This window comes from Apodemus sylvaticus, chromosome 19 (assembly GCF_947179515.1).
Source record: "Apodemus sylvaticus chromosome 19, mApoSyl1.1, whole genome shotgun sequence".
Taxonomy (NCBI): Eukaryota; Metazoa; Chordata; class Mammalia; order Rodentia; family Muridae; genus Apodemus; species Apodemus sylvaticus.
In genome coordinates this window covers 57,290,552-57,434,730 of record NC_067490.1, presented here as the reverse complement: position 1 = coordinate 57,434,730, position 144,179 = coordinate 57,290,552, and the positions used below count along the sequence as shown (strand labels likewise).

Here is a 144,179-nt window from a genome sequence, read left to right as displayed (position 1 = left end):
TCTATGCTTTGGATAGATTGTATATTTCAATAATATTGAGTATTGATAGTTTGTGACCATAGGCTATCTTTACATTTACTGGTGACTTCATTGATCGATTATATCTTACAATTTTTCAGTGTGAAGATATTTTATAATTTTATTTAAATTTATTCTAAAAACCAAATTGCTTTAAACATTATTATGGATTATTTTCCTAATTTTATTTTTAAGTATTTTGTTATTAATGTATATAAAATAAACTTTTTATATTTATTTTGTAGTCTGTAATTCAACTGTATCAAATGATTAGATTTAATAATAATTTTCATGGTATTTGCAAGTTTTTCAATTAGATCATTTGCAACCAGGAACAATTTATTAGTTTTCTTTCCAACTCAGAAAATGTATTTCTTCCTCTTAGTTAATTGTACTGGATAAAACATGTAGTTTTACATTGAATATGTATGGTGAAAGGGAACATCTTTTTGTTTGTCCACATATTAAACCAAAATATCTGAAAATGTCTTTCTTTGTTATGGTGATAGCTCTTCATGTCATATAGCCTTTACTATGTTGCACATTCCTTCTAAATATATTTGTAGTTTTTAGCATGAAAAATTTTACCACATAATTTTTATTTATATACTCCAGATTTTATTCCACCCCCCTTTCGCCCACCCTCCAACTGTTTCATATCCCATACCTCCTCCCCATACCCTGTCTCCATGAGGATGTCCCCACCTCCCAACCTCCACCCCACCTGAGCTCTAAACTCCCTGGAGCCTCCAATCTCTTGAGGGTTAGGTGCATTATCTCTGATTGAGCCCAGACCCAGAAGCCCTCTGCTGTATATGTGTTGGGGGCCTCATATTAGCTGGTGTATGCTGCCTGTTTGGTGGTCTAGTGTTTGAGAGATCTTGGAGGTCCAGGTTAATTGAGACTGCTGCTCCTCATATATCATAGCCACCCCTTATCCCAACCCTATCACCTCCTGTTTCCTACAGATCCACTGTTAATCTGTTTCCCTTTTAAAAGGTACAGGCCTCCCAGCAATATAATCTAAACTCAGCATAAGCATATGTAATAAGACTAGACCCAAAGCTTCATATCAAAGTTGGTCCAGGAACCCAGAAGGAGCCAAAGGGTCCTGAGAGTAGGTAAAAGTCAGAGATACACTCACTCCCATTGTTAGGAATCCAACAAAAAATCCCAAGCTAAAGAAGCACATCTTGTATGAAAAGAGTCTGGTTCAAACTCTGTGGTTGCAGCTTTAGTCTCTGTGAGTACCTATGAGCCACAATTAGTTAATTCTATGGTCCATGTTCTCCTGGTGTTTGCAACCCATGTGACTCCTATAATCTTTCTCCAAGCTCTTTTCTTCAGAGTTTCCAGAGCTCTGCCTAATGTTCATCTGTGGGATGGATCATAAGCAAAGAGTTTTATGAATGGGCTATGCACCGATTCTATAAGTATAGAAAAGTATCATTAGAAATCATTTCATTAACTATCTTTTTTCCCAATAAGTTTGGTTGTACCATAGGTGTCTGAGCCATTCAGCTTCTGGATACTGGTGATCTAGGTAGTGTCTAGAATGAGCTTGTGGTTCTGTTTTCAATTTCTTTCCTAAGGGGGTGTGGGGGGGAGGTTGTCTAGGTGTTGCTCTATGCCATACACAGAAGTATGGAGCAATGGAGCTGGGTTCAGTTTTCTGTTTTCTCCCTTGGGGTGTTTAGGCATCACTGTACACAGGTAGGGAAAGAATGAGTCAGAATCCATAATGGGTGTGTCAGCAGGATCCTAGTCCAGCAGTGAATACCAAAGGAAGAAGGTCTTCTCTGAAAATATTAGTGTTACAGCTCTTTTAGATAATATTCAATGACACAGCTCTCTTAAATATATCCAGTGAAACATACTTCTTAGATGATATTCAGTGAAATGCCTGTTCTCTTTACTCAGGGTTAACAATGCTTATATAAACCGCAGAGAGTGGGAAAGTTACTTTGGCTGAGTCTTAAGGTTCTGGGGATACCTCATTTAGATACATAGACATTCCTGGAAGTTGAACCTGTAATTTACCAAGAATTACTTGACATTCCTCAGGGAGTATGTCAGGTTTGGGCTCACCAGATATGATAGAGAAGAGAAAGTCCTGGTGGGAAAGGAATCCTCCATTTTATACCAAGCTCAGGGGAGCTGTCCAGACAGGGTAGACTATGACATTTAAATAGCAGGATCTTCTAATAGGCTTCCTCTCATGGCATAGGGCTCAGGTTAGACCAGTCATTGGTGAGATATTCCCACAAACTTTAAGCCACCATTTTCCCAGTTCATCTTTGCAGGCAGGAGAAATTGTAGGTCACAGATTTTTGTGGCTGGGTTGGCGTCCAAGTCTTACCACTGGGAGTCTAGCCTGGTTACAGATATGGCTGGTTCAGGCACCATAGTGTCCTTTCCTAGAAGTCCTTGCTAGGGTCAACCTCAAGAGTTCTGGAAGTTTCCACTGCACTTTCAATACTACTCCTCGAAATTATTAGTTTTCATCCAAAGTTTAACTTGTCCCAAATATATTTAACTACTGAGAAGACCACATAACTCTTTTACATTTTGCTTTCTTTTTTTAATTTATTCAAAATATTTCTTATTTACATTTCAAATGATTTCCTCTTTTCTGGCTCCCCACTCCCCGAAAGTCCCATAAGCCTTCTTCCCTCCCGCTATTCCCCCATCCACCCCTTCCCACTTCCCTGTTCTGGTATTCCCCTATACTGCTGCACTGAGTCTTTCCAGAGCCAGGGGCCACTCACATTTTGCTTTCTTATGTTGTAATTTATCATTAAGATTATACAAACTATGCCTCCATTTCATAGGTTGACTTGATTCTGAATTAGTTCATTTTATTTATGCATTTCTTGATTTGTCTATATTTTCACCTAAACTCATTAATAATATTAACTATAATTTGTCATTCCTACAATATCTTTTTTGGATTTTAGAATATAGGTTATTTGAGTTTATATGTTTAGTGAATTTCATTCTCTACAATCTAAAAGAATTTAAGACTGCCAAAGCTACCACTTCAACATTCAGTTTTCTGAGTCATGAGGGTGTCCTGTTCCTTCATTTTTATATGTTTGCATTTTCATAATGTTTGACCTTTCTCAAAAAAAACTTCTCATATTTACAGTTTAAAATAAATATTTAAAATAAAATAGTGCTTCCAGCACTATTCTAAATTACATTGCTTATCTTATTTTTTTCTTTTTAAATTAGTTTTTACTAATATGCCAAGTATTTTGGAATATTGCTATGATATAAATGACCTTGCTAAATAAGTTCATTAATTCTGCTAATTTATCTACAGATTCTTTTTCAAATTTGTTTGCACATAGTGTTTATTTTTCTTTTCAAAATCTTTTCATCTTAGTTACATTCTCTTTTCTCACATCATTGACCATGTTCTTTTGAGAAAAACTAGAAAATGGTGAAAGTAGTTATCCATTTTTTCCACGCACTCAGAAGGAAAACATCCAATATTTGCCTTTGAGTTTGATTATCTGTTGAAAATTTGTAAAAACAAACAAACAAACCAACAAAACCAATAAAAAACAAAAACAGCCTTTTATATGTTCAGTATTACTTTTTATAAATTCCTGAGTTTAATCAAATGATTCCTATCCCCCTGTACAGAGCTCATAGAATTGTTTATTTATTTGATGGATTGGACCATATTACATAAGTGTTAAGGCTCCTCTTGCTTTGCTGAATAAACATTACTTTATGGTGTATATTTCCTTTTTACATATCATAGGATTTCTTTTTATGATGATTTTACATGATTACTAGTTCATTAAAATGGTCTAATTTCAAAAATTATTTTCAATTTGTAGATACTTTCTCTCAGTTTATATTCTATTGCTTGAATTATATGTGTATGTGAAATCCAACTAAACATTTATTTAAAAAATCCTTGATAAACCATAAATATTATATATTTTTCCTTTAGTACTGCATTTTTAAAAAAAATTTTATAAAGGATAACATTTAATTAGAAATGGCTTACAGGTTCTAAGCTTCAGTCCATAATCATCATGGCAGGAAGCAGGGCAGTATCCAGGCAGGCAGGGCCCTGGAGGAGCAGTTTTACGTCTTGATCCGAAGGCCGACAGGAGAAGACAGTCTTCAGGCAGCTAGGAGACAGGTGTCAAAGTCCCCCAACAGTGACATACATCCTCCAACAAGGCAGACTTCCTAATAGTGCTACTCCCTGGGACAAGCATATTCAAACCACCACATTCTGCATTCTGGCCACTATAGGCTTGTTCAAACACATGAGTCTATGGGGAGCATACCTACCTATAGGATAATTTAAAAAAAATTAGTCCAAATTCCAAAGTCCCATACTCTGTAACAGTTTCAATAATGTTACAAGTCCAAAGTTCAAAGTCTCTTCTGAGATTCATGCAATCTCTTAGCAGTAATCCCCTATAAAATCAAAAAGCAGATAACATAGTTCCAACATCACAGGGCATATATTGCCATAATAAAATGACATTGTAAGGAAATCCTGGAAAAAAGCAAGACCAAAAGCCAGTGGGCAAACTCCAAAATTCTACATCTCCATGTCTGATGTCCAACACTTTTCTGCTTTGTAGATTGCAACACAATTATTTCTCTTTGCCTGGTTCCACTCTGTTAGCAGATTTCCTCAGCAGGTATCCCACTTCTCAGACATCACTACTATCTTGGGGTATCCAAGGTAACTTTAACTTTATAACTTCTTGTTACAGTGTCTGGGATCTATATGTGATCTCTGGGCTCCTCCACAGGGCTCGAGTCTCTTTTTTAGCACTACTCTAGGCTCTGATTGAATCCACTCCACTGCTGCTGTTCTTGGTGGTCATCCCACGGTACTGGCATCTCCAATTCACTGGAGTCTTCCGCTGCAACTATGCTTTACCAGTAGCCTCTTATAGGCTCCCTTCATGGTGCCAAGCCTTAACTTCTTTGCACAACTCCTTGAGTCCTGGGCCATCAACTTCAAATGAGGCTGTACCTTCACCTACATCCTTCCCTGGCCTCTCATGATATCAATCGTCAGCTGCTCTCCTTTATACCTTCAAAACTAGTACCATCTGGGTGATTCTTATATATCGCTAAGTCCACCGCATCATAAGGTACATCCTTGCCTATATACAGAACACAGCTTCTTTATGCTCCCAGAAAACACTTTCCAGAAGATTTTACCCCAATGATCTGGCTTCTTCTTTTTTTAAAAAAATATTTTAGGGAAATTTAATAAACAATGATCTGAGGTTCAAGTCAATAACTTGTTACAAGAGAAAGACTTGGCCAGGATTCCTGATTTCCAAGTTGAATGAAGCATCCTCTCTGTGTGCTAGTCTGCAGCTGTTAGAGCAAGCTAGTTGCTGGTTGGAGGTAGGGTGCTTTCCAAGATGTCCCGCTCTTGGAGTTCTTACTGTGGACAGCAATGCTATAAAGCACATGGAGAAAGGAGAGACTGTGTTTCCCTTTCATGTCACTAGGAAATAAAATAAAGCATCTTGTAGCCCAAAGGTGTGAGCCCCATATTCTGGCCGCAGAGACTTTGTTGTGAAGACCTGGGAGTATCACATTATCCCAGTTTACAAGCCAGCCTAGGAATCCATACCAGAGTTTTATCTCTTGACATCTAGTAAAAATTGTCTAGATCTTTGCCTGTAATAACCTACTGTTCCCCTGTATCATCACCTTCTTCGTGGGGCTCCTGTGGATCTGGCTTGGCTCTTTGAAGTTCTGAACCATGTTGGCTAAGGACTGAGGCTGCTAAAGCATGCAGGGATGTTGAAAAAGAAAGAAGCTCAACTGGGGGTGGTAGCACACACTTACTGTTCCAGCACTAAGGAGACCAAGGCAGGAGTCTCCCCACAAGTTTGAGGCCAGACCAGACTATGGAGTGAGGTCCTGCCTCTAGAAAAAAAAAAATTCTCAGGCCTGGAGAGATGATGGTTCAGTGGTTAAGAGCACTAGCTGCTCCTTCAGAGGATGCAAGTCACAGTTGTGCAATCATTTAAACACAGCCTCCATTCTAGTGACTACATAGAGAATTTGGAAACGAACTCAGTTGACATATGCCTGTGTTGGTGGGACTCAATGTTAAGAACCTTGTGATACTTTGAGTTCATGTTAAGATGAATGTCACACAGTACTTTGAGCTAGCTTTCCAAATGAATGGGATACAAAGAGAATTTTAAAAGGATGCCAGTGGAGGAAAATGTACTCCTTTACTTTAGACGTGATGATTAAATCCCTTTCGCTTCATTAAGAAAACCTTGCTTAAAATCAACACTGTAGCTCTGCTCACTCCTAAGTCTGAGTTTTCTCACACAACTCTTCTGTCTTAAACATGCTAAAAAAATAAAAATAAAAAAGAATCCTAAAGTACAAAGCAAACTTTTGTTATTAGCTGTGCTGGCCAAACTTTTGGAAAGTGTAAATTATACCTACTCTGAGACAAGAAACTGAACTCTATCTCTGCGAAGCAGAATTTGCCTATAAGCTGATCTGCTTGGCTTTCTTCTTTTCTCCTTGGTTTCTGTGACACAAGCAGAGTTTGTTTGCACAGTGTTCCAAAGCAGACAAGGAAACACGTGTGTGCAAACGTACATAGATACACAGGGAAGACACGCCCGAGAGCTTTGACAGGGAATGTTCCCAACCAGACTGTGTGTTCCTTGTCCAGATGTGGCTGACTTCAGACTCAGAAACATTAAACTAATACGTGCTGGGCTCCGTGACAAGAGGCCATGAGCAATGGAGATTGTATTTCACCTATTGTCATGGTGACCAAACCAGGGTGGATTCTGGCAGAAAGAGAAAGAAATAAAACCCAGAAGACAGTGAGTTCTAGGAGTCTGGGTGCAGGGAAAGCCAGACCAGAGACGGAGATGACTGGGAGACTCTTTCTTTTTTCTTATTTTGAATAAGAGTGTTTTGTTTGCATGTACGTCTATGCACCATGTACATGCCGGATGCCCGTGAAAACCAGAAGACAGCATCAGATTCTCTAGAATTAGTGTTACAGACCATTGTGAGCCATCATGAATACCGGGGATTGATCTGGCTTATTCTTAATCCTTGATAATATGCTAGCTCCAGCTAACCAGCATCAATTGTCCCAGTAGTCCCTTCTATTCTTGACTCTAAAGCCAGAGACAAGTGGCCAAAACTGCCGGAATTCTGCTGCTTGCTGCTTCTGGAACATGGGCCCCTTGTTCTCTTTAATTATCACCATCTTTACACTTTCCAACTCCTTCATTGCCTAAATTTGGCTCTCCTAGAACATGCTCTGTAGACCTTGAACTCAGAGATCTGCATGGCTCTACTCCTAAATGCTGGGATTAAAGGCACGTATCACCATACCTGGATTTAAGTTTTTCTTTATCTAGAACTTGTTCTGTCCCAGGCTAGCCATGAACTCAGAAATCTGTCTTGCCTTTGTCTCCTGGGATTAAAGGTGTGTACTACCATGCCTGGACTTAAGCTTTTCATGGCCCTATTAGTTCATTTATATCATTTTTATTCAGCATGTTGATCCTTTCTTTAACATTTACTCCATTGTTTTTGTCTTCCTGTGTATTTATTTAAAAGAGAAGCATTGCATTTGTTTTATTTTTATCATTAATTTCCACTCCCAAGTTGTAGTACTTTAATCTTATTTTTCTTTTTCATCACATATTCTATGAATTTCATATTTTTAGGTTATGAGTTTATATAATAGTTTCTTTATTATATTTTTTATAATGATTAATGGCCCTTATCTTTTCCTTAACATTGTAATTCAAATACAAGTGTCACTTGCTTTCTTTTTTCTTATAACATTACCCTTCCTTATTTAGTTATTATTATTATTGAATATATAGAGACGACATATTCTTTAACATTACATTTAAATGCATTTTTTCTAGGAAATGGTTTTCCAAATACTATTACTAATGATAAATGTAATGCATATTTTAAAGCATAACAATGATTCTAGAGACTGGGTGTACAGCATACCTATAATCCAATGTGTTCAGAAGGCTGATGCAGAAGGATTGCAATGTAGAAGCCAGCTTGCATAAAACAGTGGATTTTAATTTAGCCATGACAATTAAGTGAGATATTGTCTCAAAAGTAAAAATAATACAATTGACACAAAAGATGTAGCTCAATGATAGAGCACTTGCCTATAACAAATAATGCCCTGATGTTTCTTCATACCCTAGATTACTTTTACAAATGATGATATCTTTTTGCCTAGGTTCTTACTCAGTCAACTGTGAATTTATATGGCAGGTCTATTTGCAATGTAGTCTTACACCTTTGCAATGATCCAACTATAGACTACTTTTTTCAAACAAAGATCCTTTCTGTGGTTTCTTGTCAACTTAAACAAACAAACACAAAATCAGCTGTAAGAACTACCCTGTTAATATGATTCATCTCTATTGCTGTTGCTTTAAAGATAGCCAGTTACATAACTCCTAGGTTATATTCAGAGCAGCACAGAGGGCATTTGCTGCAAGGATATATGTCTCTCTCTTCTGTCTCTCTGTCTCTGTCTCTCTGTCTCTCTCTGTCTCTCTGTCTCTCTCTGTCTCTCTGTCTCTCTCTGTTTCTGTCTCTCTCTCTCTCCCCCCCCCTCTCTCTCTCTCTCACACACACACACACACACATTTATTTTGAGAAAAGTTTTCACTATATAGGTTCTGACTTTCCTGGAACTTGCTCTGTAGTCTAGGTTGTCCTCAAACCCACTTGTGTCTTCCTCCCAAGTACTGAGACTAAAGATATGCACTACGACATCCAGATGAATACCCCCCCCTTTGTCCATTATTCTATATCAATTTGACTTTTGTTAATTGAAACCCTTTTGTTCTGTATTAAGATACATTTTAATGACCAGCTTTTAAAGTGAAATTTGAATTTCTATTTTATTATTCTTTGTGTGTCTTGATTTCTTAAATAGAAAAGTAATTTCTTTTTAGCATACTAATCAATTTAAAATACACTTTAGGATGATTAGCAATCACTAAGAGATGTAATACATATTTCTGGAATGAAAATTTCTAGGAAGCGTAGTCTTCATGAAAATACTTTAAGTAATGTTGTGTGTTTGGCAAGTTGGCCAAATAATCAACATCAAAATTCCCAATTTTCTGAATTTGTGAGAAGTATCCTAATATCATTCTGTGAAATAGATGTTCTTTACAAGAATCATGAATATGATATTTAATGAGATAGACTAAAAGTAACACAAGTTGATGTGGTATCTGTAACTTCTTTCTGTATTAATCAGGACTTTCTTGAAATTGTGACAATGTAAAAATAAATTGGATACAGAAGCCTATGATATTTCATGTTATTAAATCATCCTTGAATTGAACATTTAAAAATCTATCCAAGAACTTTACTCATTTGTTATGTGAGTTGGTAATTAGATGCATAAAGAGCCTTGATATTGAACTTCTCAGCAGCTAGAATTTCCGGACTTTATAAGCTCCTCAGTTTGTGCTTTGTTACAGCCTAATGTATGATAGTTGCTGCAGAAAGAAATATTATGCTGGCCCTCAGGGCTTCAGTCCTTTTCCATCACACAATACCAGATCAAGTTCACCACTCCCTGCTCATTCCTCCCCACTTCCCACCCCTTCCACTTTCCCTCCCAAGTTCCTCCCACCCTCCCCACTTGTGATTGCTTTCTTCTCCCTCCCAAGTGGAACTGAGGAGTCCTCACTTGGGCACTTCAGTTTGTTGACCTTTTTGGGATCTGTGGCTAATATCCACTTATTAGTGAGTACATACCATGCATGTCCTTTTGGGTCTGAGTTACCTCACACAAGATGATATTTTCGAGTTCTATCCATTTGCCTGCAAAACTAAGGATGTCCTCGTTCTTAATAGCTTAGTAGTATTCCATTGTGTAAATGAACCACATTTTCCCCTCCAGAATGAACCAGAGACCTGGGAGGTGAGAGACTCTCAGGGACTCAAAGGGAGGGACCTTAGATGAAATGCCCAACAGTAGGGAGAGGGAACTTATAGAGCCCACCTCCAACAGGAAGAATATCCATCAAATGAGTGAGAGGGGGACCATCCCACAGTCACAACTCTGACCCATAATTGTTCCTGTCTGAAAGAATTACAGGGATGGAAATGGAGAGGAGCCTGAGGAAAAGAAGATCCAGCGATAGGCCCAAAGTGGGATCTAGCTTAAGGCGAGGTCCCAAGGCCTGACACTATTACTGAGGCTATGGCGCACTCACAAAAAGGGACCTAGCATGATCACACTCCGGAAGACCCAAAAAGCAGATGAAAGAATCAGATGCAGATTTTTGCACCCAACCAATGGACAGAAGCACCTGACCCCTGTTGTTGAACTAGGGAAGGCTGAAAGAAGCTGAGGAGAAGGGTGACCCTGTAGGAGGGCCAGCAGTCCCAATTAATCTGGACCCATGAAATCCCTCAAACACTGGACCAACAAACAGGCAGCATACACCAGCTGACATGAGGCCCCCAACACATGTAGTAGAGGTCTGTGTTTATTAAGGAATGCTTCACCTAACCCTCAAGGGACTGGAGGCCCCAGGGAGTTTAGAGTTCAGGTGGGGTGGTGGGTGGGGACAGCCACGTGAAGATAGCAGGGTGGGGAGGAGGTATGGGATGTGAAACAGTGGACTGGGGTGGGGTGGGGTGGATAAAATATGGAGTGTAAAAAATTAATTAAATTAAAAAGAAAAGAAAAAATATCATTTCATGAGTTCTAAGCTAGTATCCAAACTGAGCAGTTCACAGACCCAGATTCTAACAACTGAGAAGAAAATGATGCCTTTGAAAATTATGTAGGAGAAAAAACAAGATTTTTCCCTAAATTTTCCCTAGAAGGACATTTAATTACTTCATTAGAGGGCCATACATGAAGAAAGGGATTATTAGTAGTGACCCTGTAAATCTGTCAGGTCTTGATGTCTGGAACCTTATAAATTGGTCTATGACTTCCAGAGAAATGGAAATAAAGGATTTGTAATTGACATAACTATTTTCTTAATTTAAAAACTCAATTGTTGAATTATATCTTGTGCATGAAGGAAGAGTAGAACAACCTTTCATAAAGTTGACATCTTTTAATTGTAATCTGTATTCTTAGTATTTTTAGTTTGCTTTGTAAAAACAATAACTTTGTGTTCTTATACATGAAGATTTAGTATCTCTCAGGGATAAGCCGCCTTACTGGTTGTCCAATGTGGAATTGTCACTCTTATACATGAGCTAGTAATAGTGAAATTTCACATTTGACACATGTCTGATAATATAAGGGGAGAAACCCAGTCTGTAAATTTCAAAATGGTAATCATCCAATGACTAAATCTAACAATAATTAGTTGCACGTATTTCTTTGCTTAGGGATGTGGCCCTGTGAAGATTTTCCCCTTCCAAGTTGCCATTTTGTTTAAGCAGTACTTTATAAGAGAGACTATTTCTCAGGAGAATTCCTGATATTCTGACTCTTACAATCTTTCTGTTTCCTCTCCTAATGTGGTCTCTGAGACATAGATACAAGAACTATGATGTAGATGGATATGTTAGGACTAGGCACACCATGATCTGTTGTTCTCTGCAGTATGTCCAATTGTGGTATTCTGGAATGATCTCCTTTTCCTTTTTTTTTTAATATTTTTATTTTCTATATTCTTTGGTTTACATTCCAAATGATTTCCCCTTTCCCGGAACTCCCCTCCTCATATGTCTGATAAACCTTCTCTCGATCCATTCTCCAATCACCTCCCTCCTTTTTTATTCCTCTGTCCTTATATTCCCCTCTAATGCTAGATCAATCCTTTCCAGGATCAGGACCTTCTCCATACTTCTTCATGGGAGTCATTTTTTATGTGATTTGTGCCTTGGGTATTCAGGACTTCTGGGCTAATTAATATCTACTTATCAGAGATTACATTCCATGTATATTCTTTTGTGACTGGGTTACCTCACTTAGGATGATATTTTCCAGATCAAACCACTTGACTAAAATTTTTGTGAATTCATTGTTTCTAATTGCTGAGTAGTATTCCATTTTGTAAATATACCACATTTTCTGTATCCATTCCTCCTTTGAGGGGCATCTGGGTTCTTTCCAGCTTCTGGCTATTATAAATAAGGCTGCTATGAACAAAATGGAGCATGTGTCTTTATTGCATGCCAGGGAATCCTTTGGGTATATGTCTAGGAGAGGTATAGCAGGGTCCCCCAGAAGTGTCATGTCCAGTTTTCTGAGGAACCACCAGACTGATTTCCAAAGTGATTGTACCATCTTACAGCCCCACCAGCAGTGGAGGAGTGTTCCTCTTTCTCCACATCCTCGCCAACACCTGCTGTCTCCTGAGTTTTTGACCTTAGCCATTCTGACTGTTGTAAGGTGAAATCTCAGGGTTGTTTTGATTTGCATTTCCCTAATGACTAATGATGTTGAACACTTCTTAAGGTGCCTCTCGGCCCTCTGAATTTCTTCAGGTGAAAATTCTTTGTTTAGATCTGTACCCCATTTTTAATAGGGTTATTTGGTTCCCTGGGGTCTAACTTCTTGAGTTCTTTGTATTTATTGGATATTAGCCCTCTATCAGATGTAGGGTTGGTGAATATCCTTTCCGAATTTGTAGGTTGCTGTTTTGTCCTTTTAACAGTGTCCTTTGCCTTACAGAAACTTTGTAATTTTATGAGGTCCCATTTGTCAGTTCTTGATCTTAGAGCATAAGCTATTGGTGATCTGTTCAGGAACTTTTCCCACGTGCACATGTCCTCAAGGGTCTTCCCCCGTTTCTTTTCGATTAGTTTCAGTGTGTCTGGTTTTACATGGAGGTCCTTTATCCACTTGGAGTGAAGTTTAGTACATGGAGATTACAATGGATCAATTTGCATTCTTCTGCATGCTGAACCAGCACCATTTGTTGAAAAGGCTATCTTTTTTTCCACTGGATGTTTTTGGTACCTTTGTCGAAGATCAAGTGACCATAGGTGTGTGGGTTCATTTCTGGACCTTCAATTCTATTCCATTGGTCCACTTGTCTGTCACTGTGCCAATACCATGCAGTTTTTAACACTATTGCTCTGTAGTATTGCTTGAAGTCAGGGATACTGATTCCCCCAGAATTTCTTTTGTTGTTGAGAATAGGTTTAGCTATCCTGGGTTTTTTGTTATTCGAGATGAATTTTAGAATTGCTTTTTCTAACTCTGTGAAGAACTGAGTTGGGATTTTGATGGGGATTGCCTTGAATCTGTAGATCGCTTTTGGCAAGATGGCCATTTTAACTATATTAATCCTGCCGATCCACGAGCATGGCAGATTTTTCCATTTTCTGAGGTCTTCTTTGATTTCCTTCTTCAGAGACCTGAAGTTCTTGTCATATAGATCTTTCACTTGTTTGGTTAGAGTCACACCAAGATACTTTATATTGTTTGTGGCTATTGTGAAGGGTGTCATTTCCCTAACTTCTTTCTCAGCCTGCTTATGCTTTGAGTATAGGAAGGCAAATGATTTGCTTGAGTTGATTTTATAACAAGCCACTTTGCTGAAGTTTTTTCTCAGCTGTAGGAGTTCTCTGGTGGAGGTTTTCAGGTCATTTAAGTAGACTATCATATCATCTGCAAATAGTGATAATTTGACTTCTTCCTTTCCAATTTGTATCCCCTTGACCTCCTTATGTTGTCTAATTATTCTAGCTAGAACTTCAAGGACTATATTGAAAAGATATGGAGAGAGAGGACAGCCTTGTCTAGTCCCTGATTTTAGTGGGATTGCTTCAAGTTTCTCTCCATTTAGTTTGATGTTGGCTACCGGTTTGCTGTATATTGCTTTAACGATGTTTAGGTATGGGCCTTGAATTCCTGTTATTTACAAGACTTTTAGCATGAAAGGATGCTGAATTTTGTCAAATGCTTTTTCTGCATCTAATGAGATGATCATATGTTTTTTTTTCTTTGAGTTTGCTTATGTAGTGGATAGCATTGATGGATTTCCTTATATTGAACCATCCCTGCATCCCTGGGATGAAGCCTACTTGATCATGGTGGATGATCACTTTGATGTGTTCTTGGATTCGGTTGGCAAGAATTTTATTAAGTATTTTTGCATCAATATTCATAAGAGAAAGTTGACCTGAAGTTCTCTTTCTTTGTTGGATCTTTGTGTGGTTTTGGTATAAGCGTAATTGTGGCTTCATAGAACAAGCTGGGTAGAGTTTCTTCTGTTTCTATTTTGTGGAATAGTTTGAAGAGTATTGGTGTTAGGTCTTCTATGAAGGTCTGATAGAATTCTGCACTGAAGCCATCTGGTCCCGTGCTTTTTTTGGTTGGAAGACTTTCTTTTTCTTTTCTTTCTTTTTTTTTTTTTTATCTTAGTGTTTCCAATTTTTTCTTATGATGGAATTTCATATATGAATAGAATGGTATATCTGTATGGTTTTTTTATTCGATATATTTTTTATTTACATTTCAAATGATTTCCCCTTTCCTAGCCCCCTCACTCCCAGAAAGTCCCGTAAGCCCCCTTCTCTCCCCCTGTCCTCCCACCCACCCCTTCCCACTTCCCCGTTCTGGTTTTGCTGAATACTGCTTCACTGAGTCTTTCCAGAACAAGGGGCCACTCTTCCTTTCTTCTTGGGAAATGACCCCCTTCACAATAGCCACAAACAGTATAAAGTATCTTGGGGTGACTCTTACCAAACATATGAAAGATCTGTATGACAAGAACTTCAAGACTCTGAAGAAGGAAATGGAAGAAGACCTCAAAAAAATGGGAAACCCTCCCATGCTCATGGATCAGTAGAATCAATATAGTTAAAATGGCCATTTTGCCAAAAGTAATCTACAGATTCAATGCAATACCCATCAAAATCTCAACTCAATTCTTCACAGAGTTAGAAAGATCAATTCTCAAATTCATCTGCAATAACAAAAAACCCAGGATAGCTAAAACTATTCTCAGCAACAAAAGAATGTCTGGGGGAATCAGTATCCCTGACCTCAAGCAATACTACAGAGCAATAGTGTTAAAAACTGCATGGTATTGGTACAGTGACAGGCAGGAGGATCAATGGAACAGGATTGAAGATCCAGAAATGAACCCACACACCTATGGCCACTTGATCCTCGACAAAGAGGCTGAAAACATCCAATGGAAAAAAGATAGCCTTTTCAACAAATGGTGCTGGTTCAACTGGAGGTCAGCATGCAGAAGAATGGGAATTGATCCATCCTTGTCTCCTTGTACTAAGCTCAAATCCAAATGGATCAAGGACCTCCACATAAAGCCAGACACTCTGAAGCTAATAGAAAAGAAACTGGGGAAGACCCTTGAGGACATCGGTACAGGGAGAAAGTTTCTGAACAGAACACCAATAGCGTATGCTCTAAGAGCAAGAATTGACAAATGGGACCTCATAAAATTACAGAGTTTCTGTAAGGCAAAGGACACCATCAAGAGGACAAATCGGCAACCAACAAATTGGGAAAAGATCTTCACCAATCCTACATCAGATAGAGGGCTAATATCCAATATATATAAAGAACTCAAGAAGATAGACTCCAGAAAACCAAACAACCCTATTAAAAAATGGGGTACAGAGTTAAACAAAGAATTCTCAGCTGAAGAACTTTGGATGGCAGAGAAGCATCTTAAAAAATGCTCAACTTCATTAGTCATTAGGGAAATGCAAATCAAAACAACCCTGAGATTTCACCTTACACCAGTCAGAATGGCTAAGATTAAAAATTCAGGAGACAGCAGGTGTTGGAGAGGGTGCAGAGAAAGAGGAACACTCCTCCACTGCTGGTGGGGTTGCAAATTGGTACAACCACTCTGGAAATCCATCAATGCAATCCACTACATAAACAAACTCAAAGAAAAAAAAACACATGGTCATTTCATTGGATGCTGAAAAAGCATTTGACAAAATTCAGCATCCTTTAATGCTTAAAGTCTTGGAAAGAACAGGAATTCAAGGCCCATACCTAAACATAGTAAAAGCAATATACAGCAAACCAGTAGCCAGCATCAAACTAAATGGAGAGAAACTTGAAGCAATCCCACTAAAATCAGGGACTGGACAGGGCTGCCCCTTTCTCCTTATCTTTTCAATATTGTACTTGAGGTACTAGCTCAGGCAATTCAACAACATAAGAAGGTCAATGGGATACAAATTGGAAAGGAAGAAGTCAAACTATCATTATTTGCAGATGACATGATAGTCTACCTAAGTGACCCAAAAAACTCCACTAGAGAATTCCAACAGCTGATAAACAACGTCAGCAAAGTGGCAGGTTATAAAATCAACTCAAGCAAATCAGTGGCCTTCCTATACTCATAGGATAAGCAGGCTGAGGTTGGGAGACTTTCTATGACCCTTTTTATTTCTTCAGGTGTTATGGGACTGTTTAGTTGATCTATTTGATCCTGACTTAGTTTTGGTGTCGGATAACTATCTAGGAAACTGTCCATTTCCTCCAGATTCTCCAGTTGTGTTGAGTATAGGCTTTTGTAGTAGGATCTAATGATTTTTTGAATTTTCTCAGTTTCTGTTGTTATATCTCCCTTTTCTTTTCTAAGTTTGTTAATCTGGATACTGTCTCTGTGCCCTTTGGTTAGTCTGGCTAAGGGTTTATCTATCTTGTTGATTTTCTCAAAGAATCAGCTCCTGGTTTTGTTGATTCTTTGTATGGTTCTCTTTGTTTCTACTTGATTGATTTTGGCCCTGAGTTTGATAATTTTCTGCCTTCTACTCCTCCTGGGTGTATTAGCTTCTTTTTGTTCCAGGGCTTTCAGGTGTGTCATTAAGCTGTTAGTGTATGCTCTCTCCATTTTCTTTTTGGAGGCACTCAGGGCTATGAGTTTTCCTCTTAGTACCCCTTTCATTGTGTCCCATAGAGTTGGGTATGTTGTGTCTTCATTTTCATTAAGTTCTAAAAAGTCTTTAATTTCTTTCTTTATTTCTTACTTGACCAAGGTATCATTGAGTAGAATATTGTTCAGTTTCCACGTGTATGTGGCTTTTCTGTTGTTTTTGTTGCTATTGAAGACCACTTTTACTCCATAGTGATCTGATAGGAGGCATGGGATTAGTTCAATCTTCTTATATTTGTTGAGGTCTGTCTTGTGACCAATTCTATGATCGATTTTGGAGAAGGTACCATGAGGTGTTGAGAAAAAGGTATATTCTTTTGCTTTAGGATAGAATATTCTATATATATATCTGTTAAATCTAATTCATCCAAAGCTTCAATTAGTTTCATTGTGTCCCTGTTCAGTTTCTGTTTTCCTGATCGGTCCATTGAGGAAAGTGCAGTGTTGAAGTCACCCACAATTATTGTGTTAGGTGCAATATGTGCTTTGGGCTTTAATAAAGTTTCTTTTATGAATGAGGGTGCCCTTGCATTTGGAGCATAGATGTTCAGGATTGAGAGTTCTTCTTGTTGTATTATTCCTTTGACCAGCAAGAAGTGTCCCTCAGAGTCTCTTTTGATGACTTTGGGTTGAAAGTCAATTTTATCTGATATTAAAATGGCTACTCCAGCTTGTTTCATGAGACCATTTGCCTGTAAAATTGTCTTCCAGCTTTTTACTCTATAGTAGTGTTTGTCTTTGACACTGAGGTGTGTTTCCTGTATGTAGCAAAATGTAGGGTCCTGATCTGGATATGGAAGTGGAGAGATCTGAGGGCTCCCTCCAGAGGCCTCCGGACTAGAACCTAAGCTCAGTGCCACCGGAGCAAGCTGTGTTCTCCCAGTCTGCTTCTGGGTGCACACCAGGTCTCTTGTACTTCCTTGAGACCGAGTGCTGTGGCCCAAGCTGTTCAGATCCTGAGGCAGACACCTGAAGGCTCCCGCTGGGGCCTGCTGGACTCACTAGAGCACACTGACTCCTGCCAGCCAGCCTCCCGGGTGCCCTCTTGCCTCTTGCAGGACCTGGAGATGTGGCGTTGCAGCCCAGGCTGTTCTGGATCCCAAAACGGTGATCTGAAGGGTCCTGCCAGATGCCTCAGGACTGGAACCTAATCTCAGTGCTGCTGGAGCAAGCTGTGCCTCTTACTTACATCTTAAGACCTTGGCCAGTCACTGCCCCAGAGGGGGAGGTGTGAATCGTTTACAATGGCTGTCCTCCAACACAGTAGCCACATGGGAGAAGCGATCTCCTTTTCCTTTAAAGAGATTATTTTCTATTCATGGGTGCTAGCTACATTTGTATGAGAGTATATGACTAAGATTTAGAAAGCAGTAAGAAATTAATTATTGTGATCTAGCAAGTGGCCATAGTAGGTTCCTTTTAAGGACTATGATTTCACTAGCCACAGGAAGCTGGCTATGTTTCCAGTTCAAGGCATGATTTCCAACCTTGTGGTTGGGTCTTAATTCTAATAGGAGAGCTACTAGGTGCTACCAACATGTTCATGTGACTTAATGTACCGCTTGCCTATCTCACCATGTTGATGATTGTTGACATTTATAGGTGTTGTATCTGTTTAATTTCTTCCCTCCCTTTCAGCAGCTTCCATAGTACTTTCTGGAACCATGGAAGCTAGATTGCAGGAAAGAGGCTTTCAGGTCTGATCCAGCTGAAATCAGTCCTGTGTTCTAAGCTTAATATGTTCAGCAAAAAGGGCCTATCCTCAATCTGTGATAGGCAACCAAGGATTACAATAATATATATTATTATGGGAGCCAGCTAGACTACTCTGACCAACCTATTGAACAGAGGTTTCTCATGCTTCATATTGAGGTTTTAATTAAACTATGATTTTCACAAGTAGTGTCAGCCCCAAATGGCTCCAAACTGGAATATAAGCACATACCAAGAGGATTATCCACCCTGATCAAATTTATTTTATTCTAAAAATGAAGGGTTGTTTCAACATATCCAAGTTATTAAATCATATAAATGGACTTAAGGGCAAAAATTACATAATTACCTCAATATGCATCAAAAAAGCATTTGATAAAATTGAACAGTATGCTTTCATGATAAACATTTTAGTGAGAGTAGCACCAGAGGGAACATAACTCAATATAATAAAGGCTATGTATGATGATCCATAGCCAACATTATCAGAAATGGAGAAAAACTTAGAAGCAATTTTATTAAAATCAAGAGGAAGATAGAGTTGCTTACTATTCCAACTCATTTTCAATGTAGTTCTGGGAGAACTAGATAGAGCAATGAGGTAAAGAAACAAAATTAATGATATACAAATAGGAAAAGAAGAAGTCTAATTATGTCTATTTGCAGATAATTTTACATTATTTATAAGACACTCGAAAAATTCTATCAGAACTTGTGGAAACAACCAACAATTTCATCTAAGTGGCATGATATAATTCAGTAGCCTTCCAAACACCTGGAAAGAGATCATGGGCACATTAGCATTAACAGTGGCATCAAAGACAATAAAATTTCTTGTAATAAACCTATTAAGAGATGTGAAAAAACTTTACAATGAAAACTTCAAAATCTGAAGAAAGAGGTTGAGAAAGACACTAGAAAATGGAAATGTATCTTGTGATTATGGATTAGTTGATTTAAAATTTTGAAGAGGGCAATCTTACTAAATGCAACTTACAGATTTAGCGCAATCCTAATCAAAATACCAGCACCATTTAAAAAAAAAAAAAAACACTGAATCCACTTAATAATGCAGTATATTCATAGGGGCAGAAACAACTACTGAAAATTGGATAATGACAACAGGTCAATGTGCAGTGATTTTTTAAAAAACCTTTTTGCTCTATTTAGTAAAAGTTTTTAATAGCTACAAATATCATTGGAAAAATATAAAGCCCTATTTGACAAAATCTTTTGGGATATTAAGTCATAAACATTAATAACTCCAGCTTTATAATGAGTTCCCCAGGGTCATGTTTCCTTCATGTGATTAATTTCTTTTGTAAAAAATATCTCAGTACTACTTTAAACATCAAACAAGAGTCAATTCCTTGAGAGTTCTTGAGTATTTCCCAGTAATACATACAAACATAAAATCAAACAAATTTATTGTTTTTAAGAAAGTAAGAAAAAACCAAAAGACACATGCCAATAAACAGAAGCACATTCTGGAATATCAACATTCACAGTGGAAAATTTTTGTCTTGTGTAATGTCGAATTATAAATGTCATCAGGTAAAGGAAACTATTATTCAATGAATGGCATAAAGGTTAAATCAAATTTTATCCTACTTTTTTCTTGGAAATTAAAAGTGATTGTACTGAAAGAGAAGGAAATCATAAACCTTAAATGACTTTGTTGATAATTTGTGGCCCAAAATTTCATTAATTAAAATTTTCTTAGACAATTTCATATATGTTAAAAATTCTAATTTTTGTTACCACCACCATATTTTATCTCTTTACTACACCTGTCATAAATAATGCCAATAATTTTATGATTTTCAGAATAACAAAAACATTTTAGAGTAGGATATTACTAATATGCATATCTTAAAGATCTAATTTATGAAAAAACAACTTTGGGTCTATTATTAATGAGAAAGTTAGTTAAATAAGGTATAAAACTAGTCAAGCCTACAAAATTTGAAATTATACAAACAATATAACTTGAGATACCCTTTAGGTTTTCTGTTTTTAAGACAAGTTTTGAAAATAAACATTTTTATACTATATTTTTGGTTATTCTGTTTTCAAAAGCAAATATATTTTGACCTTACCAAATTTCCTGAGATATTGTGAAAGAATAGTCAAGCAATCATTTAAATTTGGCAATAGTGGTATTTTATGATCAGAAACTTGGGCACTAGCAGCTTTGCAATGCACAGATTCTTAGCCAATTGTAGAACTTATGAAAGACTTCTATATATTACATAAACAATTTAAATTTTTACTGAATAATATTTATTTTAGAAAACATATTTCATTAAGTAAGGATTAAGTAAGGGAGAAAAAATAAATTGTGCTTGAATATTTTCAAGTTTTTAATTTTTTTTTTTTTTGATTTGCTTTTTTCGAGACAGGGTTTCTCTGTATAGCCCTGGCTGTCCTGGAACTCACTCTGTAGACCAGGCTGGCCTCGAACTCAGAAATCCGGCTGCCTCTACCTCCCAGAGTTCTGGGATTACAGGCATGCGCCACCACTGCCGGCTAAGTTTTTAATTATTTTAAGTGCTACAATTTCTCCTATTTTTGTATAAATGCTGTATTTTATGAACATAAAGAAAACAACTCAATAGAAACTCTCCTAACATAAATTATGTTTCCCCAAACACACCAATATAATTCACAGTTATGCAAAATGTATCACTATTGCATTCAAATATGACTTATCATACAATATGTACAGCATAGCTCTATATATGATTCAAGTAATAGTATGCCTTTCCATTGTTTATCTTTAAGTGAGTTCATATTTGTGGGATTATGTTAAGTATATGGCATATTTAGTTAATTAATTTATTCTTAGTTGTTCCCTAAATTATCTCTAGTTTTTCACATTAAAATATTATGGTATAAACATTTTTAGAAAGTCATATAAATATACAATGAGACTATCCTTTTTTTCTTTTTGTTTGTTTGTTTTGATTTTAGTAGAGCTTAAAATCTTGGCTCTTACTATGGTACAAACCCAAAATAAGAACAATTTTTAGACACTGAAGTTCATTGTAATAAGACTGTACTTCAATGTCCCTCACATCATTACAGGATTTTACTTCCATAGCTAAGCTAAGAGATGACAGTTCTGTTGTGCCAAGGAATGAATTATAGGCACAATTACTTGGATACAGATTTCCTGCTATGGTCAAAGCTATTTGCCTTGAGTGATTGTCATCATTCTCAGCCCACAGAGAACAGGTTACAATCATTTAAGAAATGGTGTGTGTATTAAGATGGCCTATCCATGATGCACAGGCATTAGGTGAGGGTAACATTCTGGTTCACTGTCTATGATGATTTTGAAAAGCATTCATCTAAAAAAAAAGAGTAACATAAGGTCATCTTCTTCAAAATTGGTACAATAATTATAAATATCAAGCAAAACATTCAGTCTCACTCTTTGTTGTTCTCTTACAAGCCACCTCCCAAATTAATTGTCTGTGCTTCTTTTGGTTGTATAAATAATTTTGAAATATGTAAGAAGTTCTGAAAATCATAATATGGTGTAAAAGCATCAAATAAACAGTACTACTTATGGAGAGGCTGAGATAGGAGAAGCATGGTTTCAAGACCATTATGTGGTACACAGTAAGACTGTCACGTACAAACATGCAGAAAGTATATATGTATTGTACAATATTGGACATATTTCTCCAATTACCAAATTAGAGAGACAACTGTGTGAGAGCCAACAAATTTATAATTCCTCATGTTTTTGAATTTGAATTGATTAAGATATGTTGGTAATATTAATTTTCATATTAAGAGATATTACGGAAAAGTAATTGTGACTTCCTGTTATTTTTGTTGTTAGAGGTGGAATTATGTTTGTGTGGGTTTGTTGAAAGATTAATTTCTTGTTTTTACTAGGGTGTAGTTTCCCTCCTTGTGTTGGTTTTTCATTTGTTATCCTTTGTAGGACTGAATTTGTGGAAAGATACTGTGTAAATCTGGTATTGTCATGGAATATCTTGTTTTCTCTGTCTATGGTAATTGAGAGTTTTGTTGGGTATAGTAGCCTGGGCTGGCATTTGTGTTCTTTTAGGGTCTGTATGTGTGCTGGCTGGTTTTGTGTGTCAACTTGACACAGGCTGGAGTTGTCACAGAGAAAGGAGCTTCAGTTGGGGAAGTGCCTCCATGAGATCCAGCCGTGGGGCATTTTCTCAATTAGTGATCAAGTGGGGAGGGCCCCTTGTGGGTGGTACCACCTTTGGGCTGGTCCTCTTGGGTTCTATAAGAGAGCAGGCTGAGCAAGCCAGGGGAAGCAAGACAGTAAGAAACATCCCCCCATGGCCTTTGCATCAGCTCCTGCTTCCAGACCTGCTTGAGTTCCAGTCCTGACTTCTTTTAGTGATGAACTGCAATGTGGAAGTGTAAGCTCAATAAACCCGTCCCTCCCCAGCTTGCTTCTTGGTCATGATGTTTGTGCAGAAATAGAAATCCTGACTAAGACACTGACACTGCCCAGGATCTTCTAGCTGTCATAGTCTCCGGTGAGAAGTCTGGTTAATTCTGGTAGCTCTGCCTTGCCATTTTTCCCTTACTGCTTTTGGTATTTTCTTTGTTTTGTTCATTTGGTGTTTTGACTATTATGTGATGGGAGAAATTTCTTTTCTGGAACAATCTATTTGGAGTTCTGTGGGCTTCTTGTATGTTCATAGGCATCTCCTTTTTTTAGGTTAGGGAAGTTTTCTTCTATAATTTTGTTCAAGATATTTACTGGACCTTTAAGTTGGAAGTCTTCACTCACTTCTGTACCAATTATCCTTAGGTTTGGTTTTCTCATTGTGTCCTGGATTTCTTGGATGTTTTGGGTTAGGAGCCTTTTGCTCTGTGCATTGACTGTTGTGTCAATGTTTTATACGATCTCTTCTGGACCTGAGATTCTCACATCTATCTCTTGTATTCTGTTGGTGATGCTTGCACCTATGATTCCTGATCTCTTTCCTAGGTTTTCTAGTTCCAGGGTTGTCTCACTTTGTTATTTCTTTATTGTTTCTAGTTCCATTTTTAGAACCTGGATGGTTTTGTTCATTTCCTTTGACTGTTTGATTGTGTTTTCCTGTAATTCTTTAAGGGATTTTTGTGTTTCCTCTTTAAGGGCTTCTACCTGTTTACCCGTATTCTCCTGTATTTCTTTAAGGGAGTTATTTATGTCCTTCTTAAAGTCCTCTACCATTATCATGAGAAATGATTTTAGATCCGAATCTTGCATTTCTGGTGTAATGGTGTATCCAGGACTTGCTATGGTGGTAGAATTAGGTTCTGATGATGCCAAGTAACCTTGGTTTCTGTTGCTTATGTTCTTACGCTTGCCTCCTGCCATCTAATTATCTTTAGTTCTACCTGCTCTCACTATATCTGACTGGAGCCTGTCCTTCCTGTGATCCTGGTTGTGTCAGAACTCCTCAGAGTCAAGTTGTCTCTGTGACCCCGTGATTCTGGGATCCTGGTATCCTGAGATCCTGTGTGTGTCTGAGCTCTTGGGAGTCATGCTGCCTCTAGGACACTGAGATCCTGGTATGACCAAGATCTTGTGATCTTGTGATCCTGGGCATGTAAAAGCACCTAGGAGTGGAGCTTCCTTTGGTTGTTATAGGACTGGCTCAGAGTTTGCACCCACGGTCTGCCCAGGCACTGACCCAGACAGACTGGAAGGAACCCATGCCACTGAGACTATTCTTTTAAAGTGTAATTTACTTCAAAAATGATAAAATTACCCAGGCAGTGGTGGTGCATGCCTTTAATCCCAGCACTTGGGAGGCAGAGGCAGGAGGATTTCTGAGTTTGAGTCCAGCATGGTCTGCAGAGGGAGTTCCAGGACTAGAGCTACACAGAGAAACCCTATCTTGAAAACCCAAACAAATCAAAACATAAATAAAATAAAATAAATAAAATAAAATAAAATAAAAATTATCTGAAGAAGCATTAACAAGTGTCTTGTTTGAATATGCTTGGCCCAGGAATTGACACTATTTGGTGGTGTGGCCTCCTTGGAGTAGGTGTGGCCTTTTTGGAGGAAATGTGTCAATGTGGTTATGGGCTTTAAGACCTTCATCCTGGAAGCCAATCATCTACTGTCCTTCAGATGAAGTGAGAGAACTTTCAGCTCCTCCTGAACCATGTCTTCCTGGATGTTGCCCTACTTCCACCTTAATGATAGTTGACTGAACCTCTGAATCTGTAAGCCTGCCACAATTATATCCTAATTATATCCTAATAAGAGTTGCCTTGAACATGGTGTCTATTCACAGAGGCAAAACCCTAACTAAGACATGGAAGAAATTTTAAAATGTTTGAATATCAAGGATTTATAATAATTCAATATTGACTCCATAGTTGGCAACTCTACTTCATGTTTCCTAGTCTAAACACAGAACATGAAAGCTGTTGTACAGTTAAGAATAGAGGCTAGAACTAGCTTCTTGGATCACAGTGAGTTATGATGCCAGGATTTTACATTCTTGCTATCTCTACCTATTACTATGTGTTGGAATTGTAATCTCCCCTTCTATGTGGTTATGGAGTGATTATTGTTGAGAAACTGATGGGAAAGTGACTATATGACCTTGATTCAAGCTTTCTTGATCCTTGATTTCAATATGCATATCTATGTTACTCTCCAAAATAAATTTTATCTGGAATAGGTGCATTATCAAAAGAACTCTAGCTCTTGCAGTTCCTGATTAGATATGCAAATTGATCCAGCAACAGTGAGTTCCTCAATACCCATCCCAATGTTCTGGGATCCTGAATCAAAGATACCATGATCAAGTAGGCTTCATCCCAGGGATGCAGAGATGGTTCAATATATGGATATCCATCAATGTAATCTACTATATAAACAAACTCAAAGAAATAAAAACCACATGATCATTTCATTAGATGCTGAGAAAGCATTTGACAAAATCCAACATCTCTTCATGATAAAAGTCTTGGAAAGATCAGGAATTCAAGGCCTAAACCTAAACAGAGTAAAATCAATATACAGCAAACCAGTAGCCACCATCAAATTAAATGGAGAGAAACTTGAAGCAATCCCACTGAAATCAGGGACTAGACAAGGCTGTCTACTCTCTCTCCTGACCTGTTCAATATAGTTCTAGATGTCCTAGCCAGAACAATTAGACAACAAAGTGAGGCCAGAGGGATTCAAATTGGAAAGGAAGAAGTCAAAGTATTACCATTTGCAGATGATATGATAGCATACTTAAGTGACCCCAAAAATTCCACCAGAGATATTTTTTAATTTATTGATATATTTATTTACATTTCAAATGATTTCCCCTTTTCTGGACCCCTACTCCCCGAAAGTCCCATCAGTACCCTTCCCTCCCCCTGTTTTCCCACCCAACCCTTCCCACTTCCCTGTTCTGATTTTGTTCGATACTGCTTCACTGAGTCTTTCCAGAACAAGGGGCCACTCCTCCGTTCTTGTACCTCATTTGATGTGTGGATTATGTTTTGGGTATTCCAGTTTTCTAGGTTAATATCCACTTATTAGTGAGTGCATACCATGATTCATCTTTTGAGTCTGGGTTACCTCACTTAGTATGACGTTCTCCAGCTCCATCCATTTGCCTAAGAATTTCATGAATTCATTGTTTCTAATGGCTGAATAGTACTCCATTGTGTATATATACCACATTTTTTGCATCCACTCTTCTCTTTAGGGATACCTGGGTTCTTTCCAACTTCTGGCAATTATAAACAGGGCTGCTATGAACATAGTAGAACATGTATCCTTATTACATGCTGGGGAATCTTTTGGGTATATGCCCAGGAGTGGTATAGCAGGATCTTCTGGAAGTGAAGTGCCCAGTTTTCGGAGGAACCGCCAGACTGATTTCCAGAGTGGTTGTACCAATTTGCAACCCCACCAGCAGTGGAGGAGTGTTCTTCTTTCTCCACATCCTCGCCAAGACCTGCTGTCTACACACCAGAGATATTTTAAACCTGATAAACAACTTCAACAAAGTGACTGTATATACTCAAGCAAATCAATAGACTTCCTATAGTCAAAGGATAAGGAGGCTGAGAAATAAATTAGGGAAATGACCCTTCACAATAGCCACAAGTAATATAAAATACCTTGGTGTGACCCTAACCAAGCAAGTGAAAGATCTGTATGACAAGAACTTCAAGCCTCTAAAGAAATAAGTTGAAGAAGCACCAGATAAGTGTGTGCAGATCATGTGGAACTGGATTTAGGACAAGTCTCCATGAAATAGTCATATGTGAATGACAATGCTATGTTTAAGGGGAACTTATATTCCATGAATACCACACATGATCTTCCTATTGAAAACTGAGCAACAGTATTAGAATAAAACTTTATTGAATATGCTGTCTCAGTTTTCCTCTAGGTATATGTCTTACATATGTTAATAAAAGAATCCAATCAAATTCAATTAAAAAGGGAATGAAAAGAAGTAATTGAGAGATCCAAGGGACTCTACAGGAATGCATAAATGTTTATATAATTATGAAATACTCTGAATAAAAATAAGATTGACAAGGTTGACACAGAGTTATAAAGAAGAGAGTTACAGTACTCATCTAAGCATAGAAGAATTGGCTATTAACAAGTTGAATGGATTAAAAAAGAAATTAATAGATGTCATGATTACTTTCTAAACTGTTAAGAGATTATTTTAGGTGTTTCATTATAAATAAATAGTGATTTTTATTGTTATGGGTATGTTTATCTTGATTTATATATTCTAAAATATATTATTTGTCAAGATTTATAAACAGATAATGGTGTGACTAAGAAAAATGACCACTGTCAAAGGTGTAGTGGATGAAGGACCTTTCCTTATTACCCAGTTAATAGGTTCCAACAGGATTGATGTTTGTGTTTCCAAATTCAGAGAAATTTGGAGTCCATAGTTCAGAATTTAAACCATGAAAGCATTCTGGGGGGGTGGGAGTTTAAAGGATTATTGGTATAGGCATAGAGTTTGGGACTTTTTCATCTGATTTTGATATAGGGATGGGTGTTGCATCTAACTGGAGAGATTATCTCCTGTGTAATATTGTAAAGGAAGACATATATAAAATTCACCCTAAGGCAATGTTAAATAGAAACTAGTCATAGTTTCTGAATTCTAATCACATTGAGTAGAATAGAAGTCAGAAAGATGATATGGGCACATTGTCTATGTTGTGTCTCTATATAAGGAAAGGGCAGGTATCTATGATAAATGCTTTCAGCAGCTACTTGACCCACAAATGTTAGGATTTTGGTTTATAATTATACTGACTTCGGAGGGTACTAATTATCATTGTTGGAGATTAATTGAAAGTGGTTATGACTGAAAGGCATAATGTACCATAAACCTAAAATACTCATGATATTTTAGGAAATTATCAATTCTAAGTAAGACAATGACTGAAGGAGTTCTACAGTAAAATGATAAGCTGCTTTCTCTAGAATATTATGAGAAGACTATAAGAAGCAGCATTGCATCTATGAACAGCACTTTTTTCCCCATAAGACTAACTTCAGAAACATTCGAAATGTGGTCAATACCTGTTTCCTTTTTCCACAGTAGACTGGAATTTATAATTCCATTTGTTTGTTTGTTTAATTTTTATTGGATATTTTCTTTATTTACATTTAAAATGTTATACCTGTTCCTGGTTCCCCTCCAAAAAAATCCATATGCCATCCTTCCTCCCCCTGCTTCTATGAGGGTGTTCCCCCACCCACCCATTTACTCTTGCCTCCTCACCCTGGTATTCCCCTATACTGGGGCCAAGGGCCTCTCCTCCCATTGATGCCCAACAAAGCCATCCTCTGCTACATATGTAGCTGGAGCCATGGGTCCCTCCACATGTACTCTTTTGTTAGTGGTTTAGTCCCTGTGAGCTCTGGGAGGTCTGATTGGTTGATATGGTTGTTCTTCTGGGGTTGCAAACCCCTTCAGCTCCTTTAGTCCTTCCCCTAACTCCTTCACTTGGGTCCCCATGCTCAATCTGGCAGAGCCTCTCAGCAGACAGCTATATCAAGCTCCTGTCAGCAAGCACTTCTTGGCATCAGCAATAGTGTCTGGGTTTGGTGTCTGCATATGGTATGGATCCCCAAGTGGGGCACTCTATGGATGGCCTTTCCTTCAGTTTCTGCTCTACTCTTTGTGCCCGTATTTTATTTAGACAGGAGCAATTTTGATTAAAATTTTTGAGATGGGTGGTTGGCCCCATCCCTCAGCCAGCAACCATGCCTAACCTCTGGATATGGTCTCTACAGCTTCTCTCTCCCCTTTATTGGATATTTCCACTGTCATCCCCATTGGTTCCTGGGAACCTCTTGCTTTCCTGGCATCTGGGCCTTTCGGGTGACTACCCCCCAGTTCCCTATCTCCCTTTCTTCATACTTCTTTTCAATTTTCTGACCCTCTGTACATCTCCCCCATCTCTTCCCACACCTGATCTTGCCCCCTTTCTCTCTCCCCCTCCATTCTTCTTTCCAAGTCCTCTACCTCCCATGATTATTTTGTTCCCGCTTCTAAATAGGACTAAAGCATCCACACTTTGGTCTTTCTTTTTCTTGAGCTTCACAAGGTTTGTGAGTTGTATTGTCGTTATTCCAAGCTTTTTTCGTAATATCCACTTGCTGTGAGCCACCATGCAGTTGCCGGGAATTGAATATGAACCTCTGGACGATTAGTCAGTGCTCCTAACTACTGAGCCATGTTTCCAACACTATACCAGACTTTTGAAGAAGAGTTAGCTCCAACACTTCTCAAATTATTTCACAAAATAGAAACAGAAGCCATTATTGATGGTATCCTTTGTCTTATAGAAGCTTTAAAGTTTCATGAGGTCCCATTTATTATTGATCTTAGTGCTTGAACTATTGGTCTTCAGGAAGTTATCTTCTGTGCCAATATTTTTAAAGCAGTTGCCAATTTTCTTCTTCTGTTTTATTTCCAGTTTTATATTGTGGTCTTTGATCCACTTGGACTTGAGTTTTGTGCAGAATTATAAATATTGATCTACTTGCATTCTTCTTCGTGCAGACATGCAGTTAAATCAGCACCATTTGTTAAAGATGCTTTCTTTTCTCCAGTGTATGACTTTGGATTCTTGGTCAAAATTAAAGTGTAGTTAGGTATGTTAGTTTAGTTCTGGATTTTTGTTTTCATTATATTGATCAACATGTTTTTTTTTATGCCAACACCATATGCTTTTTATTACTATTGCTCTATAGTACAGCTTAAATTCAGGGATAATGATAACTCCAGAAATTCTTTTATTATATAGGGTTGTATTATCTATCCTGGGTTTTTTGTTTTTACATATGAACTTGAGAATTTTTCTTTCAAGGTCTGTGAAGAATTTTGTTGGAATTTTGATTAGGAATTCTGAAGATAAGGGGAAAGAATAATGAGGGAGTGGTATGAGAGGTTGGGATTGGGAGGAAAAGAGGAGAGGGGTGAGATCTGGATGTAAAATGAATGAATGAATAAATAAATAAATAATGAAAAAAGTAACTGAAAGAACATTGCCAAATTCAATTTTATGAGGACAATGTCACCCTGATACCCAACCCACACAAAGATTCAACAAAGAGAATAACAATTTGTTATGAACATACATGCAAAAATACTCAATGAAATACTTGCAAACCAAATACCAAGAACACATCATAAGACCATCCACCATGATCAAGGAGGCTTCATCCCAGAGATACAGGTATAGTTTAACAAACAAAAATCAGCTGATGTAACCCACAATATGAGCAAACTAGAAAACAACAGACGGACAAACAAAAAGATCATCTCAGGAGATGCTAAAAATGCCTTTGATAAAATCCAACACACCATGGGAGCACACAGCTTGTTCCAATGGGTCAGCACCACAGAGATTAGGTTCCAGTCCTGAGGCCTCTGGCGGGAGCCTTCAGATCTCCGCTTGGGGATTCAGAACAGCCTGGGCTACAACACCATATCTCCAGGCCTTGCAAGAGGCCAGAGGGGCACCCGAGAGGCCTGCTGGGAGGAGTCAGTGTGCTCTAGTGAGTCCAGCAGGCCCCAGCAGGAGCCTTCAGGTGTCTGCTTCTGGATCTGAACAGCCTGGGCCACAACACTTGGTCTCCAGGAAGTACAAGAGGCCTGGTGTGCACCTGGAGGCAGACTGGGAGTACACAGCTTGCTCCAGTGGGTCGGCACCACAGAGCTTAGGTTCCAGTCCTAAGGCCTCTGGCGGGAGTCTTCAGATCTCCACTTCAGGATCCAGAACAGCCTGGGCTACAACACCATATCTCCAGGTCCTGTAAGAGGCCAGAGGGGCACCCGGGAAGCCGGCTGGGAGGAGTCAGTGTGCTCTGGTGAGTCCAGCAGTTCCTGGCTGGAGCCTTCAGGTGTCTGCTTCAGGATCTGAACAGTCTGGGCCACAGCACTCGGTCTCTGGGAAGTGCAAGAGACCTGGTGTGCACCCAGAGGCAGACTGGGAGCACACAGCTTGCTCCAATGGGTCAGCACCACAGAGCTTAGGTTCCAGTCCTGAGGCCTCTGGCGGGAGCCTTCAGATCTCTGCTTCGTGACCCAGAACAGCCTGGGCTACAACACCATATCTCCAGGCCCTGAAAGAGGCCAGAGGGGCACCCGAGAGGTCGACTGGGAGGAGTCAGTGTGCTCTGGTGAGTCCAGCAGGCCCCAGCGGGAGCCTTCAGGTGTCTGCTTTGGGATCTGAACAGCTTGGGCCACAGCACCCTGTCTCCAGGCAGTCCAGGAGGTCAGCTGTGCACCAGAGGCCAGCTGGGAAGAGGCAGCTTGCACTGGTGAGTCCAGCATTGATAAGACCAACTAACACCAGTGAGAACTAGATGGCAAAAGGCAAGCACAGGAACGTCACTAACAGAAATCAAGGCAATATGGCAGCATCTGAACCCAATTCTCATTTAACAGCGTGTTCTAGATACCTCCATCACGCCAGAACAGCAAGATTTGTGTTTAAAATCACTAGTCATGATGCTGATAGAGGAACACATGAAGGACATACTTAAAGAAATTCAGGAGAAAATGAATCAAAAGTTAGAAGCCCTTACAAGGGAAACACAAGAATCATTGAAAGAAATTCAGGAGAATAGAAAAGCCAATAATGAGGAAACGCAAAAATCACTTAAAGAAATGCAGGAGAACTTTGGTCAACAGGCTGAGGTCATGAAAGAGGAAACACAAAAATCTCTTAAAGAATTACAGGAAAGCACAAATAAGAAAGTGAAGGAGCTAAGCAAAACCATCCAGGATCTAAAATCAGAAGTAGAAACAACTAAGAAAACTCAAAGGGAGACAACTTTGGAGATAGAAAACCTGGGAAGAAATCAGGGGACATAGATGCAAATATCAACAACAGAATACAAGAGATAGAAGAAAGAATCTCAGATGCTGAAGATACCATAGAAACCATGGACTCAACAGTTAAAGAAAATGCAAAATGCAAAAAGCTTGTAACCCAAAACATCCAGGAAATCCAGGACACAATGAGAAGACCAAACCTAAGGATTATAGACATTGATGAGAGTGAAGATTTACAATTTAAAGGGCCAGCAAATATCTTCAATAAAATTATGGAAGAAAACTTCCCTAACCTAAAGAGAGAGATGCCCATGAATATACAAGAAGCCTACAGAACTCCAAACAGACTGGACCAGAACAGAAATACCTCCTGTCACATAATAATCAAAACCCCAAATGCACTAAACAAAGAAAGAATATTAAAGGCAGTAAGAGAAAAAGGCCAAGTAACATATAAAGGAAGACCTATCAGAATCACAGCAGACTCTTCACCTGAGACTATGAAAGCTAGAAGATCTTGGGCAGATCTCATGCAGACTCTAAGAGAACACAAATGCCAGCCAAAGCTACTATACCCAGCAAAACTCGCAATCACTATAGATGTAGAAACTAAGATATTTCATGGCAAAACCAAGTTTACCCAATATCTATCCAGAAACCCAGCCCTACAAAGAATAATAGGAGAAAAACAGCAATACAAGGAGGGAAACTTCACCCTGGAAAAAGCAAGATAGTAACCTTCTCTCATCAAACCCAAAAGAAGTTAACCAATCAAATTTAAAAAATAACATCAAAAATGACAGGAAGTAATAATCACTATTCCTTAATATCTCTTAACATCAATGGGCTCAATGCCCCAATAAAAAGACATAGACTAACTGACTGGATACGTAAACACGACCCTACATTTTGCTGCATACAGGAAACACACCTCAGGGTCAAAGACAAACACTACCTTAGAGTAAAAGGCTGGAAGACAATTTTACAAGCAAATGGTCTCAGGAAACAAGCTGGAGTAGCCATTCTAATATCAGATAAAATTGACTTTCAACCCAAAGTCATCAAAAGAGACTCTGAGGGACACTTCTTGCTGGTCAAAGGAAAAATACAAGAAGAACTCTCAATCCTGAACATCTATGCTCTAAATGCAAGGGCACCCTCATTCATAAAAGAAACTTTACTAAAGCTCAAAGCACACATTGCACCTAACACAATAATTGTGGGTGACTTCAACACTGCACTTTCCTCAATGGACTGATCAGGAAAACAGAAACTGAACAGGGACACCATGAAACTAATTGAAGCTTTGGACCAATTAGAGTTAACAGATATATATAGAATATTTCACCCTAAAGAAAAAGAATATACCTTTTTCTCAACACCTCATGGTACCTTCTCCAAAATCGACCATATAATTGGTCACAAGACAGTTCACATGGAAACTGAACACTACTCTACTCAATGATACCTGGGTCAAGGAAGAAATAAAGAAAGAAATTAAAGACTTTTTAGAATTTAATTTAGAATTAATCCATCAATGCAATCCACTAAATAAACAAACTCAAAGAAAAAAAACCATATGATCATCTTATTTGATGCAGAAAACGCATTTGACAAAATTCAGCATTTTTTCAAGCTAAAAGTCTTGGAAAGAACAGGAATTCAAGGCCCATACCTAAACATCGTTAAAGCAATATACAGCAAACCGGTAGCCAACATCAAACTAAATGGAGAGAAACTTGAAGCAATCCCACTAAAATCAGGGACTAGACAAGGCTGTCCTCTCTCTCCATATCTTTTCAATATAGTCCTTGAAGTTCTAGCTAGAGCAATTAGACAACATAAGGAGGTCAAGGGGATACAAATTGGAAAGGAAGAAGTCAAATTATCACTATTTGCAGATGATATGATAGTCTACTTAAGTGACCTGAAAACCTCCACCAGAGAACTCCTACAGCTGAGAAACAACTTCAGCAAACTGGCTTGCTATAAAATCAACTCAAGCAGATCATTTGCCTTCCTATACTCAAAGGATAAGCAGGCTGAGAAAGAAGTTAGGGAAACAACACCCTTCACAATAGCCACAAACAATATAAAGTATCTTGGTGTGACTCTAACCAAACAAGTGAAAGATCTAAATGACAAGAACTTCAGGTCTCTGAAGAATGAAATCGAAGAAGACCTCAGAAAATGGAAAAATCTGCCATGCTCGTGGATCGGCAGGATTAATATAGTTAAAATGGCCATCTTGTCAAAAGCGATCTACAGATTCAAGGCAATCCCCATCAAAATCCCAACTCAGTTCTTCACAGAGTTAGAAAAAGCAAATCTAAAATTCATCTGGAATAACAAAAAACCCAGGATAGCTAAAACTATTCTCAACAACAAAAGAAATTCTGGGGAATCAGTATCCCTGACTTCAAGCAATACTACAGAGCAACAGTGTTAAAAACTTCATGGTATTGGCACAGTGACAGACAAGTGGACCAATGGAATAGAACTGAAGATCCAGAAATGAATCCACATACCTATGGTCACTTGATCTTCAACAAAGCAGCCGAAAACATCCAGTGGAGAAAAGATAGCCTTTTCAACAAATGGTGCTGGTTCAATTGGAGGTCAGCATGCAGAAAAATGCAAATTGATCCATTGTAATCTCCATGTACTAAACTTCACTCCAAGTGGATCAAGGACCTTCATGTAAAACCAGACACACTGAAACTAATAGAAAAGAAACTGGGGAAGACCTTTGAGGACATGGGCACGAGGGAAAAGTTCCTGAACAGAACTCTAATAGCTTATGCTCTTAGATCAAGAATTGACAAATGGGACCTCATAAAATTACAAAGTTTCTGTAAGGCAAAGGACACTGTTAAAAGGACAAAATGGCAGCCATCAAATTGGGAAAGGATATTCACCAACCCTACATCTGATAGAGGGCTGATATCCAATATATACAAAGAACTCAAGAAGTTAGACCCCAGGGAACCAAAAAACCCTATTTAAAAATGGGGTACAGATCTAAACAAAGAATTTTCACCTGAAGAAATTCAGATGGCCGAGAGGCACCTTAAGAAGTGCACAACATCATTAGTTATTAGGGAAATGCAAATCAAAACAACCCTGAGATTTCACCTCACACCAGTCAGAATGGCTAAGGTCAAAAACTCAGGAGACAGCAGGTGTTGGCGAGGATGTGGAGAAAGAGGAACACTCCTCCACTGCTGGTGGGGCTGTAAGATGGTACCACCACTTTGGAAATCAGTCTGGTGGTTCCTCAGAAAACTGGACATGACACTTCCGGAGGACCCTGCTATACCTCTCCTAGACATATACCCAAAGGATTCCCTGGCATGCAATAAAGACACATGCTCCATTATATTCATAGCAGCCTTATTTATAATAGCCAGAAGCTGGAAAGAACCCAGATGCCCCTCAAAGGAGGAATGGATACAGAAAATGTGATATATTTACACAATGGAATACTACTCAGCAAATAGAAACAATTAATTCACAAAATTTTTAGGCAAATGGTTTGATCTGGAAAAATATCATCCTAAGTGATGATATTTGTGTATTCTTTTGTGATTGATAACCCAATCACAAAAGAATACACATGGAATGCAATCTCTGATAAGTGGATATTAATTAGCCCAGAAGCCCTGAATACCCAAGGCACAAATTGCATAACAAATGACTCCCATGAAGAAATATGGAGAGGGTCCTGATCGTGGAAAGGATTGATCTAGCAATCAAAGGGAATATAAGGACAGAGAAAAAGGAAGGAGAAATTGGAGAATGGATGGAGAGAAGGTTTATGGGACATATGGGGAAGAGGGGATCTGGGAAAGGGGAAATCATTTGGAATGTAAACAAAGAATATAGAAATTAAAAATATTAAATAGAAAAAGAAAAATAAATCCAACACACCTTCATGATAGAAGTCTTGGAGGAATTAGTGATTCAATACACATACATAAATACAATAAAGGCAATATACAGCAAGCTGAATGCCAACATCAAATTAAATAGAAATTCAAAGCAATTACCCTAAAATTAAGAAGACAAGGCTGTCTACTCTCTCCATAATTATTCCATGTAGTACATTAAGTTTTAACCATAACAATAAGAAAACAGAGAACTGCAGTGGGAAATGATTAAAATGTAGTACTGCCTTGTCAGGCCTCTGCTCCAAGTCCCAGTGGGTCTCTCTCTCCTGCCCAGCATCTACTCCTTCCAAGTATCTGGCAAAGCATGACACTTAAACTTGAATAGTTAACTAAATATATTTATGTATATGAACCTCCCAATTACATAATGGCAATTTACAATTATTAAGTTTTATCCCAGTATTACTAACCTCTTAGCACACTAGAAACACATCTGATGCCATCTGGATCTGTGTATGTCTCCTCCTCCTCTCCTTTGGGCAGCTCCCAAGCTCCCTTTCTCTCTGCTTCTCCTTCTCTTAGCTCCTCCTCTCTCCCCAGCAATCACTGGCCTCTCACTGCCTCAGTGTGAATGGATAGGAAATATCTTGCATCAGAGAACAAATGGATCCGAATTGGAAAAGAAGTCAAAATATTGCATTTGCAGTTTATAAGTAACTCCAAAAAATTCTATTCTAGCTGATAAACATCTTCAGCAATGTGGTTGGTTACAAGGTTAACTCAAAAAATTCAGTATCCCTTCTATATATACAAATAACAAAAGAACAGAGAAAGAAATCTGGGACACAGACACTCTACATAATAGTTATAAACAATATAAAATATCTTGAGGTAGCTCTAACCTCCCAAGTGAAAGACTTGTATGATAAAATGTGAAGTCTTTGATGAAAGCAATTGAAGATATCAGAAAATGAAAAGATCTCATATGTACATAGATCAATAGAATTAACAGTAAAAATGACCCTCTTGCAAAAAGCAATCTAGAAATTCAACACAATCCCATCAAATTCTGTAGCTGATTATGCTATTTCGTGGGTTCTTCTTTTTCCCACCCTTCATACCCCTGGTATCACCCCTTAACACTAGAGTAGAAAGAAACAAGAATATGAAAAACACAAATTAGGAAAATACCTGGTCTAATTTCTTTCCTTTTGTTTCTTCTTTGACCATGGACAGTAACAGAATGCAACCCATCTCTCTAAATGACCAATAATCTCTGAGCCCCACCTCTTGGGGCCTTAGTATTTATAATCTTTTTGAAATTTTCTCAGAATTTCAAATATCACACAATCACAGAAACTGTGTACAGTTGGCAAAACTATGGTTGGAGCACAAGCCAAACTATAGTCAGCTGCTGCAGTCAGTCCAAAGCTGCCTTATATCCCTACACCTGGGATTAAAATAGAAAACACATTCTTATAACAATTTTGTGTTTTATAAAAAACAAAATTCTACAATTGTCACTACATTTCCCCACTTCTCTTTTAAGCCATCAATTGTGCCATGCATAGTTGGAAATTAGGAACAGAGGCATTTATAATGAGATAAGTGCTGCGTTTCAGCTCAGTAGCCAAGGTTTTCAAAAGAGCTCTTCTGCTCAATTCTATTCTTTATCACTTTTGATGGTATCTACAGCTTTTTATTTCCTGTGTATATATAAACAAATCTGCTTTGCAATACAAAACATTAACTGGATTCCATTCTGGTTTTTGTTTGTTTGTTTGTTTGTTTGTTTGTTTGAGACAGGGTTTCTCTGTATAGCCCTGGCTGTCCTGGAACTCACTCTGCAGACCAGGCTGGCCTTGAATTCAGAACTCTGCCTGCCTCTGCCTCCCAAGTGCTGGGATTAAAGGCATGTGCCACCACTGCCCGGCAACTGGATTCCATTCTGAGGTTAAAACATCTTTATAGTAAGTTCAATGATTTAATTCCTTTTTTTATAACACAGTGTCTCTAAGCTGCTGTTCCTTTCTCATTAAGAAAAATTTAAAGTTAATAGAGTATAATTTAGTTCATCACTGGGGGGTCTTTATTCTTCCTTTTTATTTTACAATAAATTCTTTTAAGGTAAGATTAGAACTTCCTACAACTGTTTGTCCTTATGATTGTGTGGTACCTACAATATGCTTTATATTTTAATATACAAAGAATTTCTTCTTCTTACTTGAGACATATAAAGGGGAATTGTCAGTCCCTATTTGTACACATATCCCTGTTAAGGCCTAGTAAAATATTAAGGTATTAATGGAATGTTTAGGCCTAGGTAAAATGTTAAGACCTAGTAATTGTTATTTGGCTAGTCTGCCATTTTGAATGGTTGGTAACATTATAAAGAAACTTTCTCATGTGTTATTTATGTTGTTACTAGGAAACTTTCTTGTGCCTGATTACATAGCGGGTTATGTCTTCTGTCCTTGGAAACCAGTCACAATAGTAATCAGTGACATTGCTTTGCATAATTACCCACAATAAGCTTAGAACTGAACCAACCACCCAACAGTGTATGTACTTTTCTGGCATTTGCTTTTCTAAGCTGCCGTATGAATGAATCTCAACATAAGAGAGACATATGCATCAATGCAAAAAATATTTGGATTAAGACTTTCATTTTCATTAGTGGTCAAGTAAAGTTTATGTTTCCAAGACCTCCCTGGGAACCATCATCATACTGAGCAGAGAGACACATACTTGGGCAATTGACATCCAGGGTGGCAAGTTAAGACATGAATGTTAGAACAGGTAAGTCCCCGCCACAGTTGAATCCCTCAACAAATGGAAGCAGGATAAGTGTACAACAAAGACGTATTCCTAAGGAAATCTCCCAATCCCTAAATCTTGATTGGTGGAGTAACTTGGGACACATGTTTGTAGATCTAGTCTCAAAAGCCCTGTAGATCTTAACTCAGAGCCACAGTTCAGCTCCCACACCTGAATCCTGTCTCAGATCTATCAGTCTTGGGGTGTGATATTTAACAAACCATTCCCAGTTGACTGAGATCTATGTCTGAGTGGTTTGTGTGCTGATTCCCAGAAGACAATCCCAATAAGAGCCATTACTTCCAGTAAGTGCGTACTTACAGAATCTGGATATTCAGAACTCAAAGCAGTTGCCCATTGAAACTCTGAATACATATCAATTGAATGCTGTACAAACTTTAATTTTCCAAATTCTGCAAAATGAAACATATCCATCTATCAGATTTCCTTACTGCTAGTACACCTAGGGTTAATTCTAGTGGTTAATGAAGTTTTGTTCCATAAAGACAAAGTATGACAGTTTCTTATATTTTCCTTGGATTGTTACCATGTGATAGAAATTTTTTCTTTAAACTTTTATTGTTGGCAGGCAATGGTGACTCATACCTTTAACCCAAGCATTAGGAGGCAGAGGTAGGCAGATTTCTGAGTTTGAGGTCAGCCTGGTCTACACATTGAGTTCCAGGACAGCCAGGGCTACACAGAGAAACCCTGTCTCGAAAAACCAAAAACCAACCAACCAAACAAGCAAAAAGCCTTTACTGTTAACATCATATTTCTAATGAATTTTTAGGATTTCTAAAACATTTCCTATTAATAATTGGTCACATTTCTATGTGCTAATTGACCTGGTAAGCTGAATATGGGTGATATATAATGGATAGTTTCTATTTCTTATTGCCTGTTGTAGCTGTATAAATAACAAGGTTCATTCCTGAATTAGCTGGAAAAAGTTGAGCAATTTCTACACACAAAACAACTCTTTCTGCATATTGAGATTAAGTAACTATATTAAGAGTTTCAAGAAAATCTAATAATACCATAAGAATTGCATATGGCTATGGTTTTTGAACTGAAGTAGGAGGGCTTTGAATTACTTTGGTTATCTGACTTATAGCCTGCCATTCCCAGCTCATTTTCATCAGTGTAGAACATAGGCACATTACGATTCTTTTTTTTTTTTTTTTTAACAATACACGAGAGAATCCAATTAGTTTTTTTTTCTCATAAACTGAAGGTGCTTGCTTTTAGGATATTTGTTGTTAATATCTCCAAATAGTTGCTTAATATTCTTTGCTAGTCTTCACTGATTATCCATAATGACATGATCTCAGCATTAGTATAAGGTACTATGACATAGTCATATACTACCTTATTTTATGATTATGTCAAAAATTTATTTCATTGCAAATCTTTAATATTTTACTTTGTGTGCTAAGAAAATCCATTCCATCATATCATTTCCTTTACATAATGAGCTCAATAGGAGAATGAATTGAAAGCAAAATAACCAAAATACAATCAAGTTTGGGACCTATGTGATCCACATATGCATCTTCTCTTTTCTACTAAAGTTGACTTTATTTGATTCCTTTATTAATTGCAGGCATAATATTAGTGTACACTGTGTGAAGATTCAAATGTTGATTTCTGTCTCCCTTATATTTATGGTTACAATCTGTATTCAGAGATTCTAATGTCTCAATCTTGTGTAAACAGCAGCTATCCAATTGTTTCCTGAAGTATCAATAAAGAAATATGAACAGTCACTGACTGAGCAGGGCAGAGAAAAGGGCTAAACTTCCTGCCAGCTGGGAAAGTGGGTGATGGAGAAAGAAAATTGGGGCTTAGACATGGGGAAAGAAGTCAGGAGAGACCACGAGAAAACAGCTTGAGTAGAAAAGGCCATAAAATGCAACTATCTTGTGAAATTTTATGGGTAGTAGCCTGATTATCTTAGAATATTAAAATAAATACTGCTCAGATGTTGTACCTTTAAAGTTTGTTAAAGAAATATAATGGTCCAATATTAATTATTTGAGAGATAGCTGGGTAAAACATTGATTAAAAAGCTATTGACAGCTGTCTTCGACTGTCTAAGTCTGAATTTCCCTGTAATATTTGAAACAAATTACTTAACTCTTGAGTAGTTAATCCAGTGGTGGACCACAGTAATTTTTTTATTTTTTATTAGATATATTCTTTATTTACATTTAAAATGTTGTCCCCTCTCCTGGTTTCCCCTCCAAAAATCCCCTAACCCATCTCCCCTCCCCTGTTCACCAATCAACCCATTCCCGCTTCCCTGTCCTGGTATTCCCCTACACTGTGGCATCAAGCCTTCCCAGGACCAAGGACCTCTTCTCCCTCTGATGTCCAACAAGGCCATCCTCTGCTGCCTATATTTCTGGAGCCCATAGGCCCTTCCATGTGAACTTTTGGTTGATGGTTTAGTCCCTGGGAATTCTGGGGGTATTGGGTAGAGCTCATATTGTTGTTCCTTCTATGGCACTGCAAACTCCTTCAGCTCCTTGGGTCATTTCTCTAGCTCCTCCATTGGGGACCCTGTGCTCAGTTCAATGGCTGACTGAAAGTGTATCCCTCTATGTTTGTTATGCACTAGCAGAGCCTCCCAGGTGAAAGCTATATTTGGCTCTAGTCAGCAAGTACTTGTGGGCATCCACAATAGTGTCTGGGTTTTTGTAACTGTATATGGGATGGAACCCTTGGTGGAGCAGTCTCTGAATGGTCTTTCCCTCAGATTATGAACCAATCTGGAAATCAATTTCGCAGTACCTCAGAAAATTGGGCATAATACTACAAGAGGATCCTGCTATATCACTCCTGGCCATATACCCAGAAGATTCCCCGGCATGCAATAAAGATCCATGGTCCATTATGTTCATAGCAGCCTTATTTATAATAGGCAGAAGCTGGAAAGAACCCAGATGCCCCTCAACAGAGGAATGGAAATGGAAAATGTGGTATATTTATACAATGGAATACTATTCAGCTATTAAAAACAATGAATTCATGAAATTCTTAGGCAAATGGGTGAAACTGAAAAATATCATCCTGAGTGAGGTAACCCAATCACAAAAGAACACACATGGTATGCACTCACTGATAAGTGGATATTTGCCCAGAAGCTTTGAATACCCAAGACACATTTCACATATCAAATGATGCCCAAGAAGGAGGAAGAAAAAAGTATCGATACTTTGGTCCTTCTTAGAAGGGGGAACAAAATACCCACAGGAGGAGATACAAGGACCATAGCAAATTAATATCCCCCATTAATTTTTAAAAATCACCAAGGGTTTGCAACTAACCTCTTCTGATCCATACCTTTTGTAGCTGAATTTTGTTGACTTATTTTATAATCCAAATAGTTAATAGAACCTCCTCCCTGTCATTTTTCAGGAGCAATATGTAACTCCTGGCATGGTTTAATTCTTTGTGTGTCCTTAAATATTTTCTCTAAAGTATATGTGTCAGAATCAGCCAGCAAAAACATCACCCATGATAAATAATGAATTGGGGAAATGGCCTGTGAATTATTTCTAGTGGTTTTTGCACAAAATACTGGCATGAAGTTGGGCTGGTCAACATTCCCTGTGGCAGAAAATTACACTGGTATTGTTTTGCAAGTTGAGCACTATTATGAGTAGGCACTATGAAAGCAAACCTTTCCCTATCTTGCTCACGCAAGTGGATAGTAAAAAAGGCAATCCTTTCAATCAGCTATTATCACAGACTAAGTCTTAGGTAATAAGGTAAAGAAAGTCCAGGCTATAATTGACCTACTGTTGGATTACTCTGTGCACTGCTCTTAAATCTTTTGACTTTCTACATTTTCCTGATTTCTTTCTCTTTTTCTCTCTCTCTCTCTATCTCTCTGTCTCTTCCCCCTCTCCCTCTCTTCTTTCTTTCTTTCTTTTTATAAAAAATACAGGGAATTCCATGGGCTGGTAGACTCTTCTATGTGTTGAGTCTCCAGCTGCTCTTTTATTACCTGCTCAGGTGCTTGTAATTTTTCCTTAGTTATGGATGATAGATATACCCACACAGGCTTGTCGGTAGACCATTTTAACAGTAGAGACATTGGTATTTCAGCAGTGCGCTTCTCCCTATAAGTTTGGAAACTCAATGTCAGTTATGTCCTGTGTTTGGATAATTGGCACAGCCTGGGTTTGCTTTTGATGACATATATCACTATCTTCACCAAGAGAATTTACCATTTCACCTTTATTTTTTCTTTGTTTGTTCTTTTTTATTGAATATTTTATGCATTTACATTTTATATGTTATACCCTTTCCCACTTTCCCCTTTGGAATCTCTGTCACACCTCAGCCCTCCCCCTGTTTCTATGAGAAGGGTTCCCCTTCTTTCCGCCGACTCCCACCTCACCACCCTGGCATTCCCCAATTCCCAAACCTTGGGGAATCAAGCCTTTACAGGACCAAAGGCTTCTCCTCCTATTGATGCCAGACAATGTCATCCTTCACTACATATGTAGCTGGAGCTCTGGGACCCTCCATGTGTACTCTTTGGTTGGTGGTTTATTCCCACGGAGCTCTGAGGGTTCTGGTTGGTTGATATTGTTGTTCTTCCTTTGGGTTGCAAACCCCTTCAGTTCCTTCATTCCTTTCTCTAATTCCTCCATTTGGAGCCCTGTGCTAAGACCAATCCTCCTCTGTATTTTTCAGGCTCTGGTAGAGCCTTTCAGAAGACAGCTATAACAGGCTTCTGTCAGCAAGCACTTCTTAGCATCCACAATAGTGTCTGGGTTTGGAGTCTGTAGATGGGATGGATCCCCAGGTGGGGCAGTCTCTGGATGGCCTTTCCTTCAGTCTCTGCTCTACACTTTGTCCCCATATTTCCTTTAGACAGGAGCAATTCTGGGTTAAGAATTTGGAGATCAGTGGGTGGCTCCTCCCCCAACAGGAGCCTTGCCTAGCCTCTGGATATGGTCTCTACATATCCCTCCCCTTTGTTGGGCATTTCAGCTAACCTCATCCTTTTGGGTCCTGGGAGTCTCTTGCTTTCCTGGCATCTGGGGCTTGCTTGTGGCTATCCCCACTTCCCCATCTCCCATTATCACATACTTCTGTTCAAATTCCTGACCCTCTATATATCATCCCTGTCTCCTTTCATACCTAATCATCTCCCCTCCACACCCTTTCCTCTCAAGTCCCTACCACCCTCTAACTCCTGTACCATTTCACCCTTTATTTCATCATGGACTATCTCTGAAATGGCAGGAATGTTAATTCAAGTAAACCACTGCTATAGAAGATCCTTTCCCCATAAAATTTATGAATATATCAGCCACATAAGGCATTAACTTTCCTATTTGACCATGCAGTTGCATACATTTAACAAATCTCAGACTTTGTTTATCTAAGATAACTTTTCAATTCCTAGAATCCATGTATAAACCTTCTGAAGTGGCCATTCTGAATTTCAATCATTTTGCAAAATGATAGTTACATCAGCTCTCATATCTCCCAAATTTTCTATTTCAATGCCATGTACTTGTAATTTTACTTTTGGCCTCTGATCATTAATAACATTGCCAGATCACACATTTTCTAGTACATCTAAACCATTCTATCATTTCAACATGAATGGACTTACCCTTGATTCAAAGAAATGTTTTCAGATGAGCAATCATATCACCTGCATTAAATTGCATCTCTCTTTTTACATAAGCTATACTTTTAATTTCTCCTCTGAAATCTTTGTCTATAATTCCTGAACATACAATGAGTCCTTGAGGAAGTCAATCCAATCCTTCCTAAGATCATAACTCCAGTAGTTATTTCATAACATTGAATTTTGGGGGATACAATAAGATGTTTAGCTGTGGCCAAGTTCAGAGCTCTGCTCCCTGTGATAGCCTGAATTATATTTCCAATGTTAATTGGAGGCTTTTTGGTCTCCTTGTTACACTGAAATGGCTTATTATTTTTGCTGTGGGGCCTCGAGCCATGCCCCTAAGGACATTTCCTGACAGTAAGAAATTACCTTGAATATCTCTTTTGGACCTATACTTATTGGTCCAATGGCAACACTGCCATATTACCTTGCAAACCCCTGGAAACCTAGTCCTTCTTTGTGGTTTATATTTAGAAAAACTATTGCTTGTAGGGATGTCTTACTTGCAATTTTGTTGCAAATTACCTTATTTCCCACAATTAAAGCAACAGGTATTTTGATATCTGAGACCTCTAACTATAACTTGACCTATTGTATTAGCATGGTATATTATAGAAACAATATCAGTTTATCCCTTATCTAATCATCCATAGGCAGTATTGGATGCTTTAATGGTTTAATAAATGGTTTACATTTGGTATTAGATTTTTCACACACCATACTTCTATTAACACCTGCTTTGTATCAGGATCTGATTTGGCTTTGTTCACAGCTGAAAATAATCTTTATAAAAATATCAAAGAAGGGCTATCCATAATGCTGTGTAATAGGTATAAATGTGGTAACTTTTCCCCCGGGGTCCTTAACTTTGCCCAGAACTCTTAAAATTATTAAGTGATATTGTTCTATAGTAGAATCATCAAATTAAATTTGTCCTTGTATATCAGAGTACCACCGTTCATCCAGCAACTGGTCTTTTCTTATATTCATCCCCCTCAGTCTACTTCACTGTTCAATATTTGTGGCCCCTTTTCTCTACTGTGTTATCCATTGCAGTTGGGGAACAGTTTCTAGTATGACTTATCAATCCCTTCCAGTACTGGGGAATAATTCTATTTTGGGTAGCTCAGTTATTTAGAATTTGTTTTAGATAAATCAAGTGCATCTTGCATGAAACCATAGGCTCTTTAAATAGCCTTAGATCTATCATTTCTCTAGGACATCATCCTATTTTGTAATAAGCTTGTTCCACACCAATAGCAGACATATCCTCTTTAACTACTGGAGAAGCTGATGATAATCGCATAACCTCATGCATCCCCTGCTCTAACTCTGGTGGTAAAGTTGGTTTAAATTTGAGCCTTTCTCTCAAAACTGCTAATTCATCACACCGTCCTCTCAATTTTTCAGCTTTTCTCTGAACCCACCTCCCTCCTGTCCAATTCTATTTCCTCTTTTCTTCTGTAGGAAGCTCCCTTTCTCTTGCTCACTAGGGCTGAGCCTTTTTGTTCTCTTTCCAGTGTTCTTTGTCTCACAAGTGCTTCCATCTCCACCTGCAATCTTTTTAGTTGCACAGACAAGTCTGCAACTCTTTCAGAAAAGAGACCAGAGTGACCACCTTTTTCCCCATTTCAGCAACTTATCATTTCTTAAGCACTTCCGTTTCCATCTACAATTTTTCAAGTGTGCAGCCATTCTTCCAACATTTTTTGAAACAGAGTGTAGGAAGAAGAAAAGCTGTACAGAGCCATATTGGGGCAGTCATGCACTTGGTCGGAGTTTGACTTTGGTCAAGGATAATCCCTGGCTTAGGGCAGGAATCTGCCATTAAGACATAATAGGGAAGTAGGTTAAAGCAGGAATTTTTATCCTAGGGTGGAGAAGCTCAGTGAAGGTTAAGTTCGTGGTTCCTCCAGGTCTAGGAATTCCTGAATTAAGCAGGTGACCCACCCAGCTCCCAGAGCAGTCAAGACGAGGACCTCCAAGAGAAGCTAGACAACTTCCACCGGAACTCAGCCCAGAGTCTGGGGGGGAAGGGTTTGCCCAAACTGTTAAAAGGTCTGGCGCCATTAAAGTTTCCGGCCTCAATCAGTAAAACATTGTCCTGGACCTTATTTCTTTTCGCACCTTCCCTATTCATCCCTCAGCTTCTGTTCCAGCTACCCACTTCGTAATAGCTGCAGGCAGCTATGGAATCCAACAAAAAGCAAGCAAACAAACAAGCAAAAAAAAAAAAAAACCCAAAGAAACAAAAACAATAAAACAAAAATCCTCTTGGGTTCAAAGCTAGGATATCCCAGTGGTTGCAGCCACAATAAATTTTTTGCTGGCATCCTGAAAAGCAGTCCATTTCTTCATCACATGCCATTTGTTATATGGCTTTTGGAACCAAACTTCCCTATTTATCCTTACTTTTATGCACCATTTGTAGCTCATCTTGCTATTTTGTGGGTTTTTTTTTCCTTGCTGACGCTTTATCCCCTCGGGTTTCACTCCTAAAACTAGAGAAGAGAGAAAGACGAGTAGAAGGAGAGGGGAATTAGGAAAATCCCTGAATCTAATTTTTTTCCTTGTGTTTCTTCTTTGAGCATAGCTAGTAATAGGCTGCAAACAACCTCCCTAAGTGAAAAATAATCACCAGGCCTACCTCTTGGGGCCCTAAGATTTACATCCTTTCTGAAAGTTTCCTAGAATTTCAAATGTCATACAATCACAGAAACTGTCTTCAGCTGGCAAAACTATGACTTGGATGGAGTTCAAGACAAATCATAATCAGCTGCTGTGGTCAGTCCAAAGTAGCCCTATATCTCTACACTTGGTATTAAAACAAAACCACATTCTTGTAATATTTCTTTTAAAAAAAAATCCAAAATTCCAAAATTGTCACTACAAAATTTCAACACAATTCTTTATAAACCTTAAAAGGACAATATTCAATTTCATATGAAAAACAAAAATCATGATTTAAAGATAACTAAACAATCCTGAAGAATAAAAGAACTTCCAGAGGTATCACTATCACTAATTTCATGCTGTCCTACAGAGATATATCAAAACTGAATGTTGTCGGCATTTAAAAAAAAAAAAGACGTTGCCAATGGTATTCAATTGAAGACTCAAACAAAGATCCACATACCTACAGATACCTGATTTTTTTTTTTTAATAAAGAATCCAGAAATACACAATGGAAAAAAGAAAGCACTTTCAGCATGGAGAAGAGTGCAAATACATCCATATTTATCACCCTGCACAAAACACAAGTCCAAATGGATCAAAGACCTCAGCTTAAAACCAGACACACAACACAACTAAAGAGAAAGATGGAGGGCGGGGAGGGGCGGGGGGGGGGCACAGATCACGCATGCGTCACAGTGCCAGCACGCTCCGGGGATAGAGCAGGGCCAGAGCTGTTGGCTGTGGTGGTTCCCCTCGCACTACCGCTGCCCCCACCATGGGCTACCATCCAGCAGGAGTTTGAGGAACTGGATACTCAGTGGCACTGGCAGCCGTTATACTTGGAAATTCAAAATGAATCCAATGACTATCCTCATAGAGTGGCCAAGTTTCCAGAAAACAGAAATCGAAACAGATACAGAGATGTAAGCCCATGGCACACTTCCTAACACATGCTGTCACTTCTGGCTCACGGTGTGGCAGCAAAAGACCAAAGCAGTTGCCATTCTAAACTGAACTGTAGAAAAAGAATTGGTTAAATGTGCCCAGTACTGGCCAACGGATGGCCGAGAGATGATGTTTAAGGAAACAGTATTCAGTGTGAAGCTCTTATATGAATATGTAAAATCATGTTATACAGTACATCTACTACAGTTAGAAAATATCAATAGTGGTGAAACCAGAACCATATCCCACTTTCATTTTACCACCTGGCCAGATTTTGGAGTTCCGGAGTCACCAGCTTCATCCCTAAATTTCTTGTTTAGAGAATCTGGTTCCTTGAGCTCCAATCACAGCCCTGCAGTGATCCATTGCAGTGCGGGCATCCGGCATTCTGGCACCTTCTCCCTCGTGGACACCTGCCTTGTTCTGATGGAAAAAGGAGAGGATGTTAATGTGGAACAATTATTACTGAACATGAGAAAGTATCGAATTGGACTTATTCAGACAACAGACCAGCTCAGATTCTCCTACATGGCCATAATAGAAGGAGCAAAGTACACAAAAGGAGATTCAAATATACAGAACTGGTGGAAAGAACTTTCTAAAGAACATTATCTCCTATTTGTGATCATTCACAAAACAGAACAATGACTGAGAAATACAATGAGAAGAGAATACGTTCAGAAGATGAAAAGTTAACAGGACTTCCTTCTAACGTGCAAGATACTGTGGAAGAGAGCAGTGAGAACATTCTACGGAAATGCATTCGAGAGAATAGATAGAAAGGCTATGATGGCTCAGAAGGTGCAGCAGATGAAACAGAGGCTAAATGAAACTGAACGAAAAAGAAAAAGGTAAGCCGGGTGGTGGTGGCGCACACCTGTAATCCCAGCACTCTGGGAGCCAGAGGTAGGCAGATTTCTTGAGTTTGAGGCCAGCCTGGTCTACAGAATGAGTTCCAGCCAGGGTTATACAGAGAAACCCTGTCTCGAATAAAACCAAATCCAAAAAAAAAAAAAAAAAAAAACAAAAAACAAAAATAAAAAAACAAAAAAAAAAAAGAAAAAAGAAAAAAAATATTGGCAACCTATTCTCACTAAAATGGGGTTTGTGTCAGTCATTTTGGTTGGCGCTTTGGTTGGCTGGGCACTGCTTTTTCAATAAAATGTTCTAAAAATTAAGTTTTACCCAGCACCTTTCTGCACTAGTAGCAGACAGTGGTGCATTAATTTCAAGGGTTTGTTAGTAGATGCCTCATACCCCAGAAACATTGTGATAGAGTAGACATCAACCAGATAAGGGGTATTCACACTCACAAGCCCAGCATCTCAGGACTCAGCACTGCAGGCTCCTCTGAGACCCAAACTGTCAATGGCTCAAAATAAAGACAAGCATGCTTGTTAAAAACTGTTACATCTTACAGCTGTGTTCACACCAGTATATTGAGAAATCCTTTATCACAAGGATTGGCTTTTGGAGGTCTTGTGGATTTTAACCAGCACTTGATATAAGCAATAAACATTGTGGGTTTTTTCTACATTCTTAATGGAAAGAAAAATATCCTTTAAACAATGTATGTAATGTGTAATTTACTGTTGAAATGGGCATTACAACTTTATATCCATAACTATTTTAGGGTAAATATATTTTATAAGTACCTATTTAATCTTACTTTTGTAGTTAAATGTACTTTTTGAAGGTTCAATTTGAAAGTCGGTTACCATAGAAAAATAAATTGTGTGTTGACTCAGTTGTTAAAAAAAAGAAAGAGAGAAAGATGGGAATAACCTAGAATACATTGGCACAGGTGTTCTGGAAAGAACACCAATAGCTCAGGCACTAAATTCAACAGTTAATAAATGGGACCTCACAAAACTGAAAAGTTTCTGTAAATTAAATGACACAGAAGTGACAACTCATACTGGTGGAGCAAGGGGAGCTCCTCCATTGCTGATGGGAATGCAAATCTCATGACTATGGAAATCAATATAGCAGTTTCTCATAAAATTGGGGACTGACATACTTCAAGATCCCAGATATACCAAAAGATAATCCATCCTTACACAGGATACTTGCTCACTTTTGTTCACAGAGGCTTTATTCACAATAGCCAGAAATTGGACACACCCTTGGTATTTCTCCACCGAAGAATTCGTTTAAAAAAATCTTTTGTATTTCCACAATGGAGTATTATTCAGGTATTAGAAAAATATATCAGAATTTTGCAGGCAAATAGATGGAATTATAAGAAAACTAAATGACAGAACACAGACCCAGAAAGACAAATCAGATATATACTCACTTAGAAATGGATATTAAATGTTAAATATAAGATAATTAAGCAATAATACACAGACACAGAGATATTCTATAAAAGGACTGGCTTGTGGGAGCACTAGGATCTCACTGGGAAGGGGAAATAAAATTGTTTTTGTGGGTAGACTTGGGGTGGTTGGTGATGGGAATAGGATGGATCAAGTGGGTGAGGCCATATACCTATGGAAGAATCAAACACAATTGACAAAAAATAATTCTTAATGATATTATGTTATTCTCATAGATTGAAGCATACAGAAAGGCTTCCTCTGACAGCTGATGGGATTCATCACAGAGACCCACAGCCAAACATTAGACAGAGCTCAGAAAACCATGTAGAATAGGGACAGGAAGGATTGTAACTTTCAGAGGGGTCAAGAACACAAGACAAAAGCCTACAGAACGACCTAAGCATAGCTCATATAGGCTCATAGAGTCTGAAGTGGAAATCATGGAACCTGCATGAGTTTGTGTGAGTTTTTGTTAGGACATTTGCCAGTTTGGGGTGTCTTAAAATAAAAAGAAGGAGCAAGAGATGGCTCAGTGATCAGAATGCTTGCTATTTTTCTAAGGACCTGAGGTAACATTTTAGCACTCAGATTATTCTGTAATTTCAGGCTCAGGGAATTCAAACTTCTTTTCTGACACCTTCAAGAACCTGTACTCTCATGGCATGTATTCAGACAGATGTATTCACACAAATAAAATAAATATTTTATGTTTTAAAGTAAATAAAAACAGGCCTGTGTTGTAGTTCAAAAAGTGTTTAATTTGTAGTTTGCTCTGTTTTAAACTCCCAGGACATTCTGAAGTAAATAGAAACAGTAGAAAGGTATGAAGCAATGCTTAGTGTTTAATTTACTAGTATTGTAGTTCTTCATTACAAATCAACTGTATCATATTTCTTAAGAAAATGACTACCAAAATAATTTAACTACCACATTGTACTTCAATCACCACTTTGAAGAAATAGATGGTCTAATCAATACCTAATGAATGAAGCTAACATTTCACCCCAATCCAAATGAAGCTATTCTTGATTTTGTGGAGGCCAACCTCAAGGTTTTTGAGTTAAGATGGCTCTGCCTTTTCAAGTAAAGAAACAGAAACTCATATGCCAGCATCTTTAGTTATCTTTGTGGAAATCCAAGTCTTCCACCACAGTCTTATCACTGCTTCTTTTACTTCCTTGTTCTTCAATGTATAAATGAGAGGGTTAAGAGTTGGAGTTATTACAGTGTAGAAAAGAGTGAGAAACTTGCCCCATTCATGAGCATAGTGAGTCTTAGGTTGAAGATAGACACCTGTGACAGTACCATAGAACAGGGAAACTACAAGAAGGTGAGAAGTACAGGTGCCAAATGCTTTTCTCTGCCCTGCAGGTGACTTTATTTTCAGCACAGATTTCACAATAGCACCATAGGAGGAAAGAATGATGGCCAAGGGTAACACTAGGAGGATAACACTGGATATGGACATCTGCACTTCATTGTAGGTAGTATCTGCACTGGAGAGCTGAATCAGTGCTGGAACTTCACACACAATGTCATCTACTACCCTCTGAGAGCAAAAGGGCAACTTGAGGGTAGCAGTGGATTGGATCAGAGACTGAACCAACCCAGAACCCCAAGCAAGGACAGCCAGCTGCAGACAGACTTTAGGGTGCATGACAGTTACGTATCTCAGAGGATGGCACACTGCCACATAGCGGTCCACAGCCATGACAACAAGAAGGACACATTCAGTAGCACCAAGCCACAGGAAGATGTAGAGCTGAGTGGCACAGCCACTATAGGTGATAGTTTTCTTTGGACTTCTCAAATTAACCAACATCTGAGGAACACAGCTGCTTGTGAAACAAATATCTAATAAGGAAAGGTTGGAAAGGAAGAAGTACATTGGGATCTGCAGTTTTGGGTCCTTCGAGGAAACAAAAATTATGATTGTATTTCCAGTAAGAGTCAAACAATAAAAGACCAAAATTACCCCAAAAAGTACCTTCTCTAAACATGGCTTGTCAGAGAAGCCACGGAGGATGAAATTGCCATGGGTGTCATTGCAAACTGTGCCCATGCTCTCTGGTAAAATTGCTTCTTGAGGAGATGACATGAAAACAGTTGCTCAAAAGTCTGTGAAGATCGTAGTTAGCAGGAACCAAGGCTGTGCAGCTTGTTTGATTCCTTTTTACTTAAGAGTATGATGGTAACCTGTAATATTTATGGGAAAATTGTTGAATGAGTGAAGTAGCTTAATATTTGAATTCTGCCACTCATTCTTTTCCTTTTTTCTGATGCTTTATATCTATTCATAGCTCTGCAAGGTAAACTGTGTAAAATACACTAATTTTTTAATAAAACCACATTGCAAAATATAAATATGTTGCATATTTGTTATTTAAGATTTAGCATTTACTACACTAACTGAATATACAGATTGTTCAATGCTTATCATCCTTTTTACTTTCTCTTGCTCTTTTTATTTCTGTGCATCTCCTTTCATCAAGCTATTGTCTTCTGCTTTCAATTTTTGCTCTATCTTTCAATTTCTGATTTTAAATCATCACTTAGGCATTTTTATGCGGTATGATTTTGTGAATGGATTAATCTTCTGCTTCTTATGTTTCTAATTGTCTTAGGGCAAAAATAAACCTTAAAATAAATGAATTCACTCCTACTCCAAGTAAATTCTAAGTGTTTATTATATAAATAGACAAACCTTTATTTAATGTGTTTTTCTTCTAATGAAGAATAACACTTGATCATTCATATAAGAATTCCACATTCTCTATGTGGGGACAAGTTTAACACTGGAATGGTAATGCCTAAATTTTATTTATTTATTTTTAATTATTTTTATTAGATATTTTCTTTATTTACATTTCAAATGCTATCCCCTTTCCTCAGGTCCCCTCTAAAAACCCCCTAACCCATTCCTCCTCCCCCTGTTCACTAATCCACTGACTCCCACTTTCCTGACCTGGCATTCTCCTACCCTGGGGCAATGAGCCTTCACAGGTCCAAGGGCCTCTCTTCTCACTGATGTCCAACCTGGCCATCATCTGCTACCCATGTGGCTAGAGCCATGGGTCCCTCCATGTGCAATCTTTGGTTGGTGGTTAAGTGCCTGGGAGCTTTGGGGTTACTGGTTGGTTCATATTGTTGTAAATTTTATATAGCAAAGTATTCATATATTTTTAAGAAGAGATGATGAAGCATGATAACAAAAAGAACTGAATAAACAAAAAACTTAGAATTAGTCCTAAAATATTTCAAATCAGTAAAACCAAAATCAGTACAAATAATTAAGGGCCATATATAAGACTTTAAACTTGATTCTGGGAACAAGTGTGTGAATTAATATTTAAAGTGTTATATTCATATTTTTATTTTACTCATATACTAGAAGCAGATTTAGCTGAGGATTGCACCATTAGTACTTATTATAATTAAGGAATTTATTGAAGTACAGGATAACTGCAGAACAAGATTTTTTGCAGAGCACTTAGATGAATAATTAAAATTTTACCATCTTTATTTACTTTATTCATCTTTTTACTGTACCAGGCATTCTAGAAAGTTTATACCCTGTCTTTGTGACTGTGATTTTTCAGTCCTATTCATCCTTTATATTCTCTAAAATTTTGAACTGTAGTGATATTCCTACCTTTGTCATGAATATGAGTATAATGTACTCACAGAGGGATAACTGATGTTTTGAGGAACTTTGTTTCCTGTGTCCAAATCTACAACCTCATTCTATTCTTTGAGTTCTGTCATTTCTTATAGTCCCTCTCTAGTAGTCTCTGTTTTCCACACTCTCTCTTTGTTTCCTCTGTAGAGTAGCAATGTCTCTATTTCTGTTCAGATTCTATATATAAGCTTATCTCCCATTTCTTAATTAACTACTAAAATTCTTTTGGGTTTTTTTTGGATTTGTTTTTTTTTGTTTTTTTTTTTTTTTTTTTTTTTTTTTTTTTGAGACAGGGTTTCTCTGTATAGCCCTGGCTGTCCTGGAACTAACTCTGTAGACCAGGCTGGCCTCAAACTCAGAAATTCGCCTGCCTCTGCCTCCCAGAGTGCTGGGATTACAGGTGTGTGCCACAACCACCCAGCAATTAACTACTAATTATTTCAAGAGATATACTTTCCCTGGATCAGCTGTTTATACACTGCTTTTTACTGGGTAGGGGAGGTCTTAGTCTAACTGATTTCATTATGCAAAATTTAAGAATTCCTGTTCAGATTGTTATTTTCTAGACAATATCAATTATCATTTGATTGTTGTTTCAACTCATTATTTTTACTCTTGTAAGCGTTCTTCAAAGTGTTCTTAAAAGCACCTGGTGCCCCTTTGACCCTTAGGGTTACAAAAGCAAAAGGCAGCATTTGTATGTTTCTCTTAAAGCTGTTGTCTCCGGTTCAGAAGTATCTCATTCTTAAGACCAGTTCTTATTTCAGAAGAACTACAACACACAGTCCTCTGCAAACTCACATGTATTGCAGATAAATTAATATCACTCTGCTTTAAGAACCCAGTATGTATACTCTTCTCTGTGTCCTGAGATCTCAAAGCTTGAGAAACCATTTTGTGTATCAGCAAGTCACAGAGACATAATGACCCAAATGAAATCTTCAAGTGAAGATGGTGGCAAGTAGATTAATGTTTTAGCCAGTCTTCCTTCAGGTACACATTCCCTTTCTTAGGATGACCCCAAAATTATATATATTCATTCCATAAAGCCAATATCAAAATCCTATATTGTATTTCCTACTTACTATCTCATTCTGTTTTCCCTCTTATATTTGCCTATGTTAGATAACTACACCTACTTCTCCATCTAAATTTGTGCTTTAAGGAGAACCTAAATAAAAAAAGTCATTGCTGTAAATCCACTTAGAAGTAAGTGCCTTAGAAGAATAGTCTGGAAATAAATTATGCATAATTCAGATTACCAAGTACCCTGCACTGTTAAATAATCATGGTAACCCCTAGCATGCACCAACATAACCATCATTCATAATCTGTCTTATTTGTAGCATTAGATGAGGAAGTTGAAGGGGTCTAGCAGGCCTGATCATGAAAAATATAAACCCAAGCATGGCAAACATAGCAAATAGGTTTTGCCTTCTTCCTCTCCCTTACTAAAAAAGTTATATTTTAAAAACTAGCCCCCAAAATCCATTACCTTATTTGGCCACTGATTCATTTCTGATACCAAATGCCAAATGTAGACATGTTCCCCTTCCCTAATTCTACCTTTTTGTTTTGTTTTTGGTTTTTTGTTTGTTTGTTTTTTAATTCTACTTTTAATATTGGTTTCTAAATGCTTTAATTTACCTTCTAGCCTGTCACCCATCAGAGGTAGTAGAAAATAAAGGTTATTAAGACAAGGGAGATATGTACCTGTTTAGAAATGTTTCTTTGGAGCAAACCCCATCTGAGTTGTCAAGTAATCCACACTTCAGTTCACCAGTCAGCAGCAGCAGCTCAATCCACTTACAATCACTTCCCAGATATACCAGCAGTCCAGTTCAGTTGTGTTGGGATAGCAGCAGCTCTGGCACAACCTAGTAGGAACATCCAGGCCTCAGTCAAGTCAACAGAAGGGACCAAGACCACAAGGGATGCCAGGAGAAGTTCTCAGCTGTGCCTCTCTCAACAAAGTGAAGATCAACAAAGACACGAGACCAAGAAGTGTTACAAAGCAAGCTCTACAAGCAAGCCCTTCTCATAGTCTATTGAGACCTAATTATAACTCCCTTCAAACATCATGTGGTATCCACAGGTCTTGCCTCACCATGTGTTTTGGCTCAGCATGTTTGTCTTAGCAAAACTCCACATGAGCACATGAGTCTGTATCAGTTGACCCCACTCTGCTAATAGGCCCAGGTCTAAGGAAGTGGCAAGATGCTGCCAGCATAAGACCAGAAGGTCTTTTTTAAAAACGTGTTTCTCTCTATGGAGTCATGACAAATGGAGCTCAACAATCCATGTAAAGTGAAACAATACATGTATGTCATTACCAAAGAACCCTTCATCAAGTCCCTTTTCATGTGTTTGCTTTAGCAAAACATCCTTTCATCTATGTCTGCTTCAGGAAAACATTCGTTCAGGTGTCTGCTTTAACAAAGCATTCTTTCACTTGTACCTGTTTCAGGAAAAATACTCCTTCATGTGTTTACCCCAGAAAAATGCCATCTGCCAACACAACTGACTTTACAAAGAACCCTTAAGTTTCTACTTCACACAAAGTTCCAAAATTTAAAGTTTATTATTTGAGTATGTCCTATCAGTATTTACCAACTCACCCTAACACAGACTCTCATTGTTTCCCCTTAAGAACCCTAGAATAGAAAGATAATATACAAACAGTGCACCTATCGTTTTACTGCAACCTCTGTGATATCACAGCCTTTGTTAAAAAAAAAGAGGAAGGCATGGTAGTGCATCAATATAATTCAGTTCTAGGGACACTGAGATAATTTCATCCTGAAGACATTTGAAGGAATAGACAAATGATCTAAATAATTTAACAAAATACAAAGCAAGAAAATTTAATTCATCTGATTCCTCATAGATGAAAACACTGTTGGTACTTGAATACAATCTGGAGAAATTTTGTTTACCATACACATATTTTAAACCAATGCAATATTGTAGTTTGAGTTAAGGTCTAGCATTAGATATTGTGTATAAGGAAGTATGGTTATAAATATTAGACTAATACATATTCTAAGAAATATTGTTCTGAGTATTTGGGCATGTTTAAGCAGTATAATATTAGCTTAGTATCCAATTGTATTCAAATGTTTTGATTTCATAGCATTTTAAAACTGTACTAGTATTTTCAATTTTTTTATTTTTCTTTGTAGCAATAAGTGGACTATGCCTCATAATTTGATTCATACGAATGCACATTTGTTCACACATTTAGAATAAAAAGAAATTAATCAATTATCATGTAACAATTTATTGCAGGATGGATTACAAATCATAGTCCAAATGTACTACTATAATGTGTGAATATGCAGCCTTACACATTTAGCCTTTGCAATAAATTAATGTTTGCCTCATTTCTCAAATTTTAGTATATTTTAAGAGATCATCATTACCTAATGGTACACTTATTTTCAAAATCAACTTTAATTTGGTCTTGGAGAATAGTTTGCTAGGGAAGAGTACTTCCTGTGAAAGCATAAGGGCCTGTGTTGTATCTGCATTGTCCATGTAAAAATTGGATATCGTTTCATAGGCTTGAAATTTCAGTGCGAAGGGTGAGTTGGCAATAGGAAGATTGGGGGCATTGCTGGCCTTCCAACCTTTGTGTGGGCAGGTGTATGTTAGAGTGCTGTGTGGTGATGAACCCCAGGTTCATAACTAAGACCCTTTATTAAGGAAAAAAGTGATGTTGAACATTTCTTAAGGAGCTTCTCAGCCATTCGAAGTTCTTCATGTGAAAATTCTTTGTTTAGCTCTGTACCCCATTTTTAATAGGGTTATTTGGCTCTCTGGCATCTAGCTTCTTAAATTCTTTGTATATATTGGATATTAGCCCTCTATCAGATTTAGGGTTGGTGAAGATCCTTTCCCAATTTATTGGTTGCCGTTTTGTCTGCTTGACAGTGTTTTTTGCCTTACAGAAATTGTAATTTTATGAGGTCCCATTTGTCAATTCTTGATCTTAGAGCATAAGCTATTGGTGATCTGTTCAGAAACATTTCCCCTGTGCCCATGTCCTCAAGGGTCTTCCCCAGTTTCTTTTCTATTAGTTTCAGTGTGTCTGGTTTTATGTGGAGGTCCTTGATACACTTGGAGTTGAGCTTAGTACAAGGAGATAAGAATGGATCAATTCACAATCTTCTTCAAGCTGACCTCCAGTTGAACCAGCACCATTTGTTGAAAAGGCTATCTTTTTTCCACTGGATGTTTTCAGATCCTCTGTCAAAGATAAAGTGACCATAGGTGTGTGTGTTCATTTCTGGGTCTTCAATCCTATTGCATTGATCTACCTGCCTCTCACTGTACCAATACCATGCAGTTTTTAACACTATTGTTCTGTAGTACTGCTTGAGGTACGGTATACTGATTCCCTGGAAGTTCTTTTACTGCTGAGAATAGTTTTAGCTATCCTGTTTTTTTTTGTTATTACAGATGAATTTGAGTATTGCTCTTTCTAACTCTAAGAAATGTTCAACATCACTAGTCATTACAGAAATGCAAATCAAAACAACCTGAGATTTCACCTTACACCAGTCAGAATGGCGAAGATTAAAAACTCAGGAGATAGCAGGTGTTGGCGAGGATGTGGAGAAAGAGGAACAGTCCTCCACTGCTGGTAGGAATGCAAGTTGGTACAACCACTCTGGAAATCAGTCTGGCTGTTCCTCAGAAAACTGGGCATAATACTTCCGGAGGACCCTGCCATACCACTACTGGGCATATACCCAGAGGATTCCCCAGCATGCAATAAGGACACATGCTCCACTATGTTTATAGCAGCCTTATTTATAATAGCCAGAAGCTGGAAAGAAGCCAGATGTCCCTCAATGGAGGAATGGATATAGAAAATGTGGTATATTTACACAATGGAATACTACTCAGCAATTAAAAAGAATGAATTCATGAAATTCTTAAGCAAATGGTTGGATCTGGAAAATATCATCCTAAGTGAGGTAACCCAGTCACTGATAAGTGGATATTAACTCAGAAACTCTGAATACCCAAGAGACAATTCACATATCAAATGACTCCCACGAAGAAGGAAGCAGAGGTCCCAGATCCTGAAAAGGCTTGTTCCAGCACTTTAGGGGAGTGCCAGGTCAGAGAAGTAGGAGGGGGTTGATAGGAGGATGGGGAGAGGGAAGAGGGCTTTGGGAACTTATGGGGAGGGGGAACCAGGAAAGGGAAAATCATTTGGAATGTAAACATAGAATATGTTTTCTTTTTGGTTTCGTTTTGTTTGGGGGGGGTGTACACACACATATAATTTAAATGGAATCTTCTTATCTGGGCTGACAATTGCCCCCATAAGAGCCACAGACTATTAAAGAAGAATTCCATACCAAGAATGAAAAGCTTCCTCTTGAGTGGTTCATTGGAGTTTCCCAAGACACACCCCAGCTATTATAGGCTATTGCTATTGCCCTTGATTACACCAGTCCCTATTGCTGAAGACAACATGCAATACAGTCACTGAAAGGCAGAATTGAAAGCCATTACTCTGAGAGCCAAATTCCAATGTACCAGAAGGTTCCATGCAATCTTCCAAGGGAGGAAACAACCACTTGCAGATCTCTCTATGATATTTATGAATCCCAACAGCCACCAGTATGGTGTCCTGACCCGCAGGACAGTCAACAGGGTCCCCGGAACTACCTAAGAGAAAGGCGAGAGACAAGAGACATGAGAAGACAGACAGCAAGTCAGTATTCCGATCAAACTGTCAAGTTTTATTTTTTTACACAATCTAATTTAAAGGGAAATGTATAGGTGTAGGGAGGGGTTAAGGGGGAACAATCTCAGGGGGCTGGCATCATTTCTAAGAAACAGTTTCTCAGAATTTCTGGGAAAGGCTTGTTATTGCTGCTGGAACCTTGGCATGATAAAAAAGGGGGTCATGAGGAGGTAAAGTGGAAGGTGGTTGCTATAGTAACCTATTCACAGATGAGCTTCAAAAGGAGGGGTTTTGAGATCGACTTAAGAATGGCTCCTGGCATGGAGATCTAAGTGAGAATGACTCCTGGTATCAAGATCTCCTGGCAGCGAGATCTAGGTGGGGATGGCTCCTGGTATTGAGAGCTCTTGGCATTGAGATCTAAGTGAGGATGGCTCCTGGCATCTCTCCCTTCTCTGTATAGTAGAGAGCAGAGGTCAGATAGCCATTGATGGAAAGCAGATGAGGCACCAAGATAATGGGGCAGCACCCGTCTTAGGAATCAACCCGGTCATCCATCATCCCGGTCCCATTTGGACGTCTCTGCCAGCCTCCAGAAACTCCTGTCTTAGGTGGGAATGGCCCTGGAAAGTTGCCTGTCGTTGGCTAACTGCCCAGCAAGTTTATTGTTATTGGTGCCTTCAGCTTGTGGGGCTCCTTCTGGAGTCCCAGCTGGAATGGCTGAGACAGGAATGCTCTCTCTGTTAGGGTACTCGAGTGTGCTGTTTGGGCTGTTTTGCCCTGGGGGTTTAGGTAGCCATCTCTCAATCCTCCATAGCCAAACGATGGTAATGTACCTAAATGGGCTTGGCTGCCAAGTCATCCACCTGCTTCTTAATTAGGGTGGTGAGGCATTTAAAAGCCCATGGTCCAAAAGAATATAACAATAATAGACCTACAAAGGGTCCTATGATACTGTGTAAAAGTGTAGTGAGCCATGGAGAGGTAGAAAGCCAATTTTCATACCAACTTTCTTTCTGTTCTCTTCCTCTCTTACATTTTTCTAGTCTTTATCTGACTATTTTCATGCTATTTTTTTACAACTCCTGTCTTACTAGCATAAAAACAGCACTCTTCTTTTAAAGCTGTACAAAGTCCACCCTGTTGGAGCGACAGGAGATCAAGTCCCCACCTATTTTAGAGGACAATCTCAGCTAGGGAGTCAGCAGAGTGGGAAAGATCAATTATCCCCTGCTGAAGGCGTTGCATGTCTTGATCAATGGTGGCACTTACCTCTGTGTACCTAGAGTTAGAAAGAACAAAGGAAGAAATACCTGCCCCTGCTCCCATAGCTCCAAGGCCAAGTAGGACAGAGATAGTAACAGCAGAGATAGGTTTTCTGCGAGGGTGGCTCAAAGAAGTGCAGTCTCCAGTGGATGTGGATTGATTCCACAGGTGAAAAAATTCTTCAGAGCGATAATAAATTAAATGAGGAATCATCTTAATAAGGATGTAAAACTCATGGCTCTCTCCATCTTTTTGATTTTGAAAAACTAAGGCAGAGAGGCAAGGTGTAAGGCCATCAAGGCACTCACACCAGGTTCCCTCCTTGGGGGGCAGAGAATAAAATAATTGCCAGGAGGGGGAAAATAAGTTTCATTGCATAAGTGAGCATAAACTGAGGGGGCATTTGTTCCACTAGAGATCACACAAAGTCCCAGGCCAGATATTTGGGTTAATGAAAGACCTGGCCAAGCACCCTTTTGCTAATGGCAGTGCAATGGATCATCAGCATGAGGTGGGGGGGGGAATCACCAAGAACGGCATTTCCTTCATAAAAGGGTGGCTGAGAATGGTAGCACAACAAGCAATCTTCAACAAGTTCAGGGGAAGTTTCATTTAAGGTGAGAAAAGTCTGATTAACTAAAGAAAGTACAAGATTCTTAGTGGCAGCTGGCTGTACAGGCAGGCAGTGTAGTGGCTGATGGCTTAGCTGGTGGTCAGAGGGGAAATACAGAAAGTAGGGAGGTACCATTAAGAGAAGGAGCATGGGTGGTGTCCTGATCAATTCCTCTAGGAGGAACAGGGCGAAGTACCAACACAGGATTTGGTCCCATTGGGACTTGCTAGGCATGATATAAAGGCTCTTTAAGGAGCTTAATAGAAAAAATAATACCTGCATCTAAGCCAAGTACATAGAGGTGAAGACCCCATTCATAGCCTATTTGCTAATGTAGATTGGGAGATTTTGCATGGGTGGCAAACGTAATTTGTAAAAGTGTGCAACATCCCTTTGTAGAGGGATTATAGGCCTTGCAGGATTCACCATCTGTTAGAAAGCTACACATGGGTGTAAAATTATGTTTTACTTGGATGAAATCCCATGAGGAGAAGTCCAGAGGCTCTCCCAAGGGTCCCAAACAACCAAAGTAAATCCTGTGGATGTCTTAAAGAAAATAAATGGCAGGCCATGTTCTATGAGTTCAAGTCTCCACTTGAAATCTGTAAAATGTAAATATATGGCCTTTTGACAACCTGAAAGGGGGCAATCAGCAGTTGCCAACATCTCCACTTTAATCTGTTTATAATTTGTTTAATTTTTAGCTAAATAAAATTGCCATGCAAAGAGGGGTGTTTTGTCTGTAAATGTCTGTGGTGTCAGCATGAGTAGGAGACATCCAAAGGTGTTGAGAACTGTGGCCATTTTCAGTGATTATAATCAGCATCATTCTTTGTCTCAGCATTAGCATACTCTGGCAGCTATGATGGTTCTTCATCATCCTGCAGAAAAAACACAAGTATGCCCTCTTATCTACACTCAGAGAGATCCCTAGCATTAAAATTTTAAAATTTTTGTGGTATATAAAGATGTGATTTTTCCCTTTTATTATAAAAATATTGTTGTAAAGTTTTATGGGCCTGTTCCACAATATCTTGTCTTTGAGAATTATGAGGAATCTCAATAATATGACTAATATAAAATTATTGAAAAAACATCTCAAATGACTCTAATAGTCAGTTATAATATTTGTCTTAAACTGATTTGGAACATTCAGTATAGAAAAATAACATATGTAATGACTAATTTTATTTTTTTGTTGTTGTTTATTCTGTTAAAACAGCTATAACTAAAAAGCTTGAAAAGCTGTTAATAGTCATATGCATATTTTTAATTAATTTTTTTGAATTGTATTTGTATAAATAATTGTAAAATTTAAGAATAGGTAGAATTTAGAAAAGAAACAATTTTAAGCAATGTAAGCCATGAGCTATATGTATATATTATCAATATAGAAATCAAAAATTTGATTTTTAACATTTTAAAAAGAGCAGCTATAGCACCCAATTCAATTATCTGTGCTGAAGCAAGGGGAAACTCAAAAGAATAAACATGTGGTCTAATTATATGAGCTTTACTCCCACAGTAGATGCATTTTTATAGGATGCATGTATAAATCTATAAAAATATAAAAACATGTATGAGGCAAATTTTTTTTCCTCTTTAGCAAATCTTAATTTATTTATTTTTTTATTTACATTACAAATGATTTCCCCTTTTCTGGGTCCCCACTCCCCGCAAGTCCCATAAGCCTTCTTCCGTCCCCCTATTCTTCCCTCTACCCCTTCCCACTTCCCTGTTCTGGAATTCCCCTATACTCTTGCACTGAGTCTTTCCAGAACCAGGGGCCACTCCTCCATTCTTTTTGGACATCATTTAATCTGTGGATTATGTCCTCGGTATTCAAATTTTCTAGTCTAATATCCACTTATCAGTGAGTGCATACCATGATTGATCTTTTGAGACCAGGTTACCTCACTTAGTATGATATTCTCCAGCTCCATCCATTTGTCTAAGAATTTCATGAATTCATTGTTTCTAATGGCTGAATAGTACTCCATTGTGTGTAAATATATCACATTTTTTGTATCCATTCCTCTGTTGAAGGACACCTAGGTTCTTTCCAGCTTCTGGCTATTACAGATAGGGCTGCTATGAACATAGTTGAGCATGTGTCCTTATTGCATGCTGAAGAATCCTCTGGATATATTCCCAGTAGTGGTATAACAGGGTCCTCAGGAAGTGACATGCCCAGTTCTCTGAGGAACCATGAGGCAAATTTTTAACAATTTAGATAACAATTATTAATCTTGTCAAAAAAGGCTTGCCATGTAATAGATTAACAATTAATAATAATCAATTTAATTGCTGTTTAAAATAAGGAACAAACATTTCATCATGCTCTTAAAACATTCCTTTTAAAAATATTTCTATGATTTTATCTTGCAACACTTAATTATTACACCAAATCTTTATTGGAGATGTTAAAACTTTATTTGGAGAGATTTTACATTAATGTTCTCTTTGTTAAGGAATGGAAGTATATCATAAACTGTTGACAAATACTTACAGTAGCTTTCTCCAAGTTATATCTCTCAATATTTATTTTGCCATCTATCTTGAGAACAGCAGAGGCTTAAATCCTCTTATGGCAAACTTAAAGCAGTGTCTTTGCCAAATAATTTATCTTAACATTTTTTTAAATTATTTACTTAAAAAATTTAAAAGCCCATTGTTAAGAGCAAGCCATTTCTTGAAGAAGAACTTTCTAATGAAATTATTTTATTGTTTTTTTTAAAGTTATCTTATGCTCTTTTAAAGTTAGAAGTAAATGCTTTTATGATTATCAGTATCCATAAAGGAAAAAAAAAACTATTTAAATCTATAATGATTTTGTATGTAGTAGGCAGGCCAAATTTTAATGCCTTTATAATTTCTATATAGCCTCATTAATCTTTCACAGATCTAAGTTTGAACTGTATTTTGAACCATATTTGTATAAATATGTTAAAAATGTTCTTTTGGTAAGAAACTCTCTAGGTGAGGCCTGCAAGATGAAAGCTGTGTCTCTCAAGCCTCTGCTGAGGCAACTCGGAGCTTTGTATTAACTCAAATGTAAATCTTTTGTTCTGAGTCTATTATCTCTAAGATCAGACCTACACCCACAGGTCCTGCAAGGAGTAGCCTATAACCAGACCCCATTGTATGAAGGTCAAATAAAAAAAGGAGCCTGTAATATCAAAGCATAACTATAATTTTTGAAAGCAAAACCCAGTTTTAAACAATCTTTTCTCCTTAAAATTAATAGCAAACACATCACTTTCATACTGCAAAGTTTGTCCATCAGTATGTTTGAATGTATGACAGTGTAACTTATTGAAGAGACATTATTTTAATCTTATTTTTACAAGTCTGATATCTAGGATAAGAACCACATAAAACATTATGTCAATTTAGAAATATCTTAGAGACCTGTTTATCTTGGATTGTGTCATGCCACGTGTTGCTTAAGATAGCTCTAACCCTGAATTATCAGTTTTAAACTTACCTTTTGTTACCATCATTATACCTTTTAAATCATGTACAATATTCTATAATCAAGACATGTAAAACATTTATATCTTTAAGACCAATTAGAAATAAAGATGAAGCAATTACACGAATCTCATAATTTTAAACCAAACAAAAAATTTTCCTCCAGTTGTAATTTCAGGGGAATAAAGCTCTTTGAATCCAATCATCACCATGGTAGAAATTTTTCTAGGAGAATTAACCATTTCCACTTGTCCTAGAGCTTGAGGCTGCTGGCTCTTTAAGAAGTAGCTTTTTCTTCAGTTGTGTTTGACTCCTAGTTAAGAATGTGAGGCACCTTAAATCAGCCTCCTCTGTGTAAACTGCAACTGGCAGGACTGCCAGAAGATAACATTATTTTTTACCATTTTTTTCTTTTCAACATAAAACATAAAAATAACAATCATTCAGCCAATTAAAACAATAGACAAACATAAATTGACACACATATGGACAGGTTTTGTTGCACCAAAGACAGACAACAGACAGAGAGGGAACTTGATGTTCCAAAGAGATCCACATATCTTAACCAGAACTAAGAATATCTCCAATAGGATTTGAGAAGGAAGCAGGATGTCTCTGGCTTTCCTCTCCTCCCCAGGAGAGTTGTGAAATAGCTATTAACCATTTTTTTGATACCACGTCCTGCATGTGGAAAAACTGCTTTTCTGAAACCTGGTTTTTCTCTCTCTTGTTTAAGATTTAACCCCTTGTCTTCTGTTTTTCTGGGAATTCTGCCAGAGAAGGGAGGGGAGGCACAGTGGCAGTCACTGATAGTTACTCCCCAGTGTCCTGCTTTTTTAATCTCTGTTGGATTCACAAAAAGAGAAAGAGGTTTGGAGAATATAATATACGGCAGTGTGGGGAAGGGGGGGGGTGCCTAGGCAAACACACACAGACATGGTATAGAATAAAGTTTACTCAGGATGGAGGGTAAAAATTAATGGGGTACTGGAGGCAGAGAAAGGCAGAGAGAGAGTGTGTGTATATATAAGTAGAGACTGGCCATGACTATGTGGAGAGAGGTGGGAGGGGAGGAGAGCCCAGGGATTTCTTTGCAGTCTAGGACTTACATTCTGCCTGTGAGCGGTTTTTACTTTTGATTTCTCCAGCCACTTCAGCTGCCTCTGACTTCCAAAGAACAAATTTTCCCCCAGAGATCTCAGCTCAAGCAAGCTGGATAAATTCCTCAGGTGTGAGCCAATCGTCAGTGGAAGATTGTAAGTGCCAAAATGAAGGGAGCATTGCCCATAGGTTGTGACTGCGGACTTTAATTTTTCTAAAATTTTAAAGTTAAGGGACTTGTTTTGGCTCTGGCTTTTTCTAGGTATTTGTTTTTGAAATAAATCCTGAAGTTAGAGTGATCATTTGTCCCTATAACTCTCCTAGCTCCTTTAAGAGAGCTACTTGCTCCTTGCAGCTATCATTTGGCAGAGGGAAGAAATTTTTTTTCAGTGCCTCTTCTGCTCGCAGCTTTCCTCTCCAATTTGACTTCCTCCCCAGGTGATAGAGTGTCAGCACCTGAATTATGACTAGATTTTGTAGAGAAGGATAGACTTTGGTCTTTTTGAGAAATTAGGGAAAAGAGCAGACATAGACAGAGACCGTTTTAAATGTCCCTCCTCCATATGTATCAGAGGCAGGAGGGATAAGAGAGCACAGAGACAGTGTCTGGATGAATGCTTTTTCAGAGAACTAGATCCTGAAAGCAGGAGGAATTCTGAATAATGTCATTAATCAGAGACCAGTAGTTAAAGGCAGTAACCGGAACCCCCCCCCCCAAGACCAAAAGTTGCATAGTAATCTTGAAAACAGTTACTTACTCTAGCCCATGTTTTCTTATCTATGGTTCCTTCCTCTGGGAACCAGGGACAATTTGTCCAACATAATACTTAAGACCCTAAGTACTTCTCAAAGAAGTACCTAAGATCTCCTTTTCTTAACCCCTCGTGTCTTGAGAGATTTAGCCTTAAAACAGGCTAAATAAATTCTTGTCCCATGGGGTCTCACCTTCTGAGACGTTGTTGCCATGGAGATTTTCCCTGGCCAAGCGAAGGTGGGTCAACTGGGCCTTGACCTAATCTGCTCCGGGAGCTATACACAAAGAGCTCTTCCCCCCCTTTTTCCCTACAGCCTCCTTCCTCTAAATCACTCCACAGATACCTCACTGTTGGGCGCCAGAGTGTCCTGACCCTCAAGACAGTCAATAGGGTCCCCAGAACTACCTAAGAGAAAGGTGAGAGACAAGAGACATGAGAAGACAGACAGCAAGTCAGTATTCCGATCAAGCTGTCAAATTTGATTTTTTACACAAGCCAATTTAAAGGGAAAGGTATAGGTGTAGGGAGGGGTTAAGGGGGAACAATCTCAGGGGGCTGGCATCATTTCTAAGAAACAATTTCTCAGAATTTCTGGGAAAGGCTAGTTATTGCTGCTGGAACCTTGGCATGATAAAAAGGGGATCATGAGGAGGTGAAGTGGAAAGGGGTTGCTAGAGTAACCTATCCATAGATGAGCTTCAAAAGGAGGGGGTTTTGAGATCTACTTAAGAATGGCTCCTGGCATGGAGATCTAAGTGAGAATGACTCCTGGTATCGAGATCTCCTGGCATCGAGATCTAGGTAGGGATGGCTCCTGGTACTGAGAGCTCTTGGCATTGAGATCTAAATGAGGATGGCTCCTGGCAGTATGGCATGATAAATCTGCGGGAGAAATAGTAGCACATAATCCTTGATAGTAAGTAATATCTCTCTAATTTGTTTTGGTCTCTTTTTAGTGGATTTCCACACCTACTATTGGCCATAGATGAGGTATGTCAAATGGGACAGCAGAGGAAATTTAGCAAAGGAAGTATTTTAATTGATGCGGGGAAAGATTTTTTTTAAAAAACAATTTATATGTCTTTGTTATGTGTTAATTATCATAAGGCAAGCACTAACTGAAAGGCCATTTATAACACAAAGTCTAAAGTAACAAAGGAAAGTGTGTGCAATCCAAATGTACTCTATAGAAACAAGAATTCATATCGAAGCTTGTAGAAAGTAATGCATGGGCATCACCACTACTACAGAATCTGTGAACATATGCCTCTACAGTTCTGCTTGGGCACAACTCCAAACTAGCTGTAATTTCATTGTCTACTCTTCTCTGAAGGTGTCCTCCATCTATGCTCAACAAGAAAGCAGATCATGCTTGTTCTGGAATTAATATTTAGTGGTACAGATATGTTAAAAACATACCAGTGGATTGGGTACTAGCAGAAAGGAGCATAGAATATCTAACACATGTGCAATAAAAAAACAGGTGACTAAGATATCAGTTAATTCCTTCAAAAGAGGACTATGAAATCCGTGGACAAAGTTGATGGTGGACTTCTCCTTGTACTTATTATTCAAAGTGTTTAATTTACTTCTCAAATTAATGTACATTTGGATTATTAAAAGCTTGTCATGCATATTGAAATATTCCAAGTTCCATGGGCCTCATAATGTTGTGGCCAGGACAGAGTGAGTATAATCATTGTTGTTAGATGCATTGATTATGCATGAATTCATGGAGTCAGAATCCTAAAACTGTTGCATAGCCTATGTGAGGAAGTGGTGACAACAGAATGGAAGAATACACAGTATTTATTATTCAGTAAGTAGCAAGGAGATTGTTTTTATATTATTGCCTTTTAATTGTGATAAAATACTAAATACTTAGAATTTTTCTTGGTATTAGTAGAGTATTTACAGTGGTTATGAATTCATTGCATATTATTTTTATTATTCTCATGGTTTTAATTATCCTTCTTTCTTATACTAGAGATAATTACAGTCTTAAAATATTACAGGATATCCTTGCAAAAAGTAACAAACAAAACAATTCTCATTTAAGTTCCTCAGGATAACTGATTCAAACTAACTTGTATTTAATTATGTACTTTTTAGTGGGTGTTCAAAGTGTCAGGAAATGGAATCAATTTATTTCAAATGCTTCCTACTGCAGCAAAGATTGTCTTCTATCCTCAGCACAGCAGGTAACTAACTATACATGAGAAGCATGTCCTCAGAGAACTCTTTCCCAGGGAACTTTCTCTCTCTAGTCACGAAGGACAAGGGTAAATGAGTTGTCTATGAAAACAATGCACAGGACTCTCGAGAATAGCAAAGAAACATGATGACATAAAAGCCATCTTAATATTTTCTATTAATGTCTTCCTAACTAGAGCTTTCCCTCCTTTGGCTTCTTTGTATGAACTAAAAACCTGAGCATTCTGAAGCAAATCCTAAACTCTTACTTTCATACCAGAATCTCTCTGTCCTCTGAAAAGGAAAAACTCAAATATCTTCCTTTATAACTATTTTTAAATCAAAGGGGGTTTATCAAAATAAGGTAAGTAAAGAAACACCTGTTTGACAGGCATGCATTCCTAGGAAAGGTGGAAAATGTAGGCTACAATATCTAATTAGTGCATAGGAAAGACAACTTTCACTTCAAAAAGACATAAGTTTTGGCTAAATCTATTTTAATGGCTTTAAGAACAACTAATTTCTTTCTCAGTCTATCACTGAAACCAAACTTAGAAGCACTTAAGTTTCTGTAATCACTATATTTCTCAAATGTTGATTACCTGAGTGAAGTATTCATGTTTAGTCATTTGATCTTATAAAAACATGTTTAAAACAGTTTAAAAACACATTCAAGATTAATCTTGTTTATGTGTTTCATTTAAAGCTTTAGTCTATGATACAAATATTATTTAATGAAGGGTATTCAGCTTTTTACAACCTACAAAGCCAAAGAACTGTAAATATAAACAAAATGGTGTGTCTTATAAAACTGAATGTGAATATAATATGCTGATATGAAAATACAAGCAGACATATGGACAGCATGCCAAGACAAACAGCCTGCATTTGATCAGTGATTTTACACACTGATTCCCTGTGTTTTGAAATTGTGGCACATCACTGAATAAGAAAATTAAAATCCTCTCTCCTTTCTACCATTCCAGTCCACCCACAAAATATATTCTATTTCCCCTTCCCAGGGAGATCCATGTACCCACCTTAGACCACTCCTCTTTATTTAACTTTGGATCTGTGGATTGTTAAGTGTGATTATTCTTTACTTAACGGTTAATATCCACTTATAAGTGAGTACATATCATGTTTGTCTTTTTGGGTCTGGGTTTCCTTTCTTGGGATGATTTTTTCCCACCTCCATCCACTTTTTGTTGGACTCCTAATAGTAGGAGTAGGGTATCTCTGACTCTTTGCCTGCCTGTAGGACCCCTGTTTCTCCTACTGGGTGGAGACGTTAAGGTTTGTGCCTAGTATTATTGCATCTCGTTCTCAGTGGTCATTGATATCACTGGAAGGCTTGCTCTTTTTTGAAAGGAAATAGGAGGAGTGGATATGGGGGAAAGTGAAAGTGTGTGTGTGAGGAATTGGGAGGAGGGAAAGAAGAGGAGTTTATATATCTTAAAATACGTAAATAAGATTTTCTTCTTTGGGAAAAAGTGCTAAAGGATTTTAAGAGTGGGAAAATCTTGTTAGAGTGCTTATTACACACAAAAAAACTCAATAGGAAGTTGTTTGAGGAATTGGATAGATGGCCTAGCAATTAATAATATTGCCTGCTATTCTAGAGGAACTGGGTTCTATCTCCAGCATTCACATGGAGGCTCACAATCATCATTAATTTCAGTTCTAGGTATCCTTTGCCATTTTCTGGCCTCTGTGGGCACCAGACACACATGTGGTACACATGCATATATGGAAGCAAAACACCCATAGTAGTAAGATGAGGTTTAAAAATTGTATTTAAAATAAGTTGTGGGAATTATTAATTTTCTAACATACAGGATTTTTTCTTTCCTGGTTTTTTAAATTTATGCATCTTACATAATGTATAGTCATAGAACATGATTCATATCTTGGTCTGAGTGGCTCTTTTGGAGACTCACAAGATGGCCCTGAGGTTTCAATGACCAAAAGACTGAGATCTGCTTCTACTTGCTAGAAAATAGTCTGCTATAAAGCTGCTGATTGGCTAGAGAAGTAACTCAGATTTGGGCATGGAGTGTTATCTTCACATCACATTTAAATATTCATTTTATGTCAGATATGAGTTTGTATGAAACACTCATGAATAAAATATATAAGTAAACCTTTATAGCTTTCAAAACATTTTTTATTCTGTTCCTTAATCTTATTATATCAGCATTTACTATAACTATGAAATACTGGCATACAACCAGGAAATATAAAATTTGTAGTATTTGAATGTCACACTGTCTGAATTCACATATCTGTAGACAAAAGATACTTGGAGGTAAAATATACTTATAATATCAATGTGACTAACAAGAAAAACAATATTTCTTTGTTGACCCAATTTTTGTAATGAAAGAGAGCCTTGAACTCAGTTGATGAATACATCTATTTATCATATTGATGATGATGATGAATGAGTTACTAATAATTTATTACAAATTGTTGAATGTCAAAACTTCTACTAAATAGTTATTCAATAAAGCACATACATGACAGAAAAGAACAACACTGTAATTGAGGCTTAACTCATTTGGCTTATGAATAGAGGGTGGTTGCTAACTATACAAATATGAAGAAATATGTCAACAGTGTTTTAGCTACTTACTCAAGCTCAAGTACATAAAGAAGGTTTGTATATATGTCAAATGTATTCATTACAAATGCAGAAGATTTGAAAATTCAGCCAAGAATAAATAAATGAATGGACTAGCCAAACTTCCATACTAAGATCTCAGAGTTCTTTCTTGCAACTTCTCTGACTGATTCCTGGAAATATTTCTATGATGTTTCAGTAATGCCTTTATCACTGCTCTTAAATTAGTTCCTCACCCTTATGCCTTAAGTATAGTCAGATAAATTGAAACTCCCTTTAAATTTTGTATCAAAAATTGAAGTTAAATCAGTTGCTACAATATTTTGTGTGCATGTAAGATTATATTTGTGTATGACTGTGTGTGTATCCATGTTTCTATTCTGTGGATGTTTTGTGCATATAAAATCCAGAGTCAATGTCAAATTTTTCTATATTTGATTTCTACTTTGTTTGGAGACGATGCCTCTCACTAAACGTGGAGTTCATCAATTCAGATACATTAGCTGGTCAGCAAGCTCCAGAAAAATAACCAGTTTTTTTTTTTAAGTAGAGATGGGATTATAGAAATGTGCATCACTTGCCATCATTTTTACCCAAGTTCTGAAGGTAAAACACAGGTCCTCTTGCTTTGGTACAAAGCTCTATATGGACAGAGGTGTCTCCTAACCATCACCCATGACATTTCTAATATGGAATGCCAACCCTGGTTTCCATAGTCATAACCAATGAATCACGAGGCTTTGCTATTCCTATAAAACTAACTTTCTTGATACTTCTTTACTATAGGAGAGTCAGATTGCAGAAAATGTCGTTGATCAATAAAAGTCACCCAGAAGAGTTTGTTCTACTTGGTTTTGCAGACTGTCCTTGGCTGGAACTTCCTCTCTTTATTATTCTTCTGATAACATACCCCACAGCCATGTTTGGAAACATTGCCATCATTCTGGTGTCCACATTAGACCCCTGTCTTCACAGTCCTATGTATTTCTTCCTCAGCAACCTCTCCTTTCTGGACATGTGCTACACCACAAGCATTGTGCCTCAGATGCTAACCAACCTTGGGGGCTCCGTAAAGACCATCAGCTACATGAAGTGTGTAGTTCAGCTTTATTTCTTCCACACAATGGGGGGTACAGAGTGTGTCCTCCTGGCTCTTATGTCCTTTGACCGATATGTGGCCATCTGCAAACCACTGCACTACACCCTCATAATGAATCGACGTACCTGCCTCCTGTTAGTGTCCACTGTGTGGCTGACTGGAATTTCCTATGCTGTCACAGAGGCCACTGTGACACTGCAATTGCCTCTATGCGGCCACAATAAAATGGACCATTTGGTGTGTGAGATTCCAGTTCTGATAAAAACTGCTTGTGGTGAAAAAGAGACTAATGAGCTTGCTCTCTCTGTGGTTTGCATTTTTCTTTTAGCTGTCCCTCTGTGTTTAATTCTTGCCTCCTATGCTTGTATTGGACATGCTGTCTTTAAAATCAAATCTTCAGAGGGAAGGAAAAAGGCCTTTGGGACATGTTCCTCTCATCTCGTTGTAGTTCTCTTGTTCTATGGTCCAGCCATTAGCATGTATCTTCAGCCTCCCTCCTCTATTACAAAAGACCAACCCAAGTTCATGGCTCTCTTTTATGGAGTAGTAACTCCTACACTGAACCCATTTATCTATACCCTGAGGAATAAGGATGTAAAGGGGGCATTAGGTAACCTATTTAGGAACATTTTTACGTCAAAGTGAATGCTTGTACATGCTATATAAAATAGTTAACAAATTAAAGGCTTTTCTTATAACTCATTCCCTGTACATTCATCTTTCCTTTTTATCTTACATATTTTTTAAAAACATGTCTTGTTACTTATGTTTCCTTTAATAATGCTAGGCAATGAGTAATCTTGGATAGTTTTAACCAATATAGATGTTCTGCTTAGAAAAAAATGTTAAAATACTTTGTTTTTGTACATCCAGAAATCCTTACTTTAAGTGCTAAAACAATCATTTAGTTTATAATACAGTTACATTGTGCCAACCCAATTGCATGAACACCACATAGTAAACATTCATCATTCACTTTTTAATTTATCACAGTTGAAATAAATCTTCAAGTTTTTCCAAATCTTGTGGGAAGGTTGTCTATACACTGTCAAGCACAACTTCTTTTAATAAACTTTTCTGTAAATTTATAAACTTTATTTGTGTGGATTTATTTAATGCCTTGTTAATTTTTCTTAAATATAAAAATGCATTTATGTATTCTATATGAGAAATTGAGGAATTTTCATTAAATACCAAAATGATGTGATAAAGATGAAAATATTTTCTTAAACATTTATTTTAATTATCTTGTTCAGTTAAATAGCATACACACACTCACACACACACACACACAAACACCCACACACCCACACATGCTGTTTATATTTTGGCAGCCTGGAGACATTTATATACATATACTTGTAGCTAGATGAAATTTCTTTTAGGCATGAAAGAGTTAATAATTTATAATTTGGATTGAATTACAATCTAGTTATTTTCTTCTAAAATATGGAGTTTTATAAATATGTAAATTTCACATAAGGATGTTCAAAATATTCATAACTATTAGTTAAAATATCTAAGACAGTTCTGAGAATAACACTGAGAATTTATCTTTTATCTTGAAATCTGCTTCATTATAACAAATTGATGGCTTATAAAATTATGTGGTATTGGATTAATTTATAAATAATTAAATAAGAAAGAACTAAATATTACAGAAAAATGCAAGACATGTCAGTTTCCTTGACTTAGATGCTTAAATTCTTCACGAACCTTCAAGGATTACCCATAAAGCCATTGTATCAGGATGAGCTTTATGCCAAGTCTGTTCCTGATAATTAATATAGTTTATTCTAACTTTTATGATTAAATCAGAAATGTTTTTCTTGTTTCTTTTCCTTTTTATTGGATATTTTCTTTGTTTACATTTCAAATGTTATCCCCTTTCACGGTTTACCCCCCTTTCCCAGAAACCCCCTATCCCATCCTCCCTCCCCTGGCTTCTACGAGGGGGTTCCTCCACCCAACCCACTCCCGCCTCTCCACCCTTGAATTCTCCTACACTGGAACATCTATTGAGCCTTCATAGAACCAAGGACCTCTCCTCCCATTGATGTGTGACAAGAAAATCCTCTGCTACATATGCAGCTGGAGCCATGTGTGCTCTTTTGGTTGATGGCTTAGTCCCTGGGAGTTCTGGAGGTCTGGTTGCTTGATATTGTTATTCTACATATGAGGTTGGAAACCCCTTTAGTTCCTTCAGTCCTTCCTCTAACTCCTCCATTGGGGTCCCCAAGCTCAGTCCAATGGTTAACTGCAAGCATCCACCTCTGTATTTGTAAGACTCTGGCAGGGCTTCTCAGGAGACAGCCTTATCAAGCTTCTTTCAGCAAGCATTTCTTGGCCTCCACAATAGTGTGGGTTTTTGGTGATTGTATATTGGATAAATCTCCAAATGGGAGAGTCTCTGGATGGGCCTTTCCTTCAGTCTCTGCTCTACACTTTATCTCCATATTTGCTCCTGTGAGTATTCTGTTCCCCTTCTCTGAAGAACTGAAGCACCCACACTTTGATCTTCCATCTTCTTGAGCTTCATGTGGTCTGCGAATTGTATCTTGGGTATTCTGAGCTTTTGGGCTAATATCCACTTATCAGTGAGTTCATAACATGTATATTCTGTTGTAGCTGGGTTACCTCACTCAGGATGATATTTCCTAGCTCTATCCATTTGCCTAAGAATTTCAGGATTTCATCATTTTGAATAGCTGAATAGTACTCCACTGTATATATATACCACATTTTCTGTATCCATCCCTCTGTTGAAGGACATCTAGATTCTTTCCAGCTTCTGGATATTATAAACAAAGCCCATCACATGGTTTTATCTAAGATAACTTTTCAATACCTAGAATCTGTACACAAACCTTTTAAACTGGCCATTCTGAATTCCATGCTTTTTGTGATACGATAGGTACATCAGCTACCATATCCACCAAATCTTCTATTTCAACCATTTACTTGCAATTTTAATTTTGGCCTCTGATCATTAACAATGGTTTGTCAGAACACACATTTTCCAGTACTTCCAAGACTCCTATTCTTTCTACATGAGTAGTTTTGCCCTTGATGTAAGGAAACAGTAACAACTGAGAAAACATATCACCTGCATTAAATTGCAGCTCTCTTTTTACATAGGTTATAATTTTAATTTCTCATTTGAAATCTTCATCTATAATTCCTGGGTGCACAATACATCCTTGCAAAGACAATCCACTCCTTCCAAAATCATCCTTACAGTACCTGAGGACAGGAGTTATTTTATATCAAATTTGTGGCAATTGAATGAGAGAGATGTTTACCTGCAGCCAAGTCAAGAACTCTGCTGCTGCAGTAGTGTGCATTAAATATCCAAAGCTGAGTGAAGGATTTTTGGTCTGCATGTTACTCCTTGGCTGCAATAGCTCATAATTTTTGCTGCAGGACCCTGATCCAGGCCCCAAAGGCCATTTCCTAACAGGAAAAGTTGACCGTGAATGTTTCTTTTGGACCTATACTCCTTGGCCCAGTGGCAACCCTGCCACATCACCCATACAACCCTAGAAGCCTAGACCTTTTTTCTGGTTTTTATTTAGAAAAATCATTGCCCTTACAAATGACTTGTTCACATTTTTGTTGCCAATATCACATTTCCCACAATTAAAGCACCAGGCATTTTGAGATCTGAGACCTTTGGTGGCTTGGTCACAATCCCGTTGCAAGTGACCATATTTCCTGAAATTAAAGCACTGGACATTTTGATATCAAATATCTCTAACTATAGCTTTGTAGGAAAACTCTGCTAATTAAGGTCAAAGCCTATCGTTACCTGAATAGCTGACTGAGGCTATTCAAAAAATGGAGGAACTCCCTTCATTAACAGAGTTTCTCCTTCTCTCACTTTGTCTGGGGTATTCTAATTCCCCACACTTACTTCTACCTGAGGAATGTCATATATCCTCAACTAGTTTATAGGATCAATTTCCTTCCTCTAAAATCCTATTCAACCAGCACCTGAGAGTCCTGAGATGCTTCCCCATGCTAATAAGGTATTCCAGGTATCCTAAACTCTCTGCCACTGTTCTTTGCCCATCCTGGAAGTCCCTCAGAACTTTATAAGCCTTTTACCACCCTAATAAAATTGATCTGCCTATTGACAAGTAATCTTTGTGTGGTCATGTACCATATGCACTTAAAGGGCTTCTGAACATCCTGTTCAATATCTCTGCTCCAAATGCCATCATGGAGAATATCAGCCCCCAAAACTTCAAGGGCTGGTAAACGCATATAGCTTAAACTATTATATTAACAGGGTACATGTTAGAACCAATATTCATCATATCCCTTATTCACTCATCCATATTTCCTACCTGTTGCTTTAATGATCTAATATCTTTTTACATTCAGTATTTGAATTTTCAAACACCCAATTTAAATATAAGCCACAAATATTGAACAGTGAAGTTGAATGAATCCAGTTCCCTATCAACGCTTGCCTTGTGTGAGGATCTGATTTGGCTTTGTTCATAGCTGAGACTAACCATTGTTAAAAAAAAAAAAAAAAAAGCAGTAAAGGCTTTGCCAGAGCCTTATATAATATTTGTAAATAAGGTGGACTGTTTTTCTGGCCTCCTTAACTTTGCCCCAAGTTCTTAACGCCACTAAGTGGCATTACTTTACAGTAACATCTACAAATTGAATCTGTTCTTATATAATAGAGTATCACCATTCTCCTAGCAACTGGTCTTTTCTTATATTCATTCCCTTCAATCAACTTTACTGTTCAATATTTGTGGCTTATTGCCTCCACCAAATCCATTGCAGTTGGCGTATATCTTACCAATCCCTTACAGTTTGGGGGAATAATTCTATTTTGAGTAGCCCAGTTACTTAAAATTTGTTTCAGATACGGCAAGTGCATCCCACATGAAATCATGACCCCTTTAAACTGCCTTAAATCTGTAATTTCTATTGTACACCACTTATTTTATCATAACTTTGTTCCATATCATTACCAGGCATATGCTGTATGACTACTGGAAAAGCTAATGATGAACCCACAATGCCAGGCCTCCTCTTCTTCAATTCTGGTGCTGCAACTGGTTCTAACTCTTTTTTTAAAACAGGTTGTTTAATCACACTGTCCTCATTTCACTGTTCTGATTTTCAATCAGAAAATCACATTTTTCTGATTTTCTTTGACCCAACCTCCCTCCTGACCAGTTTTGTTCCTTCTTTTCTTCTGTTGGAAACTCCCATTCTCTTGCTCAGTTGCTGGTGCAAAGGTGTTTTATTCCATCTTTTCCAATGTCCCTTGCCTCTCAAGTGCTTCCATCTCCACCTGTAAACTCTCCAGTTGCACAGCTAACTCTGCAATCCTTTTATTTTTTCAATTATTTCTAGTCGATATGTTCTTTATTTACATTTCAAATGATTTTTCCCTTTCCCCCAAAAGTTCCATAAGCCCTCTTCCTTCGCCCTGTTCCCAGGTCAACCCCTTCCCACTTCCTTGTCCTGGTATTCCCCTAAACTGCTGCAATGATCATTTCTAGGACCAGGGGCCTCTCCTTCCTTTCTTCTTGGGCATCATTTGATATGTGAAATGTGTCTTGGGTATTCCAAATTTCTGAACTAATATCTGCTTATCAGTGAGTGCATACAATATGTGTTCTATTGTGACTGGATCACCTCACTCAGGATGACATTCTCCAGTTCGACCCACTTGCCTAAGAATTTCATGAATTCATTGTTTTTAATAGCTGAGTAGTATTTCATAGTGTACACCACATTTATTGTATCCATTCCTCCATTGAGGGACATCTCAGTACGTTCCAGCTTCTGGCTATTATAAATAGGGCTGCTATGAACATAGTGGAGCATGTATCCTTATTACACACTGGGGAATCCTCTGGGTATATACCCAGGAGTGGTATAACAGGGTCCTCTGGTAGTATCATGCTCAGTTTTCTGAGGAACTGCCAGACTGATTTCCAGAGTGGTTGTACCAGCTTGCAATCCCACCAGCAGTGGAGGAATGTTCCTGTTTCTCCACATCCTCGCCAGCACCTGTTTTCTCTTGAGTTTTTGATCTTTGCTATTCTGACTGGTGTGAGGTGAAATCTTAGGGTTGTTTTGATTTGCATTTCCCTGATGACTAAGGATGTTGAACATTTCTTTAGGTGTTTCTCAGCCATTCAATATTCCTCAAGTGAAAATTCTTTGTTTAGCTCCGTGCCCCATTTTTAATAGGGTTATTTGGCTCTCTGGAGTCTACTTCTTGAGTTCTTTGCATATCATGGATATTAGCCCCATGTCAGATGTAGGGTTGGTAAAGATCTTTTCCCAATTTGTTGATTACCATTTTGTCCTTTTGGCAGTGTCCTTTGCCTTACAGAAACTTTGTAGTTTTATGAGATCCCATTTGTCAATTCTTGATCTTAGAGCATAACCTTTTGGTGTTCTGTTGAGGAAATTTCCCCCTGTGCCCATGTGCCCAAGGGTTTTCCCCAGTTTCTTTTCTATTAGTTTCAGGGTGTCTGGTTTTATGTGGAGGTCCATGATACACTTGGACTTGAGCTTAGTACAAGTAGATAATGGATCAATTCCTCTCCCTGATGGAGCAGAGGGGCAGCACCAGGTACTGAGATATCCTGTGTTTAAGACCTCTGGGGATGCAAACCACCAAGGGTGTGCCTGTACCCAGGACCTGGGCAGATCAGTGGTTCATCTCTGTGCCAGCCAGTCATGGGTTCTGTGCCCTACATGGTGATCAGCACTTGTACAGACTCCCCACCTCCATCTTTGCTCCATGACAGAGCAGACAGGGAACACCAGATTCACTGAGACAACCCAAGTATAACATTGTTTCCGGCAAGACACAGCAGGGCTCCAACAGCACACAAGAGGAGGGCAGCACATCAGCAATCTGTGCCAGGGAAAACCCAGTCATCCAGTGGTGCAGAAATAGCCTTATGGGCTCACAAGAGGTTCAAGAATCAACCGCTGACAACAGGACCAACTAACACCAGAGAGAACCAGAGGACAAAAGTCAATCGTAGGAGCATTACCAACAGAAATCAAGGCGATATGGCAGCATCTGAACCCAATTCTCCAAGAAAAGCAAGTCCTGGACACCCAACACATCAGAAAAAAACAGGATTTGGATTTAAAATCACTGGTCATAATGCTGTTAGAGGAACACATAAAGGACATAAATCTCTTAATGATATCCAGGAGAAAACAGATCAAAACTTAGAAGCCCTTACAAGGGAAACACAAAAATCATTTAAAGAAATTCAGGAGAATATGGGTCAAAAGATAGAAGCCAATAAGGAGGAACTGCACAAATCACTTAAAGAAATATAGGAGAACTTGGGTCAACAGGCAGAAGTCAAGAAAGAGAAAACATAAAAATCTCTTGAAGAATTACAGGAAAACACAAACAAGCAAGTGAAGTACCTGAGCAAAACAATCCAGGATCTAAAAACAGAAGTAGAAACAACTAAGAAATCACAAAGGGAGACAACTTTGGAGATAGAAAACCTTGGGAAGAAATCAGGGACCATAGATGCAAATATCAACAACAGAATACAAGGGATAGAGGAAAGAATCTCAGATGCCGAAGATACCATAGAAACCATGGACTCAACAGTCAAAGAAAATGCAAAATGCAAAAAGCTTGTAATCCAAAATATCCAGGAAATCCAGGACACAATGAGCAGGCCAAACCTAAGGATTATAGGCATAGATGAGAGTGAAGATGTACAATTTAAAGGGCCAGCAAATATCTTCAACAAAATTATGGAAGAAAACTTCCCTAACCTAAAGAGAGAGATGTCCATGAAGATACAAAAAGCCTACCGAACTACAAACAGATTGGACTAGAACAGAAATACCTCCAATCACATAATAATCAAAACCCCAAATGTACTAAACAAAAAATATTAAAGGCAGTAAGAGAAAAAGGCCATGTAACTTATACAGGAAGACCTATCAGAATTACACCAGACTTCTCATCGGAGACCATGAAAGCTAGAAGATCCTGGGCAGCTCTCATGCAGACTCTAAGAGAACACAAATGCCAGCCAAAACTACTATACCCAGCAAAACTCTCAATCACCATAGATGGAAAAACCAAGATATTCTGTGACAAAACCAAATTTACACAATATCTTTCCACAAACCCAGCCCTACAAAGGATAATAGGAGGAAAACACCAATACAAGGAAGGAAACTACACCCTGAACAATCAAATATAAAAAATAACATCAAAAATGACAGGAAGTAATAATCACTATTCTTTAATATCTCTTAACATCAATGGACTCAATTCCCCCAATAAAAAGACATAGATTAATGGACTGGATATGTAAACAGGACCCTACATTTTGCTGCATACAGGAAACACACCTCAGTGTCAAAGACAATCACTACCTTAGAGTAAAAGGCTGGAAGACAATTTTACAATCGAATGGTCTCAGGAAACAAGCCAGAGTAGCCACTCTAATATCAGATCAAACTGACTTTCAACCTAAAGTCATCAAAAGAGACACAAAATGACACTTCTTGCTGGTTAAAGGAAAAATATACCAAGAAGAACCCTCAATTCTGAACATCTATGCTCCAAATGCAAGGGCACCCTCATTTGTAAAAGAAACTTTACTAAACCTCAAAGCTCACATTGCACCTAACAAAACAATTGTGGGTGACTTCAACACTCCACTCTCCTCAATGGACAAATCAGAAAAACAGAAACTAAATAGGAACACAGTGAAACTAATTGAAGCTTTGGACCAGTTGGATTTAACAGATATATATAGAACATTTCATCCTAAAGCAAAAGAATATACCTTTTTCTCAGTACCTCATAGCACCTTCTCCAAAATCGATCATCTAATTGGTCACAAGACAGACCTCAACAAATATAACAAGATTGAACTAAACCCATGCCTCCTATCAGATCACTACGGAGTAAAAGTGGTCTTCAATAGCAACAAAAACGACCGAAATCCCACATACACAAGGAAACTGAACAATTCTCTACTCAATGATGCCTTGGTCAAGGAAGAAATAAAGAAAGAAATCAAAGAATTTTTTAGAATTTAATGAAAATGAAGACACAACATACCCAAATCTATGGGAAACAATGAAAGCAGTGCTAAGAGGAAAACTCATAGCACTGAGTGCCTCCAAAAAGAAAATGGAGAGAGAATACACTAGCAGCTTAACAGCACAACTGAAAGCCCTGGAACAAAAAGAAGGTAAATCGCCCAGGAGGAGAAGAATACAGGAAATCATCAAACTCAGGGATGAAATCAATCAAGTAGAAACAAAGAGAACTATACAAAGAATCAACAAAACCAGGAGCTGGTTCTTTGAAAAAAATCAACAAGATAGATAAACCTTTAGCCAGACTAACCAAAGGGCACAGAGACAGTATCCAAATTAAAAATTAGAAATGAAAAAGTAAGATATAACAACAGAAACTGAAGAAATTAAAAAAAATCATCAGATCCTACTACAAATGCATATACCCAACGCAACTGGAGAATATGGAGGAAATGGACAATTTCCTAGACAGATACCAAACACCAAAATTAAATCAGCATCAAATAGATCATCTAAACAGTCCCATAACCCCTAAAGAAATACAAGGGGTCATAGAAAGCCTTCCAACCAAAAGAAGGAGATGACCAGATGGCCTTAGTGCAGAATTCTATCAGCCCTTCAAAGAAGACTTAACGCCAATACTCTTCAAACTATTCCACAAAATAGAAACAGAAGGAACTCTACCCAACTCGTTCTAAGAAGCCACAATTACACTGATACAAAAACCACACAAAGATCCAACAAAGAAAGAGAACTTCAGGCCAATTTCCCTTATAAATATTGATGCAAAAATACTCAAAAAAATTCTTACCAACCGAATACAAGAACACATCAAAATGATCATCCACCAAGATCAAGTAGGCTTCATCCCAGGGATGCAGGGATGGTTCAACATATAGAAATCCATCAATGCTATCCACTAAATAAACTCAAAGAAAAAAATCACATGGTCATTTCATTAGATGCTGAAAAAGCATTTGACAAAATTCAGCATCCTTTCATGCTAAAAGTCTTGGAAAGAACAGGAATTCAAGGCCCATACCTAAACATAGTTAAAGCAATATACAGCAAACCAGTAGCCAACATCAAACTAAATGGAGAGAAACTTGAAACAATCCCACTAAAATCAGGGACTGGACAAAGCTGCCCCCTCTCACCGTATCTTTTCAATATAGTTCTTGAAGTCCTGGCTAGAGAAATTAGTCAACATAAGGAGGTCAAAGGGATACAAATTGGAAAGGAAGAAGTCAAAATATCACTTTTTCCAGATAATAGTCTACTTAAGTGACCCAAAAACTGCACTAGAGAAATCCTACAGCTGATAAACAACTTCAGTAAAGTGGCTGGTTAGAAAATCAACTCTAGCAAATGAGTAGCCTTCCTATACTCAAAGGATAAGCAGACGGAGAAAGAAATTAGGGAAATGACATCCTTCACAATAGCCACAAACAACATAAAGTATCTTGGTGTGATTCTAACCAAACAAGCGAAAGATCTATATGACAAGAACTTCAGATCTCTAAAGAAAGAAATCGAAGAAGACCTCAAATAATGGAAAACTCTTCCATGCTCGTGGATTGGCAGGATTAATATAGTTAAAATGGCCATCTTGCCAAAAGCAATCTACAGATTCAGTGCGATCCCCATCAAAATCCTAACTCAGTTCTTCATAGAGTTAGAAAGAGCAATTCTCAAATTGATCTGGAATAACAAAAAAAAAAAAAAAGAAAAAGAAAAAGAAAAGAAAAACAAAAAGAAAAACAAAAACAACAACAACAACAACAACAACAACAACAAAAAAAAAAAAAAAAAAAAAAAAAAAAAACCCAGACTAGCTAAAACTATTCTCAACAATAAAAGAACTTCTGGGGGAATGAGTGTCCCAGACATCAAACATTACTACAGAGTAATAGTGTTAAAAACTGCATGGTATTTGTATAATGACAGGCAAGTGGATCAATGGAATAGGATTGAAGACCCAACAATGAACCCACACACCTATGGTCACTTGATCTTCAACAAAGGAGCTGAAAACATTCAGTGGGGGAAAAAATAGCCTTTTCAACAAATGGTGCTAGTTCAATTGGAGGTCAGCATGCAGAAGATTGTGAATTGATCCATTCTTATCTCCTTGTACTAAGTTCAACTCCAAGTTAATCAAGAATCTCCGCATAAAACCTGACACTGAAACGAATAGAAAAGAAACTGAGGAAGACACTTGAGGACATGGGCACAGGGGCAAAGTTCCTGAACAGAACACCAATAGCTTATGCTCTAAGATCAAGAATTGACAAATGGGACCTCATAAAATTACAAAGTTTCTGTAAGACAAAGAACACTGTCAAAAGGACAAAACGTCAACCAACAGATTGGGAAAGGATCTTCACCAACCCTACATCCGACAGGGTGCTAATATCCAATATATACAAAGAACTCGAGAAGCTAGACCCCAGGGAACCAAATAACCCTATTAAAAATGGGGTACTTATCTAAACAAAGAAATTTTCACCAGAAGAATTTCAAATGGCTAAGAAGCACCTTAAGACATGTTCAACATCATTAATCATTAGGGAAATGCAAGTCAAAACAACCCTGAGATTTCACCTCACACCAGTCAGAATGGCTAAGGTTAAAAACTCAGTAGATAGCAGGTGTTGGCGAGGATGCAGAGAAAGAGGAACACTCCTCCACTGCTGGTGGGATTGCAAGCTGGTACAACCACTTTGGAAATCAGTCTGGTGGTTCCTCAGAAAACTGGACATGACACTTCCCGAGGACCCTGCTATACATCTCCTGGGCATATACCCAGAGGATTCCCTGGCATGCAATAAAGACACATGCTCCATTATGTTCATAGCAGCCTTATTTATAATAGCCAGAAGCTGGAAAGAACCCAGATGTCCCTCAATGGAGGAACGGATACAGAAAATGTGGTTTATTTACACAGTGGAATACTACTCAGCAATTAAAAACAATGAATTCATGAAATTTTTAGGCAAATGGTTGGAACTGGAAAATATCATCCTAAGTGAGGTAACCCAATCACAAAAGAATACACATGGAATGCAATCACTTATCAGTGTATATTAATTAGCCCAGAAGCTCTGAATACTCAAGACACAATTAACATATCAAATGATTCCCATGAAGAAGGAAGGAAAGGGCCCTGATCATGGAAAGGCTTGATCCAGCATTGCAGGGGAGTACCAGGACAGAGAAAAGGGAGGGGGTGAATAGAGAATGGGTGGAGAGAAGAGGACTTATGGGAAATATGGGGAGGGGGGAACCAGGAAAGGGGAAAGTATTTGGAATGTAAACAAAAATATAGAAAATTAAAAAAAAAGAAATACAAATAGTCAATCATTTGAAAATACAATAAAAAAAGCATAAAAATCTTTAAAGTGGCCAGGCATGGTGACACATGCTTTTAATCCTAGCATTTGGGAGGTAGAGGCGAATGGATCTTGGTGAAGTTTAAAGCTAGCCTCATCTTCAAACAGGGTTCTAGGATATAATAATGGTAGGCATAAAAGTATTCCTAAGTTGATGGAAAGTGGAATTATAAATATTTTCTGATAAAGTTGAATATTTACATGGAAAATATTTCTGATAAAATTGAAGAAACATATAGGAAAACATGTTACAATTGGAGATTATCATGGAAAATTATACAGATAAGATGGTAGGCATAAAAAATTCTAAGCTGATTGAAAGTGGAATTATAAACATTTTCAGATAAAATTAAAGATTTACATGGAAAATATTTCTGATGAAATTCAAGAAATATATAGAAAAACACGTTAAAATGGTCTATTTCCTCTTTCTACTTCTTGTTGAGCCTTTTGGTGGGCAGTCATGCTAGGCTCCTGTTTGTAAGCATACCATAGTATCAGTAATAGTGTCTGGCCTTCTGATCTTCCCTTGAGCTAGATCCCAATTTGGTCCTGTTTCTGGACCTCATTTCCCTCAGGCTCTTCTTCATTTTTGACCCGTAGTTCTTTCAGACAAGAACAATTCTGGGTCAGAGTTATTGACTGTGGAATGGCAACTCCATCAATCCACTTGATACCTTGTCTTTCTACTGGAGGTGGACTCTACAAGTTCCCTCTTCCCACTGTAGGGCATTTAATTTAAGGTCCCTTCCTTTGAGTCCTGAGAGTTTCTCCTCCCAGGTCTCTGGTATATTCTAGGGGAGTCCCCCCCATCTCTTATCTCCCGAGGTTACCCATTACCATTCTTTCTGCTGGCCCTCAGGGCTTCAGTACTGTCCTCCCTCCCCCTCTACCACCCAATACCTAATCATGTTCCTCTCTTCCCCTCCTTGTCTCCTCTACCACCCAGGTCCCCTCCACACCCCGTCCAGTGATTGCTTTCTTCTTCCTTCTAACCCTAACCCCCATCATTGCCTTTTTTTGTTTGCAGATAATTTTGTAATTATACTTATGTACAGAAAACTTAGTATACATTTAACCCAATTTAGTGGTGAGTTCTTTAACCTTTGCCTTTTCTAGCTTGGCAATGTGATCCACAGACTTAGGACCCAGGACTTTGCCTCCCCAGTTTCCACCAGCTTAGCCAGAGCACCCTTGGCTTCCAAGTTAACCTGTGTGAAGGTGACAGTGGTGCATGTCTTCCTGTGGACCAGGCACCCCAGCCTGGCCTTTCCCTTGATGATGCAATAGGGCACCCCCATCTTTCAACACAGGGAAGGCAGGAAAAACCATCAACTCAATGGGGTCTACATCATGGGCAATCACCACCAGCTGAGCCTTCTTGTTCTTCACCAAGGTGGTGACTGTATTGACTCCTGCTTAGAGGACAGGTGATCTCTTAGTTGGGACGTCTCCTTTGGCAGCAGCTTTCTTCTCAGCACAGGCCAGTAGCCTTTGCTTCTTCTCTTGATTTGTCTCTGGCCTGTACTTGTGGGCAAGCTTAGGCAGCTGAGTAGCTGTTTGCCTGTCCAGGGCCTGGGTGAACTGGTTAATGGTAGGAGGTACTTTGAGCCACTTATAGAGGATGGCTCTTTGCCGCTTCAGCCTGATGTAGCAGGACCAGTTGATGAAGCGTGTTAGATCTCTTTTGGGCTGGATGTCCTATTCAATGCCAAAGTTCTTGGGCCTTTTCTCAAACAAAGGATTGACTCCCTTTTTGGCCTCCTGTTTCTTGACGATGGTGGGGGCCAGGGCCACCTTCTTCCCCTTGGCCTTCTTTCCTTTAGGCATCTTGCTTGGCTGGTAGAGAGCTCATCATTGCCTTTTAATTGTCATAAAATACTAAAGAATTCGAAGTTTTCTTAGTATTCTAGATTATTTATAATGGGTTCTGAATTAATTGCATGTTATTTTTATTATTCTCATGGTTTTAATTACTCTTTATTAGTATATTGGGGATAACTAAAATCTTAAATTTTATTTGATTCCCATAAATAAAGTAATATAAAAAATTCTCACTTAAGTTTCTCAGAATAACTGATTCAAACAAGGTCATCTTTAATCGTGTACATGTTAGTGGGTGTTCTGTGTGTTAGGAAATGTAATCAATGGTTTTGTTTTTGTTTTTGTTTTCAAATGCAGCAGAGTTTGTCTTCTAGCCTCAGCACAGAAGATAACTGTACATGAGAAGCATGTCTTTGGAGAGCTCTTTCCCAGGGAACTTTCTCTGTCTAATCACTCTGGAGAAGAATAAATGAGTTGTCTGTGAAAACAATGCACAGGACTCTAGGGAATAGCAAAGAAAATGATAACTCAAAAGTCTTCGTATTTTCTATTGTCTTCCTAACTTGAGTTTTTCCTCCACTTGGCTCCTTTGTCTAAACAAAACCCTGAGAGTTCTGAAGAAAATCTTAAACTCTCACCTTCATACTAGAATATCTCTGTATTCTTGAAAAGAAAAACTTCAAATATCTTACTTTATAATTGCTCTTTAATCAAATAACGGGGGTTTATCAAAATAAGGTAAGTGATGAGACACATTGACAGACATGCAGTCCTAGGAAGGTTGCAAAGTGTGGGCTGCAGTATCTAATTAGTACATAGGAAAAACAGCATTGTTTCAGACAGCCATTCATAAGATCTGCCTGTATCTATTTCATACTAGAATCACTAGAACAACTAGACTTTAATTTTTAACCCATTTTTCTCAGTCTATCACTGAAACCAAACTTAGAAGCACTATATTCTTCAGATGTTGATTACCTGAGTGAAGTATTATTGCTTTAGTCATTTCATCTTTTAAAGACTTAAAATATGACTAATCTTGCTCAAATGTTTTATCCAATGCTTTATATATGTCTATTATAAAAATACTCTTTAATAAAGGATGTTTTCAAAATAAATACAATTCTTATAACCAATGAACCCAAAAGTACTATAAATATTAATAAAACAATGTATGTTTTCAAACTGAATGTAAATATAATATACTTATATGAAAATATGAACTGACATATGGACAGCAGGTCAATAGGAACTTAGTCTGAAATTCAGCAATGATTTTAAACACTTCTGGATGACTATACCTTTGTGAGTTGAAATTGTGATAAATCACTAAGTAAAAAAATCAAGTCTCTCTCCTTTTTTCCATTCCCACCTGCCTCCAATCCACTCTCAAAATCTAATCTATTTTCTCCTTTCCATGGAAATATATGCTTCCCCGCTTAAACCACTTTATCTTTGGATTGCAAAAGTGACTGTCCTTTACTTAACAGCTAATATCCACTTATAAGTGAGTATATATCATGCTTATCTTTCTGCATCTGTGTTGGCTTGCGTAGGATAATTGTTTTCTAGCTCCATCCATTTTTTGTTGGACTTCTAATAATGAGAGTTGAGTGTTCCTAACTCTTTTGCATGCTCGTGGGACCCTTTTCCCCCTACTGGGTTGCATTGTCCAGCCTTGATATGAGAGTCTGTGTCTAGTCCTATTGCATTTTGTTATGCTGTGATAACTGATATCACTTGGAGGCTTGTTCTTTTCTGAAAGGAAATATAGGAGCATGAGGTGTCTAGTGGGACTGGGAGGAAAGGAGGAAGGGATGACATGGTCAGTATATATTTTATGACAGAAAAATTAAAAAAGCAAAAATAATATTAAATCATTGAATTCAATAAGTGTGCCATGATATATCATTAAAATAACTAACACTGTCCAAAAAACTGAAGACAGAGAATAATAATGAATACATAGGAAGGTAAGTCACATTTGTCTCAGGAGATATGGAAAGGGGAAGGTGGAGTGCAAATTGATATGAGTTAGATAAAATTAATTGTGAAAGAATTTTAAAGAGTAAGTCTAAAATTGCTCATTTAAAAAACAAAACTATTGGATTACTCATGTTTGAAAACTGTAGTAATGCTAAGTAAACAGTATTCAGTGAGCTCCATAAGTTATGATTTTGGAAATAATTATTTTATAATCAGAATAATAGATACAATATTCTTATTCATATTTATTCTACAACATATTCTCCTGAAATAAGAATTTAGCCTAACTTATCATCAAAAAATTAGGAGTGCTTATCTTAATAAAGTCACTTCAGAAACTATGCTGCCTCAATGGGCATCATGCCCTTAATTTCAGGTACTTTCTGTGGATTCCAGAAGTACTAACTTTTAATCAGCTGTTTTGTTACTATATATTAGGCACTGATAAATTATTGCTACCTAGATTATCCATAGCTATTAGGAAAATAACAAAACAAACACTTAAAAGAATCTTAAAATACAGAAATAAGATTATCTTATTTAGGAACAGGTGCTAAAGGATTTTTCAGAGTGGGGAAAGCTTGTTAGAGTGCTTATCATAAAGAACTCATTAAGAAGTTGTTCATGAGACTGGATAGATGGCTCAGTAGTTAAGAATATTGCCTTGTAGAGGAACCGAATTCTATTACCAGCATTCACACAGAGGTTTGCAATCAACATTAATTCCAGTTCCATGGACTTGTTGCCTTCTTCTGGCCTCTGTGGGCACCAGACACATATGTGATTCATAGGCATATATGCAGACAAAACACCCGTACCTATATTTAATTTTTAAAATTTACGTTAATGATAAAAGTTGTTGGAATTATTACCTTAACATATAGGACATCCACCCCCCATTTTATAATGTATGCATCTGATGATCTGTTATTTGATGTGTAATCAAATAACATAATTCATATCTTATTCTGCTTGGGTCCTTATAGACCATCACAAGGTTGCTGTAAACTTTCAATGAAAAAAAAGAGACTGAGATCTGCTTTAACTATAAGAAAATAGTCTGCTGTAAAGATGCTAAATAGCAAGAGGAGTAACTCCAACTTGTTGAGTAGACTGTTATCTGAAAATCACATTTGAATATTCATTTTTTCAAAGATGAATTTTATGAAGCATAAATAAATAAAATGTGTAAATAAACAATTTTTAGTTTTCAAACATTGTTTTATTCTGTTCCATAATTTTGTTGTATCAGCATTTACTTTACCTATGAAGATCTAGGAAATACAAAATAACTGAGATTTGAATGTGATTCTACCTAAATTAAGACATCTGCTGAAAGAAAAGATTGTTGATGTTGAAAAATATATTCACAAAAATAATACAAATAACAAAAAATCAATATGTTCCCGATAGTACAGCAAATTTTTGAACTAAATAAAGCATTAAGCTCAATTGATAAAGAAATACCTCCATGATAAGAAATGCTATGAATAAGTTTATTATAATTTATCATAAATTATTAAATGCCAAACATGCATTAATAGTTATACAATAAAGTTCATAAATACCAAAACATGAACAACATTGTAGCTGAGGCTTAACTCATTTGGCTTATAAACATGGGCTGTTTATAACTGTACAAACATGAAGGAAAAGGGTGTTTAAACTACATTGCTCAATCTCAAGTATATAAAGGGATGTGTTTAGATCTCAAATGTACTTATTACTCATATAGACAATTTAATGATTCACCTCAGAAGATAAGACTGGACAGACCAACCTTCCAGACAGAGTTCAGAACTCAGAACTCTTTCTACCAATTTCTCTGACTGATTCCTGAAAATGTATCTATGATGTTTCAGTAATGCCTTCAGCACTGCTGTTAAAATTAGTTACTCCATACTAAGTGAGGTAACCCAGTCTCAAAAGATCAATCATGGTATGCACTCACTAATAAGTGGATATTAACCTAGAAAACTGGAGTACCCAAAACATAATCCACACATCAAATGAGGTACAAGAAGAACGGAGGAGTGGCCCCTTGTTCTGGAAAGACTCAGTGAAGCAGTATAGGACAAAACCAGAACAGGGAAGTGGGAAGGGGTGGGTGGGAGAACAGTGGAAGGGAAGGGGGCTTATGGGACTTTCGGGGAGTGGGGGACTAGAAAAGGGGAAATCATTTGAAATGCAAATAAAAATTATATCAAATTAAAAAAATTAGTTACTCACCTTTATGTTCACATGTACTGTCAGATAATTAGAAAGCCCCGTTAAAGTTTAGTATCATAAATAGAAGTTAAATCACCACTTGCCAGATTATTTTATTTGTGTGCTTCCAGGAGTGTGTATGTGTATAAATGGATATGCATACATGTTTCTGTGCTGTGGGTATATTATGCATATAAAACCCAGTGTCCATGTCAAATTTTTTTTCTACATTTGATTTCTACTTCATGTTTGGAGGCTGTGCCTCCCACGAAACCTGGAGTTCATCAATTCAGCTATAATAACAAGCCAGCAAGCTCAAAAAAATAATAACCAGACTTTTCTTAACTAGAACTGGGATTATAGAAATGGTTTCACCTGGGTACTGAAGAAAATACCCAGATCCTCTTGCTTTGACACAAAACTCTATATGGACTAAGTTATCTACAAAGCATCTCTCATGAAATTCCAAATGCAGAATTGCAACCCTGGTTTCTATAGCCATGACCAATGAATCATGAGGCTTTGCTATAATACTAATTTTCTTGATACTTCTGTACTATAGGAGAGTCAGATTACAAAGAAAGATGTTGATTAATAAAAGTCATCCAGAAGAGTTTATTCTACTTGGCTTTGGAGACTGTCCTTGGCTGGAACTTCCTCTCTTTATTATTCTTCTGGTAACATACCCCACAGCCATGATTGGAAACATTGTCATCATTCTGGTGTCCATATTAGACACCTGTCTCCACAGCCCCATGTACTTCTTCCTCAGCAACCTCTCCTTTCTGGACATGTGCTACACCACAAGCATTGTGCCTCAGATGCTAACCAACCTTGGGGGCTCCACAAAGACCATCAGCTACATGAGGTGTGTAGTTCAGCTTTATTTCTTCCACACAATGGGGGGTACAGAGTGTGTCCTCCTGGCTCTTATGTCCTTTGACCGATATGTGGCCATCTGCAAACCACTGCACTACACCCTCATAATGAATCGACGTACCTGCCTCCTGTTAGTGTCCACTGTGTGGCTGACTGGAATTTCCTATGCTGTCACAGAGGCCACTGTGACACTGCAATTGCCTCTATGCGGCCACAATAAAATGGATCATTTGGTGTGTGAGATTCCAGTTCTGATAAAAACTGCTTGTGGTGAAAAAGAGACTAATGAGCTTGCTCTCTCTGTGGTTTGCATTTTTCTTTTAGCTGTTCCTCTGTGTTTAATTCTTGCCTCCTATGCTTGTATTGGACATGCTGTCTTTAAAATCAAATCTTCAGGGGGAAGGAAAAAGGCCTTTGGGACATGTTCCTCTCATCTCATTGTAGTTCTCTTGTTCTATGGTCCAGGCATTAGCATGTATCTTCAGCCTCCCTCTTCTATTACAAAAGACCAACCCAAGTTCATGGCTCTCTTCTATGGAGTAGTAACTCCTACACTGAACCCATTTATCTATACTCTGAGGAATAAGGATGTAAAGGGGGCATTAGGTAACCTTTTCAGAAACATTTTTATTTCAAAGTGAAACCTTATGGGCATTACACAAAATAGTTAACAAATTATCAGCTTTTCTGATAACTCAGTCCCTGTCTTTTTTTTTTTTTTTATTCCCTGTCTTAAAACAACAACAACAACAAAAAACCTCAGCTGTCTTTTTTTTTTAACATGTTCTTGCAAATCCTGTCTTGTTACTTGATTAACCATACTAGGCAATGGTTAATCTTGGTCAACAAATATGGATGTTTTGTTTAGAAAAATTGTTAAAATATTTGTATTGGTTTTAATACATCTACAAATAGTTACTTTATTAAATGATAAAACAATAATTTAATTTATAATCCACTTACATTGTTTTAAGCTAATTAGCATGAAATCCACATAGTAAACATTTGTCACTGGCTTTTGAACTTGTCATTTGTGACATAAATCTTTACTGTCTTTAAGTTTTCATAATTACTTGTGGGAAGGCTAGTGGTACAGTAACAGCTTTTAATAAACTATTTTATAAGGCATTGACTTTATTTATGTGGATGCTATATGGAATATGTTTTAAGACCCCCAAAGAGTTAGTAAATTGTAACTTGGATTTTGGTTTAAAATAGAAGTTGTTTAATTTTTCTATAATAGGAGTTTTTAATAGATATGCAATTTCATGTAAGGATGTTCAAAATCTACAGAGCTAACAGTTTAATTATCTAAAACAGTTCTAGGACTAACACTGAGAGTTTAATTTTTATCATGAAATCAGTTACACTTCATTATAATAAGTTGATGGGTTATATAGCTATGTGGTATTAGATTAATTTATGGGTAAGTAAATAGGGTATACAATAAAGAACTAAACACTAGCAAAAATGCAAGAAGTGTCAGATTTCTTGGACCTGGTGTAGCCAACTTTTTACCATAAAGACTTGGGTGCTGGGAACTGAACTTGGGTCCTATGGAAGACTCGTGAGTGCTTTTAACTGCTAAGCCATCTCTTTAACCCTCTTTTCTTGTGACTTTTATATTAGGTAGCCACACAGTTGTGGTCAAAGGAATAATCAGAAGAATCAGTGAGGATAGGACTCAGGGTTGGAGACCTAAAGGCAAATGAGGGTATTTTACTAAAATATTACAAAATTTCAATTCATTGGAAATGTAAGCATATAAAACCTGTTGTACAAAATAATTATTAAAATTAGTACTTAGAAAACATCTAAGAGAGTAGATCTTGAATGTTCTCACTGAAAAATTATGTAATAACGGATATAATGACTGTCTTGAATAAATTATTTTATGACATACACATATTAATATAATCATCCAAAATTCCTATGTGTTGAGTATACTTTACCATAAGTGTGGAAATTTTCAAATGATGAAAGATAGCACTGCATTACATGTCTCAAATCATAAGGTTTCCATAGTACATGATATTCAAAGATGTTATTAAGGTGGTTTTAAATTTAATATTCTTGCTATATTTAGCATAAAATACTGGTGATTGATCGACAACAAGGAAAGTTGTTTTGAAACCTACTGTAAATTCTGATCAAACTTTACAAAGTAAATTCAATTGCACACAGGACAAAATAGTTTAATGTAAATAGTATAAATGCACAATGAGGAAAAAATCAAACATCAAAGAATTTCTTGATATCATTGAAGTCCAACCACTAGTTAAGGAGCTATTGGCAACTGATAATTGCTGGCAGAAGAACAGTCCTTTTTTATATATTTATTTCAAAATATGTACATAATTTTCTTATATGAATGTGGGGGGTGTAGATGGGGGGTGGGGTGGAGGTGTGTTTTAAATATAGTTATCCTATAAGATGGCAACAATGTCCTGGTAAAACACCACAAGCTAACAAATAAAAAGCTCAGTGTCAGGAATAGATTACCTCCATTGGAGTTGTTGGCAAGTGAGTTCCCATAAATTCTCAGATATTATAGACTTTTGCCATTGTTCTTGTTTAGTCTCTAGATCTTGATGATAAACCCTATTGCTGAAGACATCACATACTTGAGTCATAGAAAATGAGGAAATCAAACTACTATAGACCTGGAAGCTTCATCCCTACTGAGTAACTTTGATAGTACTAGAAGAAGTAATTCTAAATCCTGTCCATCTGCAAAACTCCTGCCTGCCAATACATCCCTACTGGTACAATAGTGGCCCAATATCATGAAAGTAAGCAATAATTTTCTGATTGCTCTCTCTGACTTTCTGTCTCTATCTCTCTCTCCTTTCCTCCCTCCATCTACCTATTCTTCTCTTTCTCTTCTCCTTTTCTCTCTCTCCCTCAGTCTCTCACCCTCTCAAACCACCTGTAATATATTTCAGGCTCAGCAGTTTGAAATAGATTGATCTAGTCAACTAGGAAGAACAGAAAGCAGACAGGCATCTCCAAACACATAACTGTTCTTTAATTAGAAAAACTGAAGGACCACCATCTCTATGTGAAGTGGAAACTGTGCACATGGCATTGAATGCTTCATGTTTTTATAGGACTGAAAAGGAGACTTTTGGGGGTGTAGTTAAGTTCTCCTGCAGCCTCAGAGTGGTAGATACTATTCAAAAACATATGTTCATCCTCTTAGAAGTATTCAGAACTCAATATCCCACAGATAATTAGGGAAGTCAAATTTCCTGTCCAGATCTTCTCAGTCCATCTGGGGCCTTAAGGTCATTAAACCTTTCATAAGTACTCTAGTGCTGAACCCCTAGCCTTAACTTAAACTGGAGTATCATTCTTGTTCAAACACTCTATTTGTGGATGATATAATAGTATACTTAAGTGACCCCAAAAATTCTACCAGAGAACTCCTACAGCTGGTAAATGTCTTCAGCAAAGTGGCTGGATATAAAATTAACTCAAACAAATTTGCAGTCGTCCCCTACTCAAACGATAAATGGATTGAGAAAGAAATGAGGGAAACAACACCCTTCACAATAGTCACAAATAATATAAAATATCTTGGAATGACTCTAACCAAACAAGTGAAAGATCAGGATGAAAAGAATTTCAAGTCTCTGAAGAAAGAAATCAAAGGAAACATGGAGTCATCTACCACAAACATAATGTTTCAAAAGTCTTCCAACTTCACAAATTCTAGTACTATTTAAACTGTCATTTTTGTTTATAATTATTGAGTTATCTTTATTTTCAGTAGGTCTTTATGTCGCTGTTACTTTAAGCATAAATACATAGTCTGTAGAGCCCTATAAAGTCCTGAAACTTAGCACATTTGTTCCCCATGAAAAAAACCCATAGGTAATAAACCTATGACTATTCAAGTTTGTTATAGCAAGCTCCAAAGGAATTACGTGTAATATAGGTGTGTTTTAATCGTGTGGGTTATTAATGTATGTTAATTATTAGCATAACATTATGTTAATTACATGTAACATATTTATCACCCTCAATTATTTATTTATTTATTTATTTATTTATTTATTTATTTATTTATTTGTCTATTTATTGATTGATTGATATAGGTTTTCATGTGTAGAGTATCTGGCTAGGAACTCAATATATACATCAATTTGACCTCCAACTCACAGAGATCCATCAGCTTCTGTCTTCTTAGTCCTAAAATTAAAGTGGCACCATTCTTGTTGGCACTGTACCCTAGATTCTTTAAATAACTTCTCTAGTAGTTTGAATAGAAATGATCTCCATAGGAGTGCCCTACCTGGGGATCCATCCTATCTGCAGACACCAAACCTTACACTATTGGTGTGGTCAAGAGGTGCTTTCTGGCAAGAACCTAGTGTGTCTGCTCCTTGGGAAGTCAGGCCAGCAACTGAACAATGCAGATATAGATGCTTAGGTCCATCAGACTGAGCTCAGGGACCCTATGGGGGAGCTAGCAGAAAAAAACTGGAGGAGCTGATGGGAGTTGCAACCTCAGAGGAAGAAAAACTAGACCACCAACCAAGGAGTATACAGGGAGGGATCCATGACTCCAGATATATATGTAGCAGAGGATGGATGGCCTTGCTTATCATCAGTGGTAGGGGAGGTAATTGGTCCTGTGGAGGTTTGATGCCCCAGCATAGAGAGATGCTGGAGTGATGGGTTGGAAGAGGGTGAGTGAGGGAGCACCTTCATGGAGGCAAAGGGGAGGGGAAAGAGGGTGGATGTGGGATAGGGGTGCTGTGGAGGGGTAATCAGGAAGTGGGATATCATTTGAGATGTAAACAAATGAAATGATTAATAAAAAAGGAAGGAAGGAAGGAAAAAAGAAAGAAAGAAAGAGAGAGAAAGAAAGAAAGAAAAAGAAAGAAAGAAAGAAAGAAAGAAAGAAAGAAAGAAAGAAAGAAAGAAGGAAAGAAAGGAGGAAGGAAGGGAGGGAGGGAGGGGAGAGGAAGGAAGGAAGGAGGGAAGGAAGGAAGGAAGGAAGGAAGGAAGGAAGGAAGGAAGGAAGGAAAGAAGGAAGGAAGGAAAGAAAGAAAAAAGGAAGGGTCCCCTACAGACTCATGTGTTTAAATGCTTGGCCCATGAGAATGGCGCTATTAGGAAGTGTAGCCTTGATGGAGGAAGTGTATCACTGTGAAGAAATGCCCAGTGAAGCAGTCTTCTTCTGCTGCCTTCGGACTAAAATGTATAACTCTCAGCTCCTTCTCCAACATCACCTGCTTACTGCCATGCTTCCCACAATGATGATAATGGATTAAACCTCTGAAACTGAAAGCCAGCCCCAATTAAATGTTTTACTTTGTAAGAGTTGCCTTGGCCATGGTGTCTCTTCACAGCAACTAAGCCCAAAGAAGACAACCTCCAAATAACTTATAATACACAATACAAAGTAAATAATAGTTATATTGTACTTTGATGAAAAAAAAATAAATGGAATTAGTCTCTGCAGAGTCATTACAGGTGTGATACTTTCCAGATAATTTCAGTCCAGTTGAATACACAGATCTGGAACCCATAGACACAGTGGACCAACAACATATACAAGTAGTAAAGGGCAGAATGATTTCCATAAATCGTTCAGAACAAGTGTACACGCTTTCTATACAAATTTTGTGAGAAATAATTTTAAAATTATAAAACTTAGAATTAATATATATGTAATAAATCCATATACCAAAGTTGATACCTTCATGAGTAAAACATGATGACAACTTAACATCACTGAATGCTTCTCTTACTTCTATGTTTATACTCTTTGTACTTGTGTCTACATGTGACTGTATGTGTGCTATATCTTAAAGTTTATTTTGCAACAACTTGTCCAAATATTGTTAAATTTTTCATCTTTTTTTGAGATTTTCTTTATTCGTGTTATATGTATGGGTAGTTTTCCTGCAGGTATACCATGTTAGTTCAGTTCTCACTGAGTCTAGAAGAGAGTAGCAGATACTCTGGAATTGGAGTTACAGATGTTTGCTGCTATGTAGGAAATGACAATTGAACACAGATTCACAAAAGCAGCCAGTTTTGTGAATGACTCTTAACCTTTGAGTCATTTTTCTCAGCCCTAAACCTTGTCAAATGTTAAGGTAAATTATTTTACAAACTTTGTTTATTAGTTCTTTGAGATTTTGTAAAATGTGCTTTTATTGTTTCCATTCCCTAACTCTTATCAGATCCAACCCTTTCCTTTCCCACCCAACTTTATGTCCTCTTTGAAAATAATAAAATAAAATAAATCCATTAATATCCATTAAGTCCATTTTGTGCTGCCCATATATTCTTGCTGTGTACTCTTTTACTAGAACATTGTTGGATTTCCAGAAGCAATAGTTTTAAAGAAGCCTGATTTTTTTCCCTTCTCCCAGCATTTACCAATTACCAGTATCTCCTTGGCTATGGATAAAACTTTGTTCCTGACTTCACTCTCCATACTGGGATTTTGTCTGACTTAGGTTTACTCAGGTCTTGTGTATGCTGTCATGACTATGAGTTCTTATATGTATATTTCTTCTATATCCAGAATACACTGCTTTCTTTTCATTATCTACCACCTCTAGCTCTTAAAATATTTCCACCAACATTTTCTACAATGTTCCCTAATCCTTAGGAGGAAGTATACAATATACATGTCCTATGTATGGTTGAATATTCTGCAGTCTCTTATTCTTTGTACATTAACTACTTGTGAGTCCCTAAGACGCACACAATATAAGCTTCTCTAATGAGGATTGAAAGATGAATTAATTTATGAGTATAAAAGTAAGTCATTAGCTTTTCCAGTCTGAGCCAGTACCCTGAGCAGACCTTGGGTGCTAGCTCTGTATTCAGTCCCACAACATCCAGAAGAAGCTTGATTCTCAGATTGTCTAACACGCCCAGGATCATAGGTGAGGAGGCTACAACATCTGCCCCAACACCAGGAGTAACTGGGCCCTGTAGGATCCAGCAACACAGGAACCCCCACCCAGCCAGTGGCACATGTTCCTTCCAGTCTGAGCCTGTACCCTGAGCACACCTTGGGCATTAGCCCAGCACCCATTCCCACAACACCCTGAAGAACTCAACTCTCAGGTTCTCTAACATGTCCAGGATCACAGGATCTCAAGAGCTTGGTCACAACAGAATTTCAGGATCCCAGAAGCATTTTGACTCCTAGGAGCTCTGATACACCAAGAATCTCAGAATCACAGGATCCCAGAATCACAGGATCCCAGAGGGAACTGGATTCTGAGGAGTGCTGACACAACTAGTGTCAGAGAGATAACCAGATGGCAAGAGGCAAACATAAACACATAAACAACAGAAACCAAGGTTACTTGGCATCATCAGAACACAGTTCTCCCACTATAGCAAGTCCTGAATGCACAATCACACCAGAAAAACAAGATTCAAATTTAAAATCACTTCTTATGATGATGATAATACAGGATTTTAAGGACATAAATAACTCACTTAAAGGAACACAGGAGAACACAGGTAAACAGGTAGAAGCCCTTAAAGAGGAAACACAAAAATCCCTTAAAGAATTACAGTAAAACACAACCAAACAGGTGAAGGAATTGAACAAAACCATCCTAGATCTAAAAATGGAAATACAAACAATAAATAAATCACAAAGGAAGACAACCCTGAAGATAGAAAACCTAGGAAAGAGATCAGGAATCATAGATGCAAGCATCACCAATGGAATACAAGAGATAAAAGACTCTCAGGTGCAAAAGATAACATAGAAAACATTGACACAACAGTCAAAGAAAATGCAAGAGCACCCATTCATAAAAGAAACTTTACTAAAGCTCAAAACACTCATTGAATTCCCCTCAATAAGAGTGTGAGACTTCCCAAGAAGTGCGGGAGACCCGGTGTGCACCCAGAGGCAGTCTGGAAGCTCTCAGCATGGCTTGTTCCTGTGGCCCACAGCTTGGGTCCCAGTCCTGAGGCCTCTGGCAGGAGCCCTCAGCTCCCTCCGCTTCAGGATCCAGATTAGCCTGGGCGACAACACTACATCTCCAGGTCCTGCAAGAGGAAAGAGGGGCTTCCGGGCGGCCAGCTGGGAGAAGTCGGTGTGCTCCAGTGAATCCAGTGGGCCCCAGCGGGAGCCTTCAGGTGTCTGATTCGGGATCTGAAGAGCCTGGGCAACAGCACCCTGTCTCCAGGCAGTGCAGGAGGTAAGCTGTGCACCAGAGGCCACCTGGGAAGGGGCAGCTTGCACTGGTGAGTCCAGCACTGACAAGACCAACTAACACCAGTGAGAACTAGATGGCAAAAGGCAAATGCAGGTATGTCACTAACAGAAATCAAGGCAATATGGCAACATCTGAACCCAATTCTCCTCTACCAGCATGTCCTGGATACCCTATCACACCAGTAAAACAAGATTTGGATTTAAAATCATTGGTCTTGATGCTGGTACAGGAACACATGAAGGACATACTTAAAGAAATTCAGGAGAAAATGGATCAAAAGTTAGAAGCCCTTGCAAGGGAAACACAAAAATCAATGAAAGAAATCCAGGAGAATACAAAAGCCAATAATGAGGAAACGCAAAAAACGCTTAAAGAAATACAGGAGAACTTTGGTCAATAGGCTGAGGTCATGAAAGAGGAAACACAAAAATCTCTTAAAGAATTACAGGAAAGCAGAAACAAGCAAGTGAAGGAGCTAAGCAAAACCATCCAGGATCTAAAATCAGAAGTAGAAACAACTAAGAAAACTCAAAGGGAGACAACTTTGGAGATAGAAAGCCTTGGGAAGAAATCAGGGGACAGAGATGCAAATATCAACAACAGAATACAAGTGATAGAAGAAAGAATCTCAGATGTTGAAGATTCCATAGAAACCATGGACTCAACAGTTAAAGAAAATGCAAAATGCAAAAAGCTGGTAACCCAAAATATCCAGGAAATCCAGGACACAATGAGAAGACCAAACCTAAGGATTATAGGCATAGATGAGAGTGAAGATTTACAACTTAAAGGGCCAGCAAATATCTTCAATAAAATTATGGAAGAAAACTTCCCTAACCTAAAGAGAGAGATGCCCATGAATATACAAGAAGCCTACAGAACTCCAAACAGACTGGACCAGAACAGAAATACTTCCTGTCACATAATAATCAAAACACCAAATGTTCTAAACAAAGAAAGAATATTAAAGGCAGTAAGAGAAAAAGGCCAAGTGACATATAAAGGAAGACCTATCAGAATCACAGCAGACTTTTCACCTGAGACTATGAAGGCTAGAAGGTCTGGGCAGATCTCATGCAGACTCTAAGAGAACACAAATGCCAGCCAAAACTACTATATCCAGCAAAACTCTCAATCACCGTAGATGGAGAAACTAAGATATTTCATGACAAAACCAAGTTTACCCAATATCTATCCACAAACCCAGCCCTACAAAGGATAATAGGAGGAAAACACCAATACAAGGAGGGAAACTTCACCCTGGAAAAAGCAAGATAGTAACCTTTCATCAAACCCAAAAGAAGTTAACCAATCAAATTTAAAAAATAACGTCAAAAATGATAGGAAGTAACAATCACTATTCCTTAATATCTCTTAACATCAATGGACTTAATGCCCCAATAAAAAGACACAGACTAACTGACCGGATACATAAACAGGACCCTACATTTTGCTGCTTACAGGAAATACACCTCAGGGTCAAAGACAAACACTACCTTAGAGTAAAAGGCTGGAAGACAATTTTACAAGCAAATGGTCTCAGGAAACAAGCTGGAGTAGCCATTTTAATATCAGATAAAATTGACGTTCAACCCAAAGTCATCCAAAGGGACTCTGAGGGACACTTCTTGCTGGTCAAAGGAAAAATACAAGAAGAACTCTCAATCCTGAACATCTATGCTCCAAATGCAAGGGCACCCTCTTTTGTAAAAGAAACTTTATTAAAACTCAAAGCACACATTGCACCTAACACAATAATTGTGGGTGACTTCAACACTGCACTTTCCTCAATGGACCGATCAGGAAAACAGAAACTAAACAGGGACACAATGAAACTAATTGAAGCTTTGGACCAATTAGATTTAACACATATATAGAGAACATTCTATCCTAAAACAAAAGAATATACTTTTTTCTCAGCACCTCATGGTACCTTCTCCAAGATCGACCATATAATTGGTCACAAGACAGACCTCAACAAATATAAGAAGATCGAACTAATCCCATGCTTCCTATCAGATCACTATGGAGTAATAGTCGTCTTCAATAGCAACAAAAACAACAGAAAACCCACATACACGTGGAAACTGAACAATATTCTACTCAATGATACCTTGGTCAAGGAAGAAATAAAGAAAGAAATTAAAGACTTTTTAGAACACAATGAAAATGAAGACACAACATACCCAACTCTATGGGACACAATGAAAGCAGGGCTAAGAGGAAAACTCATAGCCCTGAGTGCCTCCAAAAAGAAAATGGAGAGAGAATACATTACCAGCTTAATGACACCCCTGAAAGCCCTGGAACAAAAAGAAGCTATTTCACCCCGGAGGTGTAGAAGGCAGGAAATCATCAAACTCAGGGCTGAAATCAATCAAGTAGAAACAAAGAGAACCATACAAAGAATCAACAAAACCAGGAGCTGTTTCTTTGAGAAAATCAACAAGATAAATAAACCCTTAGCACAGAGAAAGTATCCAAATTAACAAACTTAGAAATGAAAAGGGAGATATAACAACGGAAACTGAGGAAATCCAAAAAATCATCAGATCCTACTACAAGAGCCTGTACTCAACACAACTGGAGAATCTGGAGGAAATGGACAATTTCCTTGACAGATACCAAATACCAAAATTAAATCAGGACCAACTAGATCATCTAAACAGTCTTATAACCCCTAAAGAACTCCAAAGCAAGAAATCTCCTCCTGATAAAGTAGCCTTACACAAAGTTCTCCAATCCTGTGGAGTTAAATTTGACTCTATCACAGTATCCAATAAAGCTTGTGTAAAAGGGGTTGTAGGGCCATTCTGAGCTACAGCTGCCTTTAATTCTTTTATCACTTTGAATTCTAATGTCTGATATTGTCTAATCCTATTCTCCTGGTCTGTGATCTCAAGGACAGGAAAAGCTAAGAGTTCTGACATATCCTGCCCTTCTCCACGAGCCTGGCTTATCGCTCTTTCTAGTGGAGACTGGCGCGTCTCAGGATCATCATTCTCTCTAGTATTTGATACCCTTTTTAGCTCCTGTAATTCATTAGTCAATTTCTGCAATTTAATTTCAAACTCCAACTTTTGTAACTGAATATCTCTCTGGATCTCGTCTCCTGCCATCAAAGTCATAGGCAGAGCAGATGGCACAATAGGGGCCCATTCTTCCCCATGAGATTCAGCTGTTCTCTTTTTGGGATGAGCTGCCTTTTTATAATTAGCGTTTTTGTAACTTAGGGTGGGGAGTCAAACCCTTTCCCTTTTGCCAGAAGCAGCCCTAGGATGCTGCGGGGCGCAAGTTTCTGAGCGAACTTTCCTATCCCATTTTTCCCTATCTATCTATCCTAAGCAGCTACTATGCTGGGTCAGCACAATTCTGCTTGCCTATCCGTATACTTCTGCACCCACAACAATAGTTTCAAAGGATAAAATTTTACACTAGCGCTAGCATTTAACTCCTATAGCTGTTTACCGTGTGGATACCATCTTCTTTCCACTTTTTCTGCGAAGCTTCGCCAGATAAGGTCACCTCAGGAAATTCTCCCGTATTAGGTCTGTCCCTGTTCAGGCGCCATTATGTAGCCGCTCACGGCCACATGTGAACTGGATACCTGGAAGAGAATTCTGGGGATAAATGGGAAGGGGACGAAAGAGAAATGAGTCAATACGACAGTTGCTGATAGAGACTGACTTTACTATTATTTAGTCAATATATATAGTCTTTAGAAAACCACCCTGCCCCCCAAATGGCCGCGAATTCCTTGGTTCTTCTTCTCAGCTGGTCGCCTGCTTCCAGTCATGCAGGTTTCTGCTGGTCTCCAGGTGAGACTGCTCTGAGGCAGCCTTGGTTGTTAAGGTGAAAGCAGCTGTATTGTTCCCAACAGATCAAGGGCCAGAGATAACACCAGGGGAAGGGTGGAGGCTGCTGGCCAGGAATGTCGCACCTTGAATAGGATGGGCTGAGAAGTCCAGCTAAATGCTGTGGGGGAAGGGACAGTTTGGGTTGCTTCTATTTACCTCTTCTATTTCCTTTGGGATAACAGGGCTGTTTAAATAGTTTACCTAAACTTTATTTAATATTGTTAAGAAGAATATGTCTAGAAAATCATCCATTTTGTTAAGACTATCCAATTGTGGAAGTATAGGCTAATGATTTTTTTTTTTTAATTTTTTCAGTGGCTGTTATGTCCCCCTTTTCATTTCTGATTTAGTTTATTTGGATACTGTCATTTTTGTCTTTCAATTAGTTTGTTCAAGGCTTTATTCATCTTGTTGATTTTCTCAAAGAACCAGCTCTTAGTTTTGTTGATCTTTTGTATTGTTATCTTTTTTTTTTTTTTTAGACTAGTATGATTTCTGCCTGGGTTTTGATTATTTCCTGCCATCTTATTTTCTGCACGTTTACATTTTCTTAGAGTGTTCAGAGGTACTTTCATTTTTTTATTAGATATATTCTTTATTTACATTTTAAATTATTTCCCCTTTCCTGGTTCCCCCCTCCCTGAAAGTCCCATAAGCCCTCTTCCTGCCTCCTGTTGCCCAATCAACCCCCTCCCGCTTTCCTGTCCTGGTATTCCCTTAGCCTGCTGCATTGAGCCTTTCCAGGACCAGGAACCTCTCCTTCCTTCCTTCTTGGGCATCATTTGATAAGTGAATTGTTTTGGGGTATTCTGAGCTTCTGGACTAATAATATCTACTTATCAGTGAATGCATACCATGTGTGTTCTTTTGTGATTGGGTTACCTCACTTAGATTATATTTTCCAGTTCCACCCATTTGCCTAAGAATATCATGAATTCATTGTTTTTAATAGCTGACAGTATTTCATAGAGTAAATATACCACATTTTCTGTATCCATTCTTCTATTGAGGATATACTTTTAAATTGTTAGTGTTTTCCTCTTAGTGCTGCTTTCATTAATTCCCACAAATTTAGGTATGTTCTGCCTTCATTTTCAATGATATCTGGAAAGTCTTTAATTTCTTTCTTTGTTTCTTTATTTCTTTACTCGTGACCCAGAGATCACTGAGTTAGAGAGTTCTTCAGTTTCAATGACTGTGTAGGTTTTCTCTTCTGGCCCTTCAACCTATTAGAGTCTCTGTTGAGATATTGAGTGTAATTCTGATTTGCCTTTGTATGATACCTGGACTTTTCCCTTGAAGGTTTTAATATTCTTTCTATGTTCTATAAATTTAGAGTTTTGATTATTATATGGTAAGTCGATTTTCTTTTCTGGTCCAATCTAATTGGTTTTCTGTATGCTTTTTGTATGTTTACAGGCACTTCTTTCTTTATATTGAGAATGTTTTTTTCTAAGATTTTGTTGAAAATATTTTTTCTGGTCCTTGGAACTGGGACTCTTCCCCACTTCTAAACCTATTATTCTTAGGTTAGTGCTTTTCATGACATCCCAGACTTCCCGGATGTTTTATGTCAGAAATTGTTGATTTAACATTTTTGACTGTTGTATTAATTTCTTATATTGTATATTCTACACCGAAGATTCCATCTTCTATCTCTTGTATTTTGTTGGTGATGTTTGTGTCTGTTGTTCCTGTTCTATTCCCTAGGTTTTCCATCTCCAGGATTCTCTCAGTTTGTGTTTTCTTTATTGCTTCTATTTTCATTTTCAGGTCTTGAGCAGTTTTATTTCTTTCATTCTCATGTTTTATTATATTTTTCTGTATTTATTTCAGGGATTTATTTGTATCCTCTTTAAATCTAACCTGTTAGATTGTGTTTTCCTGTATTTTTTAAACAATTTATTAATTTCCTTCTTAAAACCCTCTATCATTTTTATAAGATTGGATTTATGATTATTTTCTTGTGCTTTGGTTGTTAGGATATCCAGGGCTTGCTGTAGTAGGATAGCTCTGCTCTGAAGGTGCCATACTCTCTTTGCTTTTGTGGATTGTGTTCTTATGCTGGTCTTTAGCAATCTACTTGTCCTTGGATATTCCTATTGTAGCAAGTATTAGGAGGGGGCATAACCTTGATGATCCTGGTGTGGCCAACCTTGTTTGGGTATCTTTGGGCTGGACAATGGAACTCAGGGGACAGTGCAAGTCTTCCAGCAGTTAGTTATGCCCCTGGAGACATGGTTGTAAGGGGAGTAGGGTGGAGAAGGCAAGCAGAGAGGTGGTGGAACAATGAATCTCCAGAGGATATTACACTTCTCTGGACAGCTGGGCATGCCCCCAGAGGACTATGGCAAGGGGACAAGGGAATGGGTTCAGGGTAAAACTACAACCTCTATGGTTCTGTATAAGCAGGTGTGATGAAGGTGGGTGGAGAGGGGTCAGGACAATGAAGATCTTGGGGGCAGCAGTCCACAAAACGCAGCTGGGAATGCCACAGAGGACTAAAGGTGGGTACAGGGGAATGGTTGCATAGGAGAAATATATGTTTCCACATCAGCACGTTTGATCACGACATGCTTTTCATTCATTCATTCATTCACTCACGAAACTTTTTTTTTTTTTTTTTTTGGTTTTTTCAAGACAGGGTTTCTCTGTATTGCCATGGCTATCCTGGAACTCACTCAGTAGACCAGGTTGGCCTCAAACTCAGAAATCCGCCTGCCTCTGCCTCCCAGCGTGCTGGGATTACAGGCGTGCGCCACCACCACCCGGCTGAAACTTTTTAATATAACAAAATCAAGTATAAGATTAAAACAAATATTATCACATTAAAGTTGAGCAAGTCAAACCAACAGAAAGAAAACAGCCCAAGAGAAGACATGAGAATCAGGGACCTACTTGTTCACATACAGAGGAATCTCATAAAAATACTGAACCAGGGGTAGTAATACATAAGCAAAGAACCTGGAACATATCCATGAGAGACCTCTCAATGCTGCATCAGTCTCTGTGAGTTTAGATAAGCTTTTCTCATGTTGATTTAGAAGGCCTTGTTTACTTGGTATCATCCATTCCTCTACCTCTTAAATGCTTTCTGCCACAATTTCCATGGTGTTTCCTTAGCTCTGAGGTGAGAAAGTTGATAAAAACCTCACATTTAGGGCTGAGTGTTGCAAAGTCTTTTTCTCTGTATATAGTGTCTGTCTGTAAGTCTCTATATGTGTTTCCATCTGCTGCAGGAAGAAGATTCTCTGACGATGGCTGAGCAAGGCAGTCATTTATGAGTATAGTAAAATATCATTAGGAATCATTTTCTCACTACATATTGTTTATTTTTTGAAACTAGTATTATCTGATTTATCCTAAGTCTCTGGGTTATCTTCTCTCTATTTCTTATTCACTCAAGCAATGTTGGATATGGGATGCATCGCATGAGATGATTCTTAAGGTAAATCAATCATTGGTTGATTACTCTCACAAGTTTTGTGACATTATTGCCCTGGCATATCTTGCAGGCAGTATACAATTGTAGATGAAAGATTTCTGTCTGGCTTGGTGTTTACATTTCTCTTAGTCTTGGCAATAGCCTGAATTATAACTTCAATTGTTTCAAAACTATATGAACTATTCTAAGAATGAGTGAAAGTACTTAAATTCTTATATAAATGCCAAAGACTTGTTTACTCATATATTGCTTAATTTACTTATTTTAATTATAATCTATGTAATACTTATATAAAGTGTTTTGTGAGTTTCAATGTGTTTACTTTCTGTCTAAAAACAGAAGATATCTCCCAACCTCTGTTTAGTATCTGCTAATTGTACCTAAGAAACATTTCCACTGAGAGTACTTTCCCAAGGAATTTTCTGTGCTAACACACCTGTGAGAGGGATAAATGAATGGTCTGATTGAAAACAATGCCTCCAATATTTGAGGCAACATACAGCACGTATATAGTAGTATACTCACAAACTATGTTTGATACTTTCTACTACTGGCTGTCTGCTGTAAGTTCTATGGCTCTTGTGTCAACTATAAAGTAAGTTATGAAATAAATGATTGACTGTATATATGGATAACACTTTCTGTTCTCTCTAAAATCAAAAAGATGGAAATGAATCTTTATATTATTCCACTCCAGTGAAAAATATAAAAACAAGGTAAGTTAAATAACACTTTATTTCAAAAGGCATGAGATCTCAGAGAAGGTAGAAACATCTATGGATACTTGTATCTATTATATACATGAATGTCATACAATATTTTACCTCAGGAAATCTCTAAAATTAGAAATACTTTGTTCAGTAGTTTTAGAAACAAGTAATTTCCTCTTTGAATTTCTTCTCAGCCTCTTTATCTTAAATTTATATAAACTTGAGCATGTAGAGTTTTTGACATATGCTGGATATTTGAATGAAGTGTTAAGTCTTTATTTAAATGTAAAAGTAAACCATAGGAATCAGTTTTGAGTAAATACTCAAAGTTGCTATGATAAATTATCCATATGGGTGGGTATGTGTGTGTGTGTGTGTGTGTGTGTGAGAGAGAGAGAGAGAGAGAGAGAGAGAGAGAGAGAGAGAGACAGACAGGCAGACAGACAGGCAGGCAGACAGACAGAGAGAGACAAAGACTTAGATTTCATTTATAGGTTTTAGGGTCAGACAAAGAAGTATTAATGTATTTGGTCTTTAATTCTTTATATATCTAATAAATGTCATAAGTTAAATTAAATAGCATTTGATGAAAACTAAGTATGACTGAGAGACACCACAATAAACAAATGAGCTGATGTTTGAAGATCCCAAGATAAATGCAGCCTAAAAATCATTAAAATGACTAAATCTTGTAAAAAAAAATAGATCTCTGTAGTGATATGAAATAAAAACTTACTTAAAGCAGAAAATACAAAATAGATACAATAACAAGCAAAATTAAATGACTATGAACATGAAATGTAAAGGATGGAATATCACGATATAATTAAAGAGCATAGATATATTTCAGATCAAAGCACAAGTCAGGAGTATCTGTGTAATTGCTAAATAAATATCAAGATAAATTAAATGGCCAAGAATTATTCCTGCATTTGTCAAGTCAAAACTAAGCTTATACAATATGAACAACATTTGTATAATACAAAATAAATTAGGATGTCAACAGAGGAGTAGAGGGGTCACCACTCTTGTATTCCATTATAGTAAATTCTAGGATAATTTCTAAGATTAAATGCCCTTTTAAAGGCTCTAAGAACAGTCAATGGCTGACCAAATTAAATGTGAATATAAAAATGCTAAATAAATAAACAATATACATCTTACATTGTAATTGATAATATGTAAAAACTGAAATTATTAAAATTCTGTTTTAAACAAAGTGAAATTCTTTGTATGTGGGCAGGTTTGTGTGTGAGTGTGAGAGGGGGGAGAGAGAGGGAGTGGGAGAGAAAGAGACTATGTGTATGCACATGTGGAAGACAAACGGCAAACTCTAATGTTCTTTAAAAGCTGCATACCTTGCTTTGTGATCTAGAGTCTCTCGTTGACTTGGGGTTTAACAATTAGCCTGGTGTGGCTGGCTAGAAAGTTACAGGGATCTATGTTTTACTCTACTACCCCACTGCTGAGATTACAAGTACACATCATTACACACAGCTTGTTTGAACAAATGTACTGTGTACTGAACTTGAATCCTAACTCTGATTGCCTGACCAGCTCTTACTGAGCTATCTCCCAGCCCATTGTAATTATTTCACATTCCATTTTCAATTGCACTACCAATTAGGTCAAGATTTGTTTCTGAATTCAAATTGTTTTAAAATAGCATCATTAATGATGTCAGCTAAATGAAGTATGAAGGTGTCACCCTCATTCATGAAACACACATAGTGCTGTTATTTTACAATTCCAGATAATTTTATTAAGTTTTTATCTATAAAGAATATCAGAACCAAGTGGCATAGTAACACAGGGTGTTGGGACATAGATTAGACAATTAAAAATTTCTGTATTGTTCTCTTTCAGGTGTGACACACATTTCATAATAGCCTAAATCTTCTATCAGGTGGAACTATTCAAGTGAAGAGATAAGATACTGTGGAAGTGACAAAATAATTTACTAATTCAACTACTAAAATTAATAAAATAATGATTTATTAATCAGTTGCTTGTCTTATACTACTAGATCACATTCTTAAGATACCAAAAGACAGATTTTACTTTCTCTTCTTCATGAAATTGGCAAAAGTGACTTGTCATCACAAACCTGTTGATAACTAAACTGCGAATGATTTCTTTCAGTTTTGTGCTAGTCTATCAAGAATATGACAGTAATTTTATCTAATTACTAATTACCCTGTATGCTGAATAAACTCTAATAAACTTTTAATCTCCCTAATCCATTTTCCATCCACCTCCAAATGAAATATCAGATGCTATATTTAGATAGTTAGCTATTTATTACTATATTCTCTGCTAATAATTAGAAAGGCCTAAATATTAAAATAATTAATGTCTTAAATGACATGGTAAGCTATTGAAGTTATAAATTCCTAATTTCAAGAGTCCATATAAAACACATGTTTGTTTTCAAAACTTCTCGGTACTTGAGATGCTAATTATTTTCCTGATGCCAATGAACTACAGTTAAAAAATGTATTTGAAGTTTGTTGAATTGGCCACGGGGAACTGTACTAACTCCTTCTTCATCAGAGTATATCAACTTGTAAATTAGACATTTCAATATGACATTCCATATAACTTTGGTTATATCTATCCTCTCTATAGGTTTTCCTAAGTCCTCCTCCTTCCCTCCTGTATGATGAAGTTCTCTCTTTATTGTCATATGCTTTTTTACTATAGTGTACACATCTTAAAAATAATACATTGTTTGTATTTATAAAACTGGCTTTTGTTCACACAACACAAACATTCTAGCTCCATGAATTTCCTATAATGATATAATCTTTTTCTCTGATACTAAGCAAAATTTTTGTATAAATCTTCAATTCTCTTTTATCGGTGTAAATTTTTGCTTTTGAGCCAGTGCCATTCAGTTTTTGTCACTATAAATTATGCTGGTAGTTTAAAGCAGTTATTGTAGCATCTCTATTGTTGCTCCTTTTGATTAGGAATGCTGTGGCTATTCAAATTATTTCATTTTCCACATGAATTTGGAGACTTCTACTTCTATTCCTGCGAAAATTATCATTGGAACTTAATGGGTATTGTATTGAATTTGTATATTGCTTTTGACAATACACCACTTTAATACCATAAATTCTGCTGATCTGACAAACATGAAAATACTCCCTACCTTTTACTGTATTCTAAAGTGTCTTTCTTCACTTCTTGAAGTTTCTATTGTAAAGGTCTTTAATTTCTTTGATTAAGTTTACATCTAGATAATTATTTGAATGTTCTCGTCATTTTTGCTTAATTTTTTGTAAATTTCCTGATTTCTTTGATTTTTTTTAATAGAAAACCTAATGTGGAGAACGTCACATAGACATAGTATTCCACCTTTAATTTTAGTTTTGAGATGGGATCACCAGAAATTTCTGACTAGGGATAATAGCTATATTGACCAGTCTAAGTTTGATTGGGAGACTATTTCTCACTGAAAAAAATAAAAGAATGATCAAGAATGATTTCCTATAGCAAACCTTGTCTTCCACACTCACACACCTGTGCTGTATACTCTTACATGCATCTACACATATTTGAACATCTCTTTATGTACACACAAAGTAGGAGGGTGTTGAAAAATAAAACAAGGAAAAGTTAATATTTTCTGCATGTTCAGATTGCATTGTTCTACATTTTATTGTGTTTATCATATATAAGAATTTTCTGGTAAAAATCTTTAGAGCTTTATAATTATGGGATTCTGTTATGTGAAAAAATAGTTTGATTATATTCTATTTCTCATTTGTATACTGTTTTGCACTATCTTTTCTTTACTGATCAGGCCAAGATTTCAATCACAATGTTCAATGTTACAGAATAAATGTCTTCCTTTACATCTTGTATTATAGAAGATGCTTTCAGATTTTCCAGGTTTAGTATAATATTGTCTACATATTTGCCATATTATAGCTTTTTTATTAAGTTGAGGTAAGGTATAGTATTTTTGGTGCTTCTTTTCACTTGTATTACTAAGAGACATTATATTTTTGTTAAAATAATTGTATGCATTTATTGAGATAATGATGTGATTCCTACCCTTTATTTGTGCATATATGTCATGTTATATTGATTGGTTTATATGTTGAACCATCTTAAGTTTCCTACAGTGAATCCTACTTGATCATGATGTTTGTATTTCCTCCTTTTTGCTTTGTTCTGAGCCTGTTTGAGTCCCAGGGTATTGCTAGATTCACATAATACATGTTTTACACTTCTTTCATTTCTCCTTACTTAAATACTTTGAAGAGCATTGGAAATGGTTCGTCTCTTAAGATCTGTAGGAATTTATCAATAAATCAATTCAGTCTTGATCTCTGTTATATTGGCAGATTTACTGTTTTAGTCTCATTTTTATTGACCACTTTAGTTTTTCATTTTGAATCTTGCCTCAGCTTTATCTGTTTATAGATGTGCTTTGAATTTCTTATAGATTTTTCAAATTAATAGGAGATTACATTTTTTCAAAGCATTCCCTAATAGTGCTCTGAATTTCAGTGATAGCTGTTACAATACCACTTTCTTTATCTTAAGCAATTTATGTTGAAGAACTATCAAATTTAGTAGAAAAGACTAAAAACTAGGGTATAAATGCTTGAAAACAGAGAGACCAAAATAAAGAGTCAATAAAACAGTGTTGGAACATTGAAAATATGCACTACACTGTCAAAACCTTGGCCAAACTAACTGAAAGAAAGACTAAAGACACAAATTAATTTGATTGTTTGGCCAAGGTTTTGACAGTATACAACATATTTTCAATGTTTCAGCTCTGTTTTATCTACCCTTTATATTGTTTTCTCTGTTTCAAAGCATTTCTGCCTTATTTTTATTCCTTTTCTTCTAATAATTTTGATATTTGTAGTTCTTGTTTACTTAAACCCTGTATTACCTTAATAGATAATTTATTTAGAGCACATTTGTATTTGTTTAAATGCAGACCAACAACAGCTATAATCTCATAACAGCTTTCATTCTGTCCCTTTGGCTAATGTTATATTGTATTTGTTTTTTCATGTAACTTTAGGGAAAAATTGATTTACTTCCTATATTCTTCAATGATAACCCTCATCATTTAAAAATACATTTAGTTACTATGTTTTATACAATTTCTGCAGGTTCTATATCTGTTAATCTATACTTTATTCCATATAATCTACTAAGATACAAGAGATTAATTCATTTATTATTTATTTACATTCCCCTGAGTAGTGGTGCATGTCTTTGGTCCCAATATTCACGAGGCAGAAGCAGGCAGATCTCTGAGTTTTATGCCAGCCAGGTCTACAAAGAAAGGTCCAAAATATCCAGGGTTATACTGAGAACCCTGTCTTAGTGGGGTGGGGGTGGGGAAACAAAAATAAACAAACAACAAAAGACATGATTATTTTATGTTTGATTTAATTAGAATGTGCCATTAGTGGTTATTTGCTTGTTTTTCTGCTTCTTTTTTGTTTTGTCTTGTTTGCCTGAATGATCTATTATTGATAAGGTAGTAAACTACTTATACGTTAGAATTTGTTCATCTATTTTGCTTTAGTACTCTTTAGTGAAATTGGATATGCTAACGTTTCTTGTATGGTTCATTCTTCATACATTTTAGGCACTCCTGTTGGATAGTTTCTTTTATTAATACTAAGGTATCCTTTTTATAACCAATACTGTTTGCTTTTAGAATCCTTTTTTCTTGTAATTTCACTTTTGTTCACTTTACAAATGAGATGTGTTTGTTTGTTTGTTTGTTTGTTACATGCTATGAGTAATTGCTTCCTATATCTCATTTCAGTCTGGTAGTCTCTGCCTTTTAATTAGAAGATTGAGATTATTAATTCTTACTTAATTCTGAAAGGTATGTATGTTTTCCTATTATGTATGCTTGTTTCTTCTGTAATCTTTATAATAATATTTATTATCTTTCCACTGAGATGCATTCTTTTCTATACATTCACAGTCATTGGTGTTTTGTTGTTTTTGTTTGCTTGTTTGTTTGAATCTGTGGGTAGAATTCTTGAAAGAATCTTCTGTAGCACTGGCATCATGATCAGACATTTCTTTAGTGTTTACCATGGAATTTTTGTACTTTACTTATGAGGCATAATTAACTACTCTGGGCAAAGTAATCTAATATGACAGAAATTTTCATTAAGGAACTGAATTACAATATGCCATACTCTTGAATTTTAGAGTTTATATTATTAAAGGTACAGTTTGTCTTTTAATTTTTCATATTGTTTAATTCATGCCTATGTGTACTCATGGGGGGGGTGTCCACACAAGTACAGAAATGGGTATTTTATTCTCTGGAGCTGGTGATGCAGATAGTTGTGCTACACTCATCATGGTACTGGGAATACATGCTTGGTTTTCTAGAAAAACAAACAGTGAGTACTCTTAAGTACTGAGTAATCTCTCCAAATCCCAACAACAAAAACCAACTACTGTATTTTATGCATTTATTTTTGCATGTGTCTGGCACTCCTCTCAGTTTTCAATATTTATTCTTTATTTTATGTATCTATTGTTTTAAATTAACATGGCACTTCTAAACTGTAGGTAAAATAAATCAAAGGAGAATGGCTGTAACCAATGAAAGCCACCCAAAAGAATTCATCCTAATGGGCTTTGCTGACCATCCTTGGCTGGAACTCCCTCTCTTTGTTACTCTTCTCATAACATACCCCATGGCTTTGATGGGGAACATCGCCATCATTCTAGTGTCCACCTTAGACCCTCGTCTCCATAGCCCCATGTATTTTTTCCTCACAAATCTCTCCTTTCTGGACATGTGCTACACCACAAGCATTGTGCCTCAGATACTGTTTAACCTGGGAAGCTCCATAAAAACCATTAGTTACATCGGATGTGTTGTTCAACTTTATGTCTTTCACATAATGGGAGGCACAGAATGTCTGCTTTTGGCTATTATGTCCTTTGATCGATATGTGGCTATCTGCAGACCTCTCCACTACACCCTCATCATGAATCAGCAAGTGTGCATTTTGTCAGTATCTATCATGTGGTTGACTGGAGTCATCTTTGGTTTTCCTAGGCTACATTTACATTACAATTGCCATTATGTGGCACAAATAAATTGGATCATTTATTGTGTGAAATCCCAGTCCTTATAAAAACTGCCTGTGGTGAAAAGGAATTTAATGAGCTAGCACTTTCTGTGGTATGCATTTTTATACTGATTGTTCCTCTGTGCTTAATTCTTGCTTCTTATGTTAATATTGGATGTGCAGTACTCAGAATTAAATCTTCTGAAGGAAGGAGAAAAGCCTTTGGGACATGTTCTTCTCATCTCATTGTAGTTTCTTTATTTTATGGACCAGGCATTAGCATGTACCTTCAGCCTTCTTCATCCATCACAAGGGACCAACCCAAGTTCATGGCTCTCTTTTATGCAGTGATAACTCCTACACTGAATCCCTTCATCTATACCCTAAGAAACAAGGATGTAAAGGGTGCCTTAAAAAAGCTACTGAGAAGCATTTTTACTTCAAAGTGAAAGCTCTTTGGTATCAAATTAAATAAATTAATAATTGTAGTAATTTTACCTTGGGTTCTCTAATAACAGTCATATATTCCAGAGCCACAGAATATAAGCTTCTTGCCAGACTTTTCTCATTTCTAGTATTACAGCATTGTGAGTTTTATTTATAAATTAGGATGAAGTGTTTGATGTTTAGTTTTTAATGATATATTAAAATATACAGACAAATACTAAGTATAAATGTTTAATTCTTTTTAAAACATTACCAGTATAAGTCTTGAGAAAAAAGAAAATGACATTACTAATGAAAAACAGTCTGGAAGCATTTCTGAGACTACACTGGGACATTTAGACATGCCTTTAACACAAATCAATAAGGGAAAAGCAGTTTTCTAATGTGAAACAAGTGAAATTAAATCAATAAACAATGAGTATATTTTCAATGAAGCTTATTTTAGAGGCAAATGATATTCAAAATATGTTCCATTACAAATTGAATTTCTACAGTTTAGTTGTCAAAAATCTATACCCCCAAACTTAAAACTGTCATATAAAATTCTTTATAATTCATTAAATGAAATTTATTAATTTGATGTTGAAACTTTGTTATTTAATAAGCCATTGTTGGTAGAACATGTGTCAACTCTTTGTTACATAGATGTGATCAGGAAAGAGAGAGAAAGCAAGACAGAGAGGAAGAGAAGGAATTAAAGAAAGGAACTGTATCTCGAGGCTCATCTCCCAGTAACCCACTTTCTCCATCTAGGCCCCACCCACCAAGTTCAACTTTCCAAAGAGTAACATCAACTGTGTCCCAAATATCTAATCACATGGGTCATAGGACAGGCATTTTACACCAAGCCATATCATAAGGGAATCTTCATTAGAATAAAGTCAGATTTCTCAGCATAAATACATTATAGTAGAGAATAAAAGAGAACAGAAAAAAGTGTTCATAGTCCTTAGAAGAAAACAGCTACAAGCTAAATATATTGTATACAGGAAATCTATCCTTCAGAATTAAAAGGGCAGTAAAACATTGTTCAAACAAAAACAAAAAAAAATACAAAAATACAAAAACAGGGAAAGCACACCATCAAATCCCTATAATAATCAATAAGAAATCTTGCATGAAAAACAAAAGGATGATAGCCACTACTACAAAATCACATACAAAAATATATAGAAGTAGGTTGAATAAATTGAAAAAAGAAGACATAATATAATCAAACTGTTGGGGTTCAAGAGTTACTGCAGAAACCACAGGAACACCAATCTCAGTCAGAGAAGGATGGGATATTGAATGCACAGACTAAAACTGATCAGAGAGCCACAGTGCTCAGAATTAGGGTACTGAACTAAGATGATGAATATTTCTCATGGCCAGGTTATAAAAGAAAAACCTGGTGAGAGCTGTGTGCTTGTACAGGAAGTGCTGCCTGGTGGTTGACTCTGATCCAAGCTATTTTTAGCCAGCTAGACAGAACATTTCTCACTGACCTATATTCTGATTGTCCTAAGTGGAGCTTACAGTTGGGGAATTTCTTAAGATTAACAAAGCTCAGAACCTACAGAATATCACAGAGTATGAAGTCAGCATGACCCTATTCTGAGGCTAGTTATTTTTCTGTGTCATTAACTGGCAGGCACATTACAACAACAATATTAAACAGCTGGCATGCATGGAACAAAATGTATATAGCTATGCTGGGGGGTGGGAGAAGACATCAGCACAAACTTTATCAAAATATAAAATTACTACCAGACATAATGACACCGATCTGGATCCTAACACTCAAGAATCAGGAGCAAGAAGGTTGGTACATTCAAGGCAGCCTGGGAAAAGTCTGGTTTTGAGCATGGCCTTGTCTTAAAATAAAATAAAATAAAATAAAATAAAATAAAATAAAATAAAATAAATACCACAAACCAAAACAAACATTCAGGTATATTTGAGAAGGTTTTATTCTTATAAAATTCTGATGTTTAGTACTTGTGAGGTGGGTCAGTCAATAAAGGAGCTTGCTCAGTGAACCTGTGACCTAAGTAAGTTCAGTTCCCAGAAGCCACATGAAAATTAAAAAGAGAAATGATTCTCTAAACTTGTTCTTCTACTTCCACATAAACTGTGTCATTACAACTATGCACATTGTGCAACAGGTCAATATACATATCAGGTACACTGAGACAAGCACAATAATAATAATGATTTTTAAAGAACTGAAAATCTGAACAAATGCCCTGCTCTTGCTAAAATTAGGCCTTAGTTAATCATAAACTTTCTACTGTTATATATTACGTTTTTAGTCTAATTTAAGGTTTATTTCATTATGACTTTACCAAAAGTATGAGTATTATTTACATAATAAAATTTTAGTGTCCTGTACAAGTCATTAACTGATTTACTGACTAATTTTATTCTTTTATTTTGAAAGTAAAATTATACTTCATCTTATAAATACTTTATTAAGCAACTGGATATTTGTACTGGTTAGTGGTTTTTTTCAGCTTGACACACAGCAAGGTCATCCTGGGATGATCATCAATTGAGAAAATGCCCTCATCAGATTGACCTACAGGCATATTTTCTTGACTAATTATTGATGTGGTGCTGAGGTCCATGTGAAAGGAATAATAAATGGTTTAGAACTCATGGAATGTGGCCCACAGCTTAACCAAACCATGTTGGGTGTGCCTCAGAGAGGCAGAGCCCTGAGGAATTCATATTATGAAGTTTGGCTCTGCATTTGTTGTCACATTCCACTTACTCTAAGAGTGGTATGAAAACTCTAAGGGGGCTTCCAACCACTCCCTGGGCAGAATCAGCAGCTCTCAAAATTGTGATTGATCTGTTTCAGACATTGCTGCTTGGGCAAATAAATGATTCAATTATCACCCTTGGAATGATCTGAGAAATGCAGATCATTAGCAGTGACCACTAACATCTAAAAAAAAATGGAAAAATAGATTGTTAGTGAAGTTAGGTTAAGATGATTTTGTTAGTGGTTCTGACATAGGAAATTGTATGGAACTATTTGGAATCCAAAAAGACACACTATTAATAGTTGAGCTAGGGATTTTTTTGAGGTCAGTGAACAAGAACAATGTCAACCTAACTAGCACTGGCTGTCATGACTGCTGGACTGATGATTTAGGTGATAATTAAGTTTTGTACCCATTTTTTGCTCTCAGCTTCCTAATATGATTTAATAAAACATTGTTAATAGATGTTCATATATAGCAGAGTCTACTTTTGGGAGTTTTGCTCCATCCATCCAGTATGTATGTATGTATGTATGTATGTATGTATGTATGTATGTATGTTCATTTGCTAAGTTGTCGGCACTTTCTTATTCAAGCTCTTCTTGCTTCTCCCATACAATGTGTGTGTGTGTGTGTTTGTGTATGTGTATGATTCATATGCTATTTCCATTATATAAACATGGCATAGCTATATGTAAGGGAAGATCAAAAAAGTAAAATTGGTTATTTTATCTAAGCCTGAAACAACTAGATAAAATGTGTGATCAAGCTAATGTAAAAAACTTGGCCACACACTTTTAATTCATTTATATAAAGGAAAATGTCTCAAAATAACTATATTTTGTGTTATATTATATGTGTAATATTTTGTTATAGTATGTGTAATATTAATAAAATTCTATGTTTATATATGTAACATCATTCTGTCATTTAATATATTAAATATAGTGGTTCATTAAATTTAATACATTTAGTGATGTTTCAAGTAAGAGGTAGATAAAAGAGATGTAATTTATAAAGAGATTTTGTTGTTTTCAAAGTCAATGAATCAGGGTTTCCAAATTTCAGAGATTTCCTAAAGTGAAATGCTGTTTGACTTTCATATGTGTGTGTATGTGTGTATGAAAGAGAGGGAAGGAGAGAGAGAGAGGGGGGGAGAGAGAGGGGGGTAGGTAGAAAGAGAGAGAGAGAGAGAGAGAGAGAGAGAGAGAGAGAGAGAGAGAGAGAGAGAGAGAAGGAGTTATCTAACAAATAGAGTTTGAGCCATCCTAAGGTGATTTAGAGATTTCTAGATAAAGAAATGTCTGTGTAGTAAAATTACCAGAAGCTGAAGATATAAAGGTTCTGTAATCTAAGTATAAAAATATTGAAATACCTTGAGATATTATGGTAAAGTTGTGGAGTTGGGAATAAGATTATAGAACTTATGTGTATTTCAAGGTAAGTTACACAGCCCATGCAGGGCTGACCCTTATTTGGTTCTAACAGATCTGATCAAACTAGACAGAGAAATTCAGTGTAAATGCCACATATCAAACTGTAGTTTTGTAAGGTAGATAGATGCAAAACGGAGAAGACTTTCCTTAAAACAACAAAAATCCTGTAAATTTAAGGTGGAATATTTGTGAATGTCCTCCCACATTTAATTACAAGAAGAGACATTTGTTTAAGTAAGCAAATGATGACTTATCACCTGTTTTCTCAGTTTACCACCTTGGAGAACTTGCAGTTCTGTGTCTACCCAGTGTAAACTTCCTTTCTATCTTGTAGAAGAAAGCCTTAATTGACTGAAAATGAAGTTATTGTCTCTATAATTGCAAATGATAGTTTTCTCTTTTGACATGGATGGTGAACATTGACGAAGAAGTCTATGATTAATATGTTAACAATAGGAAAACTTAAAATAGTACAAATATAATACTGCACCTGTTAATGTCTAGTACATTGGGGTTCTAAGGTTAGAGCCACATTGCCTGGGTCACAGGGTTTACACAGCCAAGTCAGTCGGTGCACAGTTTATTCAAAGTTTCAACTTTTTTTAAAGGCAAAGCAGAATAAAGATTTCCCACAGTTTTAGTTCTCACTAGCTGCTACTTCCCTAGCAACAGCATATCTTGTTTCAAAGTGACCCAAAGCTCCTTGAAGACTGAGAAATCTGTCAGCAGATTTCTGACATCTCTTAGATGTTTTGCTTCTTATAACTAAAAACAAATTTACTTTCTCATGAGAAAAACTCATGAAGACCACTTCCTCAGTCATGCAGCTTACTCCATAGAATACCAGAATTGAGGAGGAAGTATGCCTCCTCAGTATCTCAGAATGCTGAGTCACAAAAGTCCTAGGTTGCCTCCTAGCTATCAAGCTGGAAGCAGTAACCTCATGCCATTTCTCTACAATGTCCTCCTTTTATTATTTTTTTAAAGATTTATTTATTATATGTAAGTACATTGTAGCTGTCTTCAGACACCCCAGAAGAGGGCATCAGACTTCATTACGGATGGTTGTGAGCCACCATGTGGTTGCGGGGATTTGAACTCAGGACCTTCAGAAGAGCAGCCAGTGCTCTTAACCTCTGAGCCCTCTCTCCAGCCCCTTTTATTATTTTTTAATTTAGCTTCTAAAAGATTTTGCATAAGGTATGTATTTGCAGTGTTTACAAAACAACACTGGTAAATAGCCAATCGAAAAATGTCAATTAAAATAAGGCTAATAAGTAAAGCAACACTAGCTTCTCCACGTGCATGAGTCAAAACTCTGTAGTGAAGTCCTAGGATCCAGGCCAGACAATTTATCAGCTAATATCCTAGCAATATCAGATGCATCATCAGATGAAAATTGTTTTTTTGAATGTATCTAGCAATTGATATTGTAATTGTTCAATATTCTTTCTAACAATAGTTTTTCCTTTCAAATATTTTTGACTCTTTTTTCAATCTTGAAGACTGGCATTGTATTGAAAATTAGTAACACAAAATGTAATAGAATTCGCATTACAATTTAACTGTAGCTGTTGTTGCACACTCAAACTTACAGATCGCTTTAATGCATCTACTTCTGTCTGTAGTCTTGCATTGGTGCTCACCTGATGAATCTATAATTCATGAGAATCTTTATGCCATTGTTCTACAAAATGTTTAGTTTGCAAAGAAGTAGCAAAGCAACACCAACTACTGAGACTGTAGTAGCCATAGCAATAAGACTTAAAATTACAGCAACAACCCCTAACATACCCTTTGTTTCAAGATTTTTATCCAAGAATTCTAGTTATAACATTTAAGTAAGATATTCTCCCCAAAGCCTGCCTATACTTAACTACATTGTTTCACATAAATTACTGAACATGAAGTAAAATTAAACAATATGCTATTAATAATGCAAGAATACAATCTACAGTTAATAAATGTAATTTCTCAATATGAAAAATTAAAACACCAGGTGGTGGTGGCACACACCTATAATCCTAGCACTCTGGGAGGCAGAGGCAGGCAGATTTCTGAGTTCGAGGCCAGCCTGGTCTACAGAGTGAGCTCCAGGACAGCCAGGGCTATAAAGAGAAACCCTGTCTCGAAAGAACCAAATTAAAAAAAAACAAAAAACAAAAAACAAATCCAGAAAGAAAGAAAGAAAGAAAGAAAGAAAGAAAGAAAGAAAGAAAGAAAGAAAGAAAGAAAGAAAGAAAAATTAAATTCTCCAATAAGCATTAAGTAAGGCAAAGGTATACAAGCAGTAATAATATATTATATATATTTCTTTTTTTTAAACTTTTTTTTATTTTTTTATTTTTATTTTCTATATTCTTTGTTTACGTTCCAATTGATTTCCCCTTTCCCGGATCCCCCCTCCCCATAGGTCCCATAAACCTTCTTCTCTCTATCCCTTCTCCAATCACCTCCCTCCTTTTTTTCTCTGTCCTTATATTAGCCTCCAATGCTAGATCAATCCTTTCCAGGATCAGGACCTTCTCCATACTTCTTCATGGGAGTCATTTGTTATGCGATTTGTGCCTTGGGTATTCAGGGCTTCTGGGCTAATTAATATCCACTTATCAGAGATTGCATTCCATGTGTATTCTTTTGTGACTAGGTTACCTCATTTAGGATGATATTTTCCAGATCAAACCATTTGCCTAAAATTTTTGTGAATTCATTGTTTCTAATTGCTGAGTAGTATTCCACTGTGTAAATATACCACATTTTCTGTATCCATTCCTCCTTTGAGGGGCATCTGGGTTCTTTCCAGCTTCTGGCTATTATAAATAAGGCTGCTATGAATATAATGGAGCATGTGTCTTTATTGCATGCCGGGGAATACTTTGGGTATATGCCCAGGAGAGGTATGGTGGGGTCCTCTGGAAGTGTCATGTCCAGTTTTCTGAGGAACCGCCAGACTGAAACAGAAGGAGCAGAAGACTGAAACAGATAGAAAAAGAAGGAACTCTACCCAACTCGTTCTATGAAGCCACAATTACGCTGATACCAAAACCACACAAACATCCAACAAAGAGAACTTCAGGCCAATTTCTCTTATGAATATTGATACAAAAATACTTAATAAAATTCTTGCCAACCGAATCCAAGAACACATCAAAACAATCATCCACCATGATCAAGTAGGCTTCATCCCAGGGATGCAGGGATGGTTCAATATAAGGAAATCCATCAATGCAATCCACTACATAAACAAACTCAAAGAAAAAAAAACATATGATCATCTCATTAGATGCAGAAAAAGCATTTGACAAAATTCAGCATCCTTTCATGCTAAAAGTATTGGAAAGAACAGGAATTCAAGGCCCATACCTAAACATAATTAAAGCAATATACAGCAAACCGGTAGCCAACATAAATCTAAACGGAGAGAAACTTGAAGCAATCCCACTAAAATCAGGGACTATACAAGGCTGGCCCCTCTCTCTAAATCTTTTCAATATAGTACTTGAAGTTCTAGCTAAAGCAATTAGACAACATAAGGAGGTCAAGGGGATACAAATTGGAAAGGAAGAAGTCATATATATTTCTTATATGTTGTAAAACTGTAAGTAGAAGCAGATTGAACAGTCCTACTAAATTAGACATTAGACAAAATCACAGGTTTCAATGCAGCTGTCATGTTCCAAAAATGTGACTGTAAAACAGTTGGATGTTCCTTCAGAGGGAATAAGCCATTAGCGATTCCACCATCTCCCCCAGACCATCAATCCAGCACCTGTCATTCATACTGGTAACATTAGAAAGATCATAAGCCATATGATTCATAAATGTAAATTCAGAACAAGTATTTATAAACATTCCAGAAGGTCTCCCAATTAATCCAGGATGCATTTTTTCAATTGTATATTTTTTCTAAATTTACTCATACAAGATTGTCTTTTAAAAGGACACTATTTCGTTTATTTATTTATTTTTACATTTATTTTTATTAGATATTTTCTTTATTCACATTTCAAATGTTATCTGCTTTCCTTGTTTACCCTCCAAAAGCCCCCTATCCCTATTCCCCTGCTCCCTAACCCACCCAAACCTGCTTCCCTGTCCTGGCATTCCCCTATGCTGGGACAACTAGCCTTCACAGGACCAAGAGCCTCTCCTCTCATTTATGAAAGGACAATATTTCAAACTAATATATGTAAAGTCAAGGCATTCTTAATAATTCACTGTCAAAAATTAAATTGCTTCAACTTTGATTAATACGCCAAGCAGCCAATCCTTGCTGTACAACTATTTGTGGTGTTAATTCTAGGGGAAAGCCAATATTGCCAATTCATAACCAAACAAGGAAATAGTAACAAGCACCCAGGATTATCCTGTATCTGAGAAGTAAAATTATATAATGCTCCATCGTCTTGAGAATTATGTTATAAATCTTGCCATGGAAGAGAAAGAATATTCTTGGGCACAGAAAAATTAAAATATTAGATTCCCCCCACATAACAGGTTCAAGAAATGGAGGATTAGGAATATAAGCACAATAACTCCATTAATAGACGTAACTTGAGAAGAGACTATAAGCACACATGGTCAAAAACAACTGCTTAGTAGTTCAAGGACAAATTGTTTGCTAGATAATTATCTGAGCCTGTGAACATAAAGACTTAACCTGGTTCCATGTAGGCAAAGGAGCAGATGCATGTCATTGTGGACATTTTCGCAGAGACAGTTGAGCCATAGCTTGAATAGGCTTCATCAAGAGGACCATCATGACTTCAGAACTCGGCCTCCCGCCAGTCAGGAGAGGCTCACCTCCATGTTGGTTTCGGACTCCAGAGAGATCGGACAGACTGAGGTACACAAACATAATCCGAGGCCAACACCGCGGGGGTCTGAGCCCGATGGGCGTTGGCCTTCACTCAGGCCCTGGGCTGTTCGGGGGCCATTGTGGTGCCAACCCAGCCAGGAGGTTTTTTGCCCTGGCCTGTGCGCGTGCCGCCATTTTGCCTACAGGACGACAGAGAGCTCTGGTGGCCAGAGCTGTAACAGGCATAGCCTGAGGCTAACAAAACGGGGGTCTAGGCCCCAAAAAGCCCAGGACTGACCCCAAGAACTAGGCGGCTTGGGGGGCCATCTGTGTGTCAACCCACCCAGGAGGTTGTTAGCACAGCAGACTCTCCCGGCGCTTTCGGGGAGCGCGAGCACGCACGCACGCCATCCTGGTCACCTGGCAGACCCAATTAACAGGCATAGCCCTATGGGGACTTTGCTCAGACCTTGGCTTCCCAGGCTTTTGCCTGGACTCAGGGCCTGGGCGGCCAGGCTAACCTTGTGTGCGCCAGCCCGGTTGGGGGATCGGCTAGCCAGCGGAGTGATCAGGTCACAGGGGAGGTCCCGGCAGCATACACCATCGGCGCACCCTGGGGGTGCGCACTGGCTCCATCTGGTCCACAGACACAATCTGGGGCAAGGCCTCAGGTAGGAGCCCTCAGCTCAACTCTCTCCACTTCCGGATCCAGATCAGCCTGGGAGGCAGTACCACATCTCCAGGTCCTGCAAGAGGCTAGAGGGGCTTCCGGGCAGCCAGCTGGGAGAAGTCAGTGTGCTCTGGTGAATCCAGCGGGCCCCAGCGGGAGCCTTCAGATGTCTGCTTCGGGATCTGAACAGCCTGGGCAACAGCACCCTGTCTCCAGGCAGTGCAGGAGGTAAGCTGTGCACCAGAGGCCACCTGGGAAGGGGTAGCTTGCACTGGTGAGTCCAGCACTGACAAGACCAACTAACACCAGTGAGACTAGATGGCAAAAGGCAAACGCAGGTACGTCACTAACAGAAATCAAGGCAATATGGCAACATCTGAACCCAATTCTCCTCTACCAGCAGGTCCTGGATACCCCATCACACCAGTAAAACAAGATTTGGATTTAAAATCACTGGTCATGATGCTGGTATAGGAACACATGAAGGACATACTTAAAGAAATTCAGGAGAAAATGGATAAAAAGTTAGAAGCCCTTGCAAGGGAAACACAAAAATCATTGAAAGAAATCCAGGAGAATACAAAAGCCAATAATGAGGAAACGCAAAAAAAAACTTAAAGAAATACAGGAAAACTTTGGTCAACAGGCTGAGGTCATGAAAGAGGAAACACAAAAATCTCTTAAAGAATTACAGGAAAGCAGAAACAAGCAAGTGAAGGAGCTAAGCAAAACCATCCAGGATCTAAAATCAGAAGTAGAAACAACTAAGAAAACTCAAAGGGAGACAACTTTGGAGATAGAAAGCCTTGGGAAGAAATCAGGGGACAGAGATGCAAATATCAACAACAGAATACAAGAGATAGAAGAAAGACTCTCAGATGCTGAAGATTTCATAGAAACCATGGACTCAACAGTTAAAGAAAATGCAAAATGCAAAAAGCTTGTAACCCAAAATATCCAGGAAATCCAGGACACAATGAGAAGACCAAACCTAAGGATTATAGGCATAGATGAGAGTGAAGATTTACAACTTAAAGGGCCAGCAAATATCTTCAATAAAATTATGGAAGAAAACTTCCCTAACCTAAAGAGAGAGATTCCCATGAATATACAAGAAGCCTACAGAACTCCAAACAGACTGGACCAGAACAGAAATACTTCCCGTCACATAATAATCAAAACACCAATTGTTCTAGACAAAGAAAGAATATTAAAGGCAGTAAGAGAAAAAGGCCAAGTAACATATAAAGGAAGACCTATCAGAATCACAGCAGGGTTTTCACCTGAGACTATGAAGGCTAGAAGGTCCTGGGCAGATCTCATGCAGACTCTAAGAGAACACAAATGCCAACCAAAACTACTATATCCAGCAAAACTCTCATTCACTGTAGATGGAGAAATTAAGATATTTCATGACAAATCCAAGTTTACCCAATATCTATCCACAAACCCAGCCCTACAAAGGATAATAGGAGGAAAACACCAATACAAGGAGGGAAACTTCACCCTGGAAAAAGCAAGATAGTAAACTTTCATAAAATCCAAAAGAAGTTAAGCCATCAAATTTAAAAAATAACCTCAAAAAATGATAGGAAATAACAATCACTATTCCTTAATATCTCTTAACATCAATGGACTTAATGCCCCAATAAAAAGACACAGACTAACTGACTGGATACGCAAACAGGACCCTACATATTGCTGCTTACAGGAAACACCCCTCAGGGTCAAAGACAAACACTACCTTAGAGTAAAAGGCTGGAAGACAATTTTACAAGCAAATGGTCTCAGGAAACAAGCTGGAGTAGCCATTTTAATATCAGATAAAATTGACTTTCAACCCAAAGTCATCAAAAGAGACTCTGAGGGACACTTCTTGCTGGTCAAAGGAAAAATACAACAAGAAAAACTCTCAATCCTGAACATCTATGCTCCAAATACAAGGGCACCCTCTTTTGTAAAAGAAACTTTATTAAAACTCAAAGCACACATTGCACCTAACACAATAATTGTGGGTGACTTCAACACTGCACTTTCCTCAATGGACCGATCAGGAAAACAGAAACTAAACAGGGACACAATGAAACTAATTGAAGCTTTGGACCAATTAGATTTAACACATATATAGAGAACATTCTATCCTAAAACAAAAGAATATACCTTTTTTCTTAGCACCTCATGGTACCTTCTCTAAAATCGACCATATAATTGGTCACAAGACAGACCTCAACAAATATAAGAAGATCGAACTAATCCCATGCCTCCTATCAGATAACTATGGAGTAAAAGTGGTCTTCAATAGCAACAAAAACAACAGAAAACCCACATACACGTGGAAACTGAACAATATTCTACTCAATGATACCTTGGTCAAGGAGGAAATGAAGAAAGAAATTAAAGACTTTTTAGAACACAATGAAAATGAAAACACAACATACCCAAATCTATGGGACACAATGAAAGCAGTGCTAAGAGGAAAACTCATAGCCCTAAGTGCCTCCAAAAAGAAAATGGAGAGAGCATACATTACCAGCTTAATGACACACCTGAAAGCCCTGGAACAAAAAGAAGCTATTTCACCCAGGAGGAGTAGAAGGCAGGAAATCATCAAACTCAGGGCCGAAATCAAGCAAGTAGAAACAAAGAGAACCATACAAAAAATCAACAAAACCAGGAGCTGGTTCTTTGAGAAAATCCACAAGATAGATAAACCCTTAGCCAGACTGACCAAAGGGCACAGAGAAAGTATCCAAATTAACAAACTTAGAAATGAAAAGGGAGATATAACAACGGAAACTGAGGAAATCCAAAAAATCATCAGATCCTACTACAAGAGACTGTACTCAACACAACTGGAGAATGTGGAGGAAATGGACAATTTCCTTGACAGATACCAAATACCAAAATTAAATCAGGACCAACTAGACCATCTAAACAGTCCCATAATGCCTAAAGAAATAGAAGGAGTCATAGATAGTCTTCCAACCAAAAAAAGCACAGGACCAGATGGTTTCAGTGCAGAATTCTATCAGACCTTCAAAGAAGAGTTAACACTAATACTCTTCAAACTATTCCACAAAATAGAAACAGAAGGAACACTACCCAATTCCTTCTACGAAGCCACAATTACGTTGATACCAAAGCCACACAAAGATCCAACAAAGAAAGAGAACTTCAGACCAATTTCCCTTATAAACATCGGTGCAAAAATACTCAATAAAATTCTTGCCAACCGAATCCAAGAACACATCAAAGCGATCATCCACCATGATCAAGTAGGCTTTATCCTGGGAATGCAGGGTTGGTTCAATATATGGAAATCCATCAATGCAATCCACTACATAAACAAACTCAAAGAACAAAACCACATGGTCATTTCATTGGATGCTGAAAAGCATTTGACAAAATTCAGCATCCTTTCATGCTTAAAGTCTTGGAGAGAACAGGAATTCAAGGCCCATAACTAAACATAGTAAAAGCAATATACAGCAAACCGGTAGCTAGCATCAAACTAAATGGAGAGAAACTTGAAGCAATCCCACTGAAATCGGGGACTAGACAGGGCTGCCCCCTTTCTCCTTATCTTTTCAATATTGTACTTGAGGTACTAGCTCGGGCAATTCGACAACATTAGGAGGTCAAAGGGATACAAATTGGAAAGGAAGAAGTCAAACTATCATTATTTGCAGACGACATGATAGTCTACCTAAGTGACTCAAAAAACTCCACTAGAGAGCTCCTACAGCTGATAAACAACATCAGCAAAGTGGCAGGTTATAAAATCAACACAAGCAAATCAGTGGCCTTCCTATACTCAAAGGATTAGCAGGCTGAGAAAGAAATTAGGGAAATGACCCCCTTCACAATATCCACAAACAGTATAAAGTATCTTGGGGTGACTCTTACCAAACATGTGAAAGATCTGTATGCCAAGAACTTCAAGACTCTGAAGAAAGAAATGGAAGAAGACCTCAAAAATTGGGAAAACCTCCCATGCTCATGGATCGGTAGAATCAATATAGTTAAAATGGCCATTTTGCCAAAAGCAATATACAGATTCAATGCAATACCCATCAAAATCCCAACTCAATTCTTCACAGAGTAAGAAAGAGCAGTTATCAAATTCATCTGGAACAACAAAAAACCCAGGATAGCTAAAACTATCCTGAGCAACAAAAGAAAATCTGGGGGAATCAGTATCACTGACCTCAAGCAATACTACAGAGCAATATTGTTAAAAACTGCATGCTATTGGTACAGTGACAGGCAGGAGGATCAATGGAACAGGATTGAAGATCCAGAAATGAACCCACACACCTATGTCCACTTGATCCTCGACAAAGAGGCTGAAAACATCCAATGGAAAAAAGATAGCCTTTTCAACAAATGGTGCTGGTTCAACTGGAGGTCAGCATGCAGAAGAATGTGAATTGATCCATCCTTGTCTCCTTGTACTAAGCTCAAATCCAAATGGATCAAGGACCTCCACATAAAGCCAGACACTCTGAAGCTAATAGAAAAGAAACTGGGGAAGACCCTTGAGGACATCGGTACAGGGAGAAAGTTTCTGAACAGAACACCAATAGCGTATGCTCTAAGAGCAAGACTTGACAATTGGGACCTCATAAAATTACAAAGTTTCTGTAAGGCAAAGGACACCATCAAGAGGACAAATCGGCAACCAACAAATTGGGAAAAGATCTTCACCAATCCTACATCAGATAGAGGGCTAATATCCAATATATATAAAGAACTCAAGAAGTAAGACTCCAGGAAACCGAACAACCCTATTAAAAAGTGGGGTACAGAGTTAAGCAAAGAATTCTCACCTGAAGAACTTCGGATGGCGCAACTCATTAATCATTAGGGAAATGCAAATCAAAACAACCGTAAGATTTCATCTTACCCTAGTCAGAATGGCTAAGATTAAAAATTCAGGAGACAGCAGGTGTTGGATAGGGTGTGGAGAAAGAGGAGCACTCCTCCACTGCTGGTGGGGTTGCAAATTGGTACAACCACTCTGGAAATCAGTCTGGCGGTTCCTCAGAAAACTGGGCAGCTCACTTCCAGAAGATCCTGCTATATCACTCCTGGGCATATACCCAGAGGATTCCCCACCATGTAATAAGGATACATGTTCCACTATGTTCATAGCAGCCCTATTTATAATTGCCAGATGCTGGAAAGAACCCAGGTATCCATCAACAGAATAGTGGATGCAGAAAAATGTGGCATATCTACACAATGGAGTACTATTCAGCCATTAGAAACAGTGAATTCATGAAATTCTTAGGCAAATGGATGGAGCTAGAGAACATCATACTAAGTGAGGTAACCCAGACTCAAAAGGTGGATCAAGGTATACATTCACTAATAAGTGGTTATGAACCTAGAAAACTGGAATACCCAAAACATAATCCACACATCAAATGAGGTACACAAAGAAAGGAGGAGTGGCCCCTGGTTCTGGAAAGACTCAGTGAATCAGTATTCGGCAAAACCAGAACGGGGAAGTAGGAAGGGGTGGGTGGGAGGACAGTGGAAGGGAAGGGGGCTTACGGGACTTTCGGGGAGTGGGGGGCTAGAAAAGGGGAAATCATTTGAAATGTAAATAAATTATATCGAATAAAAAAAAAAGAGGACCATCATATCTGTGCCTCAGTGCTGCTTTCATACTGATCTCCCTTAGTTGTTCATGTATCTCTGGCCATGTATTAGCTTGCATATTTGGATTCAAATATCACTCTGTGCCAGTAAGATAGCAAATGTTATTGCTTGTAATATAGGCTTATTACTATTTGCATTGATTTTCTCCTGTTCAGCACAAAAATAGTGAAACCACGTTTGCCATTGTAAATATTCAGATTCTTTTAAGAGAGCTTGACAAATTGTTTTCTAATCCTCAGGAGCCCAATTATTATAATTCCTTGACAATCCATTGAGAATTTCTTTCACATAATGTGACTGTGTGCCAGGGACCAACCCTTGAGGGATCTTCTTTCTGCTCAGCTCTTCTTGGGGCAACAGAGGAGAACAAGCATAGGCGGAGGGTAAGACTTTTATATTACAAGATATGAGATATTTAGGGTTGCTTCATAATAATTAAAAGTTTACTTACATAAGTTTAATTTATTTTGCTCCTGTAGCTGGCCTGCTTTCTGTGTTCCTCCGAGGCCAGAAATTGCAGTTTCTGGCACTTAGCACCTCATCCTGAAACAGCAAAGGGATTAATAGTCTTCATTCTATCTAAGCAGGAACTGTGCATCTCTAACTTTCAGCCTGCTAGTGGATTTCACCAGAAGAAAAAAGAGACTTAGAAAAGTGATTTTAGTGTTTATTTCTAAGTTGAGAAAAGTTTCCAATGAAAACTCTCTAAGAAAAAAGGAAAATAGAATGACGAGAAAAGGAGATATGGGAAAAAATTCTTTCTCCCTCATCTCTTTGTCTTCAGCACTTAAACCATCTTTTTAATTACATGATCATATGGTAAAAATATCTTCACAAGTTCACACATAAAATTAAATCATAAACCGAATAAGAAGTTTGCAATAGTGAATGTTTACATGTATATCCGTTAGGAGTAATTATCTGGCTAAACTTCATCACCTGTTACAGCTCCACAGGTTCATTGAAAGTTAAAAAACCCTAACTAAGTGAAGTTGTATAGATAAACCCAGTTAATATTTTATCTTATATCCTAGCACCTTAGTTCCCCTTTTATGACCTTTGGTTAATGGTTTTACAGCCTCTTAGAATGTGCTCTGAGTAGTATAAAGTCAAGTAAAAGCAATTAACTGGTGATACAATGGGAGACTGGCAGAGTTCTCATTGCAGTTTTGACTATCAGAAATGACCTAATATCAGTCTCACTATAAAAGAGCTTAATAAACACTGATATAATCTTAGGAATTCTTATAGGATCATCACAAAGAATTGAGAAGTCATCTATTTGTCTATATAGCATCATTATAACACAGTACATCTTCATAGACCTGCTCAAAAGGGTGAGCTAATACCTAGTAATTGTCATATATGTTTACTAATAACAGGAAAAGCATATTACTATCAGGTATCTTTCCTAAAATGACTTCCTCTTGGGCCTTGCCTACCAGAATTCCATCATAGATTTTAATCTAAGTGGCTCATCTCAGGAAGATCACCTGCTAGTTATTAGCTTTTCCTATGATATTCACAAGTGTATTTATAGCTATAGATAATTACTATATCTTTGAAAATATACAAATGCATATTAAAAGAGGGTAGTACACTCATTAAATAAAATAAATGCCAAACATGAATGAATTAGTCCAAAATAAATATAACTTTCTATTATTTCAAAGTCTAAGCAACTACACAAAAAACTACACAGGGTTAAATATGTGAGCTCAGAAAAATAATATGAATTATTGTTTCACGTCAGTGATTTGTATTGTCGAATAATGATGCTTTAAATTATATATTTTGTCTAACAAGATGGCTCAAATGATAAAAAGCCCTTGCTGCCCAAGATTTACTGCCTGAGTTTGACTCCAAGAAAACAGGGTAGAAAGTAGAAACAAACTCCCAAAAGTAGTCCCTCTGACCATACAATGCAAACATATTCTGTGGCAGACACATGCTCACACTCACCCTATTTATTCACACATATATAATAATAATACATAAAACATTTAAAAAGGATTTACATCTGTAAGTTTTAAGTACCTCAGATATATTGTTCAACACTGCAGTTCTTACTACTGGAAGAAAAGAAAAACTTTAATGATAAATTTGTGCTGAATAAAATCATCCTAATGTTTCTTCTTCCTATTATTTTTAACCATGTTTGAACATTTACGTGACTTCTGCAGCACTGATTTGAGAATACACTTCAGTCCCAGGATCATGAAGGCACTAATCTATCAGATGCTGAAGATAAACACTAATATTAGCTTAAAAGCCTGATCTACCTTATGGCAGCTAGAGTTAGAAGAGCAATTTCTGTGAATTTTCAAATAATATAAACTTCTCTTTTTTTTTTTTTGCTTAGTTATAATGAGAAGTTGGTGATCTAGCCTTATTATATAGAAGAAGAAGTTCAGTAGCCAAATAAAAAAAATTCATTTAAAGTAATTTATTTTACTAGTGTCATAAAAATACAGATAACCTGTTCAAAATTCTTTAATTTCTTTACCCTATCAAAGTCATGACAATCTGTTTTTCTTGCTTTAATTTTTAGTGTTTTAATCACTGGAAAAACACTACATAATACAAAATAATGTGTTGTCATTTTCATTTCTCAAAATTCTCTCTGTCTCTCTCTATCTCTCTGTCTCTGTCTCTCTGTCTCTGTCTCTCTGTCTCTCTCTCTATCTCTCTGTCTCTCTCTATCTATCTATCTGTCTGTCTCTGTCTCTCTCTCTCTCTGTGTCTGTCTCTCTGTCTCTTTCTCTCTCTCCCTCTCTCTCTCTCCGCCACTTTCTTATTTCAGGTGAATCAAATTGAAGAAAATGGAAGTCATTAAGGTAACCCACCCTGAAAGAGTCATTCTTCTACACTTTGTCAACCAGCCTTAGCTGGAGCTCTCTGTCTTCATTATTCTTCTGGTAACATTTCTTCTGGCCATGATGTGGAATATCTCCAACATCCTGGTGTCCACATTAAACTCCAATCTCCACAGTCCCATGAATTTCTTTCTCACAAATCTCTCCTTTATGGACATATGTTACACCATAAGCACTGTGCCTCAGATGCTGTTTAACCTGGGAAGCTCCCAAAAGTCCATCAGTTATGTGTGGTGGTGTGCTTCAACATAATTTATTTAGTACAATGGGAGCATAGTGTCTTATTCTTGCTGTTATGTCCTTTGTTTGCTACATGCCCATTTCTAGACCTCTATATTACTCTCTAATCAAGAATCAGTGTTCATGCATGCTACTAGTATATATCATGTGGCTCTGTGGAATTGCCTATGCCATCTCAAAAGCCATGCTTACTTTAAGAGCTTCCATCATGTGGCATCAAGACACTAGCTCACTTAATATATGAGATTCCATTTCTGATAAAAATTGCATGTGCTACAAAAGAGACAAATAAGTTGATACTTTCTGGGACATGCACTTTTATACTAGCTGTTCCTTTATGCTTATTACTTGCTTCGTATAGATACACTGGGCATGCTATACTTAGAATTAATTCTTCAGAGGGAAGGACAAAGGGCTTTGGTACATGTTCCTCCCATCTTATAGTAGTTTCCTTATTTTATGGCCCAGGAATTACTATGTACCTTCACTCACCATCCCCCACTCTATCTCAAGAGGCCAAACCACGTTAATGGTTCTTTTTTTATAGTGTGATAACTAATATATTTAACCCATAAATCTCTCTGAGGAATAAGGCTCTAAAGGGAGCATTAGTCAATCTGGCAAGAAAGATTTTATGTTCTAAGTGATAGTTTGTATAACAAATAAAATTATTTTTTATTTATTCGATATATTTTTTATTTATATTTCAAATGATTTGCCCTTTTCTAGCCCCCCACTCCCCAAAAGTTCCATAAGCCCCCTTCTCTCCCCCTGTCCTCCCACCCACCCCTTCCCACTTCCCTGTTCTGGTTTTGCCAAATACTGCTTCACTGAGTCTTTCCAGAACAAGGGGTGACTCCTCCTTTCTTCTTGTACCTCAACAAATAAAATTATTTAACAGTTAGATTATGCTTCTCCTGCATAAAATTTAAAAACCTTAATAGCATTTTTCTAATTTATTCTTTTAAAATGTTGTACATGTAATTCAATGAATTTTTATCTTATCTATCATCCTCCACTGCCTTCCAATGTTTCTCCATTCCCCTACCCCTGCCCCGGATCACCTGATTGATCTGTTGCCTTCCTGTCTTCATGTCTTTTTAGTAGTAACACCCCCCTTCGTCCAATTAATACTGACCAATTAGTGTATGGGTGGGGAGCCATCCCCTGAGGCATGGGCAACCTACCAGTGGCTACATCCCAGAGAGAAGTGAGGCTTCCTTCTTTAAGTAGTCAACATCCTTCAATTGAAATCCCAAGGTACATATTTTTCTAATGAAATATCTCATATTCTTTATAATAATGTTATAAGGTAATGTGTTAGGAATATTTACATGTCAATGTTTTTATTATATGAAAATAGTTCTCCCTTTTCTCATACTGAAATTTAAAAAAACTACTAAATATCTTAGAATATACAATGTAATTGCAAACTGCTTAATCTAATCATAACATTCATTCATTGGTCATATCTCATTGATATCATTTAAGGAATTTTAATCAAATGAAAGGAAGTTTGGCCCAAGTGTGCACATCCATGGTACATTATGCATTCTGGGTAAAGAATTCTATACTATGGTCATAGACAGTAGTATATTTTAGTAACCTTCTTTATATACTCACATATGTGTGGATGTTTGTGGATGTCATGGAGTACATATTAAGGACAAGGACAAATTGCCTAAGAGTGTTATGTCTTTCCACCATGCTCATCTTGAAAATTAAACTCAATACTCAGGCCTGGAAACAAGTATCTAAGGAGTCATCATGTATACTAGTGTATTTTTGAGCAAACAGACACAAGAAAAAAGCTGGTTTAGGCATTTTAATATATAAATAGACTTTCAACCAAAAGAAATCAAAAGAGATGGGGAAGACACATCATACTCATCAAAGGAAAAATCCACAAAGAGGACATTTCTATTCTGAAAATCTATGTGCCAAATGCAAGGCCAATCATATTAATAAAAGAAACATTAATAAAGCTTAAATCACACATTAAACCCCACATTTTAACAGTGGAAGACTTCAACACCCCATTCTCACCAATGGACAGGTCAAGACAGAAACTAAACAGAGAAATAAAGAAACTAAAAGAGGTTGTGACTCAAACAATATATCAACAGAATATATCAACAGAATCGTTCACCCAAAAGCAAAAGAATATACCATCTTCCCAGCACCTCATAGAACCTTCTCCAAAACTAACTATATTATCAGTCACGAGCCAAGTCTCAACAGATACAAGAACATTGAAACAACCCATTGAATCCTATCAGATCCTCCCAATGGATTAAAGCTGGACTTCAACAACAACAGGAACAACACAAAGCCTAGATATTCATTGAAAATGATCAACTCACTACTCAATGGTCACATGTCAGGGAAGAAATAAAGACAGAAATTAAAGTCTTTCCAGCATCTAATAAAAGTGAGGACAAAGCGTACCCAAACATGTTAGACACAATGAAAGTTAGATGCCAAATCTTTTAAATTCAGACTTCATTTTACAGAACCTGACCTCAGTTTGAACTCAGGTAAACTAATAGACTGGTACCTAGCGTTAGTTTCTAAGCTGCCCCTCAACAAAACCTAAGCCTAGCTCCAGTCTCTAGGCTAATCCCCAACAAGACCAGCATTTCCCAGTTACACCCTCAACAAGACCAGTGTCTCCAGGTTATTCTACCAACAAACCTGCACCCCCTGCCTAATGATCACCAATGAAAAGGAGAACAGAAATTAAGTTTATGATATGACTCCTAGCACCAGCCAACTATGTTAAAGGCCATAGTAGATTTCCAATTAGATATTCAGGGTTCCCCCACCTTCAAAACCATCCTACTTGACTGGGGTATGTTGGGGGGGATGGGGTAGCTAACCCCAATAAACTAAAGACCCTGCTGTGAGTTGCATCAGATCAACTTCTGTCTGTTTTTTTAGGGGGGGGATCACTAACATTTCCCTGGCACAAGACCACCCCAGCAAAAGATCAACAGCTTTAATCTACATAGATGCCTTTTTATTGGGTATTTTATTTATGTACGTTTCAAATGTTATCCCCTTTCCCAGTTTCCTCTCCAGAAACCCTCTATCCCATCCTCCCTCCCTCTGGTTCTATGAGGGTACTCACCCACCCACCCACCCACTTCCACCTCCCCGCCTTGGCATTCTCCTACACTGGGACACTGAGCCATCATAGGAATGAGGGCCTTTTCTCCCATTGATGCCTGACAAGGCTATTCTTTGCTACATATGTGGCTGAAGCCATGGGTCCCTCCATGTGTACTTCTTGGTTGGTGGCTTATTCCCTCAGAGCTCTGGGGGGTCTTATTGGTCAATATTGTTGTTCTTCCTATGGGTTGCAACCTCTTCAGCTCCTTCAGTTCTTTCTCTAATTCCTCCATTGGAGACCTCACGCTCAGTCTAAGGTTGGTTGGGAGCATCCTTCTCTCTATTTACCAGCCTCTGGCAGAACCTCTCAGAAGACAGCTATATCAAATGCCTCTATGTTTTAATTAAACTGGAAGCAGAATCCACAAAAGCCCTCTCCAGAAACCCTCTATCCCATCCTCCCTCCCTCTGGTTCTATGAGGGTGCTCACCCACCCACCCACCCACCCACTCCCACCTCCCCGCAACATTGATGCCTGACAAGGCTATTCTTGGTTGGTGGCTTATTCCCTCAGAGCTCTGAGGGGTCTTATTGGTTAATATTGTTGTTCTTCCTATGGGTTGCAACATGGAATAATATAAACCTCTACAGAACAGATTGTCCTTGAACAATTAAGAGCAACAGTCTTTATGCAGGAGTGGGAACTATGCCCTAAGACTCTGGAGACTTGGGATTTTATAGGGCAGAAAAGGGAACTTTTCGAATGGATGATTCCACCATAGATTGGTCCTCTGCAATCTCAAGGCTGTAATAGATTTGGATGGTTGGTAAGTTGCTTTTCTTATCAAGAGCTTTCTAGATCCTAATTACATGCAGGTATCAGTGTATCAACGTTCCTGTCTGAGGTTCCTCAACACCTGAGTCTTTTAGGTCATTTGTCCTTTATTTGGGTTTGCGGAGGAGGCAGTTTTGTCTCTTTCAGTGTTCTATTATGGTAAAGAAACCATGGCTATTACAATTTTTAAAAGTAAAGGAATTAGTTGGCACTTGCTTATAGTTAAATTATTATCATGGTAGGAAGCATAACAGCAGGCAGGCATACATGTTGCTAAAGAAGTAGTTGAAAGTTCTACAACCAGATCTGTAGGGCACAGGAAGAAAGAGACTTTGGGCTTTGTATGTGCTTTTGAAACTTCAAAGTCCACCTTCAATGACACAGTTTCTCTAACAGAGCCACATCCTTTAAACTTTTCAAATAGTGTCATTCACTACTGACCAGTATTCAAATCCGCAACCCTATAAGAGACCATTTTATTGAAACCAACACAGGACAGTTGGTATGTTGACCTCATCAAGAACTCCCTAGATCATATTTGATTGCAAATGTTATCAGTATAACAACTTTCCAATCTGGAGTTTCTCAGCTCACCTGAGGCTTTTGGGTCATTAGCCCTTTAGTTGGATTTTTTAATGAGGCAGTTGTACATTATTGGGTGTGGTGACCCCCCTGGCACTCCCATATTTTGGGTGGGAGGCAACAAGTATCTCTTATCTTTGATTTCTTTATAATCAGGTACTTATACAATTCCTATGCACGGTCACAGGATAAGTAGCTAAGAAGTAAAGATGTAGACATTTAAGGTTAAGTGTCTGGAGAAAAATATTGAATAGTATATTAAATTATTTTGAATATAAAGACAGCCAATGTGCCTTCAAAGTTTCAAAAGGAAGCAAAATCTAATCTTTTAGAGTATCAAAAGAAATCAAATGCACAAATAAAAAAAAACTGTCTAGACCAAAATGCCTTCAAAGCAAACAAGCTAGATATCTTAAACCGAATACTTTCAAGATAAACAAAAAGAGGTATCTATAAAATTATCATCCTTAATTACACAGCCAAGATAAAACTATGAATAGCTGTTCAAATCAAAGGAGGTCTAGTGCCCTGGAAAGAACTCACTAACAAGCTGCCTGAGGAAATATCACCAGATGACCTGAATGTAGTAGGTCTGTGCCTGTATCTAGCTCCCATTCAGTAAATCCTCCAGTGAAAAGGATTATTCTTGGAGTATCACACTAGACACAAGAAACATAGTTCAAATCTCAATAGTATTAAGAGTTAGTTTATTCTTGAACCATTTTCAGTGACCATAGCCCAGGAGCAAGTATTTGGGTTATTCCAAGTTCCATGTTTCAACATGGAAGCAATTTCATGAATGTTTTATACTTTCACATATCAAAGAAATTCACAAATCAAGGCAATGTTAAAATACATTGATGAGAACATCAGAGATGACCTTATGACTTATCATTTTTATAGTACATTTTTTATAGTACAAAGATGCTATCTGCTGACATTATTAGCTTTTGCTAATTGGCAGAAGCTAGTAGTCTCTTATTTAATAGGTTAAAATAGGTTTTTGTCTACTAGTCACATCACAGGTATTTAGTTCTGACACAGAGGTAGACAGCAAATGACTGACAGGGTGGGAGGTTGGAAGTAGATTAGGTTGTAAAGCTGGTCCCGAGTGAAGTAATTATTCAAGGTACAAATCATAAAACTTTTAATATATAATAGGAAAACATCAGAATATATCTGTGGTTAGAGCAAACTGGCCATCTAGACTATTCAGTACCAGTGATAAATAGATTCAATGAGAGACCTTGTCTCAATAAATAAAATAGAAAGCAACTGAAGAAGACACCTAAAATCAACCTTACACCTTCACATTTATGTGCACACACATGCTTCTGCACACAAGTGAACACGCATAAAGATAAGCATGCACTTTCCACACATGCATATCCAAATGCATTTACTAAGACTACAAATGAACTGTGTAATCAACACTGTCACAGGATAAAAGTAACTTTACAAAAGCCAGTTTCATTGACAGTGGCATTCAAAACCATACAACACTCAAGGGTCAATTTAGCTAAATATATACAAAGAACACTTGAATTAAAAATATTTTGTTTCTATATCAAAATTGTAAGGTGTTTTGGGTGGGCAGTTCATCCCAAATTGTTCCATAAATTTAATCTAATAAAAAAACTATCATAGGATATAAAAACATTTAAAAAATCATCAAGGATATAAAAAAATTAAAAAAACAATTTTTTCACTTAAAAAATTTTAAATTTTGTTTTAAAAAAATCAACAACAACAAACAGAACAAAGTTTTATTTTCCCTAAAAACAAAATGTGGCCATTCTGGAAGTATTTTTTTATATTATTGAACTTTATGTACAAAATCATTTGATTTCTAATAAACATTCAATGTAAAAACAAAACAAACCTTTATTTTTCTTTTCTTTTTTTTTTTTTTTTTTTTTTTTTTTTTTGGTTTTTCAATCCAGGCTTTCTCTATATAGTCCTGACTGTCCTGGAACTCAAGCTGTAGACCAGGCTGGCCTTGAACACAGGAATCCACCTGACTCTGCCTCCCAAGTGCTGGGATTAAAGACATATACCTCCACTGCCCGGCCAAACAAATCTTTCTTATAAGCGGAATTTTTTACATCTACTACCATTCAAATACTTTATCATCTTACATTATTTCTTCAAAATCTGTTGTCAAGGGTACATATGGAAAGGCTTTTTTATATATAAATAGAAACAAAAGGCATCTTCAGCTTTTATTATGAGATGGCATAAACAGTTTTCTCAACAGAAGTAATTGCGTTACTATTCAGGGGAGGGAAATCATCAATATTTCTGCGCAAATAATGCTAGCCTTCTCTAAGCATTAAGAGCATAACTGCTTTAAGAAATGACAGAAGCAATAGTTCTACACCTACATCTTCCCTAAAATAATCTTTTTTATTTTTACATATGTTCACAGCTTTAGCAAATTAAAGCCCAGGAGAAATGCTCAGAACCTACTACTCAGAAACAATATGAGAGTTCAGTGAACTCATGAGCAGAGTTTACCAGCCAGGGAGCCTACAGTGTAAACTGTGGCTTCCCTCTTTCTTATTTTTTAACACAAAAACCAGTAACTAAGAACTTGATACTGGATGACAAGTCAAATCCACACTATTTAAATAGCCTCACAGTTAAACACCAGCCAAATCAGTATTTACATTTATAAATCTCTGAAAACACCATGAGAAAGCTTATGTCCCTTTACTAAACAAAGCAGGGAACTGCATCTAATGGTGGTGGGTTAAAATTAAAACATTAAAACATTAAAAACACCAGTATTTACAGCAGCATTGATCTTTTATAAATAAAGAATATGAAATGCAATTTTTTAAAGGATAAAAATTTGAGGTGATGTTACTCAACCACAGTGCTTGGAGTTGCTATAAAAACCTATTCGTGCTTATTAATATGCCAGTAGTGAAACCACTTTCTGTTGGAGAAAATTCAACCACAAATATATGCAGAAAACACAGAACACAGGGCAGTGTTGGCACATGCCTTTAATCCCAGCACTTGAGAGGCAGAGGCAAGCAGATTTCTGAATTTGAGGCCAGCCTTGTCTACAGAGAGAAACCCTGTCTTGGAAAAAAACAAAAACAAAAACAAAAACAAAAACAAAAAACAAAAACACAGAACACAGAAAAAATTGCTCAAAATAATTCATGTTAGCTTATCTGTATAGATATTCTAATCAAGAAGGACATCCCAAAAGAAACAAGGTGTGACATCTTCTGGTTCATACTCAGTATACTCTCCATCACAAAGTGGCATCTTTTAAATCTGCATCCTAGTACAAAAGATGTGCACATAACAATTTTCCATGGGATTATCTAATTAAAAAGGAAAAACTAAAAACATGTTCAAGTAAAAACCTAAGTTGGGAAAACAGACACTAAAATCAGTCACTTTAAAAAAACAGGAACTTCCATCAGTGTGCAAGGCACATCATGGATGCATGGAGAGATCACATCGCCTTCAACAGGAGACCAACTGGTGCTGTTTTAAACTTGTAACACAAACTGATGCAGAACTTGCATTGTAACTTCTCATCCCAAATGTGTACATGATTTTTGAATCAAGGGTCAAAGTTTGGGGGAAAGTAGCAATGTAACAATTTCACAAAAATTCTCCATCTCTAAGACAGCATAACATCCCAACCTTCCTTTCCCAGAAAATGTCTCATAATTACAAAGCAGAAAAACAGTCACAAATGAAACAAGCATTAAAATTTACGTGTGAAATTTCTAGATTAACCCAATATGTTTAAATGATGACTGTTATAGCTAAGAAAAAAATTAACTATTTGAAAAACTGCTTTTCAGGCTAAAACCAAATTGTGAGGACATCACTAAAGCTGATAAGCATGTGAGGAGAAGCGAAGCAACCCACAGAGCCTCCAAGCTGAAATCAATGACATCATCTGATCAATGATTCAAAACCAAACAACCTAAAACCAAAACTCTTCCTAGAGGCTGAATTCCCTAGAAGCAGCTTCAGTGTCTGTCCAAAAAATGGGGCTAGCTCTCAGAGTTTTTGTTTCTTGCTCTGTTTTGGAATCCCTGAGACACCATCTGTTTTCAAAGTTTTTTCTTTTGAGTTAGTTTCACTGAATCCATTTGCTGTCCATTTTGTTCCTCAGCTATTTTTCATTTGCAGGGGCTGCAGGTTCTCCTTTTTCTAGTTTTTGCTGCATTTCTCGGAGCTTGGTAACAGCTTTATCTATTGACACTATGCTAATAAGATTAAAGTCATGCATGCTGACTAGAGAGCATTAAGTTTCAACATAAATTCCTCTTAATTATTTTCTGTCCATAATTTTCCACAAACAGCATACAGGCATGATTCATTTGATTGTGGGCAATAAATCCATGCTTTGTGATATGGAGATTCCACAGTTTCATTACTTCTTTCTCTCCTTCATTCATAACAGAAATATTTTCAATTTGAGTAATAGTTTTTTCTCTCAGCCATTCTGGATCTTTTTCATCTTCACCATCTACTTCATTTCTTGTGGCCGAAGAGGTAAGCAGGTATCACTTTAGAAATGGAGATGACTGTGGCCACTGCTGTATGTACAGATACTGTATGTATCTTTGCTGTTCTACTTCTCCATCTTCAGTTTCAAGAAATTCTGACATACTTCCTTTTGTTCGTTTTGGCCTGCACACAAGAATGTGTGTGATAGGTGTTCTTTTTACTGGTCCATTTCCACTAAAAGCAAATCCAAGTTGGTGATGTTTGTTCTGGGGTTTCGATGAGATATGTAAGTAAGAGTTCTGTGCAAAGATAATTGGTGCTATTAGATTTCAAGTTCGAAGAAATCTATATATCTATGTTGGTTTCTCAAAAGCCTGGAGGAAAATGGACCTGCTCCATTTTCGTCTTCTTCATTGGTGACACCGCGGCCCCCACCGCCACCCTGGAAACCCCCAGAAGCCGCTCCCCGCCACCCCCCGCCACCCTCCCCCACTCTGTGCTGGGCCCCGAGCCACCCCCTCCCCCACCACCTTGCTTCTGAGGTCATTGCAGTTCCTGCCTCCTCCCAGTTCCAGCTACCTGTGCGAGGTGGGGAAGGAGGAGGGGAAGGGCAAGGTGGAGGAGAGCAGGAAAGGAGAAAGGGAAAAAATGTCTGGAAGTGTTTTTAAAAGAACAAAAAATCTAGAGACTGGAAGGAGACATAAGACTGGAAAAAAATTTATAAGACATTGATGTGACCATGGACACATATGTATATATGTGTGTATAGGATAGTATAATATTATATACTATAATATAA

The 144,179-nt window shown here is 37.5% G+C and overlaps 3 protein-coding genes and 4 pseudogenes across 3 annotated transcripts; 4 read left to right on the top strand and 3 right to left on the bottom strand.

Moving 5' to 3' along the window:
- Window positions 1–5,784, bottom strand: part of LOC127669256 (pleckstrin homology domain-containing family B member 2-like) — an 8,687-nt pseudogene extending 2,903 nt beyond the window's left edge.
- A 35,858-nt stretch (window positions 5,785–41,642) lies between these two features.
- On the top strand, window positions 41,643–49,121 carry LOC127669739 (tyrosine-protein phosphatase non-receptor type 2-like; annotated as a pseudogene).
- A 2,262-nt stretch (window positions 49,122–51,383) lies between these two features.
- On the bottom strand, window positions 51,384–52,346 carry LOC127669255 (olfactory receptor 2H2-like). Its single transcript, XM_052163109.1, has one exon. It carries the CDS (start codon window positions 52,344–52,346, stop codon window positions 51,384–51,386), a length of 963 nt encoding a protein of 320 aa, XP_052019069.1.
- A 20,151-nt stretch (window positions 52,347–72,497) lies between these two features.
- On the top strand, window positions 72,498–73,436 carry LOC127669836 (olfactory receptor 2B11-like). Its single transcript, XM_052164054.1, has one exon. It carries the CDS (start codon window positions 72,498–72,500, stop codon window positions 73,434–73,436), a length of 939 nt encoding a protein of 312 aa, XP_052020014.1.
- Window positions 73,437–86,344: 12,908 nt separating this feature from the next.
- On the bottom strand, window positions 86,345–87,106 carry LOC127669599 (60S ribosomal protein L7a-like; annotated as a pseudogene).
- Window positions 87,107–91,872: 4,766 nt separating this feature from the next.
- LOC127669912 (olfactory receptor 2B11-like) lies at window positions 91,873–92,808 on the top strand. Its single transcript, XM_052164158.1, has one exon. It carries the CDS (start codon window positions 91,873–91,875, stop codon window positions 92,806–92,808), a length of 936 nt encoding a protein of 311 aa, XP_052020118.1.
- Window positions 92,809–114,991: 22,183 nt separating this feature from the next.
- Window positions 114,992–115,929, top strand: LOC127670008 (olfactory receptor 2B11-like; annotated as a pseudogene).
- Window positions 115,930–144,179: the final 28,250 nt, after the last annotated feature.

Coding starts and splice junctions, on each gene's coding strand:
- LOC127669255 (XM_052163109.1), bottom strand. CDS start 52,346: ATGGGCACAGTTTGCAATGACACCCATGGCAATTTCATCCTCCGTGGC.
- LOC127669836 (XM_052164054.1), top strand. CDS start 72,498: ATGTCGTTGATCAATAAAAGTCACCCAGAAGAGTTTGTTCTACTTGGT.
- LOC127669912 (XM_052164158.1), top strand. CDS start 91,873: ATGTTGATTAATAAAAGTCATCCAGAAGAGTTTATTCTACTTGGCTTT.